This window comes from Suncus etruscus, chromosome 20, assembly GCF_024139225.1.
Source record: "Suncus etruscus isolate mSunEtr1 chromosome 20, mSunEtr1.pri.cur, whole genome shotgun sequence".
Taxonomy (NCBI): domain Eukaryota; kingdom Metazoa; phylum Chordata; class Mammalia; order Eulipotyphla; family Soricidae; genus Suncus; species Suncus etruscus.
Window position 1 is genome coordinate 34,555,743 of NC_064867.1, and position 141,851 is coordinate 34,697,593.

Consider the following 141,851-nt stretch of genomic DNA (forward strand, 5'->3'; position numbering starts at 1 on the left):
TTTGGGGGGGGGGGTAGAGGTCACACCTGGCAGTACTCAGGGGACCATTATGGGATGCCGGGATTCGAACCACCGTCCATCCTGGATCAGTTGTAAGCAAAACTAACACCCTACTACAGTGCAATCTCTCTGACCTACCCAGGAATGATTCTTCAGCACAGCTAGGAGTTACCCCAGAACCCTATGGATGTAGCCCAAAAAAAAACATAAAAGCCAATTCAATCTAAAGGAGAATAACCACTCAAAAACTACTCAACAATGACCCTAATTCAATTAATCCCCAGTATAGCACTTTGAGTACTGCAAGGTATGGTCTGGATGCTGCTGAGCACCACCAGGGACCAAGGTCAAGTCCAGCTTTCCATGGTCAGACAGCAGGGCCACATCTGGCACAGAACCTCTCAACAGTTGGCTGAGTAAGTATTGCCCATAGAGGTCGCTGGATGTCGGAGAACCACTAAAAGATAATCCCTCCCCAAAACAACTATTTACTTGGCATGGAAACTTCCATCAAACCCCAGATGAAAAGCTATCATCTGGGGTTGGAGCAATAGCTCAGTGGGTGGAGCATTTGCATTGCATGTAGCAGACTCCGGTTCAATCCCTGGCATTCCATATGGTTCCCCCAAGCCTGCCAGGAATAACTTCTGAACACTGCTGGGCATGCTCCCTCCCACACACACCCACCCAAAAAAGCCACCATCATGCCTGACCAAGTTCCCACTCATCAGTATCCCCAGAACACCAGTGCCCACTCCCACACAGCCCAAAACAACCCTCAGGGCCCAACAGCACCAACAATCTTCCCAGCAACAGCGCCAACATCTCAGCAACACACGTCTGAAATGCCTGGCAATTCCATCAAGAACCCAACAATGTTGGGCCGGGCGGTGGCGCTGGAGGTAAGGTGCCTGCCTTACCTGCGCTAGCCTAGGAGACGGACCGCGGTTCGATCCCCCGGCGTCCCATATGGTCCCCCAAGCCAGGAGCGACTTCTGAGCGCATAGCCAGGAGTAACCCCTGAGCGTCACCGGGTGTGGCCCAAAAACCAAAAAAAAAAAAAAAAAAAAAGAACCCAACAATGCAAGAAGCACCCATGCGACCAAAGTTACACAGGGGTCCAAACTTAAAAAGATGGTGTCCCACGGGCCTGGAGAGATAGCACAGCGGCGTTTGCCTTGCAAGCAGCCGATCCAGGACCAAAGGTGGTTGGTTCGAATCCCGGTGTCCCATATGGTCCCCTGTGCCTGCCAGAGCTATTTCTGAGCAGACAGCCAGGAGTAACCCCTGAGCACTGCCGGGTGTGGCCCAAAAATCAAGAAAAAAAAAAAAAAAAAAAAGATGGTGTCTCACCTCCCACAGGTACCTTCTCGCACTTGCCCCCTAATACTTTAACAAACAACATGCTCCAGACCAATGCCCCCAACAGACTTCAGCCAAACTAAGATCTGAGATGGGATCATCTCTGTACTAACCACTTCAGCCCCTGGACTCATTTTAAACAAACCTTTCTTTTTCTTTTCTCTTTCTTTTTTTGGTTTTTGAGTCACACCTGTGGTGTTCAGGGGTTAGTCCTTGCTCTGTGCTCAGAGGTTACTCCTAGCAGTGTGTAGGGGACCATATGGGATGCTAGGGATTTGAACCACAGTCCTTCTGCATGCACGGCAATGCCCTACTTCCATGCCCTCTATGTTTTTGTTTCGTTTTGTCTTGTTTTTGGGTCACACCCCACAGGGCTCAGGGCTTACTCCTGGCTCTATGCTCAGAAATCACTCCTGGCAGGCGTGGGGGACCATATGGGATGTCAGGATTTGAACCTCCATCCTTCTGTATGCAAGGCAAACACCCTACTTCCATGCTATCTCTCTAGCCCTGAAAAATCATTTCATAGACTGAGCGGCTACTTTGCATGTGAGCGGTCCTTACTGGTACCACATGGTCAGTCCCAGAGCATCACCGGGAAAAAATGCTGAGCAGAGCTGAAAGTAGCCATGGAGCCTGGCCAAGTCTGGCCCAAAGAAAAACAAAAAGAGGTTAAAATTAAATTCCAGCTCAGAATTAAATTCCAGCTCAGACAGAGGGGAGATGACGCTCTCTGGCTCCTTCCCTGACTTCTCTGTGCCACCTTGGAGAAACTCAACCCCAAGTCCTATCTCAAACCTCCCGAGTTTACTGGTTTTTTTGTTTTCTTTTTTTGTTTTTCAGGAACCCAAGGAAATCACTTCTTCTAATTCAAGACAATGATCCTAATATGTGAAAGGCTGCAACAAAAATAATTAGAAAAATATGTTAAAAGGTGGGGAAGAATGGCAGGAAGGGCAGAATGATTGCAAAAGTGCTTGAAAACCAGGCAGTGATCAGATCCAGGGCATCCTCCAACCACAGAGAGGGCTGGCACCAACAAGAAGCTTTGGGATTTCTTTTTGGAAGAATGAGGAAAACCTGAGGTTTAAGCCCATAAGAAAGTTTAAAGTCACATCCTTTAGTGATTTCTTTTTTTTTTTTTTTTTTTTTTTATATAATTTGGGCCACACCCGTTTGATGCTCAGGGGTTACTCCTCATTGGGCGCTCAGAAATCGCCCCTGGGTTGGGGGGACCATATGGGACGCCAGGGGATCGAACCGCGGTCCTTCCTTGGCTAGCGCTTGCAAGGCAGACACCTTACCTCTTAGGCAGGGGTCCTCAAACTTTTTAAACAGGGGGCCAGTTCACTGTCCTTCAGACTATTGGAGGGCCAGATTACAGTAAAAACAAAAATTATGAACAAATTTCTATGCACACTGCATATATCTTATTTAGAAATGAAGAAACAAAATGGGAATAAATACAATATGTGGCCCTCGGGCCATAGTTTGAAGACCCCTGCTCTAGCGCCACCTCTCCGGACCCCCCCCTTTTTTTTGGTTTTTGGTTTTTAGTTTTTGGGCCATTCCCAGAAGCACTCAGAGGTTACTCCTGACTCTACACTCAGAAATGGCTCCAGGCAGGCTCAGGGAACCATATGGGATGCTGGGAATCAAATCCAAGTCCATTCTGGGTCAGCAACATGCAAGGCAAACACCCTACTGCTGTGCTATATCTCTGGCCTCTCATTCAGTGATTTTTTTTTTTTTTTTTGCTCTTTTTGGGGCCACACTCAGTGATGTTCAGGGGCTGTACCTGGCTATGCATTTAGAAATTGCTCCTGGCTTGGAGGGACATATGGATGCCGAGGGATCAAACCACGGTCTGCCCTAGGTTAACACACGCAAGGCAAATGCCCTACCACTTGCACCACCGCTCTGGCCACCATTTAGTCATTTCGGAGCACAGAACAGTCACGCATTAATTCAGGGGACACTAGACCATGTGATCCACAATTCAGTGCACAACCTATTGGTACAGATGAGGCATTACTGGAAGCCAGGCTGTTCCTCTAAATGGCAGCTTTCATGCTTAAGCAATAGAACCAAATAGCTGCATCAGGCCTGACACCACAGTCTAATCTATTGATTTTCAAGCCCTTTACTGATAATCTGTTGAGTATGGAGCCCTGTTGAAAGCATGCTTGCTGATCCCTGAATTTCACTGTAATCACTAACCTTTGAAGAACCACCTTTTGGGGGGGGGTGGGTGTGTGCACATCAGCAGTACTCACAGGTTACTCCTGGCAGGCTTGGGGGAACCATATAAGTTACCAAGGCTAAGACCCAGGTCAGTCATGTGGAAAATAAAACATCCTCCCCCACTGTACTATCATTTCAGCCCCATGAAAAACCACATCTTTTTTTTTTTTTTTTTTTTTTTTTTTTGGTTTTTGGGCCACACCCATTTGACACTCAGGGGTTACTCCTGGCTATGTGCTCAGAAATCGCCCCTGGCTTGGGGGGACCATTTGGGACGCCGGGGGATTGAACCGCGGTCCGTTCCTTGGCTAGCGCTTATAAGGCAGACACCTTACCTCTAGCACCACCTTCCCGGCCCCAAAACCACATCTTTTTATAGAGGAAGAAGCAAAGCAACTCAGTGGTTTTCTTTTTTTTTTTTTTTTTTTTTTGGTTTTTGGGCCACACCCGTTTGACGCTCAGGGGTTACTCCTGGCTATGTGCTCAGAAATCGCCCCTGGCTTGGGTGGACCATATGGGACGCCGGGGGATCGAACCGAGGTCCTTCCTTGGCTAGCGCTTGCAAGGCAGACACCTTACCTCCAGCGCCACCTACCCGGCCCCAACTCAGTGGTTTTCTACTGATCGCAGCAGCTGGGGAAGCAGAAGCAGGCGAACTCACATGCTTCCTTCCTTACTATGCTATCTCCAAACAAGCACTCAACAGATGGATACAGAAATGCACCCTCACTACGGACCTTTCAGAAGCCAAGACTATGACCCAAGTCACCAAACCTATCCAACCTGCCAAAACCCCTCTGGAGATGACAGGAAGTGGGCCTGATGTACATAGGCATAACCCTTCAAAAGATGGTTTGACGCAATAAAACCTGAAGTAATAGCACAGAGGATAGCATGTTTGCCTTGCATGTGGCTGACCCGGGTTTAATCCCCAGCATCCCATATAGTCCCCCAAGCCTGCCTGGAATAATTTCTGAGTACAGAGCCATGAGTAACCCCTAAGAGCTGCTGGGTGTCATCAAAAAAAAAAAAAAAAAAAAAAAAGGTTTGATGCAGAAGAAACGGGAAGTGAGTGAAATACAAATTGGGTATCAGAAAGCAAAGAGGTCAACATCTACTGGAGAGTGAAATCATAGATGACTCATATCTGTGTCCGCAAGGAGAAAAATCTAGATACCAGCTCCACACACCAGACCTTTCAGAAGAAGAAGCTGGAGATGGAAACACACTGGTAGGAAGCAGGTCCGTGCAGGCCTGCTTGGAGCAGCAGGGCCAGGGAGTCTTGCCCCAAGGCAGGGGACACTGAGTGGCTTCTGGGGGACAAGCTGGGAAGACTGCCAAGTGGCAATCACCCTCAACAGGTAAGCTGCTCCAGCATTTTGATTCTCCAGTCATGGCACCCTCCATCTGCTCAAGTCAAGACATCTGAGCTGATCCAAATTCGATCCCCAGCATTCCAAACGATTCTCCATGCGCTGCCAAGAGAGATCCCTGAGTGCAGAGTCAAGAGTAACCTCAAGGGGCTGGAGAGATAGCATGGAGGTAGAGCGTTTGCCTTCCATGCAGAAGGACGGTGGTTCGAATCCCGGCATCCCATATGGTCCCCCGAGCCTGCCAGGAGTGATTTCTGAGCATAGAGCCAGAAGTAACCCCTGAGCACTGCCGGGTGTGACCCAAAACGCAAAAAAAAAAAAAAAAAAAAAAAAGAGTAACCTCGGGGCCGGAGAGATAGCATGGAGGTAAGGCGTTTGCCTTTCATGCAGGAGGTCATCGGTTCGAATCCCGGCGTCCCATATGGTCCCCCGTGCCTACCAGGAGCAATTTCTGAGCCTGGAGCCAGGAATAACCCCTGAGCACTGCCGGGTGTGACCCAAAAACCACAAAAAAAAAAAAAAAAAAAAACAAAAACAAAAAAAAAAAGAGTAACCTCAAGTCATCTGAAGAAGGCCCACTCACCAGAGACAAACTATTTTAGTAAAGACAAATAAGATAGGAACTCGGCAGCAGAGATTGAAACAAACTTAAAATTCTCCTTCTGAGAAAAGACGATACTTACTATACCTTCACCAAAGAGCACAGGAGGGATGAAGAAAAGTCAAAAGCCAGGCAGCTCCAAGAACTACTGCACAGTTTTCCAGCCCCTTGGGGTCCCTGATCACTGCCTGAAGCTACTCAGAGCAACAGGTCAGTGTGGACTAAAACCAAAACTCTGGGGTCAGAGTTAGAAAAGTGCATCTCAGCCACTTGCCTTGCCAACAGCCAAGCTGGGTTCAATCCTCCCAAGGAGGTCCCAAACAGGACCCAATCCCTGAGCTTTGGGGATTGGGGATGTGACCCAAAAACAAGCAAAAAAAAGCTCTGAAACGGTGAAAAAACAAAAGCACACACTTTACTCTTTGAGCAGAAAGAAAAGAAACAGGAAACAAAAGAATAAAGCACGAGAGGGACCCTCCAGGCACAAAATATGCCTAGCACCAATACCAATACTGTACACTGTCTAGATGTGGAATCAGGTGACCAGACACAAAAGACCGAGAGAAAAGTCAGGAACAGCAAACTGGATAAAATGATCAGCAGGAGATGCTCAAGGAGCTGAATGCAGGCTCCACAAGTGAGAACCAGGATCTATCCCCCAGCACCATCAGAAGAAGTGAGCTCCAAGCATAGAGCTGGGGGAGGAAGACAGAGAACATGTAATGCATAGGTCTAGAGCAATACACCTAAGAAAGATTTAGCATTGGGCCAGGAGAGCATAGCAGCTAAGGCACTTGCCTTGCACATGGCTGACCCCAGATACATCCCCAACAAGGAATGACTTCTGAGTACCAGAGCCTGGAGTAGTCCCTGCACACCATTAGTGTGATCTTAAACCTCCCTGACTCAAAAAGAAATTGAGGCCAGAGCAATCATACAGCAGAGAGGGCACGTGGCCAGGACCCCGTAAGGCCCCCAGAGCCCTACCAGAGTGGTCGTTAAGCATTGAGCCAAAAATAAAAACCCTGGGGCTGGAGAGATAGCACGGAGGTAGGGCATTTGCCTTGCATGCAGAAAGACGCTGATTCGGAGAGATAAGCACAGCGGCGTTTGCCTTGCAAGCAGCCTATCCAGGACCTAAGGTGGTTGGTTCGAATTCCAGTGTCCCATATGGTCCTCCGTGCCTGCCAGGAGCTGTTTCTGAGCAAACAGCCAGGAGTAACCCCTGAGCACCGCCGGGTGTGGCCCAAAAACCAAAAGAAAGACGTTGATTCGAATCCCGGCATAACATATGGTCTCCTGAGCCTGCCAGGAGTGATTTCTAAGCATAGAGCCAGGAGGAACCCCTGCGCGCTGCCAGGTATGACCCCCAAAACAAAAACAAATAAAAGGGGCCTGGGCGGTGGCACAAGCGGTAAGGCGTCTCTGCTTTGTCTGTGCTAGCCTAGAACAGACTGCGATTCAATCCCCCCCCACCCCCGCCAGCGTCCCATATGATCCCCCAAGCCAGGAGCGATCTCTGAGCGCATAGACAGGAGTAACCCCTGAACGTCACTGGCTGTGGCCCAAATACAAAAACAGCAATAATAAATAAATAAATAAAAACCATGAGCATCAACAAGTATGGCCCCCAAAGCACAAAGAAATAGAGCCCAAACTTGTACTAAGGCAAGTTGGCAGACAGCTCAGAGCAAAAGATGAAGATTAAGTACAGGATAGCAGCCAAGGTTCAACGGAGGCAGTAACACTGACCCCCATATTCTCCAGCCCTGAGCCACAGGCCCTCGTGTTGGCCCTGACAGGCCAGAGCAGACCCTGGACTCCAGAGCAGCCAGACCACAGCCGGGCAGACTCACCTTCTGGCTTTCCTGACAGTCAGCCTCCTCCTGAAAATGCAGTGGAGGACAGAGGCTATCGAGTACGGGAGATGGAGTCCTCTGGCTAGTCACACGCAGCTCCCTCTGAGGCTCCTCCTCCTCCTCGTCTTCTTCCTCTTCCTCCTCCTCCCTGTTCGGATCAATCACCACCCTGGTGTCGCTGCCCCAGGACGGCCGGATGGGATCCCCCTCCGTTCTCTCTGCACGGGTGGGCTCCTGGACCTTCTCTTCTCTCTCTCGTGGAATGGTCCTAACTGGCCCAGCTGCGCGGCTGCCACGCTCTCCAGGGCCGGTCCTGGCCCGAGGGGCAGCCTCGCCTTTCCGGCTGGGCAGGGATGTGCCCAGGATGCCCTGGATGGCCTTCAAGTATATCATGGTGGAGCCCCGGTCCCGCGGACGCTCCCGTGTCCTCTTGGGCACTTTGCCTGCTTCTTCGCTCATGGTGCTCTGACCCTCTGCTTCCGCTGCAAACTCAGAGCTCGTGACCTGACGACAACTGTCTCTGGACTCAACCTGGAAGGAAAAGCTGATAGTGAAGGGGTGCGACAAGACGCTGTCAAGCATGAACTGGTGGGGACTCTGTCAGACAGAGGGTCAGTGAGAGCAACAAAGACAGCCTGTCTGGGGGGGGGGTCCTGCTCATGCCCCAAGGAACGGTCTCTTGAAAGAGGTCAAATACTGGCCCTTCCTCCTGCCTGGGGAAGGCCTGGGAAAGCAATGGGCGCTGTTATAGGCTGAGGGCATCTTGCACAGAGGAACAGTTCAGTTAAGCTGAGAATAAGGCCTCCATGAGCGAGGTTTCTATTGTTTGGTGTCCTACCTCCAGCACAGGTCCTGCCCTTGCTGCTCTCTGGGCTACAAGCTACCAGGCTTGTTTGGGCAGGCGGCAAAGTGGAGGCTGAATTGGGAGCTTCGGGGCAAGGCCCGGCGTGGGCCTCAGGACTAGGCTGGGGTGGTCAATAGGTGAGGCGGTCAGGTGGTGGGGGTTGCAGGGCTGCCCTCTGGGCTGGGCAGAGGGTTGAACACAGTTAAGTGAGTTCAGCTTAGAGGAGGACAAGGCCTTGTAACCTGCCATCACATAGGAGCTGAGCTCTGCTCCATGGTGTGGGTGCCTTGCAAGAGAGCTGGAGCACTTCCAGCCCAGCCAGGCAAGTCAGGGACATGGGGGCCAAATGCCATGTGTGTGGGTTTGCCCTGGCCTCCCAAGCTCTGCAAATTGCCCCAGTGGCAGCCCAGCCCCAATCCACACCTGGCCACTCAGTCTCTAGTCCCCATCTCTTCTGAGAGACAGAAATTAAGCCTTGTTCCCTTTTGAGTCCCATAATCACACGCAGAGAGTGGGAAAGCAAGGGGTACTAGCCTTTTGGTAGGGGCCACGGGGTCTAGATCACCATACAAGCCCGTGCTGTACTGCAGTATTCTACACCTCTGGCAAATCAGTACAATTTTAATGGAAATAGTAATTCATAATTCAGATCTGGTCAAATCCTAGCCTGGGGTAAGAACACCCTAAAATCCTTCCCAGAGCCAGGTCAAAGCAGAAAGTCTAGCACAAGCTGACCCAGGTTCGATTCCCCAGAACCCCATGATTTTCCTGAGCCTTCTTTTTTGTTTGTTTTTGGGTCACACTCAGTGATGCTCTGGGGTTACTCCTGGCTCTGCACTCAGAAATCACTCCTGGCAGGCTCGGGGGACCATATGGGATGCCGGGAATAGAACCAGGGTCTGTCCTGTCTGTGTTGGCCACATGCAAGGCAAACACCCTGCCACTGTGCTACAGTTACAGCCTCTCTCCTGAGCCTTCTAAGAGTGATTCCTCAACACAGAGCTAGGACTAAGCCCTGAGCATGGCCAGAGCTCCCACCTCCAAAAGCACCCATCTTTCTTATCAGCAATGATGCTTTTCTCTAGAATTTACCCCTTGTTAGCTGATAACTTTGGGGAGAACAGAATAGTAGCTTTTACTCTGGACCTGATTTTCTCACTTTCTGAATTGCCTAATATGTTAGTCTTTCTTGAGAAGAGGGGTAATATAGCTGGCTGTGTCTGTGCTTACTCCTAACTCTACACATGAGGATTACTCCTAGTGGCCTGGGGATAAGGCTAGAACAGAAACCATTTGGGGTGCCAAAAGTTGAAAGGCTCTACTACTCAAAGTACTGTTGCTCCCTTCTTGACTGTTTTGTATAGTTTTGTTTTGGGGCCACACCAAGCAGCACTCAGGGGTTACTCCTGGCTCTGTGCTCAAAAATCACTCCTAGCAGCCTCAGGGGACCATATGGGATGCCGGCAGCATCGTGAAAGGCGAACTGCACTCCCCTCCCCTGCTATCTGGTTCTGTTCAGACATTTCAGACATAATCTCAAAGATGATCTGAAAAGGAAGATGAGTGGTCATTTTACTTTCCTTTCTACTTTGCCATATTTAAGAAAATTAATAAAAACTGGTTATGGAGGCCAGAGCGATAGCAGAGTGGTAGGGCATTTGCCTTGCACACGGCTGACCCAGGAGGGACCTGGGTTCAATCCCCGGCATCCCATATGGTTCCCCAAGCCAGGAGCGATTTCTGAGTGCAAAGCCAGGAGTAAGCCCTGAGCATCACCGGGTGTGGCCCCAAAACAAACAAACTAAAAAACCAAAAACAAGGAGCCAGAGCAGTGGCGCAGGGCATAAGGCATCTGCCTTGCATATGGTAGCCTAGGACAGACTACAGTTCAATGCCCCGGCATCCCATATGGTACCCCAAGCCATGGGCAATTTCTGAACACATAGCCAGGAGTAACCCCTGAGCGGAACCAGGTGTAGCCCAAAAAAACAAAACAAACAAAAAAAACTGGTTATGGGGGCCAGAGAGATGGCGCTAGAGGTAAAAGTCATCTGCCTTGCAAGCGCTAGCCTAGGACGAACCACAGTTCAATCCCCTGGCGTCTCATATGGTTCCCCCAAGCCAGGGGCGATTTCTGAACACATAGTCAGGAATAACCCCTGGGCGTCAAATGGGTGTGGGCCCCCCAAATAAACAAACAAAAAATAGTTATGAAATTGGGGACCAGAATTAAGTGGGCAGAAACTCATTTCTATGCCCAGAACCACCAGGAGGGGCCGGAGCTATAGCACAGAGGGGTAAAGCGTTTGCCTTGCATGTGGTCAACACAAGACGGACCCTGGTTTGAATCCCGGCATCCCATATAGTCCCTTGTGCCTGCCAGGAGCGACTTCTGAGCACAGAGCCAGGAGTAACTCCTGAGCAATGCTGGGTGTGACCCAAAAACAACAACAATAACAAATACCACCCCTCCAAAAAAACCAGAACCACCAGAAATACTGAGCCAAGAACACACTGCTGAGGGCATACAAAAACAAACAAAAAAGGGGCCGGAGGGATAGCATGGAGGCAGGGCATTTGCCTTGCATGCAGAAGGATGGTGGTTTGAATCCTGGCATCCCATATGGTCCCCCAAGCCTGCCAGGAGCAACACCTGAGCGCTGCTGGGTGTGACCCAAAAACCAAAAACCAAAAAAAAAACCAACAACAACAAAATCACAGTTCTCTGGGACAACCCATATAAACATCATAACTCTCAGTCCATCCCCCTAAATCCACCCTCTCACAAACACTCCACCTTCTTTTGTTTGTTTTGGGGACACACCCAGTGTTCAGGGCTTATTCCTGCCTCTGTTCTCAGGGATCACTTCTAGTGGACTCAGGAAACCATATGGGATGCCAGAAATCAAATCCAGGTCAGCAGCATGAAAGCCAAGTGCCTTATCCTCTATATTATCTATCCAGCCAAATATCCAGAGAATTTATGAGCCTCTGCGGTGGGTAGGCTCATTCACTTTCCCTCACTACCCCTTGGCCCAAAAGTGGCCATACCTGCCTGAGCTTGTAACCCCCAACAAGACCCCATCCAAGATGATGATGAGTATTCTGAATCCTTTTTTTTTTTTCCCTTTTAAAACCAGTATAAATGAGCTGGGGGTGGGGGTTGGCAAAGCAATAGCACAGTGGAGCCTTGCACGCAGTCAACCCAGGTTCAGGTTCAATCTCTGGCATCCCATATGATCCCCTGAGCCTGCCAAGAGTGATTTCTGAGCACAAAGCCAGGGTGTGACCGAAACAAAAAAACAAACGAACAAAATGAGCTAGGAGATGGGGCCAAATAGACTAGCAGGGAAGACAATTGACCTGCATGTGGCTGACCTGAGTTCAATCCCCAATATTCCAGATGGTCTCCCAAGTCCGCCAGAGTGATCACTCAGCACACAGCCAAGTGTAAGAACCTGAGCACTGGCAGGTGTGACCACAAAAATTTTTTGAATGAGCGAGGGGTGACATGTGCCCTCTCCGGGCTCTCTCCTGGCTTTCCCACGAAGTAATTTAGTCTAGACTCAGAGCTTGCATCCAGGACAGCCTCACTGAAAACCAAATTCCTGCAATAGTTCTGGAGTCCCCACTGGTTAAAAGCACAAGAGAACAAACTCTGGACACTTACACTGTAAAGTAAACTCACCAGGAGGTTGGAAATTAAACAGGAGGAACTGGGCAATATGTAATACAGAGGGGAGGAGCATTCACCTTGCACTCACAGACACAGAAATAGACACACACACACCTTGCACTCACAGACACACACAGACACACAAACACACACGACCCAGGTTTGATCCCCAGGACCCCTAATATCCCCCAAGCACTGGTAGGAGTAATTTCGAGTAAGCCCTAAGCATGAAAACTGCTGCTACTGCTGCTGCGATGGGCGTGGCCCCCAAACAATAAACACACCAAGGTTTAGAGGAGCAGCAGCAGCCCCAGGTAAAGACAATCATCTCAGCAGCATTTAACATCCTCCCCAGTGGGGGTCCAATTAAGGGGGTCCCCGGTGTGGGAAAGAGAGCTCAGAGGACTGGAGCTCAAGGCCCAGAGCAATAAAGGGTGTGGTCTCCAAAACTAAAAAAAAAAAAAAAAAAATTAATCAAAATCAAACTGGAAAGCATGCACAATTATCTACAGGTTTTTTTCCCCCAGAGTTCCAGGATCTGACTTCAGGGTGACCCACTCCAAGCAAGACCCAAGACCCCCGCAGCCCCCAAATCAAACTGGAAAGCATGCACAATTATTTCCAGGCTTCCTTTCCCCAGAGTTGCAGGAAGGTCTGACTTCAAGGTAGCCTGCTCCAAGCAAGACCCAAGACCCCCGCAGCCCCTCAACCTCCAGATCTATGCAACACCTTCAAACTGCATGCCTCCTTATGAGTAGCCATCTCCTCCTCCTCCTCCTCCTCCTGCAACGAGGAGTGTGCGGGGCGTGTGGTGCTCCGGATCGTCACACAGCCGTGGGGGGCAGCTCGGCCAGAAAGATGGGGTGATGAAAAGGAAGACGAATCTCGGGGTTTGTGTGCTGCTGAGCCCCGGGGCCACCTGGTGGGCACTGGGGCCACATCGTGGTCTTCCTGGGCGGCTCTGGGGCGCTTGGGGAGACTGTTGCCGGCCGTGGCAGGACTCAGAACTGGCCGGCTGGAGGAGGTGGAGGCCACATCGCCGGGCTGCGGGGGACAGCAGCTGCGCTTGCTGGGTCTTGCATCCGAGGCGCTGCTCCAGGGGTACCTGACCTTGCGCCGCTCCGAAGCCATGGGCACCTGCGATGCAAGATGTGCAGAGACAAGAGACGGGTGAGTGGCTGAGATCTCAAGAGATCCCCCTAGGGGCACCCCTCACACCCCAAAAGGTCCCACTGACCTTCCCCCCTTCCTGCTGCCCATCACACACTCCTCTGCTTTGCCGAACTGTCAAAGGCTCTCGGGTTTTGGCAGGAGCTTGCAAGGCCCGGAACCAAAAGCAAGCGGGTCGCGGGGCAGCGTCGGACCCAAAAGACAGCAACACCCTCCCGGCGCCCGAGACCGGAAGTGGCCCTCTCCGCCGCCTCAGGACCTCGAAAACCCGAGGACCCCCCCTCCGAACCGCCCCTAGGGCGGCCCCGCAGCTCCCCCAAACCCGGTCTCGCCTCCTAGTCTCCCCTCAACACAATCCCCGGGGTCCCCGGACCCAGCCTCGCCCCGCAGCTCCCCCTCTAGCCTCCGCACCGCCACCTGCCGGAAGCAGCCCGGAGGCAGAGCACAAGGGGAGAGACTTAAACGCGGAATCGTGGCTCCTATTGGTCCAATAGGTGGGAGGCGGGACTCCAAGCAAAATAGAGTGTCTTCATTTGTTCTAAAAATCAGGCTGGGAGGCGTGGCTATGTGATTGACGTCGCACTCCTATTGGTCAGCAGCAAGGAGGGTCGTGGCCACTCCCGCCCGGAGGAGACTAAGGAGCGGGGGCGGGACCTACGCTGGAATCAAGGCTTTCATTGGTTTAGAAAGCAGGAGGCGGGACTTCAAGCAATAGAGATCGCTCATTGGTTATAAAATATGACATAAAGGCGTGGCTATTTGATTGTCGGGCGATTCTATTGGTCATCAGCCAGGAGGGGGCGTGGTGACTCTCGCCCTGGTCCAGACAACCACCCCGCCCGGAGGAAACTAAGAAGAGGAACGGGGGCTGGACCTAGGCAGGAATCTAGGTTCCTATTGGTCCAACGGGCGAGAGCTCTCTCATTGGTTAGAAAATTTAGAAGTGGAGGCGTGGCTATCTGATTGACGGGGTGCTTCTATTGGTCAGCAGCAAGGAGGGGGCGTGGCCATTCCCGCGCTGGTCCAGACACCCGCCCGGAGGAGACTAAAGAGAGGATGCTGTCCTGTATCCCTAGCAGGCGCTCGCCAGTAGGAGGCGCCACAGGCCTCGATCCCCCGCAGCGCTGGTACTCAGTATTCCTGACTGCCCAGATTTCAGGGAAACTGACTCAGAGAAATCAGGAGATGCCCCCACAAAGTGGCAGAATCATCCCCGGCTGCTCTAGGGAACTTTTGCATGATTTAATTCCTTGCAATGAAATTAGCTCCTTCTTTGCAACTTCTACTGGATTGTTCTGTGTGTGTGTGTGGGGGGATGCTTTAGGGGGTGCTTTTCCCATATCCACAGTCCTAAGACTACTTCACATCTCCACCGTTATTAATCTAGTGGGCCTAGGTTTCCTTCACGCTTGGTTTTCGTTGGCAGGCCAAGGTGGTGCTCAGGGCTCACCCCTGGCTCTGCATTCAGGGATCACACCTGGTGGGGCTCAAGGGATCCTATGTGGTGCCAGGGATTAAACTCATGTAGGCCTAGCCTTCATGCACTGTCATCCCAGCCCCTCATTTGTCATTTTAAAATCAAGCAGCTAAGGCAATTTCTTTGCACTCCATCAACCTAGGTTGAGCTTCAGTATCTCCTATGGTCCCCTGAGCATAGGAGTAACCCCTGGACATCAACAGGTGCGACCCAAAACAAATAAACAGAATCGCTGGGGGGGGGGAGTTGGAGGCATAGAGATATATAGGGATAGGGAGCTTACCTTGCATGCAGCTGATTTGAGTTTGATCTCTAGCACCCACATATGGCACCATGTAATGGCACATTGTGCCCCTAGTCCACCAGAAGTGATCCCTTATATGTTCCTCCCGGCCCATTAGAGTACTTCTTTTTTGTTTTGGTTTTTCTTGGGGGGGGGTTGTTTTTGGGTCACACTCGGCAGCACTCAGGGTTTACTCCTGGCTCTGTGCTCAGAAATCATTCCTGGCAGGCTCGGGGGACCATATAGGAATCTGGGAATCAAGTGGGGTCCATCCTGGGTGGGCCACGTACAAGGCAAACACCATACCACTGTGCTATCTCTCCGGCCCCTGGAGTGATCCTTAAGAGCAGAGTCAGGATTAAGCCCTGTACACTGCCAACTGTGGCCCAAAACACGCCCCCCCCCAGTTGTTGTTTTAACTAAATCATTGAGGTGGGACTTTTTTTTTCCATGTTAGGAAACTATCTGAATTTGTTTTCTTTGCCTATTTTTTAATATAAACTATTATTTAATTACAAACACGATTGTAGTTGGAATTCAGTCATTAACAGACATCCTCCTTCACCAGTGCAACATTCCCATCACCAATGCCCCCATCTCCCTCCTCCCCATCCCCTGCCTGTATTTGAGACAGGCATTTTACTAGTTACTTTTTTTTTTAAGTTTAGTAAGCTCTTAAAAAAAAAAAAAGAGGGGCCGATGCAGTGGCGCTAGAGGTAAGGTGTCTGCATTGCCAGTGCTAGCCTAGGACGGACCGCCGTTCAATCCCCTGGCGTCCCATATGATCCCCCAAGCAGGAGCAACTTCTGAGTGCATAGCCAGGAGTAACCCCTGAGTGTCACAGGGTGTGTCCCAAAAACAAAAACAAAACAAAACAAAAAAGATGAGTTAAAAAATACAATAATAATGGTGTGAGAGGGGCCGGCGAGGTGGTGCTAGAGGTAAGGTGTCTGCCTTGCAAGCGCTAGCCAAGGAAAGGACCACGGTTCGATCCCCTGGCGTCCCATATGGTCTCCTCAAGCCAGGGGCAATTTCTGAGCTCATAGCCAAGAGTAACCCCTGAGCATCAAATGGGTGTGGTCCGAAAAACAAAACAAACAAACAAACAAACAAAAAATAATGGTGTGAGAGCGGCAATTGTTGTTTACATAGGCCTAGCAAAATATGGAGAAAGTGGGTGGGGGGAAGCCTAACCTAAATACAAAGAGAATTTACCCTAAAGTTTTCTGGCATAAGACCAACTCTGAGCTCCAGGCATAATAGGTTGTCTAACCCCTGAGTCATTCTCTGTGGTCCTGGTGAAATTTTTCGCACATTAGCTGTTGTTGGCGTCAGGTTCCTGTAGTTAAAGATTCTGGTTTCTGTGCATTTCTTTCATCAAAGTCAGGATGATGTGGCGTGTTCTCTAGTTTCACCTCACCATTAGATGTGGAGACCCCTACCCTGCAAGCAGGTTGTTGCTGTTGCTAGTTGTCTCCACCTTCCTTCACTGTGTACCTGTGCTTGCTTCCCTACTGGGTTTCTGAGAAGTCCCCCCTCAAAGACATTTCCTGATATGGGACTGCAGGGAGTCATTTTGCAGACTCCAGAAGGCCAAATCACAGACCAAAGTGGTGTCCGGGATTCAACACCCTCCTCCTGATTATTTCTAAAGACATAAAAGGGACATGGATATCTCCTTTGTATATTTTAGATGTATTCCCTTAAAAACTATTACTTTTGGGGGCCGGAGAGGTAGCATGGAGGTAAGGCATTTACCTTTCATGCAGAAGGTCATTGGTTCGAATCCCGGAGCCCCATATGGTCCCCCGTGCATGCCAGGAGCAATTTCTGAGCGCCGAGCCAGGAAAAACCCCTGAGCACTGCTGGGTGTGACCCAAAAACCACACACACACACACACACACACACCAAAAACAAAACAACTATTACTTTTTTAATATCCTCTTATATTGTGACAATTTTGCCCACTGTTGTTATTTATTTTTCTTTTTTCTTTGTGATCTGTTCAATAATGAATTCTGGTAAAGAGTCTCTCTGTTTAGAGTTCATGTCACAACCAAATTAAGGAGATTGTTGGACTTGTTCCCTCGGCCCCAGATGTACTAATAATACCTTGTGGCATTGTTCCTCTTTTGCATAGGTACATTAAAATGGGAAAATATTAACATATGCAAACAAGTTATCTAATAGAGATGGGAACACAAATTTTGTAATGCAGTTAGGCCTTATACCCTGAACATTGGCTTAATGACTTGGCTCAGGCCTCAAAAGAATGGGCATTGCTCATATACCCCTGAACCACGGATACCATTCATGGAAACAATCACAATCGTCTAACAGTGGTCCTCAAACTATGGCCCGAGGGCCACGTATTTGTATCTGTTTTGTTTCTTCATTGCAAAATAAGATATATGCAGTGTGCATAAAAATTCGTTCCTAAGTTTTGTTTTTACTATAGTCAGACCCTCCAATGGTCTGAGGGACAGTGAACTGGCCCCCTGTTTAAAAAGTTTGAGGACCCCTGGATAACATCACAAGGAAACAAACTTCTACCAGGGAAGACCCTACACCGCTGCCCTAGCACTGACTTACTTCAAAGAGTGTTCTCTTTGCCTATTTTTAAAATTTAATTTATTTAAAGAAAATGCATTACATAGTTAACATAACTGATAATAATACATTTTTAGGAAGACCAAAAGCAACACATTTTTTAAATAGAAAGTTGAAAGAGGGGCCGGAGAGATAGCATGGAGGTAAGGCGTTTGCCTTTCATGCAGGAGGTCATTGGTTCGAATCCCGGAGCCCCATATGGTCCCCTGTGCCTGCCAGGAGCAATTTCTGAGCCTGGAGCCAGAAATAACCCCTGAGCACTGCCGGATGTGACCCAAAAACCAAAAAAAAAAAAAAAAGAAAGTTGAAAGAAAAACTAAAGAGATGGAAGAGGAAAGGAGAGTATTTTGAAAACTATTGACTCATATTGAATTCAATGAAGCACCAGCAGAAAGTTTAATAAGTTCTTATTTTTTATAAAAAAAAATAAAAGGGGGGGGGCGGAAAGATAGCACAGCAGCGTTTGCCTTGCAAGCAGCCAATCCAGGACCTAACGTGGTTGGCTCGAATCCCGGTCTCCCATAAGGTCCCCCGTGCCTGCCAGGAGCTATTTCTGAGCAGACAGCCAGGAGTAACCTTTGAGCACCACCGGGTGTGACCAAAAAAAAAAAAAAAAAAAAAAAAAAAAGGATGAGTTAAAAAAAATACAGCAATAACGGTGTAAGAGAGGCAAGTGTTGTTTGCATAGGCCCAGCAAAATATGGGTAAATGGGGAAAAAAGCCTTGTCCTAAATACAGAGAGACCTTATCCCTGAAGTTCTCTGGCATAAGATCGACTCTGGGCTCCAGGCATACTAGGTAAACCAACTCCTGAGTCATTTTCTGTGGTGAAATTTTTTCACACATTAGCTGTTGTTGTTGTCCGGTTTCTGTAGTTATAGATTCTGGTTTCTGTGCCAGGAGGATTCTGGTTTCTCTGTTTCATCAAAGTCAGGATGTGGAGCGTCCTCCACTTTCACCTCACCATCAGACATGGAGCATTCTGCCCTGCAGGCAAGTTGCTGCTGTCGCTGAGTCATCTGGGTATCAAGGGAACACTCCTTGGAGTAAAGTCAATGCCAGGGTAGTGGTAGGGTCTCCCCTGGTTGGGGTTTGCCTCCTGGTGATGTTATAGAAAATTGTGGTTGTTTCTGTAGATGGTCAATGCTTCAGGGGTGTATGGGCAATGCCTGAGCCAAGTCATTATGCCAGTGTTCAGGGTATAAGGCCTAACTGCATTCCAAAATTTGTGTTCCTGTTTCTGTTAGATAATAACTTGTTTGCATATGTAGTATTTTCCCATTTTAATGCACCTATGCAAAAGAGGAACAATGCCATAATGTATTATTGGTGCATCTGGGAGCCGAGGGAACAAGCCCAACAATTCCCTTAACTTGGTTCTAACATGAATTCTAAAGCAAAAGATGCTTCTACCATAATTCCTTGGGGGTTTTTTTGTTTTTGTTTTAGTTTTTGTTTTTTGGGTCACACCCGGCGGTGCTCAGGGGCTACTCCTGGCTGTCTGCTCAGAAATAGCTCCTGGCAGGCATGGGGCACCATATGGGACACCGGGATTCGAACCAACCACCTTTGGTCCTGGATCGGCTGCTTGCAAGGCAAACGCCACTGTGCTATCTCTCCGGGTCCAATTCCTTGTTAAACAGATTTCTTTGTGTTAAATACAAAGAAAAAAAGAAAAATAAACTAACAAACAGAAAACAGTGGGCACATTTGTCACTGTATGAGAAGATATTCCATAAGAGTTATAGTGGTTAAGGGAATATATCTAGGATACATACATATATATATATATATATATATATGCATGTCTCTTTTATGTCATTAAAAATAGCTGGGAGGAGATTGCTGAATCCTGGACTCCACTTTGTTCTGTGATTTGGCCTGCTGGAGTCTGCAAAATGACTCCTAGCATTTCCATATCAGAAAATGCCTTTGAATGGGAACTAATCAGAAACCTAGTATAGTTACCACAGTGAAGGAAGGTGGAGGACAGGCAGCTGCTGAGAGTAGATAGGTAGGAACATAGTACTGGTTTCTTTGCAGCCTGAGAGTCTATTTTTTTCACTTTGGTAGCTGGTTGGCAGCTGGCTTGGGTGAGGATAATAATGGCTTAATGGGTAGCCAAGAATTTAGGGTAAAAATGATTAAATGTGGGGTAATAGGCCGTGGGAGTTAGGGAGTAAAGGTCTAAAAATGAACTTTTTGGGTGGTGAGCCAAGGCGGGAAGGAAATTATACAACATAGACATTCTGTTTTGTTTTTGTTTTTTTGGTTTTTTTGGGGGTTTTTTTTTTTTTTTTTTTGGTTTTTGGGCCACACCTGGTGACGCTCAGGGGTTACTTCTGATTATGCGATCAGAAGTCGCTCCTGGCTTGGTGGACTATATGGGACGCCGGGGGATCGAACTGCGGTCCGTCCAAGGCTAGCGCAGGCAAGGCAGGCACCTTACCTCTAGCGCCACCGCCCGGCCCCAACATAGACATTCTGAATATGACAGAGTAAACCCTATGATATCCAAAAAATTGTCTATACATTCCTTGCAGGGCCGGTTTCAGAATAGACAGGGGTAGGAAGGAAAGTTGCCTGCAACTTCCTGAAGGCAGCACCTCTTGTGCTACCATTCCCCATGGTGGCAAACACCCTGAGCATATGGCCCAGGGGTAGCCCTGGAACTCCGGGGGAAGGGGGTGGAAAGGTGCTGGGATGACCCAAGCACTCTTCCCAGGTCTGGTTAAAAAGGCCTTTGCCTCCGCCATGCTGGAGGCCTTCTTTTTTTTTTTTTTTTTTTTGGTTTTTGGGCCACACCCAGTGTTGCTCAGGGGTTACTTCTGGCTGTCTGCTCAGAAATAGCTCCTGGCAGGCACGGGGGACCATATGGGACACCGGGATTCGAACCAACCACCTTTTTGGTCCTGGATCGGCTGCTTGCAAGGCAAACGCCGCTGGCTGTGCTATTTCTCTGGGTCCGCTGGAGGCCTTCTTAACCAGGCCTGGGGGGGGGGGGTGCAGGACTTGGGTAACCCCAGTACCCCTCTGCCGCCTTGCTCCAGATCTCCAGGGCTTCCCCGGGCCACATGCCTGGGCAAGCTGGTGAGTTGGGTCCCTTGGCGGAGCTTGAAGATACCCTAGGCTTTCCCCCATTATCCATTCAGCTCCTTAGGGAGGGTGTGGGTGGGGCCCTGAACTTCTGGCCTCCCAGCTTCACTGGTAATCTCTTTTCAGTGTATATTTTCAAAATCGCGTGCGGGGGCTAGCACCCCTGTGCACACAAGATACATTAATAGTACTCACTATCATTGAATTATGTATGCAGAATGTTCATTTTGTACTCTGCCCTTTTGTACACACCTACAAAAAGATCATTTTTCTCTTTAACTTCCTTAACCCCTATCATCTTCTCCTCATTTACACTAACTTAAGTACTGTAGAGTCCTAAGTCACAGACCAAAGTGGTTCCCTGTAGTTAACACCCACCCAACTATTCCAAAAGGCATAAAAAGGACATGTATGTCTTTTCAACATTTTATGGGTGTTTTCCTTGACGGCTATAACTTTTGCTGAATATTTTCTTATACAGTGACGATTTCCCCCCCCCTTTTTTATCTTCTCTTTGTGAACTGCTCAATATGGAATTTGGTGTGAAAGAATCCCTCAGTTTAATGCTAATGTTTGAACCAAGTCATGGGTATTGTTGGACGTGTTTTTATGCCCCTATATACTCTGATAACGCCACGTGGCTCTATTTATTGTTTGCTTAGGCACACTAAAACGGAAAAATACTATACATACCAATAAGTTCTTATCTAATAGAGATGGGAACACTCAAATCTTGTAGTGCAATGGGATTTTACACCCTGAACATTGACATGGCAATGACCTGGCACAGGCCTCAGAAGAATGGGCATTCTCCATTCATCCCTGATCTAGGGAAGATATCTACAAAACATCCAAGGTTGTCTATAACATCACCTGGAGGCAATCCTCTACCAGGGAAGACCCTACAGCTGCTCTGACATCGATCTACTCAAAAGAGACTTCCCTTAACACTGAAAAGACTTAACAAGAACAATGACCTCCTTACTGGACATGGCTTGCTGTATTGCCCCTTAATTGTGAGGTGAAACTAGAAGATACTCCACACCAGCCTGACGTCAATGTAGGATGTGCAGATTCCAGGATCTTTAATACAGAAATCTGATGCCAACAATAGGACCGCGTGAAAAATAAAACTGTATTGGCACTACAGACAATGACTTGGATTGAATAAACTAGTTTGCCTGGAGCCTAGAGTTGGTCTTATGCCAGGAAACTTCAGAGGTAGGGTCTCCTTGTATTTAGACCAAGGCTATTCCTTTATATGACCCCCATATTTTGGTGGGCCTATCAAACAATATTTGCCACTCTAACACTGTTTTTACTGTGCCCTTTTGAATAACCCCCCCAAAAAAAACCTCTTAAACTTTTGATGTTAACTTAAACTAATATGTATGTGCATGAATATATAAAAATACTATGCCTTCAAAGTTAAGGAGTCACATAAATCTCATGGCTTTACGTTGCTTTGTGTACTGCTAAGAAATGTTATAATGTCCTACAATCTGGGGACTTGTGGACAAAGTAATTGTACATGGGTTCTGCCTTATTTTTCTTAATGTTTTTTTGACTGTACGTTCAATATTTAGGCATCAGCAAGGGGATTTCTTCTGAGAACTCTGTTTATGGGCGTTGTTCTTTCACTGTAACTTTACCTTGTCCTCTTTGCATCATTGTTTCTCAATGAAATTGGTGGTGGGAATCCTGCACTGGTGAAGGGGGGTGTTCTTTACATGACTGTAATCAAACAACTACAATTATATTTGTAATCACGATGTTTAAATAAAGATAATTAAAAAAAAAGAAAGAAAGGAAAAAAAAGGCCTTTGGCATGGCGGAGACCCACCAATCCCCATGATGACTCCCAGGAAGGAAAGACCCCTTATTACACGTTTCAATAGGCATAATGTCTTACAATATATGTTGCAATGTGTTGTTATATATGTATATAATGTGTTGCAATATATGTCTATGTTTGAGCCTTTTTATTTTTTTTTATTTTTTGGTTTTTGGGCCACCCCTGTGACACTCAGGGGTTACTCCTGGCTATGTGCTCAAAAATCACCCCTGACCACTGGCTAAGGAACCATATGGGATGTGGGGGGGTTGTCGAACCTCGGTCTGTCCTAGGTTAGCTGCTTGCAAAGCGAACACCCTACCACTTGCGCCACCACTCCAGCCCCTCCCCCTGAGTTTCTTTTCCTTTTCTTTTTCTGAAAGCAGCGCTCAGGGGTTACTCCTGGCTCTACGCTCAGAAATTACTCCTGGCAGGCTCGGGGGAACATATGGGACACCGGGATTCGAACCACCATCTTCTGCATGCAAGGCAAATGCTTTACCTCCATGCTATCTCTCCGGCCCTTCTGAGTTTCTTTTAATTCCAACTCTGCCACTTTCTTGGGGGACAGTCTTCTGGTTTCTCTGAACCAGTTTCTTGACCAATAAATGAAATGATGAGGTCAGTGTGGGTTGATGAATGTCCGGATCTGAAGTGGGGACAGCTACACCACTGTCCCCGCAACAGGTCTTTCTTAATCTCTCTGTAGGTCAGATAGATACCCAACTTTTTTATGGCTTAACCAGCCCTTCTTTTAAAAAAAATTAATCATTGTCCTTTTGGAATTCTATCTTTTAGTTTTGTTTTGTTTTGACTTTGGTGTCTGGGCCACACCTGGTGCAGCTAAGGGATTACTCCTAGCTCTGCACTCAGGAATCTCTCTTGGCAGTTCTCAAGGGACCATAAGGGATGCCAGGGATCAAACACCGGCAGGCCACATGCAAGGCAAGTATCCTACCCCCTGTACTCTTTTCTAACCCCTGGAAAGTTACGTTCTTGAAGTAAACAAAGCACCCCTTTATTGTATCCAAGGCTACCATCCCTTCTCAGTCCTATAGCCCCCAGGTAATATCACCCACTTTAAGAAAGAAGGAACAGAGGGGCCACACAACTTTTGTTTTTGTTTTTTTGTTTGGGGGCCACACCCAGTGACGCTCGGGGGTTACTCCTGGCTCTGTGCTCAAGGATCACTCCAGGTGGCTTGGGGAGAGGTGCTGACTGTGGTGCTAGGGGTCAAACCTGGATTGACTGCGTGCAAGGCAAGAACTCTACCAACTGTACAATTACTCTGGCCTTTAGTAAGCTGATTTTCCAGTGCAGACCCAAGTCCTTAACCTCCTCCAGAGGTCCCCTGTCCCAGATATAGGTCCTAGGCACCTTCTCCGAACAAAATACATACACATAAAACCAGTCACCAAAAAACTGTTAGGCTAGACTATTTTGTTTTATAAAACAGAGAAGTATCAGTGTAGGAAGGTTATCTAACAGAGGAAGCTTGAGGACAGCACTAGTGCCAAGCACAAATCCACTGGAGAATCTTCCAGAAACTCATCCAGTGCACGAATACGAGGCATACGGAGACCAGAGACGCTGCCCGTCTCTTTACTGGACAGGGCTTTCTGAGGTCCTTCTGCAGCCACTGCATGTCACTCTTGCTTCCCACAACCCCGAAAGAGCGAAGGGGCAGGCAGCCCTGTCCAGGACATGGGGGCTCCAGAAGTGCAGTTACTGACTTGGTCAGCAGTGGCAGCAGACATGAACCTAGGTCTCCTGCTTCTCCATCCAGAAATAAATAATCCACGTTGTCTGATGAAAGCTTATAGTAGTAATGTTGGTGGGTGACCAGGTAGGGGTGTAGAGGGGAGTCCATGGATACCCATAGTTCTTATGTCCACTAGAGAAAGTGGGGGGACCCTATAGTGTCCAGTGCCAGCTGGCAGAACAGTCAGATGAACTGAGACCTCTGGGGAAGCTTCAATTCTGTTCATATAATTTTTGTTTTTGTTTTTGGGGGCCACACCCCGATACTCAGGGGTTACTCCTGGCTATGCGTTCAGAAATTGCTCCTGGCTTGGGGGGGGGCATATGGAACACCGGGAAACGTGGTCCATCCTAGGTTAGAAGCGTGTGAGGCAAACACCCTACTGCTTGCGCCAACGTTCCGCCACCCCTTCACATAATTTATGGGAGGTCTGAGCAGTGTTGCTGCAGGTCCAAGCAGGAATGAAGGTGAGGAAAGGGGGTGACTTGGTGGTGTTACAGGCCCACAGACGAGGTGGTTCATCGTCCTAGGCTGCTGACTTGACCAAGCCCAGAAAGGAGTGCCCCAGGGGTCGCTGTGCCCCCATAACTGAGACCCCTGCTCTCAGTGAGTCAACAAAGCGAACTTAGGTTTCTTGTCCTCCTGGAAAGGGGGTGCAGTGCTCCTGGAAGAAAATATGGCTCTGCCTGGGCCCTTGATCCTGCAATGGCCACTGTTCTGGCCCCTAGAGGAGTGGGGTACTCTGCAGTGTCTGTCCTCAAGAACCAAACAGCTCTCCGCTGTCCAACTGCCCCTCCTTGTATAGCAGAAAGTCCTCCATCAGCTTCCGTTTGGCTGCATTGATCTCGATTTTCCATGAAGTTGCTGTGAGGAAAGTATTCAAAGAAGCAAAGTAGACGTTTGAACAAAAGGCATTTGAAAACAGTTCCTGTTATCATTTTTTTTAACTTTATTGATTGATTGGTTTGGGGGCTACACCCAGCAGTGCTCAGGGGTCACTCCTATTTTCTGCACTCAGAAATCGCCCCAGGGAGGCTGGAGGACCACATGAGATGTTGGGATCTCCCGGGTCCCTCCCTTTAGGCGCATGCAAGGCATACGCCCTACCGCTGTGCTGTTAGCTTAATCCTGAGAAAGGCAGGCTGAATTGGAGCTAAATCAAGCTGCATGGAAGGCAGCTAACTCCATCTGCTCAACCTTAGCCCTAGAGTGGGGAAGGAGCCAGCACTTGGGCCACCCATAGTCACCTAATGAATGCACTGTTTTTGGTTTTGGTTGTTTTTTTGTTTTGTTTTTTGCACCATTTGTTTTAAGAGGAAACCAAGTACCAGGGAACCTCACTGGCTCCCTAAAGAAGAGAGGGGCAGAACTGGAGCTGAAGAAATGGTGCTCCAGTGGAGAGGAGGAGGGCCAAGTGAAGCTGAGTGGCATTTAGGTCAGTGGGAAGAACTATGGACGGGACCTGGGACACTAGCAACAGACTACTACTGTTGCTCTCCTTTTTTTTTTTGGTTTTTGGGCCACACCCGGTGACGCTCAGTGGTTACTCCTGGCTATGCGCTCAGAAATCGCTCCTGGCTTGAGGGAACATATGGGATGCCATGGGATCGAACCACTGTCATCCTAGATTAGTACGTGCAAGGCAAATGCCCTACTGCTTGTGCCACTGCTCTGGTCCCTGTTGCTCTCTTTTGGTGGGGTAACAAGTGAGCAGCTGATTCATAAAAACCCAGGAGCAGGAGATGAGAGGCTGAGGAAGGGTGCAAGAGGTGACCCCACAGCTTACTTACCTTCAGAGGAGGAGTCTGCCTCTGCTACCCCAGAGGCCTGCAGCCTCCCTTCTGTGGGGGGTGCCCTGGCCGAGGGGACTGGCCAGGTGGAGGCAGCATCCACGCAGGACACTTCCACATCATCTGTTTCCTCTGGGGTGTTGGAGGTAGTGCTGGTACCCTGAGAGAGCCCAGACCATGGGGCAGATGCCTCCAGCCCTTGGAGCTGCTCTTCCACAGCCACTACAGCGTCACACGCCTGGGGAAGGAGAAGCCATCACGTTGGCTGCCACTGCTCCAGCCGTGTCATCTCTCCCCAGTTCCTTCCTCTGACCACAGACTGACCCAGATTTGGGCACATGGCCATGCGAGCTTACAAGAACCTTCCTGGGATTTTCCTCCAGAGCCAGCGGGGGACAGTCCCCTATCTTGTGTGAGGGACAGTACTAGGCTCCCCTCCATTACAGAAAACCCGTTGGTAGTCAGAGCTGGTGGTGAAATGGGCCCCAGCTTTGACCCCCACCACCACTGGGGCCTTGAGCATACTTGGGGGTGGCCCCTAATACATTTAAAACAGAAGGTGAATGAAAGTAGTAGGAGAAAATGGATAACATGGACGTGAGAAGTGGTTAAAAGAGCCAGGACCTCACTTACTCGTTCACTCATTCACTCTCTGACTCATTACTTACTCACTACTCATTTATTCACCCATTCCTTGACATTTTGTTTGTGGGTTTGTTTGTGAGCCAAACATGTCCATGCTCAGGTCTTATTCCTGGCTCTGCACTCAGGGATCTCCTGGTATAGCTCGGAAGACCATGTGGGATTCTGTTATCCAGGTCAACCTCATGGAAGGCAAGTACCCTACCTGCTATACTCTTGCTCCAGCCCCAGCCAGGTCTTTATGAGGCTCCCCATCACACAAAACACCAAGTACGAGAGATGGCAGGGCAAAGAGAAAGCATAGGCGGCAGGCGCCTGCCTTGCATGCAGCCAACTGGAGTCCAATCTCAGGCATCCCAGAGGGTCCCCCGATCTATACTGGGAAAAATTCTTGAGCATAACTGGTTGTTATCCAAAATACAATCCCCCAAAACTTTTTATTACTGAGAAATTCTAGTGGGGATGGGGGGTGGAGTCCTGGGGGCTGGCAACAGCACCAGAGAACCCTAAGATAGACTCCAGAAGCCCTGATGTTGGGCAAGCAGAAATCACTCTGCTAGAGAACAGGACAGCAGTAACAGACAATGCTCAGTATAGGACAAGATTTCCACCCCACACTGATACTTGTCACCATGGAAACTGCCTCTACCGTAGGGGGCCAGAGAGATAGCACAGTGGTTTGTCTTTCATGCTGGGGACCTAGGACGAACCTGGGTTCGATTTCTGGCATCCCATATGATCTCCTGAACCTGCCAGGAGCAATTTGAGTGCAGAGCCAAAAGTAAACCCTGAGTGTTACCAGATGTGGCCCCCCACCAAAAAAAGAACAACCCTCCCACCCCCCTCACCTTCCCAGATTGGCAAGGAGACCCAAACCCTAGCCAGAGAAGACAGTCATTCACAGCCAATTGGTCCCCACAGTCCTCTGCTTAGGCTGCTGACAGCCCTCCTACTTCCTTCCCTGTCCTTACAAAGTCACATCCAGGATAAACAGCCTCTGTCAGCACCCAGCCCACCCCTGGGCTGCAGGGGGCTTGGGGCTGAGGCCTGGGCTCACCTCTGTCAAGCTGGGCTTCTTCCTCCGCACGCAGAGGCAGGCAGCCAACGCCAGGGCCAGCGCACAGTCCTGGGGCAACCGACCAGCCTTGCCATCCAAGTGCTGCAGACATATATCCTGGGCCAGAGCCTTCTCTGCATCCAACTTCCGGGAGCACTGAGAAGCGCTGCTGCTGCTGGGAATGTCACTTAGGAGCAAGTCTTTCTGCGGGAGAAGAGTGGGGACAGTGGGTGAGCTGCATGTACAGGGGAGCCTCTCCTGAACAGAATCAGAGCAATGTAGACTGCACAAAGCCAGCCTGACAGCTGGGTAAGGGCCCTGGAACCAGGAAGTAGACCCCAGCTGGAGAAGCCTGAGCCCCCCCAGGTACCTCTCTGCCTCACTGCTCTGGCAAGAACATACATGGGCATGAAGGACAGACTGAGCACTGGAGGCTGCTACTTGCAGAAAGCAGAGTGAGCAGCAAGACCTGTCCACATAGTCTGTGTGGGTGGCATGAGCAGAGCACTGCATTCCACATGCCAGAAAAGCAACATTTCACCAGGAAAGATTGCTGGTTTGGGGTCTGAGCGGTGGTGTAAGTGGTAAGGAGTCTGCCTTGCGCGAATGAGCCTAGGATGGACCGAAGTTCGATCCCCTGGTATCCCATATGGTCCCCAAGCCAGGAGCGATTTCTGAGCACATAGCCAGGAGTAACCCTGGTTTATTTGTTCTTAGGTCATACCAGCAGTGTTCAGGGGTTGGAAAGAGACTGTATGGTGTACAGGATATCAATCCCAAGTCGGTAGGCACAAGGTACATGCCCTGCCTACTATATTATGGCTCCAGCTGTACATTGTGATGAACTCTGACCATGTGCCTAAGAGGATATTACCATGTGCACTATAAATTGTGCATAACATAAATTGAAATTGTATTTGAATCTGGGGTCTGGAGAGAGAGTACAGCAAGGAGGGTGTTTGCCTTGCATGCAGCCAATCCAGGTTTGATCCTCAGCATCCCATATGGTTCCCTGAGTCCCACTAGGAGTGATTCCTGAGCACTGCTGAGTATGGGCCAAAAAATAAATAATTTGAAAGGGGCTGGAGAGATAGCACAGCAGTAGGACGTTTGCCTTGCACACAGCCAATCCAGGATGGACGGTGGTTTGAATCCCAGCATCCCATATGGTCCCCCGAACCTGCCCGGAGCAATTTATGAGTGCAGAGACAGGAGAAACCCCAGAGCGCTGCCGGGTGTGACCAAAAACCAAAATAAATAAATAAACAAATCCATAAATAAATTGAAAAAAGAAATTATGACCACTGACTCCATATAGCCTGGTTCAGGCTGAAAACTGGGGCCTTCTCAGAAAAGGGGCAGGACAGATTCCCTTTCTGCTTAAAGCCACAGTAGATAAGCACCACACAGACACCCTCCAAAAAGAAAGGGCCCAGCTCCACAACTGAACCTTATCACACTACCAAACCACCAAATCCATTTCAGATCTATAGATCTTAGATCACGTGGCTTCTTGCGGCCACACAGTACTTCAAAACTTTAAAGTAGTCAGCCAGTAGCATCACAGTAAATGTAAGGGGAAAGTTCCATAGAAATCTATTAAGCTCTTGGGGCTGGAGAGAGAGCATGGAGGTAGGACATTTGCCTTGCACGCAGAAGGATGGTGATTCGAATCCCGGCATCTCATATGGTCCCCCCGAGCCTGCCAGGAGCGGTTTCTGAGCACAGAGCCAGAAGTAACCCCTGAGCACCACCGAGTGTGGCCCAAAAACCAAAAAAAAAAAAAAAAAAATGTGCTCACTTTGGCAGCACATATACTAAAATTGGAACGATGCAGAGAAGATTAGCATGGCCCCTGTGCAAGGATGACACGTAAATTCGTGAAGCGTTCCATATTTAAAAAAAATGCCTGAATAACTGTAGTATTAACAACTTGGTAAATCATGATGTTATAATAAAACATTTAATTCTAGTATTTGTATACTGTTTCATAACATAACCTAAAATATGCTTTGTTTGTGGGAACCTGACTTTGATCCCTGACATGTCAGGTAACCTGAGCACCAAGCCAGGAGGAGTTGCTCCTGAGCTTTGCTGAATGTGATCCAAAAACAAATGAACAAGAGAGACATCATGAATCTGAATGATTCCACTAGGCTTGGCTGGAGCTCAATGGTAAAGCTCATGCCTTGCAAGCATGAGGTCATAAGTTTGATACCCATCACCACATACACAAATACACTATATGATACAGAAAATATACTATATAAGTAATAACATATTTCTATATAAATATCGAGTCTATTTATAATCAATTATTTAATACATTTCCTGGAACGTGGCATGTTTATATCTATAAATATGTGAAATACTTACAGATTAAATATATTGCTGTAAGACTATATCAAATATATTTATTGACATATACAATAATCTACTGTTATATGAGTATGTGAAATGTTAAGGCTTGGGAAATGGTCCAGTTGTATCATTTTAGGGCTTGAGTGGATGCTTCAAAATGTGAGATCCCAGGGACCAGAGTGATAGCACAGTGGATAGGGCATTTGCCTTGCATGCGGATGACCCAGATTCGATCCCTGGCATCCCATATGGTCCCCGGAGCTTGCCAGGAGTAATTTCTGAGCATGGAGCCAGGAATAACCCATGCGCCACTGGGTGTGGACCAAACACCCCCGAAAAAAGTAGGATCCCTGCCTTTTACATAGCTGACTCAAATTTGAACCCCAATTCCCCATATAGTCAACAGAGCCATGCCAGGAGTAATTCCTGAGTGCAGAGTTAGGAATTCTCACTGGGCATGCTCATGGGGACTGCAGAAATGGCAGTCAAGTAGGCGACTTCAGACATCACAACCATGTCAGGGAAGGGGAAAACTGCAGTTGGAGACATGCAGTTGGAGACTCTTCAAGGGATGGGACATAGTGAATCATAGTGATGCAGCAAGGAGACAACTACCTGGAAGGGTCAGAGCAATAGTGAAACCCAGCTGACCCAGGTTCAATTCCCAGAACATCACGGGGGTCCCCCCACAACCACCAGAAGTGATCCTGGAGCTCAGAGCCCTGAGCACATCTGGGTGTGGCCCCAAAACAAAGAAGGACTCAAATGAACTACCAGTCAATACAAATCCTATTGAAGCAGCACCAGAAAGGGGGTGTAGGGTGAACACTCCAGCTGCCTACATGTAGCTCAGAGCCTGGCCTCCATGGAATGGGCACATAGTAATGTCTGGCTCCTCCCAGCAGAGTATGGGCTACTCACCAGAAACACGGGGCTCCGGGTGTCATCCATCGCCGGCATGCCAGTGAGGATCTCGGCCAGCACCTGGAGGGACAGCAGAGCGTCATCAGTGCAGCTCAGAAGCTTGCGCCTGAGCTTAGGCAGAAGACTGTGGCCCAGAGGGACACTGAAGCATGCTCCAGGCCCACCTCGGACACATGCTCAAAAGCCAGGCAGGACATGCTTACGATGCCACAGCTGAAGATGTCCACGCGTTTGGTGGGCAGTCCCACCCGGATGGAGTCCTCAGGCAGGTAGGCGGCCGAGGCCTGGAAAAGGCGGGTCTTCACCAGGGTGTAGCTGGACTTCTTGTGGACGGGACACAGCTGTGATGTCGGGTGTGCCAACTTAGGTGTCAGGGCTCCATCGAGCAGGACGTTGGAGCTGCGGAGTGCAGAGTGGATGAGCGTGGAGAATGTGCCCCAGACACATGCCAGCAGCAAGGCCTATGTGCTGGGAGAGTGTGGGGCTCAGGGCAGTCCTGCACCCCCACAGAGGCCTGTGTGGCCACCACACAATACTGTCCTGTCCAGCAGCAACTGACCATGCTAGTTCTGAAGGCCCAGTTCAGCCCTGCTATCCCCACTGCAGCCTGCTGGGCTGGCTGACCTGAATTCAAATTTCAATCACTGCTGGCTCCAAAACTAATAGGAGCAGCAGAAAAGCATGTGGGTTCGGTGCTCTTGCCCATGGAGGGGAATTCTCAGTATGCAGTCAGAGGGGGACAACCCCAAGCTAGAGAAGGAGAAGTAGTCAGTACTGAACCAACTCCAAGAAGGGTTTTAAAAAGGGGGTTGCGGGCCTGGAGAGATAGCACAGCGGCGTTTGCCTTGCAAGCAGCCGATCCAGGACCAAAGGTGGTTGGTTTGAATCCCGGTGTTCCATATGGTCCCCTGTGCCTGCCAGGAGCTATTTCTGAGCAGACAGCCCTGAGCACTGCCGGGTGTGGCCCAAAACAAAACAAAACAAAACAAAACAAAAAGGGGGTTGCAAGATTGTTCAGAGGCTAAGTTGCTGCTGGCTTTATATGTGGTCCACCCAGTTCCAACCTCAGCACCAACAGAAGTGATTCCTGGAACATACAGTCAGGAATACCACCTGAGAATTCTGGGGTGTGGCCCTAGAATGAAAATAATAAAATAAAACTAGACCACACGCACACACACACAAAACTAAACCACAGGGCCAGGGAGAAAGTTCAGAGTAGCACATATACATAGATATGCAAGGCTCAGGGTTCAATTCCTAGCAGAGCTGCATTCATAGTGGCCCAGAAAGAGAACAAGGAGCCCACTGACAGTGGCAGTCAGACATGGCCATGGCACGGCAGAGATGTCACAGATGACTAAATGCTGACGAGGACCGTGCAGACTAAGACCCCTGGAAACAGATCACCAGGTCATGGGCTGGCTCAGGCTTCCGTGTGGCCAGGGGGTTGAGAGTGCCCAGGCAGACACTCCCCCTGCCACTTCCTTCCTGGCTGTGGTGGCTTCATGTATGGAGTGGGGCAGGAGAACCCTGGGCCGCCATCGGGGAGGTTCTCAGGCTCCAAGGTCAGTTTGAGCAGATTTTTTGCCCCCTAGCATGCTGGCCCTCAGACAGGGATTGCTTGCTCTTTGGGGAAGAGCGGGGTGCTGAGATACTGGGGTACACACTCAACCTGCAGAGAGAGGGTGCTTAGAAGGCCATAAGTGAATTGTTCAAAGTCCCAGCTGTGCCAAGGTTGGGGTGGGGGGTGGGGGTCCAGACCCGTGTTTAGGAGGGAAGTGAAATACCGAGGCGTGTGGTTGCAGAAACCCCAGCTCAGAAAAGTGAACATGTAGCTAGGGAGACGGTCCTGGCTGACAGTTTAAATGTTGAGAATCTGAGTTTCAGGGGTGACCCTGAGAAAAGGGACAGTGGGGAGTCAGCAGGACACAAGGCAACTAGCAACACCATCCTCACTCACCTCCTGATATTGCTGTGGATGATCTCCAGGCTGTGGAGATAGGCTACGGCTCGGAACAGGCCTGTGCAGATACGGGTGCGCTGGGGCCAGGACAGGGGGTCTGAGCCGCCCTAAAAGAGAAAATGGTCCCTGCTGTGACCCTGAAAGCCCAGACAGTGGGGGTCCCCCAGAAACACACAAGTACATACATGCACGGGAACAGGGAGACACATGTTCAGGTGGTGCATATAAATATATATACATGCATATGGATACATACTTGCTTGCACACAACGCAGATAGTCTTTGCATCAGGGCACCTTGCCTGTTTGGATAGCAGGTGGGTCTGAGCAGCTCTAACTGGGGCTTCTGAGCAACCATGTCAGGCTCTGGGCTCTCAGTTTCAGGCTCTGCCCTCAGTGTAGGTGCCCGGATGTTTGGGATGCAGGGAGGCCAAAGGATTCCAGGGAGAATTCACAGGGTCTGGCCCACAGAAACTGTGAGCCTGTGAGCCTCCTGGTGGGGCCCAAAGAGAGGAACTGGGGAGCTGCAACCCCCAAGCTTATGCCTCATATACTGAGGCTCATGGGGATCATGGGGGTGGCCTAAAGTCCCCTGCAGTCCCTCTTTGGAAGCTATTATTGCTGATCAAAGACCAAACCTATAGAATAATTCAACACTTATTTTCCAAGCCCACTAGTTCCCATGGGCCTGACTTAGAGATCTCCTCACAAGAACTTAATCTGGAATCTCACAAACCCAGTTGTTTTTGTTTTTGTTTGTTTGTTTGTTTGTTTTTGTTTTAGGGTCACATCCAGCGATATCCAGGGGTTACTCCTGGCTCTGTATTCAGGAATTGCTCCTGGTGGTGCTCGGGGAACCATATGGGAATGAATCCAATTAGGCCACATGTAGGGAAAGCACCCTACCTACTGTACTATTGCTCCAGCTCCAGTTTGTTTTAAATAATTCAGTATTAAAAAAATTTTTTTTTCTTGGCCAAACCCAGCTGTGCTCAGGGGTTAGTCCTGGCTCTGCGCTCAGAAATCGCTGCTGGCTGGCTCGGGGGACCATATGGGGTACCGAGATTCAAACTACCATCTGTCCTGGATCAGCTGTGTGCAAGGCAAACGCCCTACAGCTGTACTATCTCTCTGGCTCCAGTATTAAAATTTCTTATTCGGATATTTGGTTTGAGGAACGAAACCAAGCAATGCTTAGGGCTTACTCATAGCTCTGTACTCAGGGACCACTGCTGGTGGGACTTGGGGGACAATATGGAGTACCAGGGATTAAATTTAGGTCGGCCAGGAAGTGCCATCCCCACTATACGTGGCTACAGGTATTTACTCAAATGTATCTAGGATGTGTCCGCCCTGGGGCAGCTCTTCTCTATGATGGTCCCCTTCCCTCTGGACTTCAATGAGAGGCCCTTTCTCTCTGGTTTCTGGTGCAACCCCCGTGGAGTCTCTGGTAGATGCTTCCTGGAAGCAGGGTCCTCTGTCTGTGACCCATCTTACCTGACACTGCAGCCTGTCCTGGAGAGAACCGTTTGCCATGAAGGGGTAGATGAAGCTATAGAAGTGCTTCCCTGGGCAGAAGCCCAGCAGCGGAAGGATATTGGGGTGGCAGCACCTACAAGGGGGGGCAGTCACAGAGGAGTCAAGCGGGAGCCCAGAGGCCCTGGGACACTCAGTCCTCACAGTGGCTCAGCTCTGCACGCACTGGGAAGTAATCACCACCCACTTCCCTGCAAAGAGGCTCCTGTTTTGGGAACGTGACTGACACCAGGGTGAATGGCAGGTCTGTTTACCGCCAGGACTGAGGAGCTCTGTCTCCCACTGGGGTCTGAGCCCCCAGCTCCTCCTGACTCTCCTCTCCTCATCCTCACAAACACACACCCCCCAGGTCACACAGGCAACATGGCGGCCAATTCCAGGACCCACTCTGCGCTCTGCCACACATATCCTGAGTAGAAGTCTGGCTGCTGTGCTGTGTGTGACCTCTAGTGTCCAAGCAATTTCTGGACACACAGCCATGTGTGTGTGAGTAACGCAACACAGGCTGTGACCCCAAGGCAGCACCTCCATGGGAAAGAGACACCAGCACCACTGCCTGAAAACATGTGAGAGCACCCCACAGCTGCAGGGAGCCCTACACCTCCACCTGGGGTATGAGCCCCTGCAAGCATGCATACAAGCTCTGCAGCTACACGCATGCAGATCTGGGCTAGCACCCCATCCGAGGATGCGTGACTCCAGGGAGCAGCAGCGAATGAGATGTGTGTATATGTCTCCCCATCATCACAAAAACCACAAAGGGAAGGAAGAAGAGGGAGAGGGACAACAAAATTCAGACTAAAAATAAAAACTCAACTTGAAAATAAGGGAAGTGTAAACAGTTTTGACCAGTTACTCTGGTCAGGTGCCAAGTCATGCCCCGGAGAGCTACGGCTTTTTCTTTTCTTTCGTTTGGTTTGGGGGATCATGTTTGGCTGTGTTGAGGACTTCTGCCTGGCTCTGTGTTCAAGGATCACTCCAAGTTTGGCTTAGGGAACCCTGTGTGGTGCCCTGGCTCAAACCCACATCAACTATGTGCAAGGCAAGCACCCTGCTTCCAGCTCAGAGCTATGATTTTAGGACACATTATCCATTTAATATTTTGGTGGGGTATTTTTGTTTTTGATTTTGTTTTTTACTTTTGGGCCACATCTGGCTGCGCTCAGGGGTTATTCCTGGCTCTGCACTCAGAAATCACTCCTGGCAGGCTCAGAGGACCATATGGGATGCTGGGAAGCAAACCTGGGCCTGTCCTGGGTCAGCTACGTGCAAGGTAAATGCCCTACCACTGTGCTATCTCTCCAGCTCCAATTTTTTGTTTGTTATTTCATTTTAGGGGTCACACCTGGCAGTGTACAGTGGTTACTCCTGCTCTGAACTTAGGAATTCCTCCTGGTGGTGCTTGGGAGACCATATGGGATACCAGGGATTGAACCCAGAATGGCTGCCTTCAAGGCAAGCACCGTACCCACTGTGCTAACTCTCTAGCCTTTGTATTCTCTGTTTAGACAATCTTCTGCCTCCCAAAAATGGGCTGAGACAGGGCCCTGGACAGATGGAGTTAGGCCTGATGTGTGTTGGTCCCTTTGCTCCTCTTTTCAGTGCATATGAGACACAGCAGCACACAGGAGCCCTCCAGATCCTGGGTCCCCTAGGCCCCATCCTGTCCCCATCATTTTTTTTTGGGGGGGGCCCACACCTGGTAATGCTCAAGGGTTACTCCTGGCTATGCGCTCAGAAGTTGCTCCTGGCTTGGGGGACCATATGGGTCACCAGGGGATTGAACCGAGGTTCGTCCAAGGCTAGCGAAGGCAAGGCAGGCACCTTACCTCTAGCGCCACCACCCAGCCCCCTGTCCCCATCATTTACTAGCAGTGCGAGTCAGACAAGATATGTGGTCTCTGGGCACCTTTGCAGTTTCCCATGAATGGGGTGTTCTTGGGGAGCTGATAATCAGTCTGGCCAGGGAAGGAAGTGCTGGATGACAGGTTTAGGGCTCTCCCAAGACAGCTTACCTGCGACGCACCTGCAGCTCTGCTTCGAAGAATCTTGCCACAGCACCAGGACCTGAGCAGGGCACCTGGGGTCAAAGACAGTGAGGTGGGGGGGGGAGTGTCCAGCTATAGGAGCCTCACCCTTCTCCCCCATCCTGGGAGCAGGAAGTACTCACCTCCCTCAATTTCTTGAAAATCAGTGCTTCCCCGTGCCTCTGGCCTCGGTAGACGTCAGCAAAGGTGCCATGGCACAACCTGTGGTGAGGGCTGAAGCTGTCTGTCGCCTGAACCACGTCCACCTCTTCCCAGAAGAGACCATCCACAGGCTGGTCCCAGAGCACTTCCTGTTGAGGTATGGAAGTGCTGCAAGGCTGAAAGTCCCAAGAAAGACATGGGAGGGACGTTAATGTGGACTCCCATCTCACTGTCCTTATCCCCAGGGGCACCCCAAATGGTCCCTGAGCACTTCCAGGAGTGATCCCTGAACACTTATCCAGAAATTAACCTTAAGTACTGTACTCAGATTACTCAAAGTAATCTCTAAGCACACCCAGGGATATCCACGAGCACTGATCCAGGAGTAATTCTGATCCTTGGTCCTGGAATAATCTCTGAACACTGAATCAATGAGCACTGAATCTGAAATAATCCCTGAGCACCACCAGGTATGGCCTCCCCCAAAAAATAAAATAAGAATTTGAGGGGCTGGAGTGATAGTACAGTGGGTAGGGTATTTGTCTTGCATATGGCCAACCTGGGTTTAATCCCTGGCATCCCAGATGACCACCCTCCCCCCAAGCCCACCAAGAGCAATTTCTGAGCACAGAGCCAGGAATAACTCCTGAGAGTTACTGGATGTGGCCAAAAACAACAATAACAACAAAAAATCTAGAGTTTGTATAAGGCCAGCTGGCACCTATTCTGTGACTCCTCAGCAGGGAGAACTTCTGTAATAAGAGCAAAAGGCCATGATGAGAATCAGGAAGGTGGAAGATCCCCCAAATCAAATCTGTCCCTGTGCCAATGCTCCAACTACATCAGCTTCTCAATTATTTTCTGTCATGGCCCCCCAGGAAGAAGAAAACATTTTTCGTGCCCCCACGTGACTGTAAATAGTATCTTAAAAAAAAAAACCTTTAACCTGCAAAACAAAAATATATAAAATAATTTAAGCTGATTTTTGAATCAGAGATGATTTCTGGATGAATGACTACAATGAGCACGTTTTGCAACGCAGAGCTTTTCGAAGCAGGGTTTGAAGCAGGACACAGCAACTCTCAGCTCCAGAGACATACAGAGACATCAACACGGGGCTTAGCTTGTTATGACAGTGTTTGCCGAGGTCAAGTGCGTCCCCCTTTACGGAGCCTCGAGCCCCCACCCCGGAGAGCGTGCCCCACTATTTGAAAAGCACTAAACTACACTGACCCAGACAGCGCTGACCCAAGCCAGGCTGTTTCCTCTCCACAGAAGCCAGACCACGAGAAGCTCTTCCCCAGAGCCAAGAAACTTGCTCCTTTCTGGAAAATCCCAGTTCTCTCTTTGACATGTTCCTTTCTCTCTCTCTTTTCATGCGAGGTCTTTATTTCACTATTTCCTCCATCTAGTCTTTGGTTTGGGGCCATACTCAGTGATGTGAGAGGGACCCTCTCCACTAAGTGCTGGAGATGGGGGTGTCAGTCCTGGTGGAGATTGGACCAGAGGGGCTGTAGTTGAATCCAGACCAACTGCCTTCCTCCTGAAATTCTTCTTTTCTTCAAGCGTGTATCTGGAGGTGCCGGAGGTCAGGATGAACATCCTTTTCCCGCAAAAAGCAATCCTTGGCCCTGCTTCAGGTCATGGGTCCCCCAAAAATAGGATGGCAGGGGCCAGTTCTCACTGATGGAGCACAAGTGGCTGGACAGACAGCTATATGCTCCTGGTAAGGCTGTGGGGCCCCAGATCCACACCAATCAGATGCATACAGAAGGCTTGAATTGCCCAAAGCCCCAGGGCTCTCCCCAACATTTTTTGAGAAATTTTGGGGTGAGTACACCCTGTGATGTTCAGAGATTACGAGTGGCTTTGCACTCAGGAATCACTCCTGGAAGTGCTCAGGGGACCATATGGGATGTCATGAATCAAACCTGGGTCAGCCATATGCAAGACAAATACCCTTCCCACCATAATGTAGTTGTCAACCCTGCCCCTCAGTAGATCATGGAGGTATGCACAAACCTGGATTTGTAGCTCCACCAAGCACAACAAAACAAAACTTAAAAAAGTAAAATTTGGGGGCTGGAGCCAAAGCTGAAGAGATTGTACAGAGGGCATTTGCCTTGCATGCTGCTGACTTGCTTTGATCTCTGACACCCCATAGGGTCCCCAAGTCCAACCAGGAATGACCTCTGATTACTGCCTGGGATATGACCAAATAATAAATAGAATACCCCCCATTTCCCACTGGCCCTGCCCCTACCTGGCTCATGACAGCCCTGTCAGGGGGGAGGGAGGTTTCTCTTTTGCCCCTGAACCAGGGAATCAGCACATAAGGGGTTACCTTTGAATCCGATGTGGGGGCCCTTAAAGACAGGGGGCATTCTGCAGAAGCAGGTAGGCTGGCTGCGGGAGGCAAGGGCCCTGAGAAGGAAGGCAGAAGCAAGGTCAGAAAGGGTCACCAAAGGAGGGGGGTGCAGACACACACACACACACACACACACACACACCCCTAGACTGCCCCAAATGAGCTCACACATCCTGACCTAACACCCTAAGCACCAGCATTTCCACTGCCCTTTACCTCTTCAAAGCCCACTTGGGCTGTGGAGGTGCCTCTAGAACCCCACCTACAAGAGAGAAACAGGGGTCTTCTTTGCCTCTTGCTGAGCCTGTCCACAGCAGGACCCAGGTAAAGCCTTAGTGAGGTCAGAGGTCGCATGGAGGCCTGGGGTTTCCGGGGAAAAGCTCTCTGCTCCACAGCAAAGGCAGGAAGGGCTTTGGGAAGAAGCTTTGGGATGAGGGGAACAAAGAGGCGACCCTGTACAAGTACCCTCAGCTAGCAGCTCTGGGTTAGGTAAGGGGGGGGGGCACTTGGCCCTGAGTTTCAGAAAGTCTTAAAACAGGAAGTGAGCTAGAATGGGGCCCTTGCCCCAGCTGCAGGCAGAAAAGACCTTGTACTGAAGGGCTGGAGCCTGGAGAAGAGGGGTTACTAGGGCAGAGCCAGCCTTTCCTCCTTCACAAAGACAGGTCCACATAGCAGCCTGCACCAAAAGCTATAGCCAGTCAAGCCGGGGCAGACTGAGAAGCAAAACGGGGCTTCCAGTTGGGGTCACCCAGGTTATAGAACTGCCAAATGTCCTCCTATCATGATTCTGGGTTACCACCATCCCACTTTGGAATACACGATTTCTTGTCTTCTCTCTCTCTCTCTCCTCTCTCTTTTTATGCTCTTTTGTTATTATTATTATTTTTTTAGAGTCACATTTCCCAGTGCTCAGGGCTTCCTCCTGCCTTGACACTTAAGGATCACTCCTGAGGGGATTCGGTGGACCATATGGAGTACCAGGGATCAAACCTGGTTTGGCTGTGTACAAGGCAAGCACCTTTCCTGCTGTACTATTGCTCCAGACTCTCTTCTCTCTTATTTCCTAAGTAAATAACTATGTTTGCTTAATTGCCTTCTCTGGATTTTGTGTTTGTTTTGGGATCATGTCCAGTGATGCTCAGAGGCTACCCCTGGTAGGGCTGGAGGGGGACCATGAGATGCTAGGGAATCAAACAGGGTCAGTCTCCAGTGGCTGATCTAAATAATTGGTGGGAGAGAGGAGATCCCCTCAAAACACACCTGACCTTGCCCCAGGCTGCTGGCCCAGCTTGTCCACTTCAGTTCTCTCTGGCTGGTCAGTAAAAGTCTGGTGGACCTGCACTTTCTCATCTGCTTAGCAGACAGACACAGGAATTGGCCTCATGCTACTCAGTCCCCTTGGCTGGCGGTTTCTCCGCTTTCAATCCTCAAATTCTGGCAGCCCCCACCACCACCACCACCACTACTAGCAGCTCCAGACCTGGGTTCTCCTAGGGAGACTACCCCACCCCCAGCTAACTGTTCCCTGAGACTCTGAGAAAAGGCATCAGCCAGTGAAACTTCGGGACTTTCCCAGGAGGAGACCGACATGAGGCCGTTTGATGAAACACGCGATATACTATTATTTTCAAGTCTAGGCTGCCTGAGACAGCAGCTTCCGGGGCTTAATCTGCAGACACTGCATTCATGGTCCAGCACCTATCTGAGTGCCCCAGAGCTGTGATCTTTGACAAGAGGGGGTGTAGCTACCTTCTCTAGATAAGGACCCCCCAGAGCCTTGGCTTTCTTCTGGTTTTCCCTGTGGCCATCTTCCTTCCCATACTGTTTTTTTCTAATCTTTCCTCTTATTAGTAGCTGCTAATCAAGGTTCAACATGCCCTTTTTCGTTTGTTTATCTCTTTTTCTGTTGCATTGTGGTTTTCTGGTTAAGTCTCTTTTGGGGGTAAGTGGAGTGCACACCAGCTGTGCTCAGAACTTACTCTAAACTCTGCTCAGGGATCACTTCCTGGGTAGAGCATGGGGGGACCATTTGGGATGCCAAGGATTGAACCTTGATCTACCATGTACCACGCAAATGTCTTACCTATAGTATTATCTCTATAGCCCTTAGCTATAAGGAATAACTTGAATTTTAAGCTTCTGGGTTTTGTTGTTGTTGTTGTTTTTGTTTTGTTTTTGGGTCACACCCAGCAGTGCTCAGGAGTTACTCCTGGCTGTACGCTCAGAAATAGGACCTGGCTGACTCGGGGAACCATATGGGATGCTGGGATTTGAACTACCATTCTTCTGCATGCAAGGCAAACACTCTACCTCCATGCTATCCCTCTGGTCCCATACTGTTATTATTTTTTGGGTTTGGCCACACCTGGAGGTACTCAGGGATTATTTCTGGCTCTGTGCTCAGGGGTTACTCCTGGCAGGCTCAGGGGACCATATGGGATGCCAGGAATCGAAGCCAGGTCATCTGGGGTTGGTTGTGTGCAAGGCAAACATACTACTGCTATGCTATCGCTCTGGCCCCTATTTCAAGCTTCTGGACTGCAATGAATTTCAAGACTTCACTCTCTGGGGCATCTGAATGTTATAGGTTGACATTTGATAAAGTCATACTTGGGGCCAGAGCAATAGCACAGCAGTAGGGCATTTGCCTTGCACACAGTCAACACAGGATAGAGCCCAGTTTGAATCCTAGCATCCCGTATGGTCCCCTGAGCCTGCCAGGAGCAATTTCTGAGCACAGAGCCTGGAGTAACCCTGGAGTGCCACTGGGTGTGACCCAAAAACAAAACAAAACAAAAAAACCAAAAACCTCATACTTGAAGCACAATCCCTGGATCCCTAATCCTTCCACACAATGGGACAACAGAGGATCTATCATAATGTCAGCACTTTAGAAGCAGCAGCTGCGCTTTAAAGAGGCTTTCCCTGCTAGAAAGGGGAGCTCTAAGGCCCCGACATGATCTCTCAGACACACACTTCATTGTGTACCCATCTGGCAGGCTGACGTGGCTTCAGTACCGTATAAGTGACCTAACGCCCAATAGGCTTTGGGGTCCTACGCTCGACCTTTCAGAGGCGACAGGAGAAGACAATGAGGCTAAAGGTGCAAAGGTAAGGGTGGGGCCCCACAAAGTGTCACCCTGATTTCTACTGGGGGTGATCCTTAAGTACAAAGTCAAGAGTATGCCTCATGTACTACCAGGTATGGCCCCAAAACCAAAACCTTACAACTAAAGGCTCCTTCTCTGGTTATCTGACTTTTTCATTGCTTTTGTTTTGGTGTTCTGGGGGCATACCCAGCATGCTTGCTCACACACACACACACACACACACACACACACACACCCTTCACCAGTCCCTCTCCCAACATGCTCAAAAGCCTTGTGGGGCTCCAAACGGGGGGGGGGGGGGGCTCCCATGCCTACAGCATACACACACACACACACACACACACACACACAACCTTCACCAGTCCCTCTCCCAACCTTTAGCAGTGCATCCGGAGAAAGGGTGCATCAGGGACAGGCCTGACCTTCGGGCCTCACCAAGACACTGGGATGCTCAGGGGAACAGGGGACAGAGACCACGCACAGGATATGGAGGCCTGCCCATGGGGCCAGCAGCTTTCTACTCATGTCCCACTCTCCTTCACTTACTTCGCACTGTCACTTCCTGTGTTCAGCTACTCTATGCTGTGCTTCTAAGTAACTGTTCATTGTCTCCCCAAATCCCCTATAAAAACATCTCCAGCGACAACTCGATGGGCTGAGCACAAACCTTTGCTCACCAAAGCTCCAAGTTTCCTCCCCAACCCCATATGGTCCCTTGTCTACTGCCAGGAGTAACCCCTGAGCGACACTGGGTGTGGCCCCAAAACCAATCAATCAATCAACCAATCAATAAAGTTTTATAAAATTAAAAAAAAATAGACAAAACAAACATCTGCTTTGATCACATACCTGGATCCTGGCTGACAGCTGTCCTCCTGGGCTGTCCTAGTCCTTGTCCATCCTCAGTGTCTGGGACAAAAGCGGCCACAGGTCTTCTTGGCATCCCAAAATGTGGGGGTTCAGAGTCGGGCAGGGAAGGGGGGACTTCAGGAGCAGCCGGTTTCCCTGGGCCGAGAAGATGAGAGCAGAGACATTATCACTCCGAGGCTAGGAATGAAAAGTGGACCAGAGACCTGGGTCCATCTTGGGCTCAACCTTCAACTGGGCAAACCCCCTCATCTAGGAAAGGGGGTGGTGGCCGGATACCTGCTCCCTGGACAGGCCCAGCTCAGGTATCTGTAGTCAGCCACAAGCTATGTGGCCTCAGATAAATCACTGTCCCTCTCTGGGCTGGTCTCCTCACCTCTCCAAAGGAGATGCTGACATCGAGGACTATGGGCCAAGCTCCCCAAACTGTGGGGGAGAGAAGAGGGGATCCTGCACCTCTTCTCCCAGAGCCCTAATTAGAATCCCACAGGGTCCCCACAGTTTCCCCTCCCAGCTGCAAATCCCTGGACCCCCAGCCAGTGCCAGCCCGGTCAGCAGATCCAGCTCTCAAAGACCTCCCATAGCTTCCAGGATGGAGGCCTGAGCAAGAGGCAGGGTACGCCCAAGATCCCACAGCACACAGCCCTTGGCCAGCCTTCCCCAGCCCCTTTACTTCCGGCTGGGAATGGGAGACCGCCCCCAGGTCTGGACCATCCCTCTCAGCACTGTCCCTTCTTGCTTTAAGCCTGTGACTGGCCGGTGTCCATTAAACTGCATATCCCCAGAAAGCCTCCCAGAAAGCCCTGCCTCTACCCTGGTGATCTGGGACCCAGAAGAAGGGGAGGACCAGCAGTACAGGGGCAAGCTATCCTCTGAATCTCACACAGAGTCCCAGTGAGGCCATCTCTGAGACTCGGTGGCATTTCTCCCAACTTCTAAGTTATCTCTGAACCAAGTCAAGTACTGTCCTGGGTGCCAGTTTTATTTGGAGGGAGTGTTGGGCTACATCTGGTGATGCTCAGTGCTCCTGGCTCTGCACTCAGGGGTTACTCCTGGTAGTGCTCAGGGACCATGCGGGGTGCCAGGGATCAAATGGGGGGTAGGGTTGTGTACAGTACAAGTACTGTGGCTCTGGCTCAAGGGTCCAACCTTCCTAAAGGCACACAGTGAGTGGAGAATGATTGTCATGTGTGTAGCACTGACCCTGGGTGTCCTCCAGCATATCAACCACTGTCATCTCTGATGACTCAACAGAATCGCCTGCAGTTTCTTTTAGACTCAGACAAGATGAACTGTGTGCCAAGGCAATGAGCTCAAAGATTTTGTTTATTTTATTTATTTATTTATTTATTTATTTTTTTATTTTTTGAGGGCCACACAGGGCTATGCTCAGGGCTTACTCCTGGCTCTACTCTCAAGAATCACTCCTGGCAGGTCTCAGACGACCAGATGAGGGGGTCAGGAGTCGAATCTGAGTTGGCTGTCTGTAAGGCAAATGTCCTCCCTACCGTGATATCACTCTAGCTCCTGGTCCTGGGATTTTTAACAGTGTTTGAAGACTTCTCTTGGCCAGCCCATGGCTGAGTCCAGGGGGCCCAGAGCACACGTGTCTGAGTTTTCACTTAACACAACTGTGAACCATGTCTTCTTATGTTTTGTTATATGTCCTTTCCTTTTAATGTTGAGGGTTTATTTCGGGAGGTGTACATGCAGGAGTGCTCAGGGATCATTCCCTGCAGTGATCGGGGAAACAAATGGCGTACAAAGGCTGGAACCCAGGAACTTGTTAGCTATGTGCAAGACAAATGCCTGATCTGCTAAATTATCTCTAGGGCCTTTTTGTATGGCAGTACTCAGGGCTTGCTCCTGGCTTTGCACTCAGGATCACTCTGACAGCTCAGAGGCCCATATATAATGCTGGGGATCAAACCTAAGTCAGCTACATACAGGGCACACCCTGCCTGCTGGATTGTCAGCCCAGCCTTTTATGTTCTTTTTGTTTTGAGGTCATACCTGCTGATGCTCCAGAGTTCCTCCTTGCTCTGCATTCTTTTTTTTTTGGGGGGGGGAGGGGGTTGGGTCATACCCAGTGGCACTCAGGGGTTACTCCTGGCTCTACACTCAGAAATTGCTCCTGGCAGACTGGGGGACCATATGGAATGCTGGGATTCAAACCACCGTCCTTTTGCATGCAAGGCAAATGCCTTACCTCCATGCTATCTCTTCGGCCCCTTGCTCTGCATTCTTAGGAATTATTCCTAGTGGTGCTCAGGGGACCATATGGGATGCCCTACATCATATTTGTATTTATTTCGGGGGTTGTTTGTTTGTTTTGGTGCTTAGGGTGAACCCTGACAAGTCTCTCTCAGACTACACCGTGTGTCTGCTTGTCCTCTGAGCCCATCATGCGATCAAGTCACACTGATGATGCCAACAGTCCTAGACTCCACAACACAAAGAACCCTTGGACCCCAACTCAGGGACACCTCAAGCAGCTGGTTGGTGGGTTCTGTTCGATACCCTGGACCGTTTCCAGGGCCACCCCAAGGAGGCCACCTTCAATGTTGCTGCCTTCCAGTGGAATGTGGCCCTGTAAGCAAACATCAGAATCCTGGCCAGAGTCGGAGTGTCTTCCCCTGCATTCCCTTCTGGAACCTTCCAGAACAGCAGCAGCAGCAGCAGTAGCAGTGAATCTACAGCACCAGTGGGTGGGCATGACAGTTCTCAGATCAGTGGGGACCATGAAAGACAAGGTCCCGTCTTCCTTTTCTCTCTGTTCCCCATCTTTAGAACACCCCCCCACCTTGGTCTGGAGCAGAAACGCTCAGCTCTAAGGTCACCCAGAGCCAAGCACCCATGGAATTCTGGCATCCTGACTCTCAGCTGCTCCCTCTGGAAGTGGCTTCTCAGTCCTGTACGGCCATTAGGATGAAATGAGACTGTGCTCAGAATTGTCACTATTACTTCCTATGCAGTCAGTCCAAGGACTTCCTGTGCCCTGGATTCCTGGCCTCATCCCGAGGGGAAACTCACATAACTGCCACCTCCAGATCTTCCTTAAACATAGTGACATCTATAAGAGCTGTCGGGCTCATTTTGCTTTACTGACAACCCTCAGGTTCAGATCTTCCTTCCAGGCCACTGCAGGGTACGGAGGTGGGGAAGTGCCACCGTGGCCTGAACAGGGGGCTCCCAGCTGCTGCTCAGGCCTTTCCTGGGTGAGCAAGGCTGGAAATCCCCATCCCAGTGCACCATGGATTCACTGACGTGAGAGTCAATATTAGCTTTCAGTTTTAAGTTGAAACATGTGGTTAAAAAAACTCCTTCTGGGACAAGTGCAAGTGATTCAGCAATAAAGTCAAGAATCAAGGGCCGGAACAACAGGACGAGAGGGAGGGCCTTGCTTTGCACATGGCTGGCCTGGTTTTGATCCCTGGTATCCAATATGGTCCCCTGAACACCACTAGGAGTAATTCCTGAATGCAGTCAGGAGTAAGCTCTGAGTGCTGCTTGGTGGTGGCTCCAAAACAAACAAAGAGGTCAAGAATCCTGGGGCCAGGTCGGAGCAAAAGCACAGTGTTAGGGACTGAGGGATCCACAAAGCCGGCAATATTCTTGGGATTGCAGCAACCTTGCAAATGTGTGTTTCCAGATTCAGACACACGGAAAAACCTGACACGACCCTAACCTTATTAAACCAGTGAAATGAGGGCCCGGTGAGGTAGCACAGCGGTGTTTGCCTTGCAAGCAGCCGATCCAGGACCAAAGGTGGTTGGTTCGAATCCCGGTGTCCCATATGGTCCCCCGTGCCTGCCAGGAACTATTTCTGAGCAGACAGCCAGGAGTAACCCCTGAGCACTGCCGGGTGTGGCCCAAAAACCAAAAAAAAAAAAAAAAAAAAAAAAAACAGTGAAATGAGTGCTGACTGATGACCCTGGGAAAAGCAGTATTCTACCTTTAGACATGGGTGCCTGGCAGTCCTATCAACAGTCTTCTGAGGCCCTTGAAGCAGAGAGAAACATGGAAAGGCAGGGTTGGATGTGCGGAGAAGGCAGGTGTGTGGACAAGGGGCAAAAATGGAGTGGGGACGTGTACAAAGTTACTGTGGCAGAAACAGAAACTAACCAAAAATGTGCTTCTCCAGCTGTTATTCCTAGAGACTGACGAGATGGAGGAGGGGAAAGTGACCATGGAGAGGCAGCAGCTGGCAAGGGTTAGACCACACGGGACTCACAGGCATGATTAGGGGAAGTCCCTTGCACCCCTGGGGACCATAGTAGCCTACTGCAGAGACAGTGGCCCCTCTCCCACCAGCTGTGTCTAACTCAGGCCCCACAACAACTAGTGAGTTACAAGACAAGCATCTGTTGCTTTGGGGGACTACCCCCGACCTGATTCAGTAATTTGCATGCAGATGTCATTGTCACTTCCTAAACAAAGCAATCAGGAGAGGGTCATGTCCCAGCCCTTGATCCCAGAACAGTGATCTTGGGGGCCTGACGACAATGGCCTTGGGAGCTGGCCTTGCTGACTCCAAGAACACAGAAGGTCTTGGAGAAATGAACCTTTGTCATTAAAATTCGTCTGCAGTGGGGCTGGAGACAGAGCATGGAGGTAGGGTGTTTGCCTTGCATGCAGAAGGATGGTGGTTCGAATCCCAGCACCCCATATGGTCCCCCGAGCCTGCCAGGAGTGATTTCTGAGCATAGAGCCTGGAGTAACCCTTGAGTGCTGCCGGATCTGACCCAAAACCAAAAAAAAAAAAAAAATCGTCTGCAGTTCAGAGTTTACCTGTGAAGGAAATGTAATCAAGTCTACCCTATTCAATGGATGGTCTCAATCAGTTCTAAAGGGGCACAGGATGTTCCAATAAAAGTTATTTGGCTTAGGGCCAAGCAATAGCACAGCAGGTAGGGTGTTTGCCTTGCATGTGGCTGACCTGGGTCGATCCCTGGCATCACATATGGTCCCCTGAGCACCACCAGGAATGAATGATGAATGACCCCTGAGCACAAAGTCAGGAGCAACCCTGAGTACCACAGGGTGTGACCCAAAACCAAAACCAAAAGAAATAAAAAGAAAGTTCTTCCCTCCCTAAGAAATTGAGTATGGTGTGGACACTCTGCATGCGCCTCTGTCCACCCTTACACTGACTCCAAGAACCAACAGCAGCCAGGCCTCACCTTTCCTCAGATGGTGAGAAGAAAGTTGGGTCATGGTAAGGAATGATCTCAATGTCTTTTCTTTTTTGTTTTGTTTTTTTTTGTTTGTTTGTTTTTGGGCCACACCCGGCGTTGCTCAGGGGTTACTCCTGGCTGTCTGCTCAGAAATAGCTCCTGGCAGGCATGGGGGACCATATGGGACACCGGGATTCGAACCAACCACCTTTGGTCCTGGATCGGCTGCTTGCAAGGCAAACGCCGCTGTGCTATCTCTCTGGGCCCAACCTCAATGCCTTGAGGTCTACAAAAATCACTCTTTCCAGGGGCCAGAATGATAGCACAGCGGTAGGGCATTTGCATTGCATGCGGCCAACCAGGGACAAACCAGGGTTTAATCCCCGGTATCCCATATGGTGCTCCCAGGTCTGCCAGGAGCTATTTCTGAGCGCAGAGCCAGGAGTAACCCCTGATCATCACCGGGTGTGACCCCCCCCCCAAAAAAAAAAACAAACAAAAAATGAGTCAATAAACACTGAGGGCAGAATTTACCAGCAATAGCGATGCTAATAGTAATATCTAGCAAGACTCAGCCACAGGCCAGTTTAGGGTGTATAGATGGTCTTAGGACCATAACCCAGCCCTGGTGTCTCTATTCTCAGCAGACAGGAAAGGTGAATGTCTGGGAAACTTCTAGAAGAGCCAGAACAAGAGCCAGGGAACCCTGGATAGCTCTGCTGTCTGCTGTCTCCTGGGGGGTGGGGGGGAGATTAGCTTCTCTTCCCTGGTAGTAAGTAGTACAGCAGTGAACAAAAATTCCCCCAAAGAGTCCCACTCCGGAGAGGAAGTAAACAAGTGTGAACTACCAAAAACAGACAGTGTCAAGATTGCACAACCAGGGGCTGGAGCAATAGCACCGCCATGAAGGTGTTCACCTTGCAGGCAGCTGACTCAGGTGAGATCCCTGGCATTCCATAAAATTCCCCAAGCGCCACAGTGGCGCCAGCATAGATGCCTGAGTGCAAAGCCAGGAGTCAGCCCTGAGCATCACTGGGTGTGGCCCCCCAAATCAGAATACAAAAGAAGATTGCGCAACTTGATGAGAGTGGAAGAAAAGCCAAACCTAAGGGATATTCCAAGGTTGGGTCCCTGTACCTTGCCCCTCCTGGCACACACACACCCCCATCCTAAGGGATATTCCAAGGTTGGGTCCCTGTACCTTGCCCCTCCTGGCACACACACACCCCCATCCATTCATGGCAGAACAGTGGGGTACCCCAGCAACACTAGAGTCTTCCCTTGAGCTAGAAAAAAAGTCACGTAGCCGGGCGGTGGCGCTAAAGGTAAGGTGCCTGCCTTGCCTGCGCTAGCCTTGGACGGACTGCGGTTCGATCTCCCGGTGTCCCATATGGTCCCCCAAGCCAGGAGCATCTTCTGAGCACATAGCCAGGAGTAACCCCTGAGCGTTACCGGGTGTGGCCCAAAAAAAAAAAAACCAAAAAAAAAAAAAAAAAAAAAAGAAAGAAAAAAAGTCACCCTGATTGCCCTTGTGGCCTGCAGTCTGGCCTGTCGGGACCCCTGTTCCTTAGAGGAGGTCTCAATTTTGCCTGGGGAGAACTTTGCCAAATTCACAAAGGGGAGACTGGGACTCAGTGCAGTCTCTCTAGGATAGTTCTCTCATTTGTGGGGAGCCCAGCCCCCAGAAAGGCTGGACTATACACATTAAACTTTCTCCCCAGTCCACCAATACATATCCACATCTTTCTGTTTGTGGGTAGGGGCACCCCCGGTGGTGCTCAGGCTCTGTGCTCAAGGGGAACCCTCCTGCTGAGATTCAGGGGACCATGTGATATGCCAAGAAGGACGCTGTGGTTATGTGCAAGGCAGATGCCCTACCCTCTCCTACCCACTGTCTTATCTTTTATTTTGGTTTTTGGTTCACACCCTGCAGCACTCAGGGGTTACTCCTGGCTCTACGCTCAGAAATCGCTCCTGGCAGGCTCAGGGGACCATATGGGATGCCAGGATTCGAACCACTGTCCTTCTGCATGCAAGGCAAATGCCTTAGCTCCATGCTATCTCTCCGGCCCCCCACTACCTTATCTTTCTAGATATTTATTTCACTGATATTTACTTACATTCACTGTCTTGTCCAGCTGTTTCTAGCTCAGGTTTCCAGCCTCTAGCATCAGAGATCCACCCACTGCCCCATCCCACCGGCTTTGGCCTTTGGCTGTCTACATTTGTCATCCTACTGATCCAGAGCCCAGCAGTGACCATGGTCCTCTCTCTCAGACTGCATCCAGTTAGGAAAGAAAACTCTGGACCGGACCTCTGTCTCTGTTCGTAAGCCCCCCAAAATCACAGTCCCCTGCTAAGTTTCAGAGAACATTTTCCTCCCCAAAACGATAGTTCTCAGACACCTTTACAACCAGCGATGGTCTTGTGCTAAATTCTAGTCAATTGGACTTGGTATTGGAAAGGGAAAGGTGAATAGGAAGGGGAAGTGGAAGGGAAAGAGAAAGAGGAATGAAAGGGGCCCTGGAGGGCCAGATACAATGTTAAGGTACTTGCACTTCACCAATCTGGGTCCGTCTCCCGTATTATCCTCTGAGCACTGTCTGGGAAGCCCAGGGAATCCTGCACACTGACATCTCAGAGCACCGAACCCCCAGATCAGTGGCTGAGTATCACTGAAAGTGGCCCCAGATGTCCACGCACTATTTGGAAGGCCCCAAAATAAAAACAAAATACTAGTGGGGAGAGTGTCCTCCCTGTGCCAGAACATTAAGTCAGCAGACAGGAAGCTAACCTTGCATGCATCTGACCTGTTTTTGATCCTGACATCACACGTGGCTTTCCGAGTACCACCAGGAGGAATTCCTGAGTGCAGAGCCAGGAGTAAGCTCTGAGCATTCCCGGGTGTGTCTTCCCCTCCAAAAAAAAAATTAAAGGAAGATGAGTGCCAGAGATATGACTCAGAGGTAGAGCACTTGCCTTACACATGTAAACCCTTGGGTTCCACCCCTGGCACAGCAACAAAAAAGAAGTACAACCCATGTGGGCTAAATCTCTAGCTATGATGAGCACATGCAGACCTGACTAGAAAACAAGAGGCCCAAAGCTTCTAGTTTCTAAAGGGAGTCGACCACAGGCTGTTGTCATAATGGTTCAGAATGATTTGGTGGGGCCCACAACTCCCCGAAGGCCCTTGACCCCACAACACACAGCCCAACACGAAGAGGGAAGAGAAAGCCAAGGGGCCCTGCCAAAGATCCGACTCCCCAGTTCCCAATACACAGAAGAGAGAAGAGAAAACCCCCACTTCTGCAGCACCCCTGACCCAGAGTCTCCCAGGGCCCAAATCAGAGAAGGTGGAGATTTTGTGAGCCTTCGTGCAGGAGAGCTGAAAATAAGCAGAACTGATTGCTTCCCAATCAGTGAAGGAGGAGGACCCAACACCTGAGTTTGCTAGGGCCAAAGAGATAGTACAGCAGGAAGGACAATTGCCTTGTACACAGCCAACTTGGGTTCGATCCTCGTCATTTCATATAGTTTCCCAAGCACTGCCAGGAGTTATCCCTGAGTGCAGAGCCAATAATAAGCCTTGAACACTGTTGGATATCACCCCAAAAGCTAATTAAATAGTGTTTGTGGCTATTGAAGTAGATGCCAGGAAGTGGGATTGCTGGGTCATATGAAAGCTCAAATTTTGGGGGAGTTTTGGGGGAGAAAGAAACTCCGAGAGATATAGGATGTACTGCCACCATCCTTCCCTTGCCAAGCCATCCCAGAAGATGCAGAAGATGTTTGTCATGACCCTCACCCAGTGAGATTCTTGGGGAGCCACTGAGCAACTCTCACTCCCCCTACTATCTCTGCTGCCCTGCCTGACCCAGGAACAAGAAGCAGGTAATTCCTGTGGCACAGAATTGGGAAATGAAATGAGGGTGTGCGTCATTTCTACTGTAGACTTTTTCTTGTTCTTTTTAAACAGGGACTACTCCTGGCAAAACTCAGTCACTGCAGCTTGTTGTCATCTCGCCTCATTGGGGGTCAGGGCTACACCTCTGTGGTACTGGGCAGGATCAAACGCATACTAGGCCTGTACTCTACCACTTGAGTTAACTCTCCAGTTTCTGCTGTCCAACTAAAATGTTTTATTTTGGGGACTGGAGGGACTGGTGAAGTGGAAGGCTCAGCTGATGCCCCTCTCCAGTCCCCCAAACACTGCTAGTAGCGATTTCCCAGCATGGCACTGGAAGGGACCCCTGAGAATGGAGTGCTATAGCCCCCCAACAAAATGTTTTATCTTAATAGCATATCGTTTGGTTTGTTTGTTTTTTGGTTCTTGAGTTATACCTGGAGGGGTTACTCCTGGCTCTGTGTTCAGAAATCACTCTTGGTAGGCTCAGGGGACCATATGGGATGCTGGGAATTGAACTCATGTTGGCAGCATGCAAGGCAAACCCCCTAACAGCTATGCTATCCCTCCAGTCCCTCGTATAGTTACATTGCTATGTTATTATATAAAATATGTTCTATTGTTATAGTTATTGGGTTTTCACAGTGGGGGCAGTTTACACACAAAGATATGTAGGGGTTACTCCTGGCTCAGGGATTACTCCTGAAGAACTCTGGGGTGCCAGAGATCAAAATGAATCAGCCACGTGTAAGGCAAGAGCCCTATCCACTGTACTATGGCTCGGGTCCCAACAAGCAGAATTTTTTTAGTTTCTTTTTTTTGGTTTTTGGGCCACATCTGGTGATGCTCAGGGGTTACCCTGGCTTGGGGGACCATATGGGATGCCGGAGATCGAACCCAGGTCCATTTTGGGTCAGCCACTTGCAAGGCAAACACCCTACAACTATGCTACTGCTCTGGCCCCTGAGAAGCAGAATTCCTTTTTTTTTGTTTTTTTTTTTTGTTTTTTAGGTCAGACCTGTCAGCGCTCAGGGGTTACTCCTGGCTCTATTCTCAGAAAACGCTCCTGGCAGGCTGGGGGGGGACCATATATGGGATGCCAAGATTCGAACCACAGACCTGACGCAAGGCAAATGCCTTACCTCCATGCTATCTCTCCGGCCCTGAGAAGCAGAATTCTTTTTTTTTATTTATTTATTTTTTATTTTTGGCCCACACCCGGTAATGCTCAGGGGTTACTCCTGGCTATGTGCTCAGAAGTTGCTCCTGGCTTGGGGGACCATATGGGACACCGGGGGATCGAACCGCGGTCCCTCCAAGGCTAGCGCAGGCAAGGCAGGCACCTTACCTTTAGCGCCACCGCCCGGCCCCCAGAATTCTTAAGTTAGTATAAAAGCGTACATAGTCTCTCCATCACCTGGTTCCCTGGGGGCCCCCTCACAGCCTGTGGTACCCCAGGAATATTAACTATCGCCCAGGAGCCTGGGGGTGCCTGGCACTGTCTATGGAGCGCCAGGGATGCCTTCCACTGCTCAGAGCACCTCAGGGATGCTGGCCATGGCCTGACGTGCTTCAGGGATGCCTTTCACCAACCAGAGAACCCCAGAAATGCTGGTCACTACCCACGGCACCCCAGAGGTGCCAGTCTTGGCGACATGCGTATGCACACACTCACAGCTGCTGATGATCTGGGCTGCACGGTAGAGCTGGAGGCGATGCAGCAGGTCCAGCAGCTCTTGCACCGTGGCCTGCCGCATGCCCCACCACCACAGCAGCTCACGCGTGATGCTCACGCCCTGTACCCGCTCCAGGGACTTGATCCTCCGCAGCTGCGTCAGGTCCGTGATCACATAGGAGGCTGCAAAGAGAGAGAAGGCTGAGAGTCCGAAGGTTCGATCCCTGGCATCCCATCTGGGAATAGGGGGAGGCTAGTTTGAGAACGAAGTCTGGGGGAAAACCTTCTTAGCAATCTCTTCCCCAAATACCACTCTGAAGGTTCAGTCATCTGCCGTCTGAACAAGTCCACTTTTAACTTATGACACCTCCCAGAAATGTAGTTGTTTTTGTTTGTTTGTTTGTTTGTTTGATTTTTGGGTCATACCCAGCAGCACTCAGGGGTTACTCCTGGCTCTGCACTCAGGTTCAGGGGACTATATGGGATAGCACTATTCTGAAGTACCTAGAATATACACCAGATATACAACCAATACCCTGTGATAAAATAACAGGGTGTAACAAGATAGAAACCTCAAACACTGTAATAATCATCATATACTGGGGAGTAGAGCCCAAAACAAAGGAAAGAGAAACAACACAAAGCCCGATGACCATATGGGATGCTAGGAATCGAACCCAGGTCTGTCATGGGTCAGATACATGCAAGGCAAACACCCTACTGTTGTGCTATCAATCCGGCCCCCTCTCGTTTCATAAGTTGATAATGGAGGGGTGGGGATTTTTCTTGGTCACATCCATCTTAGAGCTACAGGTTTTATTATTAGTGAACTTTATTTTGGCTACAGAATTTTGGGAAGTAAAATAGCTCTTATTTGTGAATTTTGAGGAAAGGAAAGGAGAGAAGAGGGCGAGCGAGAAAGATGAGGAAAGAGAATGTGTGTAACTTGCTCAGGAGAGAGAATGAGCAGCTGGAGTGATACAGCAGTGGCTGTATGATACTTGCACAGGATGAACCCAAGACTGGCACCCCATATGGTCCCCAGAGCCTGCTGGGACCTATTTCTGAGGCAGAGCCAGGAGTAACCCCTGAGCACTGTCAAGTGTGGCCCAAAAACCAAAAACTACAAACAAAGGAATTTAGGGGCCAGAGAGATAGAACAGCAGTAGGGCATCTGCCTTGCATGCACCGACCCTGGAGGGACCCGGTTTTACTCCCAGAATCCTATATGGTCCCCCCAGCCTGCCAGGGGCAATTTCTGAATGCAGAGCCAGGAGTGACCCCTGAGCGCCGCTGGGTGTGGCCCAGAAACCAATCAATCAATGAATCAATAAATAAAATTTAAAAAAAGGAATTAAAACACTTTAAAGTCATGTGTGAGGCCATAATGATAGTACAGCAGGTAGAGTGCAACAGAAACTATAGATGGATTGTGTGTACAGAAGGAATTATGGGAGAAACTTTTTTGTTTGTTTGTTTGGTTGGTTGGTTTTTGAGTCTCACCCGGCAATGCTCAGGGGTTACTCCTGGCTCTATGCTCAGAAATGGCTCCTGGCAGGATCAGGGGACCATATGAGATGCCGGGATTCGAACCACCGACTTTCTGCATGCAAGGCAAACACCTTACTTTCATGCTATCTCTCCGGCCCCAGAAGCTGCATTGTTATAGAAAACTTCCCTTGTACATGTAAGGACAAAAACTATATAATTAATGCATATCTATTTGGGGCCAGAGCAATAGTACAATGGGCAGGGCATTTGATTTGCATGCAACTGACTGAGGTGCAGTTATTGTCATCGGGGTCCGAGTGATAGCACAGCGGTAAGGCATTTGCCTTGCATGTAGCCAACACAAGGAGGACCCGGTTCAAATCCCAGCATTCCATATGGTTTCCTGAGCCTGCCAGAAGCAGCTTCTGAGCAGAGAGCCATGAGTAACTCCAATGCCCCGACGGGTGTGACCCAAAAAAAACAAAAACAAACAATCAATTACTGTCATCCTATATGGTTCTCCTAGAACTGCCAGGAGTAATTCCTGAGTCCAGAACCAGGAGTAACCCCTGAGCATTGCCAGGTGTGATGCAAAAACAAACAAAACAACAAAAAAAGCAAATATGTTTACTTTTGCATATCTACATGTATCATACACTGTACTTAAAGCAGTGCTTCTCGGGGCCGGGCGCTGCCAGAAGCAGCTTCTGAGCAGAGAGCCATGAGTAACTCCAATGCCCCGACGGGTGTGACCCAAAAAAACAAAAACAAACAATCAATTACTGTCATCCTATATGGTTCTCCTAGAACTGCCAGGAGTAATTCCTGAGTCCAGAACCAGGAGTAACCCCTGAGCATTGCCAGGTGTGATGCAAAAACAAACAAAACAACAAAAAAAGCAAATATGTTTACTTTTGCATATCTACATGTATCATACACTGTACTTAAAGCAGTGCTTCTCGGGGCCGGGCGGTGGCGCTGGAGGTAAGGTGCCTGCCTTGCCTGCGCTAGCCTAGGACGGACCGCGGTTCGATCCCCCGGCGTCCCATATGGTCCCCCAAGAAGCCAGGAGCAACTTCTGAGCGCATAGCCAGGAGTAACCCCTGAGCGTCACAGGGTGTGGCCCAAAAACCAAAAAAAAAAAAAAAAAAAAAAAGCAGTGCTTCTCAAATAGTGGGGTGCAACCCCCAGGGGGCCTCGAGGCTCCGTAAAGGGGGATGCACTTGACCTCGGCAAACACTGTCATAAGCTAAGCCTCGTGTTTATGTCTCTGGAGCTGAGAGTTGCTGTGTCCTGCTTCAAATCCCGCTTCGAAAAGCATTGCAAAACGTGCTCATTGTAGCCATTAATCCAGACATCACCTCTAATTAAAAAAATCAGCTCAAGGGCCCGGAGAGATAGCACAGTGGCGTTTGCCTTGCAAGCAGCCGATCCAGGACCAAAGGTGGTTGGTTCGAATCCCGGTGTCCCATATGGACCCCCGTGCCTGCCAGGAGCTATTTCTGAGCAGACAGCCAGGAGTGACCCCTGAGCATCGCTGGGTGTGGCCCAAAAACAAACAAACAAACAAACAAAAATCAGCTCAATTATTTTATATATTTTTGTTTTGCAGATTAAAGTTTTTTAATAAAGATACTATTTACAGTCGCTCGGGGGTGTGTGTGAAAAATGTTTCTTCTTCCTACGGGGGCATGACAGAAAATAATTGAGAAGCACTTACTTAAAGACATGCAGAAGCCAGGGCCAAGAATATGACCCTGGCGAGCATGAGAACCACAACACAAACAAATACCACCAAGAGAGAAGTGAAACAACCCCTCCCCCCCCAAGCATCACAGCAGCAACCCAGGCAGATGCGTGCGATCCTATCATCAGAACCACACTGAAGGGAAAGGGAACATGACCAGCAAGTGCTACAGGGGAGGGAGGGCAGGGTGCTTGCTACACAGTCAAAGGACCCAGCACAAGTTGACTCTATCCAGCACCTTATGATACTCCCACGAGCATCAGGGGAACCGAATGCAGGCTTTGCATTCAGGAACCTGATTCCATCTCTAGGTTAATATATCCAGGACAGCCAGGAGAAACACCCAGGCACTGCCAGGTATTACCACCCTCCCCCTCAAAAAATAAAAATGCCAAATGCTCTTCAAATTCATATAATCTGGGATTATATGTGAATTATATGTGAATTATATGTGTGAATATGTGCTTCAAAATTCATAGATTATGCTATGATCATGTGTGTAAGTGTGTGTATGTGTGTGGTATCAGAGATTGAACCCTGGGTTGGCTGCATGCAAGGCAAGTGCCCTACACGCTGTATTATCTCTCCAGCCCTCATATTTCCTGTTTCAGATTTTGACAACAAGAAAGGTAGATGTGGACTGGAGAGATAGTACAGCAGGTAAAACACCTACCTTGCAATTGCTGACCAGGGCTCAGTCTCCAGCACCACATATGTTTCCCCTCATCCTGCCAGGAGTAAGCCCTGAGCATTGCCAGGTGTGGCCCAAAAACAAAAATGAAAAAGAAGGGGCTGGAGCAGTGGCACAGCGGTAGGGCATTTGCCTTGCATGCAGCCAACCCAGGGTTCAATCTCTGATACCACACACATACACACACTGACCTAGAACGAACTTCAGTTCGATCCCCGGCATCCCATATGGTCCCTCAAGCCAGGAGCAATTTCTGAGCGCATAGCCAGGAGTAACCCCTGAGTGTCACCAGGTGTGGCCCAAAATAAAAAATGAAAAGAAAAGTAGATGATGGTGAGTGGTCTAAAGCCTCAAGAAATTTTCATCACTGAATATAATTCAAAGAGTAAAAAAACCAGCGAATTATATATATATATATATATATATATATATATATATATATATATATATATATATATATATAGCTAAGCGTTTAAAATACAGCTTTCAATAGCAATTATGCCTTATGATTCACTTAATATAAAAAGCTTTCTCAAAATCTCTTTCTGGGCTGAAGGAATAGTACCACGGGAAAGGTTCCTGTCTTTGCACATGGTAGATCCAGATTCAATCCCCAGTAGCCTAAAAGGTTCCTTAATCTCTGACAGGAGTGATCCCTGAGCCCTGAGTAGGAATAAGCTCTGATAAACTCAAAAACAAAAACAAGGGGCCGGAGAGATAGCATGGAGGTAGAGTGTTTGCCTTACATGTAGAAGGACAGTGGTTCGAATCCCAGCATCCCATATGTCCCCTGAGCCTGCCAGGAGCGATTTCTGAGCGTAGAGTCAGGAGTGATTCCTGAGCGCTGCCAGGTGTGACCCAAAAACCAAAAGCAACAACAACAACAAAAAAAAATCTCTGTGGTGAGTTGAATGTTAGGGCTTTGCCGAGTTCAGTTTGCCCAGAGCACTGCCCAAATGAACAAAATACTGAGAGCATAACTGATGAAGCAAGTACAGGCTTCTCTGCTTTGTTTCCTTCCAGAAAGTCGTCCAAGAAATTTGGATCCCCAAATAAGTATATTTTGTTCTACACTTAAAATTTTATTCTAGGCAGGCTAGAACAATAGTACAATGGGTATGGTTTTTGCCTTGCATGAAGCCAACCCAGGTTCAATTTCCAGTACCCCATATGGTCCCCTAAGTACCACCAGAAGTATTTCCTATGTGCAGAGCCAGGAGTAAGCCCTGAGTATCACAAAGTATGGCCCTAAAAAAAAATACAAAGAAAACAATTTATTTGAGGAACCAGAGAGATAGTACAGCAGGTAATATACTTGCCTTGCACATGGCTGACTCCCTGAGCACTGCCAGGAGTGATTCCTGAGGGAGTAAGCCCTGAGCACTTCTGCGTATGGTTCAAAAATGAAACCAAAAAAATAAGAAAGGTTATGCTTCAGGAAATTCTGAAGTGTGTGGAGTATGTTTCGGAATTTACCGGATAACTTTGTTGTTTTTGTTTGCAGCTAGGGCCCAAGGTGGGGTGTGTGTGTGTGTGTGTGTGTGTGTGTGTGTGTGTGTGTGTGTGTGTGTGTGTGTGTGATCCCAGTCATCAGGGAATGTGTGTGTGTGTGTGATCCCAGTTATCAGGGAATGTGTGTGTGTGTGTGATCCCAGTCATCAGGGAATGTGTGTGTGTGTGTGTGATCCCAGTCATCAGGGAATGACGCTGCACAATTGTGCACACTTGCCTTGCACAATCCCTGCCCCACACCGGAACAGCTGCTGTCAGGAATGGAAAGTTCTGAGGTGACTGTGGTCAGTGGAAAACCCAGGCCAAATTCCTGGTCAGTGGGAAGTGATGTCAGGGCTGGCTGGGACCTGGGAAGCTGGGACAGCCCTCCCCCTTCCTTCCTGCCTCTGGGTTCCAGAAAACCCTGGGGAGCAGATGGGGTGAGGAAACTCTTCCTGCAGTTCAGCCCTGGCCCTGAGAAACAGCTGCAGAAATGAGTGAGAGCCTCACTGGTCTTCGGCATTGGGTCACACCCAGGCATGTGGGGAGCAGAGGGTTGAGCGGGAGGGGTCATGGGCCAGGTCAGCCCTTGCCCACTGCCTGTGATTTCCATGCATTTAAAAGCAGAAGCAGGGGCCCGGAGAGATAGCACAACGGTGTTTGCCTTGCAAGCAGCCGATCCAGGACCAAAGGTGGTTGGTTCGAATCCTGATGTCAAATATAGTCCCCCGTGCCTGCCAGGAGCTATTTCTGGGCAGACAGCCAGGAGTAACCTCTGAGCACCGCCGGGTGTAGCCCAAAATAAATAAATAAATAAATAAATAAATAAATAAATAAATAAAAGCAGAAGCCAGGCAGACACTTCTGTTTCTATCTTTAAGGCTTTGTAGAGGTTTTTTTTTTTTGGTTGTTGTTGTTTGTTTGTTTGTTTTGGGTCACACCTCGTGGTACTCAGGGATTACTCCTGGCTCTGTGCTCAGAAATCGCTCCTGACAGGCTCGTGGGGACCATATATGGGATGCCAGGATTTGAACCACTGTCTGTCCTGGGTTGGCTGCGTGTAAGACAAACACCCTACCCTACCGCTGTACTATCTCTCTGGCCTCAGGGTTTTTTGTTGTTTTTTTTTTAGTGGGGGTTATGGGTTACACCCGCAGTGCTCAGGGGTTACTCCTGGCTTTTTATGCTCAGAAATAGCTCCTGGCAGACTCAGGGGACCATATGAGATGCCGGGATTTGAACCACTAACCTCCTGCAGGCAAGGCAAATGCCTTACCTCCATGCTATCTCTTCAGTCCCTCGAGGTTTTTTTTTTTTTTGTGGTTTTTGGGTCACACCTGGCAGTGCTCAGGGGTTATTCCTGGCTCCATGCTCAGAAATTGCTCCTGGCAGGCACGGGGGACCATATGGGATGCCGGGATTCGAACCAATGACCTTCTGCATGAAAGGCAGACGCCTTACCTCCATGCTATCTCTCCGCCCCGAGGTTTTTTATTTTTAAATAAAAAGTACACACACACACACACACACACACACACACACACACACACACACACACACACACACACATTTGGGGAGGGGTTCTTTTGGTTTTGTTTTTTTTGGGCCACACCCAGTGGTACGCAGGACTTAATCCAAGTTCTGCACTTAAGAATCACTCCATGGGCCGGGCGGTGGCGCTCGAGGTAAGGTGCCTGCCTTACCTGCGCTAGTCTAGGAGACGGACCGCGGTTCGATCCCCCGGCGTCCCATATGGTCCCCCAAGCCAGGAGCGACTTCTGAGCGCATAGCCAGGAGTAACCCCTGAGCGTCACCGGGTGTGGCCCAAAAACCAAAAAAAAAAAAAAAAGAATCACTCCATGGGGCCGGAGTGATGAAGCAGCAGTAGATCATTTGCCTTGCACATGGCTGACCCAGGATGCACCATGATTTGATTCCCCAGCATCCCATATGGTGGTCCCCCGAACCAGGAGCGAGTTCTGAGGGCAGACCCAGGAGTAACCCCTGAGCATCATCGGGTGTGGCCCCAAAGCAAAAACAAAAAATGGATCATCCATGGCCAACTCAGGGGTCCTTTGGGATGCCAAGAATCAAATTCAGGGGCTGGAGCAATAGCACAGCGGTTTGCCTTGCATACAGCCAACCCAGGACAGACCCCGATTCAAATTCCGCCATCCCATATGGTCCCCCCAAGCCTGCCAGGAGCAACTTTTGAGTGCAGAGTCAGGAGCATCACAGGGTGTGGTTAGTACAGAAAAGCACTAAACATCAGAGCAAGGGAGTGGGGGAAACCTCTGATTTCCAGGCTCCTGTCTGTGCCACCCTGCTGGGAACAGTGGCCACACCCAGTGCCTCAGTTTCCTCATGGCCATATAGGCTGCAGCCAGATTTAGTGGAGCCTGTGTCTTCCTGTGCTGAGAAAGGGAGGTGACTCAGTGACAGAGAACCTGTCAGGGAGGAGGGGCCCTTCCCTCCTGGCTGCACCCCCTTTAAATACAGGGAAGAAATCCTGGAAGGTGTTACCCAAGTCACAGCAGGGCTGTACACACAGCAGGGAGTAGTTTGGAATGCATGGTCCCCCAGGAACCCAGCCTGGACAGAAGCTTGAGCCCCTTCTTCACCCCAGGAGAAAGCACCGACATACTGAGCAGGCTGATATACAGGCACTTTTGGGGGGTCTTTTTGGGGGGTCACGCCAGCTGAGTTCAGGAATTACTCCTGGCTCTGCACTCAGGAATCACTCCTTGCAGGCTCAGGGGACCATATGGGATGCTGGGATTAAACCTCAGTCAGCCTCATGCAAGACAAACGCCCTACCCACAGTGCTATCGCTCTGGCCCCAAACAGGCACATTTTTAAACTTCACTTGTTTTGTTTTGTTTTGTTTTGGGGTCACACCCAGCGGTACTCAGGGGTTACTCCTAGTTCTATGCTCAGGAATCACCCCTGGCAGGCTCAGGGGACCACATGGGATGCTGGGATTCGAACCAGGGTTCTTCCTGTATTGGCTGCGTGCAAGGCAAACACCCTACCGCTATGCTATCACTCTGGCCCCTAACCTCACTTTTTGGAGTCACTCTAAGGGCTCACTTCCACAGCAGGATCCACACAGCCCTATGGAACCTTTCTAGAATGATCTCTTTCTGGAACGATCTCTCTGCATGAGCTAGGGGATGTCAGAGTTCTGTGCCCAGTTCAGGGATGATTCCTGGGGGCACACACTTTGCCACAGAGCCCACAGAGGCAAATGAGGGATAAGTTCAACTCAAAGCATGCTGTGGGATGGCAAGAAATAAACCATGGTCACTAGGGCCAGAGCAATGGCGCAGCAGGGAGAATACTTGCCTAGCATGCTGCTGACCCAGGTTCAATCCACAGCATCCCATAGGGTCCCCTGAGCACAGCCAGGTGTGATCCCTAAGTGCCGAGCCAGGAGTAACCCCTGATCACAATGGGTGTGGCCAAAAACGAAAACCAAACAAAATAAAAACATGGTTATAGGAGAGAAAACAGGGCAGGGAGCCTTTAAAATGGTGTCTGAGCCAATATCCAAAGGAGTGAGCCCCTGAGTTGACACCCCTGAGTGTGGGGCACCCCACCAGGCCAAAGTGGCTGGCAGCAGGGAACTGTAGGGCATATTCACAAGGAGAAGAGTGTCCTGGACTGGAGGGGAGCATCACCCTCCTTGCAAGTGACACCAGGGGCCTTAAAGCAGGAGTACCAGCTAGAAGAAGATAAGCAGGGAAGAAGGACACATGTGGAGGTGCAGGAGGCCCCCAGAACTAGGACAGTGGGTAGGGCACTTGCTTTGCATGCACCTGACCATGGTGCAACAGTTGGTTAGATTCCTGGCAACCCTTGAGCCCCACCAGGAGTGAGCCTAAGCACTTCTGGGTGTGGCAAAAACACATAAATAAATGAATACAAGGAAGGTGGAAAAGGGGCTCTGGTCTGGGGGTACAGGCCTCAGGAAAGACAAGAACCCTGAGTTTGCAGAGGCACAAACTACTAATGCCTCTAGATATTAGGATTTTTGATCTTGAAAGGTATGAGATGATGAGTGTATGGTGTGCCAGCCATCAGACCTGATCACTTCTTACAGATATAGGTGAGGGGCACCTTTGGGGACAATGTCTTGGAATGGTCTCAACCAGTGCAATGCAAAGGCCCTGGGACAGGACCAAGGGGGCCCTGGGAGTCAAAAGGGGAGAAAGCAGGAGCCAGGCAGCTGGTTGGGTTGCACAAAAGGGAGCCTCAGAGGAGTCTGAGCAAATGTAAAGTATATCACATCCAATTGTTCCTGAAAGAGGATTACCAGGTGGCCAAAAAGCTTAGAAAAGGCTGGATCATGGGGCCGGCGAGGTGGCGCTAGAGGTAAGGTGTCTGCCTTGCAAGCACTAGCCAAGGAAAGGACCACGGTGGTTCGATCCCCCGGTGTCCCATATGGTCCCCCCAAGCCAGGGGCAATTTCTGAGCGCGTAGCCAGGAGTAATCCCTGAGCATCTAACGAGTGAAAAACCAAAAAAAAAAAAAAAAGAAAAGAAAAGAAAAGGAAAAAAAAAAAAAAAGAAAAGGCTGGATCAGGGGCCGGAGACATAGAATGGAGGTAGGGTGTTTGCCTTGCATGCAGAAGGACAGTGGTTCGAATCCTGGCATCCCATATGGTACCCTGAGCCTGCCAGGAGCGATTTCTGAGTGTAGAACTAAGAGTAACCCCTGAGCGCTGCCGGGTGTGATCCAAAAACCAAAAAAAAGAAAAAAGAAAGAAAGAAAGAAAGAAAGAGAGAGAGAGAGAGAGAGAGAGAGAAGGAAGGAAGGAAGGAAGGAAGGAAGGAAGGAAGGAAGGAAGGAAGGAAGGAAGGAAGGAAGGAAGGAAGGAAGGAAGGAAGGAAGGAAGGAAGGAAGGAAGGAAGGAAGGAAGGAAGGAAGGAAGGAAGGAAGGAAGGAAGGAAGGAAGGAAGGAAGGAAGGAAGGAAGAAAGAAAGAAAGAAAGAAAGAAAGAAAGAAAGAAAGAAAGAAAGAAAGAAAGAAAGAAAGAAAGAAAGAAAGAAAGAAAGAAAGAAAGAAAGAAAGAAAGAGAAAGAAAAGGCTGGAGCAGGCCAGACAGAGTGATAGCAAAGTAGGTAAGGTAAGTTTATCTTGCATGTGGCCGACCCAGGTTCAACCTCCAGCATCCCATATGGTCCCCAGAGTACCACCAAGAGAAATTCCTGAGCACAGATCCAGGAGAGCACCACTGGGTTACCACCCCCCACCCCCAAGAAATGGCTGGAACAACAGGCATGTAGGGCAGTACATAGCTGCTGCACAGGGAAGAGCCTGCTGCCACAAAGACAATCCATAAACAGGGCTGGGGAGATCATACAAGGGTTAAGTACTGCTCTGTAGAAAATCCCAGCATCACAGGGTCTTCTGAGCTCCATCAGGTGTACCAAGAATTGTACCAGCGTGTGTGCTCCACGAAAAAATAAAAAATCCATAACCCCAAGAATCAAAACTACAATCCCAAGCACTGAGTGGGAGCCAGGGAAGGAGGAAGTGGGAAAGCATTGACAGTTCCCCAGACGTTTGGGCCCACTAGGGACTCAGTTGGCCCAGCACCAGTAACCCATCCAAGGGAAATGAAAACTGTCTCCTGAAGGTCAGACAGAACATGCACAGAGTGCGATTCACAATTGTCACAAGTGGAAAAACCCAAATAATTTTCAATGAGCGTGATACACACAGGAGCACATGATATACAGTGGCATGTGATTCCACTAACATATACATGGATATACGAATATATGTGTATATCAGGATATGTGTGTGTGTTTAAAAGTGAGATATGAGATTTCCCCCCCCCCCTTTTTTTTTCTCTTTCCTTCAAACAGAACCACATAACTTGAACCATCTTGCTCTGCCTCATAAATTGAGGGGGAAATAATGGAGGGTACCATGATCAAACAGTCGTATGAACATTGAGTAGAAATAAAAAAAAAAAAAAAGATCAAACATCAAATCCAAAGCCAACGATACCAAATCTACAACAAGCTAGACACTGAGGGGACCACTTATACTAGCAGCCCGGGGGGCAAAGACTAGGGGGATATGGAAGGCATGCTGGGAACAGGGGTGGAGGGAGGACGACATTGGTGGTGAGAATGCTCCTGATTTAATGTCGCTATGTACCTAAAATATTACTGTGAAAGATTTGTAATCTACTTTGGTCAAAATAAAAATTATTAAAAAAATAAAGTGAGATACGAGGGACCTGAGTGATAGCACAGCTGTAGGGTGTTTGCCTTGCACGCTGCTGAATTGGGACAGACCCAGGTTCGATCCCCAGCATCCCATATGATCCCCTGAGCCTACCAGTTGCAATTTTTTTTTTTTTTTTTTTTTTTTTTTTTTGGTTTTTGGGCCACACCCGGTAACACTCAGGGGTTACTCCTGGCTATGTGCTCAGAAGTTGCTCCTGGCTTGGGGGACCATATGGGACACCGGGGGATCGAACCGCGGTCCGTCCAAGGCTAGCGCAGGCAAGGCAGGCACCTTACCTTTAGCGCCACCGCCCGGCCCCAGTTGCAATTTTTGAGCACAGAGCCAGAAGTAACCCCTGAGCGCCGCCAGGTGTGGCCCAAAAACTAAAAAAAAAAAAAAGGTGAGATGCGATTCCACAAACCTACACACGGATGAACACAATGATTCAGTGATTCCTAAAAAGTAGCTAAGCCAAGCCTGACATTTATGCCAGCAAGAGAATACTGTCTGTACAAATTTAACACCAGAGACCACCTAAAGCAGGAACTATAGTAGGGCTGTGCCGTGAGAGGTGACAAGGAAAGGAATAGGGCTTCTTCCAGGATGAAGGTTCTAAAACTGGTGGTGGAAATGGATGGACATCTCTCTGCTTACACTAAAAGCCACTGAACCATACACTTCATTTTGCAGTGCCAGGGATCCGATCCAGGGCCTCACACATGCAAAATGAGTGCACTGCTTCAGAGCTATACATCACCTGGCCCCAAACTGGGTTCTGCAAAAGGGTCTCTTCAGACAGGACAGCAGGAAGGATGCTTGCTTTGTATATGAATGACCCTGGTTCAGTCCCCAATTACCCAGATAGTTTCCCAAGTCTGCTAGGAGTGATCCTTGAGTACAGAGCCTGGAGTAAGTGCTGAGCATAGCCAAAAGTGACTCCCTCAAAAGAAAACCTTTTTTTTATAAAATTGCACACGGCGATCCAGGACGGTCCTGGGTTGGATCCCTGGTGTCCCATATGGTCCCCTGAACTAGGAGCGATTTCTGAGTGCAGAGCCAGGAGTAACATCTGCCTGAGCGTCACTGGGTGTGGCCAAAAATTATATTTTATTTATTATCTATTTATCATTATTTATTATTAGAGTAGTATTATATTTTTTGGACCACACCCAGCAGTGCTCACACCCCTGGCTCTGCACTCAGGAATCACTCCTGGCAGGCTTGGAGGACCATATGAGATGCTGGGAATTGAACTCAGGCCAGCAACGTGCAAGGCAAATGTCCTCTGCTCTGTGCAATAACTCTGGTCCCCCCAAAAAGATTTTTTTTTTAATTTTCCCAGGTCGTATTCAAACCTGCTAAATAACAGATCAAGAAAAAACACCAGTACATTGTCAGAGGCATCCAAATAACAGTGACAACCTCCAGGGAAGGAACAGAGACTGGGAACCAATGTGGGGAGACAGTTCTGTGCAACTGTGCTACTGGAGTATCAGACAGACCTACTGCTGGAGTTTCTTTTCCCCTGTAAATATAGTAAACCAAGATGCTCAAAGAAAAAAAAAACCTAGGGGCCAGAGAGATAGTACAATGGTAGGGCATTTGTCTTGTACACAGCTAACCTGAGTCGGACCTGGTTTCAATCCCTGGCATCCCATAGGGTTCCCAGAGCTTGCCAGGGGCGATTTCTGAGTGCAGAGCCAAAAGTAACCCCTGAGCGCAGCTGGTTGTAGCCTAAAAACAAAACAAACACCGCCTACATTTTGGCAAGGAGAAAGAGAGCTATGAGAGATCTTGAGTGAAAGCGGAAGGTGACAAGGATGTTTAAAAAGATATGATGCTTGGGGCTGGGAAGGTGGCGCTAGAGGTAAGGTGTCTGCCTTGCAAGCGCTAGCATAGGGCGGACCTCGGTTCGATCCCCCCGGCGTCCCATATGATCTCTCCAAGCCAGGAGTGATTTCTGAGCACATAGCCAGGAGTAACGCCTGAGCGTCAAACGGGTGTGCCCCCCCAAAAAAAAGATATGATGCTTGAAAAATAATTACACATAATAATAATAATTACACATAAGAATATCCATGGGGCCCAAGAGATGACACAGAGGTAGAGCATTTGCCCTGAATGCAGCCGATTTGGAACAGATGGTGGTTGGAATCTTGGTATCCCATATGGTTCCCCCAAGCCTGCCAGGGGCAATTTCTGAGCTCAGAGCCAGGAGTAATCCCTGAGTGCTGGCAGGTGTGATCCAAATACAAAAATAAAAACAAAAAAAATCCAGGAAGAAAATGTCCTGGCAAGCTCACTGGCACTAACCCCAGGGCAATATCCAGGGTAGTTCTCTCCAGGCTGGAACTGGAGTCACCTAACTGGTCTCTGGCCACAGGCTGCCGTGCCTGCTCCTTTGAATCCCTCCAGTTTCGATGGATTATTCTTAGCAGTGTGTCACAGGGTATTTCCCTATATTCCTGGCCTCTGGCCACCAATGTTCCCCATTGTAAGAGTCAAAAGCACTTCCAGACATTAAAGAATGTTACTAAGAAGACAAAAATTCCTCCATTAGAGAACTTCGAGGTTCCCCGAATACCTGTTAGTGCAGTAAACTATAGAGATATGGGGTCAGAGAGATAGCACAGCAGTAGGGTGTTTGCCTTGCATGCAGCTGACCCGGGACAGACCTGGGTTCGATTCCTGGCATCCCATATGGTCCCCAAAGACTGCCAGGAGCAATTTCTCAGCACAGAGCCAGGAGTAACCTCTGAGCGCTGCTGTAGGGTGTGACCAAGAAACAACAATAACAAAAGAACTGAGGGCTGGAGAGATAGCATAGAGGTAAGGCATTTGCCTTGCATGCAGAAGGACGGTGGTTCGAATCCCGGCATCCCATATGGTCCCCCGAGCCTACCAGGAGTGATTTCTGAGTGTAGAGCCGGGAGTAACCCCTGAGTGCTGCTGGGTGTGACCCAAAAAACAAACAAACAAACAAACAAACAAAAACCTGTATAGATAACACACACACACTCTTTCTATATTACTAGTCTTTCAACTGCACATATGGGCCCGGAGAGATAGCACAGCGATGTTTGCCTTGCAAGCAGCCAATCCAGACCAAAGGTGGTTGGTAATCAAATCCCGGTGTCCCATATGGTCCCCCGTGCCTACCAGGAGCTATTTCTGAGCAGACAGCCAGGAGTCACCCCTGAGCACCGCTGGGTGTGGCCCAAAAACAAAAAAACAAAAAACAAAACAAAAAAAAATCAACTGCACATATATGTCATACACTTTTGTATAAGAGGCAAATTTCACCATCTAAAATTTGGGGAGGGCGTGAGGGATCACACCTGGCAGTGCTCAAAGCTAAATCCTGGCTCTACATCCTGGGAACATTCCTGGAGGATTCAAAAGACCATTCTGGGGTGCTGGAGATTAAGTCCAGGTCGTTAAGACACCCTACCCTCTGTGCTGTTGATTACTCCAGTCTCTCCCAATCTAAATTTTTAATAAAATTCTTTTTAATGTGGGCAATGGGCCACATTGAGTGGAAACATAAAACCAAAGATGCCCAGTGCTGGCACTTTCTTATTAGATGCCAGAGTCTGAGATTTAAAGACTTGGGTGCATACACACGAAATGACAATCACATTTTCCTTTGTGGTTGTTTTGGGGCCACCATCTATGGCAGCGTTTTTCAACCACTGTGCCGTGAGATATTGTCTGTTGGGGAAAATTCCAATTTCACTCGTCACCTGTGGCTTACAAACAGACCAATCATTAGATTATTTCATAATAAAGTAATCATCAAAGAACCTGTGTTATTTTATTCCTAATCCAGAGAATTACTTTATTTATATATATAGTTAGTATAGGTGCAGAGTTCAATCTTTTTTTAATATTTTCTAATGGTGGTGTGCCTCATGATTTTATTTTATTTTTTTCATGGAAAAAGTGTGCCTTTGCACAAAAAGGCTGAAAGACACTGATATATGGTGCTCAGAGCTCACTCTCACCTGGGCTTAGGGGTCACTGCTGCTGGTGGGTTCACTCATGGGGACCATGGGGGATGCTGAGGATCGGGCCACATGCCAGGCAAGCATCCCACAGGCTGTGCAATAGCCCAGACGACTCGTTTGGGATCTAGGAATCTCCTCCAACTTTTGGGGGTCACCATTGGGGATGCTGAGTATCGAGCCACATGCCAGGCAAGCACATTACAGGCTGTGCAATAGCCCAGACAACCCCTTTGGGATCTGGGAATCTCCCCCAATTTGGGGGGGACCTTAGGCGTTGAATGTCCCCTAAATTTTAGGGGAGCCATGGGAGGTCTGAGGATCCGGCCACATGCCAGGCAAGCACCTTGCAGCCTGTGCCATAGCCCAGATGACCCCTTTGAGATCTAGAAATCCCCCCCCAATTTGTGGGGGACCTGGAGCGCTGAATGTCCCCCAATTTTAGGGGGACTATGGGGGTGCTGGGGATCGGGCCACATGCCAGGCAAGCACCTTGCAGCCTGTGCCATAGCCCAGACGACCCCTATGGGATCTAGGAATCTCCTCCAACTTTTGGGGGGCATTATGGAGGGATACTGAGGATCGGGCCACATGCCAAGCAAGCACCTTGCAGGCTGTGCAAATAACCAAGACGACCCCTTCGGTATCTAGGAATCCCCCCCAATTTGGGGGGACCTGGGGCGCTGAATGTCCCCCAATTTTTAGGGGGACTCTAAGGGGTACTGAGGATCGGGCCACATGCCAGGCAAGCACATTACAAGCTGTGCAAATAGCCCAGACGACCCCTTTGGGATCTGGAAATCTCCCCCAATTTTTTGGGGGGACCTGGGGCGCTGATTGTCCCCCAATTTTTAGGGGAACCATGGGGGTGGTGCTGAGGATCGGGCCACATGCCAGGCAAGCACCCTGCAGGCTGTGCCATAGCCCAGACGACCCCTATGGGATCTAGGAATCTCCCCCAATTTTGAGGACCTGGAGTGCTGAATGTCCCCCAACTTTTAGGAGGACCATGGGGGATGCCGAGGATCGGGCCACATGCCAGGCAAGCACATTACAGGCTATGCAATAGCCCAGACGACCCCTTTGGGGTCTGGGAATGTACCCCAATTTTTGGGGGTGACCTGAGGTGCTGACATGGGGGGGAATATACTCAGTCCCCAAGTCTGGTACCCGCCCCAAGAGGTTCCAGCCTGCCCAGGCTGAACGGGTATGTACGGGGCTCGCTTCCACCTCGCCAAGCAAGCCTGGGCTCCGCGCCTGCCCCTCCAGCTGGGCCTGGGTTCGAATCCGCAGTGCACGGACTCCCTCCTTCCTTCCCTCTCTCGCCCCCCACTCACCGAACTGCATCCAGTCCCACTCGCTGAGCGTGTCCATGTTGCGGCACAGGTCGTCCAGGACCCACGACGGCAGCTGGTAGATGTAGCAGGACATGGTGCGGCCCGGGACTCGCTCACACGCTCACTGGCTCACTGACTCACTGACTGACTGACTGCCCGAGTAGTAGAGGGAGTCGCAGCAGCTCCTCCTCCGGCCGCCGCCGCCGCCTGCTTCCGCCCGGGAGTGGGCGGGCTCATCTTTAGACACGCCCCTTTGTCAGTAAGTGGGCGGAAGAAGTAGGTGAGGCCTCATATAAGACACGCCCCTTGGTGCGGAAGCGGGCAGGGCCAAACAGCAGACACGCCCCTTATTCGGGGAAGTGGGCGTGGCAAATCACTAAGTACGCCCCCTTGGTCCGAGAGTGGGTGGGTCATAATCAGGCCCCGCCCCATCCGCACGGAATGAGCAGCCCACTGGGCACGCCCCTTAGTCTCGGGAAGTGGGCGGAGACACTATCAGACCCCGCCCCACTCCGGGCAATGGTCGGGTCCACAACAAGACCCCGCCCCCTCCGTTCTGTAGTGGGCGTGGCCGGGAGCGCAGCACACGGCTGCCCCCCAGCGGCCGCCTCGGGAACCGTCCTGGGGAAATCGACCCAGTTTAGTGCTGGAGACCTCCAAAGCCTCCAGAAGCGTTTGTTTGTTTGTTTGTTTGTTTGTTTGTTTGTTTTCCCTTTACTTTCCAGAAACTGTTGCATTCACAACTGTTCCTCGATAGGAACAGTCTAGCAATAATTCATAGAAATAACTGAATTATCAGAGGCAGGAGAGAGAGCACAGCAATAGGGCGTTTGCCTCACATGGGATCGACCCGGGTTCGATCCCCAGCATCCCATATGATCCCCAAAGCCTGCCAGGAACGATTTCTGAGTGCAGAGCCAGGAGTAACCCATGAACAGCAGACAGTTGGTACAATCTTTCCCTGTACACAGCCAAGCCTGGTTCAATCCCTGGCACCCCGTATGGTCCCCCAAGCCCTGCTTTGAGTGTGATCCCTGAGTGCAAGCCAGGAGTCAACACAGGTGGGTGTAGTCCCAAAACAAAATGCATCAGTGAAAAGATCTTTTTCCCTGAGTTCCTGAGTTCAGTGGTGATGTGACGTGGCTGGCACATAGGGGTTGGGATCCCACCCAAGTCTGAGCAGGAAAGATTCATGTCCCAGGCATACTTGTCCTCCATTCCTTGCTGCAGTACCTCCCTCTTGCCTCTCCCTCTTTCAAAGCACAGGGCATAGGTACTTGTAGCAGTACTCCTCCTCGATGAAGTAGTTTTAACCCAGAAGCCTGGAGTTAAGCTTTGGCCATCTCAGGACAGACCGGCCCCAGTTGCTTCTCCTTCTGCTGGACAAGGTTCCTTCTCCAAGCCTCAGAGCTAGGCCTCCCAGGCCTCAGCTCCTCCAACAGAGAAGTGTCCTGGGCTTAGACAGGACACAGAGGAGACACATCTTGAGTCCTATTCTTTCACCTTGGGGTCAGTTTGGGGGCCACACCCAGCGGTGCTCACAGGTAATGCTGGAGGAGACTATAGTTAGTGCTGGGGATTCAAACTGGGATCAACCACATAAAAGATCTTGTCATTAGGGGCCAGAGCGGTGGTGCAAGCGGTAGGGCATTTGCCTTGAATGCATTAATCTAGGACAGACTGCGGTTCGATCCCCTAGAGCCCCATACGATCTCCCAAGCTAGGAGCGATTTCTGAGCGCATAGCCAGGAGTAACCCCTGAGCATCACCGGGTGTGGCACCCCCCCCAAATAAATGATTATTGTCATTATCTCCATGCCCCTTGATTCCCGTTTTTTAGAAAAAGTTCTGCAACTTATGGTCTTTGATATTTTTGTTTTTGTGTGTTGTTTTTTTGAGGGGTTACTTTTGGTTCAGTGTCTGGGGGTTCCCTCTGGCAGTGCTTGGAAGACCATGCACGGCAGGGTATATAGAACCTGGGATCACACATGCAAGGCATATCCCCTATTCTCTTGGCTTTTTTGTTTTTGTTTTTTTGGGCCACACCCGTTTGATGCTCAGGGGTTACTCCTGGCTAAGGGCTCAGAAATTGCCCCTGGCTTGGGGGGACCATATGGGACACCGGGGGATCGAACCGTGGTCCTTTCTTGGCTAGCGCTTGCAAGGCAGACACCTTACCTCTAGCGCAACCTCACCGGCCCCTCTCTTGGCTATTTTTTAACAACAGGATTTACAGGCTCCCTGAAGTATTACTTAACAAACATAATCCGGACCTTTCCGGCAATTTACTTTTGCTTTGCCGATGAAGAAATTGGAAGCTTAACTGTACATAGCCAAGCCAAATGAACCAAAGCACAGAATGCAAATGCGAATTCAAATGTGCAAAGCAAGTGCTTTGTGCTGTGTTCCTGAGTCATACCAGGAAACTTCGGGTAGGCCTCAAAATCAATCCTTTCCCATGACCATAATTGTTACAGCAGAACCCGAAGCTGCTCTGAAGACTGAATAAAATTAGTGTCAAATTATGCGATCCTGACTGATTCCTACTTAGTGGCAATCCCAGCTGCCACATTAGAATTATCTAGGGGGCTGTTGGCAATCTGATGAGACTGGAACCAGATTCAATTGCCTCCCAGGGACCAGATTCAATTGCTCTGGATTAGAGCCAGACAGAGGCTTTGAAAGGGCACAGTGGGTAGTTCTAAGTATGCAGGCAGAGCTGAGAGGCAGTGTGACATCAGGAAGTTATGGCATGAAGGGAGAATGGTGAAAGGAAAGCACAATAAAGAAAGCTTTAGGGCCAGATAGTACAGCAGGCAGGGCACTTCTCATGTGGCTGAGCTGGGTTTGATCCCTGGCATCCTATATGGTTCCCCAAACACCACCAGAAGTGATTCCTGAATGCAGAGTCAGGTGTAATCTTTGAGCATTACTGGGTGTGGCACAAAATGAAAATAAATTTTGTTTAAAGAGAAAGAAGGAAGGAAGGAAGGAAGGAGGGAGGGAGGGAGGGAGGGAGGAAGGAGAGAGAAAGAAAGAAAGAAAGAAAGAAAGAAAGAAAGAAAGAAAGAAAGAAAGAAAGAAAGAAAGAAAGAAAGAAAGAAAGAAAGAAAGAAAGAAAGAAGAAGGAAGGAAGGAAGGAAAAAAGGAAGGAAGGAAGGAAAGAAAGAAAGAAAGAAAGAAAGAAAGAGAAAGAGGAAAGGAAGAAAGAGGAAAGAGAGAGGAAAGAAAGAATGAAAGAATCAAAGGGCAGAGAGACAGCAGTGACTCATGTCTTGCAGCGATGACCTTGTTTGATCCCCAGCAAAGAGAGGGAGGGAGGAAGGGAGGGAGGGAGGAAGGAAGGAAGGAAGGAAGGAAGGAAGGAAGGAAGGAAGGAAGGAAGGAAGGAAGGAAGGAAGGAAGGAAGGAAGGAAGGAGGAAGGAAGGAAGGAAGGAGGAAGGAAGGAAGGGAAAGAAGGAAGGAGGAAGGAAGGAAGAAAAGAAGGAAGGAAGGAAGGAGGAAGGAAGGAAGGAAGGAAAGGAGGACAGAAGGAAGGAAAGGAAGGAAGGAAGGAAAGAAGGAAGGACTGAAGGAAGGAAAGAAGGAAGGAAGGGAAGGAGGGAGGGAGGGAGGAAGAAGGAGGAAAGCTCTTAGAGTTCTATAAATTTCACTTTTGTCTTTGATTTTTTTTTTTTAATTTAGGACACACCTGGCAGTGCTGTGTGGTACTTATGGGCACCAGTGATCTAAATTGGGTCAGCTACATATAAGGCAAGTGTCTTATACATTTTACCATCTCTATGGCCCTAATTTTAAAACAAAGATATTTAAACATTTCCTTCCCTCCCCCAGTGAATAACACTTGTCATAGCATTATTTATTACCTACCTTTTTTCCTATGGTTTATTCAGAAGCAGAGAACTTTAGATAGTACTTTCGTGGCTAGTGCTGGAGTCCCTTTCTGCATCTTCAGGAGGATCAGGGCAATCTTTTGGTTGTTGTTGTTGTTCTTTGTTTGCTTTTGTTTTGTTTCGGCCATACCCAGTGATGCTCAGGGGTTACTCCTGGCTATGTGCTCAGAAATCGCTCCTGACTCGGGACCATATGGGACACTGGGGGATCAAACCGTGGTCCATGCTATCTCCCCGGCCCCGTATTTCTAATATTTTCTTCTGAAAATTTTTCTGTAGTACTGAAAAAAATTTTGGTTTTGGGGCCACACCCAGTGGGGCTCAGGGGTTGCTCCTGGCTCTGCATTCAGAAATCGCTCCTGGCAGGCTCAGGGAACCATATGGGATGCCAGGGATCTAACCTGGGTGGATTCCGAATCAGTCACATGCAAGGCGAATGTACTATACCCGCTGTGCTCCCTCCAGCCCTGAAAACTTCTTTTCATTTCATTTTAGAGGCCACATCCATTTGTGATGCTAGGACTCGAACCCAGGCTGACCATGTACAACACAAGTGCTCATGCCTGTACTATCTACTCAGCCATCTCCCCCCACTTTTTTATTTTGCTATACTAGATAGTGCTTAGAAGTTACTCCTGGCTGTTTTCAGAAATTACTCCTGACAGGCTCCTGGCTGGCTTACATACATGTATGTATGTATGTCAGCCTTGTGCTATACTACCTATTGTGCTATCACGCTAGCCCCAGCTTTTTTTTTTTTTTTGGTTTTTTGGGTCAATCAGGGGTTACTCCTGGCTCTACGCTCAGAAATCGCTCCTGGCAGGCACAGGGAACGATATGAGATGCCGGGAATCAAACCACTGACCTTTTGCATGCAAGGCAAATGCACTACCTTTATGCTAACTCTCTGGCCCCCCCTTTTTTTTTTGTGGGGGAGTCATACCTGGCAGGACTCAGGGGTTACTCCTGGCTCTATGCTCCGAAATCGCTCCTGGCACGCTCAGAAATTGCTCCTGGTACGCTCAGAGGACCATATAGGATGCCGGGATTTGAACCACCAACCTTTTGCATGAAAGGCAAACATCTTACCTCCATGCTATCTCTCCGGCCCCATAATTTTTTTTAACAACTTTTTTTTTTCTCTTTCTGCACCTGGTGGCACTCAGAAATTATTCCTGGCAGGCATGGGGACAATATGGGAAGCCAGGGATCGAACCTAGGTCCATCCTGGGTCCATCCTGGGTCGGCTGCGTGCAAGGCAAACGCCTTTCCACTGTACTTTCTCTAGTGCCCCAAATGATACTGTTTTTACAAAAGAAAAATATAAAAGAATTTTTTGTTTATGGGACTTGTGCAAGGCAAATGCCTAGCCACTGTGCTTATCTCCCTAGCTCCATGACGATAAAGAGAAAAACTACAGACAAAGCTCATTGCTCCTTTACCGAGTCCTGAAACCTGCAAGCCTGCAACAAATATGGCATTTCCACAAAGTACGAAATCTTTTGTTGGCTTCTGAAAGAGGTTAGAGTTACATCTGACAAACGACCTGGTTCCTTTCCTTGGCACCATATATTGATGTTTTATTTTATCTTTTTAACTAAAAATAGAAAACATGGCACTAGGGACTGGAATGATAACACAGTGGTAGGGTGTTTGCCTTGCATGCAGCCAACCCAGAAGGGAACCTGATTCGATTCCCAGCCTCCCATATGGTCCCCCGAGCCTGCCAGGAATGATTTCTGAATGCAGAGCCAGGAGTAACCCGAGTGCCACCAGGTGTGGACCCCCCCCCCCCAAATAATAAAAATAAAAGAAAAAGGGCCTGGAGAGATAGCACAGTGGCTTTTGCCTTGCAAGCAGCTGATCCAGGACCAAAGGTGGTTGGTTCGAATCCCGGTGTCCCATATGGTCCCCCTTGCCTGCCAGGAGCTATTTCTGAGCAGACAGCCAGGAATATCCCCTGAGCACCGCCGGGTATGACCCAAAAACCAAAAATAAATAAATAAATACAAGAAAAAAGAAAACGTGACAGTCTTTTAGGAATGATACTTTTAATATATACTCTTAAAATTTCAAGTGGCATCAGTATTGCCTCCTGATGGATCACATAAAGTAACACTGGCCCAGAAACTGCATTTCAACAAGGGGAAGAGAGAACTTTACCAAGTCACAGGTTGGTTGAAAAGCACAGTGAAAGCTGCAATGGAACCTCTGGGGGCTGACAGCAGGATCCTCTGAGACCTGCTGCTCCCAGATTTGGCATTTCCACAAAAGCCCATAATAAAGGGGTGTCAGAGGATCCAACATCCCACAACACGCTTCAAAAACAAAAGGTGCCAAGATCAGGAAGTAAAGCGGCCTCGAAATAGCCCCTAGGTATCCAGGAAAGGAATGTGCTAAAGTCTATGGAAAGCTTATAACACCATGTAAAAATATTTCTTATAAACTTTAATGAGAAAGTAGAATACAAAACTATATACAGTATGATCTGGACTCTGTAAAAACAATCAAGAAACTGTCAAAGGAAGGTGAAGAGTTCAAAGGCAAATTAATGCTTGTGTTTCAGCAGTAGATCTGTAGAAATCTTGCTTTCACTTTTATATCTTTTCCAACATTTTTTGTACCGGGAAGATTTTTTTTTGTTTGTTTCTGGGCATAACTTTCTGAGCTCAGTACTTACTTCTGGTGGTATTTGGAAGACCAGGGATTGAGTCTGGGTTGGACACGCACAAGACAAATGCACTACCCACTGTACTCTTTTTCCAAAATCTCAAGAAAGATTTTGTTTAAACGATTAGTTATTACAAAAGGAGAGTTTTGTTTGTTTGTGGGCCACACTCGGTGATGCTCAGGGGTAATTCCTGGCTATGCACTCAGAAATTGCTCCTGACTCGGGGACCATATGGGACACTGAGGATCAAACCCAGGTCCATCCTGGATCAGCCATGTGCAATGCAAATGCCCTACTGCTGTGCTATCACTCCAGCTGAGAGAGTTTTTTTAATCCTAAAAAAAAAACAAAACCCAAATTAGTTACAAAAAGGAAACAAAAAAAAAAAAAACAAAGACAAACAAACAAACAAACAAAAACCCAGCATGGTAGAATTGAAGCTCATGGACTTAAACTTTTTATTTTTGGAAGGGATGAGCTTTATGCCATACACAGCAGTGCTTAGGCATATCTTGGCTCTGTGCTCAGGGGTCACTCCTGGCGTGATAAAACCAATGTGTGCAAGGCAAGTACCCCCCCCCCCCCCGCCCCCCGCCCCTGGCTCCTAGAGCTCATGGATTTAGGCCCAAGGCATCATCAAACAAAAATGTCCCAGATTTACAAAACGAAACTGCAGGGGGCAGAGTGATAGGACAGCAAGTAGGACTGTTGCTTTACAAGCAGCTGACCCGGGGTTCAATCCCCAGTATCTCTTATGGTCCCATGAGCCTGCCAGGATTGATTTCTGAGCACAGAGCCAGGAGTAACCCGAGTGCGGCCGGGTGCAGCCCCAAAATAAAACAAGACATAACAAAATGGCAAAATCTGTAACTGAGGAAGAGCCATCTCAGTTCTGGAGATGCTTCTGGAAAGACCATCCAGTTGCCAAAGTATAACAAAACAAAGAACGACAAAGGATTTAGAAAAGTTACAAAAAGTGCTTTTTATAAAAAGGATTCCCTTTAAAACAGCTGTTTTTGAGACACCCCTGCACCCCCCACAAAAAGGAGGCAAAAGCTCCAAAGGCTTCTACTGGTTTCCAAGCTGGCTCAGATGAATGCATGAGGAGTAAATGGGTCTGCTTGTGTCTCCAGGGGTGAGAGGAAGGGAGAGGGATGAGAGGAAGGGAGAGGGCAGACGCATTGTCTAGCCTGGCCACTGCTCAGGACACAGAGCTTGGCTGTCATTCTCATGGAATGCAGAATACTGACTTAGAAGAAAGCAAAACTGTAACTATATCCCCTTGATAAACATATAGGACAGGCCTCAATTCACATTATGTGTTTTTTTTTCCACCAAGTTAGTAACACATCCTAGGTCTCAAGCATGCATGGCATGTGCTATTTGGCGGACCCCCAGCCCTAAAATGTCCCAGGGCCTTTTTGGTTAGTTATCGCCCTTTGTAGTACAGGAGGAGTTTTCGCTCCAAGCTGGAGCCCTCGTGGCTCAGGACAGCCAAGTTCCTAGCACAGGCCTAGCCCAGTTTCAGTGACCATCGGGTGGCTCCTCTTCTTCCTCCCTCTGGCTATTGAGGTGCTCCTGAGTGAGTCGCTCCAGATCCTTCCTCACGTTCGGGTGGTCTTCCAGGTCTTCGTAGAGGGACCGCACAATGTCCAGGCTTCTGTAATGTTCGGGCTTGACCAGACTTCGGACGACCTGGAGGCAGCGCTCTTTGAGGGTGTACACTGTAGGGGCAGAAAGGGGACCCTCAGAGCACACTCCCCACAACCGGAGCTGAAGCATGTGCTTTGATAGTCCCCCAAGCACTGCAGATGTGATGCAAAAACCCACCAAACTTCCCACCATCCCTAAAAGTCCCAAAAGAACATCAGTTTGGTGTCCAACCTGACAAAATCACCCGAGTCCCAACCTATCCTAAACTATGATCCAACAGCCCAATATTCAATAGAGATTTTTTTTTGGGTTTTTGAGTCACACCTGGTGGTGCTCAAGGGTTGCTCCTGGCAGGCTCGAGGGACTATATGGGATGCCGGGATTCGAACCACCTTCTGTTCGAATCAGCTGCGTGCAAGGCAAACGCCTTACTGCTGTGCTATCTCTCCAGCCCCCTCAATACAAAGATTTTGGGGGCTTTGTTTTGGGAACACACCAAGGAATGCATGGGCGTGACTCCTGACAGTGCTCAGGGAACCATATGAGATGCTGGATGGAACCCAGGTTGGTCACATGCAAGCCAAGTGCCCTATCCATTTTGGGCCACACTCAGCAGTGCTCAGAAGTTACTCCTGGCTCAGTGCTCAGAGGAACATATGGGATGCTAGGGATTGAACCTGGGTCAGTAATGTTCAAGGCAAATACCCTACCTGCTGTACTACCGATCCAACCCCCTTGGTGATTTTTTTTTAACCCCCAGTTGACACTGTGAGCGCCACTGGAACAAATAACTAAAAACACAACACTAGGGCAGGGGGTGCGGCTGAGAGATAAAGCAAATGCTCTGCCTACCTGCAAGCACGGGTTCAGTCCCTGACATACCAGGAAACCAAAACTGATGCCATCACTAAAATGACAGCCCGTTGGGCCCAACTTGCTCTTCTAAGAGGCCAGGGGTGTAAATCAGTGAGAAGGCCAGGGAAACCAACTACATTTGTCATTTTACAACATGGTCCTTCCTTCTGCCCCGCTGACACGCACAAAGATCTCACAGGACACACAAATATGATCCAGAGACAGAAACTGTTCAAGCATTGGGCAGGGCTGTGAGGTCATCTGATCATGAGAAGCCGGCCTGTCCTCTACTTCTTGGAGTCCTGTAAGACAGCATCAGTACCTGGCAGTGTGATGTTGGCAAAGATGGGCTGACCATCTGCATTGAGAGAAGGCATGAAAAGCTCTGTCTGGTTCACCAGCAGCCCATCATACGTGCCCGCATCTCTGAAGAGCCAAAGGTGACCTGGAAGGCAAGCATAGCATTGAGTGGCCTCTCTGATTTCCCTCCTCCCCCCATCAGGAAACCATGGCCCGTCCTGTTGATATGCTACCCAAAGCCTTTGTGTGCCTGTCTGCATTGAGAGCCATTGCGAGAGGGCAAGAGCAATAGCATAGCAGTAGGGCATTTGCCTTGCACACACACGGCTGATCCAGGACGGACCTGGGTTCGATCCCTGGAGTCCCATATGGTCCCCTGAGCCAGGAGCAATTTCTGAGTGCATAGCCAGGAGTAATCCCTGAGCATCACCAGGTGTGGCCCGAAAACCAACAACAACAACAAAACATACAAACAAAAAAGACTCCTCAGTCCAGCAAATGAGCAGAGGGTAGGTTCTCACACCTCTCTGCTGTGGGAGAGTCCACAGCGACACTGAAAAGCCAGACTTTCTGCAAGAACAGGAAAAATTTCAATAATGGGGCCATCCCCCACAGGCAGGGAGTTGGACTGCCAACTCTGGGTTTGTCTGCTACATAGTCAGATCGTCCAAGGTCACATAGCCCTACTCCACCAATACCAATGACAGTGGTTCTCAGCCCCTGGACTCCTAAACTTCCCTTCACAAACAGGCTGCTCCGCAGGAAAGTCACATGGCAAAGTCATTTCTCAGCTTGAAAACAAAAAACCTAGAAAAATAAATCTCCCTAAGGTCCGAGAGATAATACAGGCAATAGATAACCTACTGGCCTTGGACCATGGCAGATCTCAGTTCAATCTCCTGTATATGGGTCTCCCTGGGGGCACCGCTTTGAGATCCTCAAGCAAAAAAAAACCAGGAATAACCCCTGGGCACCCTCTCCCTTGGCACCCCCTGGAACCCAACTTTCCTCCCCCTTCCCTAGGGGCCAGAAGAGCAAATATTAAGTACAGTGGGGAGGGCATTTGCCTTATTAGTGTTTGATCAGGGATGGAACCCCATAAGGTCCCTCCCCCAGAGCTAGTTAGGAGTCATTTGTTGAGTGCAGAGTCAAGAACAAGCCCTGAGCATGATGGGGTGTCGTCCACAAGTCAAACCAAAGATAAAGTCCCCCGCCCCAGCTAGCCAAGAGTAATTCTTGAGTGTGGAGTCAAGGATAAGCCCTGACCACTATGGCGTATAGTCCCCAAACAAAACCAAAGATAAGGTCCCCCCCAGAGCTAGCCAGGAGTTAATTCTTGAGTGCAGAGTCAAGCATAAGCCCTGAGCATGATGGGGTGTAGTCCCCAAACTAAACTAAACACCTCAAATTCCCTCCCCCTCAAAAAAGGGGGTAGGGGTAGGAACTTTCAGCAGCAACCCCCGTTCTTTCTTGGGGTTCCAGCATCTTTCCAGGCCCTGGAAGTCCTTTTGGGAGGCTTGGGGTGCAAGCTGGGAGGTAGAACCCTTCTTGGGGGTGCCCAGCCTGGACCCCCACTATCCTGGGCAGCATCCCCCTTGCATGCAACTGGTGCAGGGTGACCGGGACTTGCTTTGCAATGCATGCAACTGCCTAAAGGGGCCCGGGGGAGGATGCACGGGTGCTCCCCGGGCACTCGGCCCCAGGTCCCGGCCATGCAAACCCATTGCAAGGATGCAAGAGAGGGGCGGGTGGGGACGGGGCAGGGCTACCTCGGAAGCTGTGGATGCGGCGGCCCGTGCCGGGGGGCAGCGTGGGGTACGGCAGCGGTTCGCCCTCGAAGTTGAGCCACAAGGGGCGCACGACGCGCGGGCTGCGGTTGCAAAAGATGACCTGGGCCGGCTCCCGGGAGTTTATGGAGCACAGCGCCCGCCTTGGGGCCGGAGCCGCCATTTTCCTCGCCCTGCTGGGCACGCAGCGCGCGTGCGCGCTCCTGGGAGTGACGTCTTTACGTGCGCGCGCCCGAGCTGGTGGCGTCTGTGCGTGCGCGCCCCTGGGCCGGTGGTCGCTATTTTCAGCCCCCATGCTGGGTCTCGGACGGAGCGTGCGTGCATACGTGCGCGTCCTCCGGGCTAGTGGCGCGTGTGTGCGCATGCGCGCTCCCGGGCGCGGAGGAAAACGCACGTCGGCGCATGTGGGTGGGGCTTGGCTCTGCGCCTGCGTACTGCTCTTTCCTCCGGGGCTATGCGCTTTCCGTCCTGTCAATTGCACTCCCGGGACCGGAGTGGTGGCGCAAGCTGTTAGGCGTCTGGGTGCTTTGCCCCCGCGAGTTGCAAGTTCGATTCCCCCATATGGTCTCCCCAAGCCAGGAGCGACTTCTGAGCTCAGAGCTCGGGAGTAAACCCTTGAGTGTCAAGGGTGTGGCTCAAAATAAAAATTAATAATAATATAACAAACAAATCATATTTATCTAAAAATAATTTATTTTACTTAATGCATAATAATTTAAATGAATGTAGTTAATAAATGATAAATAATAAATACAAAATAAATTGCAGTCTAATTGTGAGATCAAGTTTGTCTTCATTTATGGAAGTGGTGGCTTTACTTTCATCATTCTAGTTTAGGCATCATTTTAGTTTGGGGCGGGTGTACCTTTAAAGTGTGGTACAGAGGGGCTTTGAGTGTAGCGTTCCAAGTTCGATCCTCGGTATTCCATAAGTCTCCCCACCCCCAAGTTCCACCAGGTGATCCCCCAGCATTCCCCAATGTGGCCCAGAGGATAAAAAAGAAAACATTATGTCAAGTTTCAACTCCTCTCTCCCAGGTACTACAAGAATACTTGGGGGCCACTCCTAGGGATGCTTAAGTATATTCCTGTCTTTGCTGAGGAGCCCCGAGCATACTAGGAGTGTCCACTGAGCACATAGCCAGCATAGCCAGGAGAAAGCATTCATGTCCAGAAACAAGTCGCAGGAGGGCACAGTTTGGGAGAAAGCAAAAGCAGACGCAAAAGGGGCACTTCCTCATCCTGGGGGTGGCCCACAGTCCAGAGAAGAGGACTCTTTGTCTCTCCCCAATGGAGAAGCCTATGTTCTTTTAAAGACATTCTTTCCTTCCTTGTAATCTCTAAATAAAGCTTATTGTTTTTTTTTTTTTTTTTCAGTAATAAAGCTTATTGTTCTTTCTGGAGTCCACGTGTGAACAGGCCTTCGAAGAGATGTATGTCCGTATATATGTACAGATGTATGTGAGGACAGCTGCCTATTCAGAATGCTCCAGGACTAGGGCAAAGGCCTTGAAACAGCAATACGGAAATAACTTGGGCACAGCTTGTGCACTGGACCAGACTCCCTCTGAGGTTACCACTATATTCTAAACTTTGCAGACCTTGGTATCTGGCTATTCCCTCCTACAGGCATCCCTATCTGCCTTTTGTCTTCTGGAGGACCTGTATCTTTGTTCCTGCTCTTCTACTGCCCTCACATTTATTTTGTTTCATTTTTTGGTTTATTTGGTTTGGGAGCCACACCAGGTAATGAATGCTCAGGAGTAACTCCTGGCTTTGTGCTCAGAAATCATTCTTGCTGGGCCCGGAGAGATAGCACAGCCACAGCGGTGTTTGCCTTGCAAGCAGCCGATCCAGGACCAAAGGTGGTTGGTTCGAATTCCGGTGTCCCATATGGTCCCCCGTGACTGCCAGGAGCTATTTCTGAGCAGACAGCCAGGAGTAACCCCTGAGCACTGCCAGGTGTGACCCCCCCCCCCAAAAAAAAAAAAAGAAATCATTCTTGCCAGGGATTGAACCCAAGTCAGCTACATGCAAAGCAAATGCCCTACCCACTGTGCTATGGCTTTGGCCCCTGTCCTCATAACTTCTGTAGATCTAGCTATGTGGGCCTGGTCACGTAGACCATGGACATAAAGCCTTGAAGCTGCACATTAAGTTTGTTATTTGACCATCAGTCAGTAGTCTAGGGTGCAGATCATCCGCCTGCAGTCCATCCCAATTTTTTAGGCCCCAAGCACCAAGCACCTTGCATTGCTCTGATGATACAGAATTTCAAACTGAATACTATTAGTCTCCTCCTGAAATTCTTTCCTAAGCAACAGACATGCAAAGCCTGGGTAAGATTTAGGACTGACTTTATACTGCAGAGCAATTTCTCATTCCAGCCAAGGATCCACTTCACTTTTCAGTGCAGCAGGGATCTTTTCACACTGAGGTTTCAGGAATGAAATCAGGACTCTGGCATGTAAAGCATATGTCCCAGCCCTTTGGGCAGTTTTTGTAGCTCCTGGAAAGACTTTAAAAAATAATAATTAAAAAATACAATAAAAACACCCTAAGAGCCTATGACCTTCTTACATTCTTGTCTTATTTATCAGGCCCTCTGCCACTAGAAATTAGCTGTTTTTATTTTTGGTAAAGGGGGAATGCCAGGGATTCAACCCAGGGTACATGCATTCAAGGTATGTGGGTGAGAGCTGAGCCATTTCCCCAAGTTTGGTTGTAAGCCAGCCCACTGTGTTTCCTGGGAATATCCCTTTTAGTTGCATTGTTAAGCACTGGTCTGGGTTTTTGTACTGAATTTGAGCCACATCCGGCTATGTCACTGATGACTCTTAGTGGGGGTTGGGTACCACATATGATGCTAGATATCAAACCCTTTTGGCTGAGTGCAAGTGTCCTACCTGACATACCACCTCTCCAAAATTAAATTTAAAACATCTATTCAAATGACTGCAGAAAACCAGATCAGCCACAACTTGAATTTCATTATACTTTAAAATTATTTATTATCCTCATTTTTGGCCACATTTGGCTGTGCTCAGAAGTCGCTAGTAGTAGAATTGAAAGACTGTATACGTAGTGCTGTAGAGAGGACTGAGTCTGACCTTGGGCAAAATGAGCACCTTAATCCAGTATTATGTATTTGGTCCTGGAAATAATTGAACTTTAGGGCGCTGGAGCCAGGAAAACAGAAAGGGTGCATACCTTGCATCTAGCTAATCCAGGTTTGAACTCCAGCACCACAAAAGGTCCATATGCATACTGCTGGGTATGGCCCCAAAACAGAAAACAAACAAACAAACAAACAAACAAAAAAAAAACCCTTGGATTTGGAGCTGGAGAGATAGCACAGTGGGAGGGTGTTTGCCTTGCATGCAGCGAACTAGGACAAACCCCGATTTGACTCCCAGCATCCCAAATGGTCCCCCGAGCCTGCCAGGAGTAATTTCTGAAAGCAGTCAGGAGTAACTCCAGCACAGCAAGGTATGGCCCCAAAACAAACAACTGAACCCCACCCTGCTTCCTGGTTAACTTGTGTGGCAGCAGACACTTCAAAAGACCACATGTGGGGCCGAGTGATAGCACAGCAGTAAGGCATTTGCCTTGCAAATGGCCAACACAGGTCAGACCCCAGTTTGAATCCCGGCATCCCATATGGTCCCCTGAACCTGCCAAGAGTGACTTCTGATCGCAGAGCCTGAAGTAACCCCTAAGCACTGCTGGGTATAACCCAAAACAAAACAACACAAAACAAAACAAAAAGACCACGTGTAACAGAGCTGATCCAATGTGTACTTTGTATAGGCAGGACTTTTTCTGCCTATACTGCATAACTGCAAATATCTGCAGAGCACTCTATGACCTGCAGGTGAAGCATCAGGTTCAGAGGAACGTCCTGGGCTCCGGCTGATAAACCATAGAATCTGTAATCAAGAACAGCTTATTGCAAACCACAGCAGTCTGGTAGAGTGGAAGAGTTTATTAGGGAAACATGGGCAGCAAAGACAGCCCCCGACAGGAAGAAAACTCTGGCAATGTCCCTTCCAGCCCAGGAGAGGCCTGGCTTTGACCCCTCTGCAAACGACAAGAGAATCACCACAACTTCGGGTGGGGCTGTTGGGAGGGCTCATCCCCCCCACACACACACAGGCCGGGGAGCCAAGGGCCATTCAGAGCATCACTGCAGAGACAAGGAAGTGCAAAGAGACAGGGAGGGGGCACAGGGGAGGCCGGGAGGGCCGAGACAGAGTCCCAGTCACTTGGCTCTGCCCATCTCCAATCCAGGGGCCGATGGTTCTACAAAACGGTACTGAAAGTGTAAAAATGCCTCCTGAAGTCTCCAGACGTCTCCCTGGCCTTCTCCCTACAAGCACACCACATTCCCAGATGACACAGCAGGGCCCAAAGGCCACACAAAAAGAAAACCAAGAATAAGCCCTGTTGCTCTTAAGGAGAGAGGGAGGAAGTAATGGCCACTGGGGCTGGTCCCACGGAGGTCTGGCCTCTCTAAAGCCACTCCCAGCAGCAACAGCCGACGTTCTATGTGAGGGTCTCGCCTTTTGTGACCTGTCAAAATAAGCGACATGGTGGTTAATTCCAAGGCATGGGAAGAGAGAAATATTTCATGTTAGACATTTGTTGTGCAGGTGTCGGGGAGTCATTGGCCTGGGAAGTCCAGAGAGCCAGGTCATGCCGGGCCGGGCCTGCACTTACCCGAGCCTCGATGTACTCTATCCTCCGCTCCAGGGCTGTCAGTTTCTCATTCAGTGTTGCGAGCCTTGAACGACAAGACATATCTGGGAAAAGAATGAGGTTCAAAGATAAAGTATCTTCCAACAAAGACATGGGGACTGCAACACCTAAGTCCAGCCCCCCACCCAAGATAAAGCAAAAGGAATGAAAGAGCACAAGAGTATGCATGGGGTAGATGGGCTGAGGAATGGTGATGGGGAACTGTCAGTGTCTCAGTGAATCTGCCCAACTTCTTTCCAGGGAAAAGAAAAGCAGCCCCCAAGACACCAGGCCTTGATTCTTGGGACCTTGACTACCCAATGGGTCCAAACAAACCCTCAATCTCTAACTACAGGCAAGAAAAGTAAAGCTAGAGAAGAAATACAAAGATTGGGAGGCATCCAAAAGCCTGGGGATACAAGGGTACTTTGGCAGAGGGACCAGCCCTCAGCAGCCGGCCAATAGGATGGGGATGTTTGCCAATAAACAAGCAAGATGGATGTTCTCGAGCTTCTGGTCAGCCAGGCAGGCAGTGCTGCTCCCTGTGACGTGGCCTGCCCCAAAAGCAGAGCTGAATTTCTCATTCATACAACAGTCCAGTCTAGCTGAGAGGTTGCAGTGATGTCTTGTCACGGCAACAGAGACCTAGGCACCAGGGTAAGGAGAGGGCCATTTACTATGCTAACAATCAGCAAGCACAAAGGCTGGACAAAGTGAAAATGTGGAGATGAGCCAACAGAAGGAGGCCCAGTGCGGCAAGAGGGAAGTCAGGGCCTTTGCCAGCACTGCCCAGCAGGGAATGGGTCAGAAAGCAAATTCAGGGGCCAGAGAGATAGCATAGTGGTAGGGCATTTGCCTTACACACAGCCGATCCAAGACGGATGTGGTTTGAATCCCGGCATCCCATATGGTTCCCCAAGCCTACCAGGAATGATTTTTTTTTTTTTTTTGGTTTTTGGGTCACACCCGGCAGCACTCAAGGATTACTCCTGGCTCTATGCTCGGAAATTGCTCCTGGCAGGCTCAGGGGACCATATGGGATGCCGGGATTAGAACCACCGACCTGCATGAAAGGCAAACATCTTACCTCCATGCTATATCTCCGGCCCCCGATTTCTGAGCAGAGAGCCAGGAGTAATCCCTGAGGGCCGCCAGGTGTGACCCAAAAACAAAATAAAGAAAGAAAGCAAATCCACAGAACACCAAGAAGCAGCACATGAAGCCTAGTCTTACTTTTCCCAATCTAGAGTTCATTTATTTTATTATTTATATTATTTGGGGGGTGGGGTTGGGCCACACATCAGCTCAGAGGTTACTCCTGGCTATGCGTTCAGAAATCGCTCCTGGCTTGGGGGACCATATGCCAGTGGAGAGGGACTACACTTGACAGAGCTCAAAGGTTATCCACCCAAGCACAGAGCCCATGAGGAGAGCTTGGGAAACATACAGTGTGGGGAGCTGGATCACACACATGAGTTTTGCTGCTGCATCACATCTCCCCGGGAGCCCAAAACGACCGCTCTCAAGCTGCCAGTTCAGGAATGATGCTGCCGTGCTCAGAAATTACTCACGGTGGGTTGGAGAGATAGCACAGTGGTGGGGCGTTTGCCTTGCATGCCGCTGACCTGGGAGGGACCTGGTTCGATTCCCAGCATCCCATATGGTCCCCAGCCTGCCAAGGGCAATTTCTGAGCGCAAAGCCAGGAGTGACCCCTGAGCACCTCTGAGTGTGACCCCAAAACCAATCATTCAATCAACAAATAAATAAAGTTTAAAAAAAAAAAAGGAGGGGCTGGAGAGATAGCATGAAGGTAAGACGTCTGCCTTTCATGCAGAAGGATGGTGGTTCGAATCCCAGCATCCCATACGGTCCCCCGAGCCTGCCAAGAGCGATTTCTGAGCATAGAGCCAGGAGGAACCCTTGAGTGCTGCCGGGTGTGACCCAAAAACAAAAACAAAAGAAAGGAGGGTCTAGAGCGATAGTGCATTTGCCATGCACGTGGCTGACCCAGGACGGACTTGGGTTCAATTCCTGGCATCCCATATGGCCCCCCCAAGTCAGGAATGATTTTTGAGCACATAGTCAGGAGTAACCCCTGAGCATCACCGGGTGTGGCCCAAAAACCAAAACCAAACCAAAACAAAACAAAACAAAAAAACAAATCACTCCTGGTGGTGCTCAAGAAAACATGCAAGATGCTGGGGTAAGGTGACATGCTATACTAACTCTCTGTCCCCTTTTTTCAAACTTAATTTTAGGGAATGGGAAAACAGCTCTACTGCAGAACATATACCGAGCAAGTGAGTACCTGCGAGTCATTTCCTGAAAATGCTGGCCCCTAAGTCACACTGGGTGTGATCCCATGACCCCTCACAGAACGCTAAAGTAAAATTAAATTAAAAAAAAAAAAACTGCGGGGGGGGGGGGGGGGGGAAACGAATCGATAGCACAGCAGTAGAGCATTTGCCTTGCAAGCAGTCAACACAGGTGACCCTGGTTTGATTCCTGGTATCCCATATGGTCTCCTAAGCTCGCCAGGGGCGATTTCTTAATGCAGAGCCAAGGGTAACCCCTGAGTGTTACTGTGTGTGGCCCAAAAAACGAAACAAAACCAAAGACTCCAAAACAAGGGCTGGAGTGGTAGCACAGTGGTACGACATTTGCCTTGCACGCAGCTGACCCAGGATGGACTCGAGTTCAATCCCCAGCATCCCATAGGTCCCCCGAGCCAGGAGCAATCTGAGCACAGAGACAGGAGTAACCCTGAGCGCCACTGATTGGCCCAAAACAAAACAAAAAACCACTAGAGAAGAAATAGACAATGCCTCCTATCCACCCCTTAGGCACACTGTCCCCTGCTAGAAGACATCTCCATGCTGCTGCTGATCTGGCTCAAAGGGTTCCATGGCAGGGCCCCAAAGAAGAGATAGTAACAGCAGGTTAGGGCACTTGCCTTGAATGCAGCTGATCAGGATTCAGTCTGACCAATATTCCTTATAGATACCCCAAGACCTTCCAGGAGTGATCCTGGTTTGGTTTTTTTTGTTTGTTTGTTTGTTTGGTTTTTTTGAGCCCCACCAGTTGACACCTGGCTCTGCACTCAGGAACTGCTCCTGATGAGCTGGAGAGACCATGTGGGATGCTGAGAATTGAACCCAGATTTTGCCATGTGCAAGGCAAATGCCCTCCGCACTGGACTATGGCCTGAATCCCCGAGCACAGAGCCAGGAGCACCATCTGGTGTGACCACAAAACAATAAGAAAACAGAGAACATGTTCACCAGTGGGACCAATCAAAGATTAGAATTAGAGCACACTGTCATGTGGTGTCCCCACACTAAGAAAGAGGCCAAAGCCCTTCATCAGCGCTCAAACCATTGCTGTCACCAATGCTGGAGATTGGCCAGTGCCTCCCCCAAGTGACTGCAGTATGACCCAAACCCCATAATCTTTCTTTCTCTTCAGTTATATTTACAGTTTACTCTCCCCCCCCTTTGGGGGGGGCACCGTTGGCAATTTTCAGGGGTTACTCCTGGCTCTGCACTCAGGAATCACGCCTGCTGGTGTTCAGGGGACCTTATGGGGTGCTGAGGATTGAACCCAGGTTGAACCACTTGCAAGCAAGGCAAGTGCTCTCACTGCATGGCTCCATTTGCAGAAAACTCCTACTCGACACCTCCCCCCCAACTCTGCATTTTTCCTGAGGGTGGCGGATCTGTCTGTCAATTCTGGATTATTCATTCCTTCCTCACAGCATCTAACACTCAGCAGGAATCAAAACAGGCATAGCTGGCTAGTTGACAATGGGGCTGAAAACAGACTTCCTCTCCCTCTGTCTCTCCCCACCCCGCCTCCCCTTCACCACCAACACTTCTCTGTTTATTTCAGCATCCTAATTGGGAGAAAGCTCTCAACTGTTTCTAGAAGCGCCCACAATTCCAGAGTAGACAGCAGACCCAGTGTTGGGGTGTCAGCACTGCCTCAATGCTGTACCTATAAACTCGTGTTACCAGTGGGAGTTTAGGGTGGGGAAAAGCTGCTCAAAAAGCCATTAACATTCTAGAAAAATAGCTCCTCTCATCTGGCAAGGGCTAGAGCAAATAGCATAGTGGGTAGGGTGTTGGCCTTGCACGCACCCAACCTGGACAGACCCGGGTTCCATTTCTAGCATCCCACATGGTCCCCCAAGCCTGCCAGGAGTGATTTCTGAGGGTAGAGCCAGGAGTAACCCCTGAGTGCCGCCCGGTGTGGCCCCAAAACTTAAATAAATTTCAAATCACTTGACAACACACTGGGGGGCCAGGATGAGAACAGACCAAGAGCCAGAGCCCCTCCAGGAAAACCCTGACACCTCTCCCTGAGCCCAGACTATTTACCTGTCTTAACTGGATCTCCAGAGAATGGTAGGAGTCAAGAATACTAGGAAGGGTGCTGGGGAGGCCACTCACAGCACTGGGGTTCATGGCAGAGGTCTGAGTCACCAAGGCCACTCCTGAGCATCCCTGAGGTGTGGCCCACAACTCAAATCTCCCCCTCCCCAAAAGGAGGTGAAAGATCACCGATATTTCAGTTCTCTAGGAAAAGCCAAACATGCGAGCTAATGTTGACAAGAGTTTGCACAGAGATTAAAATTGGGAGGGAATAGGCTGGAGAGATAGCATGTAGGTAGGGCGTTTGTCTTGCATGCAAAAGGACATGGTTTGAATCCCGGCATCCCATATGGTCCCTCGAGACTGCCAAGATTGATTTCTGAGTGTAGAGCCAGGAGTAACCCCTGAGCGCTGCCGGGTGTGACCCAAATATACCAAAAAATAAATAAACAAAATAAATAAAAAATATATATAATTGGGAGGAAAAGGGCCGGAGAGATAGCATAATAGTAGGATGTTTGCCTTGCATGCAACCACCCGGGACCTGGTTCCATTCCTGGCATCCCATATGGTTCCCCAGCCTGCCAGGGGAGCGATTTCTGAGTGCAGAGCCAGGAGTGACCCCTGAGATCTACTGTGTGTGACCCAGAAACCAATCAATCAAGTTTAAAAAAATAAAATAAAATTGGGAGGAAAAAATAAACACCCCACCGGTGCCAGAGAGATAGCATGGAGGTAAGGCGTTTGTCTGGCATACAGAAGGTCATTGGTTCGAATCCCAGCATCCCATATGGTCCCCCGAGCCTGCCAGGAGCCGTTTCTGAGCATAGAGCCAGGAGTAACCCTTGAGCGCTGCTGGGTATGACCCAAAAACCAAAACCAAAACAAAACAAAACATAAAAACACCCCCCCTACCACCAAGGGGTCCTCCTACTGTGTAAGGTCCAACAAACCCAACAGGCTGCTGACTTGCTGCTGCTGCTGAGCTGGAAGGATCCAGATGGCTCAAAGGATTCCATGCAAGGGCCCCAAATGCAAGCCCAGCACCTCACAGGTCCCCCAGGGTTCCCCCCCAAAAAAAAACACAAAACCAAGCCAGGGTGCAAGGGTTCTGCTTTCTGCCTCCTATCTCTTAGGGAAGGAGAACACACTGTCCCCTGCTAGAAGACATCTCTGTGCTGCTGCTGCTGCTGATCTGGCTCAAAGTGTTCCATGCCAGGGCCCCAAAAGCAAGCCCAGCACCGCACAGAAGGTTCCCCAAAGGCCACCAGGTAGTTGTGGCCCCCAAAAACACAAAACCAAGCCAGGGTGCAAGAGTTCTGCTCTCTGCCTCCTACCCACCTCTTAGGACACACTGTCCCCTGCTAGAAGACATCTCCGTGTTGCTGCTGCTGATCTGGCTCAAGGGGTTCTATGTCAGGGCCCCAAATGCAAGCCCAGCGCCACACAGAAGGTTCCCCAGGGGCCACCAGGAGGGTGTGCCCCAAGCAAATACAAAACCAAACCAGGGTACAAAGGATCTGCTCTCTGCCTCCTACCTACTCTTTAGGGGACACACTGTCCCCTGCTACAAGACATCTTTGTGCTGCTGATGATCTGGCACAAAGTATCTCATGCAAGCCCAGCACCTCACAGAAGGTTCCCTAGAACCCCCCAAAAACACAAAACCAAGCCAGGGTGCAAGGGCTCTGCTCTCTGCCTCCTACCCACTCTTTAAGCTATACTGTCCCCTGCCAGAAGACATCTTTGTGCTGTTACTAATCTGGCTCAAAGAGTCCCATGCCAGGACCCAAATGCAAGCCAAGAACCTCACAGAAGGTTCCCAAGGGATCCCCCCACAAAAAACAAAACAAAACAAAACAAAAAAAACCACAAAGCCAAGCCAGGATGCAAGGCCCCTGCTCTCTGCCTCCTATCCACCCCTTAGGAATACTGTCCCCTGCTAGAAGACATCTCCATGCTGTTGCTGATCTGGCTCAAAGAGTTCCATGGCAGGGCCCCAAATGCAAGCCCAGCACCTCACAGAAGGTTCCCTAGGGGACCCCCCCAAAAAACACAAAATGGTGCAAGGCCTCTGCTCTCTGCCTCCTACCCACACCTTAGGCACAACGTCTCTTACTAGAAGTCATCTTTGTGCTGCTGCTGATCTGGCTCAAGGGGTTCCATACCAGGGCCCCAAATGCAAGCCCAAACCTCACAGAAGGTTCCCCAGGGGCCCCCCAAAAAAACTAAACCAAGGACTCTGCCTTCTGTCTCCTTTCCACCCTTAGGACACACTGTCCTCTGCTAGAAGAAATCTCCATGCTGCTACTGATCTGGCTCAAAGAGTCCCATGCCAGGGCCCCAAATGCAAAGCACCTCACAGAAGGTTCCCCAGGGGTCCCCCCCCCAAAAAAAAAAAAAACACACAAAACCAAGCCAGGATGCAAGTGCTCTGCTTTTTGCCTATATCTTGGGGGGGGGGGAGACACACATTGTCCCCTGCTAGAAGACATCTCCACCTTTCACGCTAGGCCTATTCTTGCATTGGTGCCCTGGGACCATGCAAGGGCGACTGGGACCCCCCCCCCCAGGATGGGCAGGGACCATTGCAGCTGCCACCCCGGAACCCGCCACCCCGGGGGAGGGTTGCACCCGGGACCCCCAAGGATGCAGGACCAGGCCCGAAGGACCCAGATCAACCCGGATATACCCGGATGTACCCGGGGGAGACCTAAGAGCGAAGCCCCGCAGAGCCCCTGCGCCTCCCTGATTCCCCCCCGCACTGACCGAAGGAGTTGAGAAAGTCCGCGATTTTCTTAATGCTGCTGGTAATGACCTCGATGTACTCCCGATTCGCCCAGTCCTGGTGAATCTCCCGCTGCACCGGGTCCTCCTGGCCTGCCATGACAGCTACCGGGGAAAGGCGACGCCAGTGCGCAGGCGTCAACTATCTAGTCCCGCCTCCAGGTGGGCATTGACCAATCAGTGAGCTGGTCGTGCGCCTGCGCGTTGAGGTCTCTCTTCTCTCTTCCTCTCCCTCCCTCCCTCCCTCCCTCCCTCCCTCCCTCCCTCCCTCCCTCCCTCCCTCCCTCCCTCTTTCTCTTTCTCTCTCTTCCTCTCTCCCTCCCTCCCTCCCTCCCTCTCCCTCTCTCGTTCTTTGTGATGTGTGCCATTCTCTGGGGTGTGAGGTGGTATCTCATCGTTGTTTTGATTTGCATCTCCCTGATGATTAGTGATGTGGAGCACTTTTTCATGTGTCTTTTGGCCATTTGTATTTTTTTTTTTTTTTGCTTTATTTGATTTTTATTTTGGGCCATGCCTGGGGGTGCTTAGGATGACCTGTGGCAGTGCTTGGGAGGACCTTGGAATGAAGGGATAGAACTTGAGCATCTTGTGGGCAAAGCAGTAACCTCTTGAACTCCCTCTCCAGAGCAAAAGCATATCCAATTTGTGTGTATGTATGTGTGTGTATGTACGTATGTATTTGAGGGGCACATCCACCAGTGCTCAGAGTTCACTCTTAGCAGTGCTCAGAGAACCCATCAAGGTAGGCCATATGAAAGACAAAGACTTAAACCCCTGTACTACACTGTAGGTGTACCTGAGACCCTGGTTTTAGGTGTGGCTACCTGAGACCCACCCATTTCTGGGAGGGGTCTTGGGAACCGGATATTTGGTGTTATCTTACCTGAAAGACCCCGCCCATTCCTGGGAGGGGTCTTGGAAAAGTTAGAGAAGCCTTGGAAGGGGGGGATTCTGCCCTTTCTGTGCTGCTGGGCGCTCTGGCTTTTGGGTTTCTGCATTCTGGTCTTGGACCAGCATGGAGCCCAAAGGGAAGGCTGAAAGGAGTTTAGATGCAGGGCCAAGAATAACTAGTGCTTGAAAGGTTATGAGTAGGCCACACACATGTGGTGAATAGGGCATGAATAAAGTTAATGCTTCCTGATGCCTGCCTGTGAGTGAGTGATTTCGCCTTTCACCTGGGCCTGGGACCCTCCGACTGGATGGGGTTGCAGAGCCTCGTGGCCTGGGGTGGCAGAGAGAAATCCATTGCCATCCAGCCCCATCGTTAATTATTTGATACTACACTACACTCTGCCCCCCCCCCCAAAAAAAAAAAAAAAACATTTTAAAAGACAAAAAGAAGGGCTGGAGCAATCCCACAACAGGTAGCACATTTGCTTTCACACAGCCAACATGGGTTTCATCTCCAACATTCCCTATGGTCCCCAGGAGTGATTTCTTTTTTTGGCCACACCCAGTGGTGCTCAGGGTTTACTCCTGGCTCTGTGCTCTGAAATCACTCCTGTCAGGCTCGGGAGAACATATGGGATGCTGGAGATCAAACCTGGGTCCATCCCGGGTCAGCTGCAGGCAAGGCAAACGCCCTGCCTCTGTTATATCACTCCGCTCCATCAGGAGTGATTTCAGAGCTCAGAAGTAACCCCTGAGTGCTGCCGGGTGTGGCCCCACTCCCCGAAAAAAAAAAGGAGAGGAGAGAGGGAGAACGTAAGAGTGAGCATGCCTTGCACATGGCCTACCCAGGCTTGATCCCAGGCATCTGATAAGATTCCCTGAACCCGGGGCCGGGCGGTGGCGCTGGAGGTAAGGTGCCTGCCTTGCCTGCGCTAGCCTAGGATGGACCGAGGTTCGATCCCCCGGCGTCCCATATGGTCCCCCAAGCCAGGAGCGACTTCTGAGCGCATAGCCAGGAGTAACCCCTGAGCGTCACTGGGTGTGGCCCAAAAACCAAAAAAAAAAAAAACAAAGATTCCCTGAACCCACCAGGAGTAATTCTTGAGTGCAGAGTCATGAGTAACCCCTAGCACTGAAGAATATGGCAAAAAAAAAAAAAAAAAAAAAAAGAGAACACAGAGACAGAGACAGAGAGAGAAACTCTGGGAATTGTTTTTTGTTTTATTTTGTTTTGTGTATTTGGTCATGCTCAGTGGCATTTAGGGGTTACTCTTGGTTCTGAACTCAGAAATTACTCCTGGCAGGCTTGGGGAGGAACATATAGGATGCTGGGGATCAAAACTGGGTCAGCCATGTGCAAGGCAAAATCCCTACCTGCTGTGCTATCGGTCTAGACCCCGTTGCAGCAATTCCTGTGGCATAGACAAGAAGAATCAGAGGCCCAGGTCAGGTTTTGTGGCTCTTGCAGGGAGGGCAGGAAGTGTTGAACCATACCCAAAGTGCTCTGAGTTTATTCCAAGTTCTGTGCTCAGGGATTATGTCTGCATCTATTCTCTGGCCCCAGACTTGGTGGCATCCACTTTCTCCAGGGAAGCTGGAAGTTTCCGTGGGAGTGAACACACCTGGACCATGCCTGCCCTGTGGATTGACAGATTTGGCGATGACAGCTCAGATGTGGGAACAGGCTTCTCAGCCAGGGGAGGGAAACTGCCAGAAACAATCTGCCTCTCTGAGATGGAATTTTTTGGGGGGTGGTGTCAGAACCAGCAGTGATCAATGGTTAGTCTGTGCTCAGGAATTACTCCAGGCTGGCTTTGGGAACCATGTGATGGTGATGGAGATAGAATCCTAGTCAGCGTGTGTGTGTGTGTGTGTGTGTGTGTGTGTGTGTGTGTGTGTGTGTGTGTGTGTGTGTGTGTGCCATTCTTGCTGTACTATCATTCTGCCCCCACAAAATGGAATTCTTTATTGGGGGAGACCGCACCCAGCAGTGCTCAGGGGTTCTGCTATCTGCATTCAGAAATCGCTCCTGGCAGGCTCAGGGGACCATACAGGATGCCGGGAATTGAACCCTGGTCCATCCCAGGTTGGCTGCGTGCAAGGCAAATGCCCTACCACCACTGTGCTATCTCTACAGCCCCATACAAATTGGAATTTATTTTGGTTCTTGGGTTACACTGGCAGCACTCAGGGGTCTCTCCTGGCTCAATGCTCAGAAATTGCTCCTGGCACACTTGACGGGACCATATGGGGTGCTAGGATTTGAACCACCATCTTTTTGCATGCAAGGCAAATGCCCTACCTCCATGCTATCTCTCCGGCCCACAAATTGGAATTCTTGAGGGATGATGGGGAGACTGTCTAGAAATTCTCCAGAAGAGAGTAGAGAGAAACCAACAGGTCAGGTGCTGGAACCTAGGCTTGACAACGGCATCCCATAAGGTCCTCTGAGCCCCTCTGAGTCGTCCCTAAGTCCAAAGCCAGGAATAAGTCCTGAGCTTCACTGTGGTCCCAAACCAAAACAGAATTAAAAAATAATAATGGGGCCCGGAGAGATAGCACAGCGGCGTTTGCCTTGCAAGCAGCCAATCCAGGACCAAAGGCGGTTGGTTTGAATCCCGGTGTCCCATATGGTCCCCCGTGCCTGCCAGGAGCTATTTCTGAGCAGACAGCCAGGAGTAACCCCTGAGCACCGCCGGGTGTGGCCAAAAAAAAAAAAATAATAATGAAGGGAGCCGTCTTTCGTGGGAGACAGCTCAGTGAGCACAGAGCTGGGCACAACAGTCAATGTATAATCCCCACAGCTGAACAACACTGCAGCTGTGAGAGCTGAGGGTCGCCTGGGAGCTCAGAGTGGAGGAAAGGAAGTGTGAGATGCCACCTAAGAGCAGAGGACCTCACCCCTAGGAAAGGGGAGAGGGGAGTGGAACAGGTTTGTGCAAGGTGTTTGCTTCACTCTGAGCCTGTCAGCTTTCAGGTAAGTCCACCCTTCCCATGAGGGAGGTCAGGGGCCACCCAGGAAAGGAAAGAAAATTGGTGGCATCCTATGGGCTTTGGGAATGGAGCTGAAGGAAGCTGCCTTGCTGCTGTCCAGAGGGTCTCTGGACCAGGGCACACTGGGATGTAGAAATTAAGTCACTTTCTGGAGTTGGCACTAGGGCAGAGAGGCACCACAGCAGGCCCAACTTCCTTTGTTTGGGGTGAAACCAAATGGTAAATTGTGAACCAATACAAGACAACAGGGACTGTTCCAGGAATGGTTCGTGCCTGCACACAGATCACGAGGCCACAGAACTTTCTCAACGGCAGTTGAGTTGGCCAAGTGCAAGGCAAACGAAAAAAAACAAACAAAAACCCCCAAGTTTATAAAACAATAGGTTTTATAGATTTATTAGTTTTCCATTTATTATTTGTCTCTTTCCGTTGGTTATTTAGTTTTTGGGCCACACTCAGTGACACTGAGTGGTTACTCCTGACTGCACTCAGAAATCGCTCCTGGCTTGGGGAACCACATGGGATGCTGGGAATCGAACAGGGGTCTGTCAGGGGTTGGCGTGTGCAAGGCAAATGCCCTACCGCTGTGCTATTGCTCTAGCCCCAAAACTCATGGCTTCTTATCTGCTTCTCATCTAAATTCTTAGCAAATCATATCTGTTCTATTGTGTGTGTGTGTGTGTGTCTGTGTTACAAACTGGAGGTACAAGGCTTAGGAATCACTCCTGACAGGGCTCAGGGGACTATCTGAGGTGTGGGAGTGAAACTGGTCAGCCATGTTTAAGGCAAACACCCTGCTCACTCTATCTCTCTGGCCCCTCATTCTCTTTTTTTTTTGCTTTTTGTTTGGGGGGAGTCACACCCAGGAGCGCTCAGTGGTTACTTCTGGCTCTACGCTCAGAAATCGCCCCTGGCAGGCTCGGGGGACTATATGGGACACCGGGATTCAAACCAACCACCTTAGGTCTTGGATAGACTGCTTGCAAGGAAAACACCACTGTGCTATCTCTCTGGCTATTTTTTGTTTTTTGTTTGTTTTTGGGTCACACCTGGGAGCACTCAGGGATTACTCCTGGCTTTATCTCAGAAATCGCCCCTGGCAGGCAGGCACTGGGGACCATATGGGATGCTGAGATTCTAACCACCTTCCTTCTGCATGAAAGGCAAATGCCTAACCTCCATGCTATCTCTCTGGCCCCCTTTATTTCTATTTTTATTCTGGTTTTTGAACCACACCCTGCAATGCTTGGGGTACCATATAGAATGTCAGGGTTCAAATTGGAGATTGAATCTGATTCAACCCATGCAACCCGTTACACGACCTCATGGACCATACACACTGAGCTTTCTAATGGCATTTGGGATGTCCCAGAGAAAGCTTCCTTCTGAGCTGAGTCCAGTGGGGCTGAGGAAATCAGGCACGCTAACTGGCCTTTGATGGCAGCCCATTAGAGTCGCCTAACAGGTTCACTTCCACATTTTTTTTTGGTTTTTGGTTCACACCCTACTGCGCTCAGGGGATACTCCTGGCTCTACACTCAGAAATCGCTCCTGGCACGCTCAGGTGACCATATGTTATGCCGGGATTCGAACTTCCATCCTTCTGCATGCAAGGCAAACGCCTTACCTCCATGCGATCTCTCTGGCCCCCACTTCCACATTTCTGAAACGAAAATGAGAATCCCTTGGTTTCAGGGGAGACACCACATCTAGTTTAGTAAGAATGTGTGGGACACAGATGATATGGAATTTGCCTTGCATATGGCTGATCTGGTTTCAATTCCTGGCACCCTATATTGTCACCTGAGTATGGCCAAGAGTAACCCTGAGTATCACAGGATGTAGCCCCAAAACAAAACCACCACCACCAAAAAATAATAAAGAAAGAAATGTGCAGAATCCCTAGGTTTGTTCATGCACTGCAAATGCCTCCCCCCCCCCAGTATTTCATGGGAGACAGTAGCAGCTCTGGCACTGTTGAGTATGGGTCCCCTTCTCCACCAAAAGTCAAACAAAGGGGGCCTGAGACATCGCATGGAGGTAAGGCATTTGCCTTGCATGCAGAAGGCCGATGGTTCAAATCCTGGCATTCCATATGGTTCCCCGAGCCTGCCAGGAGGTATTTCTGAGCTCAGAGCCAGGAATAACCCCTGAGCACCGCCAGGTGTGGCCCAAAAACCAAAAAAAAATTTTTTTTTATTATGAGGGGCTGAAGAAATAATACAGCTAGTACAGCATTTGATTTATATGTGACTGGCCCAGATTCATCTCCAGCATCTCACATAAGCACAGCCAGAGTTTTCCTAAAAACAGAGTCAGGAGTAACCTCTGAGTATTGCCGGTTGTGGCCCCAGACAAAAGAAAAGAATTTCTTTTTTTTTTTTTTTTTTTTTTTTTGCCTTTTTTTGGACCACACCTGGTGATGCTCAGGGGTTACTCCTGGCTGTCTGCTCAGAAATAGCTCCTGGCAGGCACGGGGGACCATATGGGACACCGGGAGTTGAACCAACCACCTTAGGTCCTGGATTGGCTGCTTGCAAGGCAAACACCGCTGTGCTATCTCTCCGGGCCCAGAAAAAAATTTCTGTAGACACACACCTAAAGGACAAGCCAAAGAATAATTTGGTTAACACACGGTCCCCTGCGCACCGCCAGGGGTCACTCCTGAGTACAGAGCCACGAACAGCTAGAATACTGCTGGTTGACACCTAAGAAAGAAACAAATAAAATAGATAAACTGACATTGAAGTGTAGAATTCATTCAAAGATAATGCAAACACAAGCTAGCTTCAGGTTAGGGAAGAAAAATGGCAAAGTATATCTGGATAAAATATTTGTATTCAAACTATATAAAGAATTCCCACAAGCTAATAAATACTCTTCAATGATTTGGGGGATTAAAAACACCTGGCAATGCTTAGGGGTTACAGGGGACCATACTGGGTGCTAGAAATTAAACTGGAGAGGCCACTAGCAAGGCAACCCTATTCTATGTCCTTTAAGAATTGTTGTTGGAGGGACCAGAGAGATATCATGGAGGTTAGGCATTTGCCTTGCGTGCAGAAGGACGGTCGTTGGAATCCCGGCATCCCATACGGTCCCCTGAGCCTGCCAGGAGCGATTTCTGAGCATAGAGCCAGGAGTAACCCTGAGCACTGCTGGGTGTGACCCAAAAACCAAATAAAATTATTGTTGGGGGGGGCTGAAATGATAAAACAGCAGTAGTGTGCTTGTCTTGCAGGGGTTGAACCAGGACATATCTGGGTTCGATTCCCGACATACCATATGGTCCCGAGCCTTCCAGGAGCAGTTTTTTCTTTTTTGGGGTGAGGGGACACACCCAGTGATGCCCAGGTGTTGCTCCTGGCTATGCACTCAGAAATTATTCCTGGCAGGTTCGAGGGACTAAATGGTATGCCGGGGATCGAATCCCAGTCCTTTCTGGTAGATTGAATGCAAGGAAAATGCCCTACCACTGTACTATTGCTCTGGCCCCACAGGAGTGATTTCTAAGCCCAGTCAGGAGTAACCTGAGTGTTACTCTGCCTCCTGTTCCTATCATCTTTATTAAAGTACAAGTGTACTTTTTTTCACTTGTCAAAGAAATCTTTTCTTGATGGGGTGTGTTGTGTGTGGAAGCTTTTGGGCCTCACCCAGCAATGACACTGGAGTTACTCCTGGCTCTACCCTCCAGAATTACCCTTGGCCATAATCTGTGGCACCTAAGGGGATGTGCAGTTGCCTTGCAAGGCAAATGTCCTTACTGGCCATGCTAGTCAAGCCCCATCTCTGCTCTGGCCTTACTTGGTTTTCCCTGAGTAAACGCCAGCTGTGCTGGAAGTTGGTTCAGGTGTTGAGGTTCCTGCCCCTGAGTATACCAGGCTCCACTTGGTCCACACGCATGCTGGCCTGAAAGGTGTTACTGCAGATCAGGAGGCTGCAGGACATTTGTCCAATGAGGTTGATCTCGGAGGCCTTGAATTCTGGTAAGCAAAAACAATCACAGGCGCATCAAGGATGTTTTTGTAGTGGGTATTTTGTCTTTTTTTGTTCCCATCTTAATGATCCAGCAGGCTGGTGACAAAGCAGGGATACCAACTTATCCCCTTCCCCCCTTTTAAAATTAAGATCTAATTTACAGTGAAATTTGGCACTGCTCTTAAACTAAGTCAGACTTATAGGTTCTGACAAATGTATTTCTCTCGTTCCTTCCCAGTCGAACCCAGCAGGGGATATTTCTGAGTGCGGAGCTAACCCTAAGTTCCCCTGAGTGTAACCCTAAAAACAAACTAAAAGTATCTAATCCTTGGCACCACATGGTCTCCCTAGCACAAAGCCAGAATAGCCCCACGGCCTGGAGAATAGCACAGCAGCAGACTGTTTGCTTAGCTGGCATTTGACTCTGGCATATGGTCCCACTAGCCTGTCAGGAGTTATTCCTTAGAAGTAACCCCTGAGCACTGCCAGGTGTGGCCCCAAAACAGAACAAAATGAAAACAGAATAACCCCAGTAGTGCCACAAACACACACGCACCATATATACATACAAGGTGAAGCTGGAGAGATAGCATGAAGGTAAGGAGTTTTCCTTTCATGCAGAAGGACGGTGGTTCGAATCCCAGCATCCCATATGGTCCCCCAAGCCTGCCAGGAGCAATTTCTGAGCGTAGAGCCAGGAGAAACCCGAGTTCTGTTGGGTGGGACTCAAAACAAACAAACAAACAAATATATACATACAAGGCTTTCAAGGACACTGGGATGAAGATAGTCCTTGTTGTTCCCAGTGTCCTCCTTTCCCTTTGTGTCTCACACTGTGTCTCTAAGAACTTGACTTGGGACTGATCCCTGACCTCCATCAAAAAGCCATCAGTGAGGTTTGGAGATGGCTCAGTAGCATAAACTTGCTGGGGTCAGGCTGCTGCGGATTTGATGCCCAGAGCTACTCACATCAACTCAACCTGTGACTGCCACTCTGGGCCACCGAGATACAACTGTGGTAGGTAGTGGCACCTACTGAGCGTTTGCATACTCCGCAGCTTCTTAAGCACAGTGCTCTACCAGCATCACCCAGGCAACTCCCGTCTTCTGTTTTTTATTTTTTTTAGCCACACCCAGCGGTGCTCAGAGGTTACTCCTGGCTCTGTGCTCTGAAATCACTCCTGTCAGGTTCGGGAGAACCTGATATGGGATGCTGGAGATCAAACCTGGGTCCATCCTGGGTCAGCCACAGGCAAGGCAAACACCCTGCCTCTGATATATCACTCCAGTCCCATCAGGAGTGATGGGACTAAGCACTGAAGAATGTGGCCCCCAAAACCAAAAGGAGAACAGAGAGATAGAGAGAAAGAAACTCTGGCAATTCTTTTTTGTTTTATTTTGTTTTGGTCATACTCAGTGGCTCTTAGGAGTTACTCTTGGTTCTACACTCAGAAATCACTCCTGGCAGGCTTGGGGAGGAACATATAGGATGCTGGGGATCAAAACTGGGTCAGCCATGTATGTGCAAGGCAAAATCCCTACCTGCTGTGCTATCGGTGTAGCCCCTATTGCAGCAATTCCTGTGGCATAGACAAGAAGAATCAGAGGCCCAGGTCAGATTTTGTGGCTCTTGCGGGGAGGGCAGGAAGGGTTGAGCCATACCCAAAGTGCTCTGAGTTTATTCCAGGTTCTGTGCTCAGGGATTATGTCTGCATCTATTCTCTGGCCCCAGACTTGGTGACTTACCCACTTCCTCCAGGGAAGCTGGCTCTTTCCATGGCAGTGGACACACCTGGACCATGCCTCCCTCTGGTTTGACAGTCATGGCCCTGATAGCTCAGATGTGGGAACAGGCTTCTCAGCCGGCAGAGGGAAACTGCTAGAAATAAGCTGCCTTCCTGAGATGAGATGTTTTCTTTGGGGCCGCAGAGATAGCATGGAGGTAAGGCCTCCATTCTGCCTCTCATGCAGAATGTTGGTGGTTCAAATCCCGGCATCCCATTTGGTCCCCTGAACCTACCAGGAGCAATTTCTGAGCATAGAGCTAGGAGTATCCCTGAGCACTGCCGGGTGTGATACAAAAAGCAAAACAATTTTTTTCTCTTGGGGAGATCACACCCGGCAGAGTTCAAGGACTTACTCCTGGCTGGCTTGGGGACCATATATGATGGTGACAGTGATAGAATCCTGGTCAGCGCATGCACTGTTGTGTGTGTGCGCACACGTGCGCCTTTCTTGCTGTACTATCATTTTGCCCCCACAAAATGAAATTCTTTTTTTGGTGTTTGGACCACACGCAGCAGTGCTTGGTGGGTGTTACTATTGGTTCTGTGCTCTATACTCAGAAATCACTCCTGGTGGGGTTGGAGAGATGACGTGGAGGTAAGGCATTTGCCTTACTCCAGAATCAGGTACCACCCTAGGGTGGGAGCACAATACCGGGTCACACCCTAAGGTAGGGCCCAATGCTTGATTAGGGTCGGATCAGTAACATAAAAACACCCTCAAGCTACACTTGCCCCTTGTGCGAGCAGAAGGACGTCCTGCAGGTCTAGGCGGCGGGCCTGGCCGTCTTCCCTGAGCGCCTCGACTTCTGCCAGCACCACAAGGACGAGGTGAGTCGGGGCCCCCAAGCCTTGCCCTCTGTGTGTCCCCCCTGGCCGATGTGACATGCCCGCTCCAGGCTCTCCAAGTTCTCTAGGCCCACTGGCCCGGCGTGAGAATGGGCCCCAAGGCTTGGAGCGCTCCTGGCCCTGCTTTCTGTGTGTGTGGTTCCTGTGTCCACGATCGATATGCGTGCTTTTCCGGCCCACCACCCAAGGGTGCATGCGCCTCGGTCTGGCCCATGTCCCCAAGATCTGGACAGCCCGCCCATCCGCTCACCACGTGGTGCCTTGTTGTGCGCCTTTATTGAGAAAGAATGAAGACAAGCTCCCCTAGCCCTGGGAGCCAGCTCGGATGGCTTGAAAAGGCATTTTTCTCGTGCCCCCTTTTTCCATGCCACTGGTTGGAGCTTGCTGACAGTTAACTAGTCCTTAAAACACGAAACCCAGGCTGTTGAGGCAAACTTTTCCTTCTCCTAAATTGTACTTTGAAAAAAAATGAAGTGTGGTTTGGACTTTAATCTAAAGTAGAGAAAGTTAGATGATGATGATGATGATGATGATGATGATGATGATGATTTAAGCTAGGACATAAATGATTATTTCAGGATCTTCCCTGGGGAGAAAGTGCTCTTTGGCAGGTTTTTCCCCAGAAGCCTTTTGCTCACTGGTTTCACCCCGGGTGGTACTGGGGTTGGGGTGATACTGGGGTTGGGGTGAAGGACCAGAGGGAATGCCTGGGGACCCTGCTAGTTTCAAATGCAGGTCTGTTGTGTGCAGGACAAGCACTTTTCCTGATGTCCCATGATCTCTCCAGCCCAGCCCGGGAAGTGTGTTCAGAATAAAGTCATTGCTTGCAAAAAAAAGGCCTCGCTTGTGGGAAGGAGCCGGAGGACTCTTGGAGGAAGTTGGTTGCCGGTCTGTCCTCCCTATGGCTTCACTACTATGTGCTGCGAGACCTGCATCAATTGTTTTTCTTATTTTGGGGTCCTACCCGGCGACGCTCAGGGGTTCCTCCTGGCTAAGAGCTCAGAAATAGCTCCTGGTTTGGGGGACCATATGGGATGCAGGATTCGAGCCAACCACCTTAGGGTAGGCTGCTTGGAAGGAAGCGCCCTACCCAGAACAATTGTTTTTCTTTCTTTCTTTCTTTTTTTTTTTTTTGGTTTTTGGGCCACAGGAAGGGTAGACAGATGAAGGAGGAGGACGAAAAACAGATGGAGGCGGTGACTGCTGTGGTGGCAAGCCCCGGCCCCCTGAAGACTGAGAAGGAAAAGGCCATGGCCCATGCTCGAGGCACCTACCCCCGTGAGAAAGGAGGGTGAGTGTCATTGTTTGTGCCCAGTGAAACCCCAAAACAAACAAACGCAGAGCCTGCTCAAGGGCAGAAAGAGACAGAGCCCAGGTGGGAGGCCAAGGGTAAATTAGCCCCTGACTTGGGCCCAAGGGGATGTGTGTGGTGACAGGTGATTGTCCTGGATGATTTGGGGAGTGGCCGAGTGTCCCTGAGGGCCCCAGCCGCCCCTAACCCTGTCCCCCAATTCAGGCTACATAGGATCCTGTTAGATGTCATAATGGGCCTTTGGGGAAAGGTTCAAAGACAAGTTGTAAGCTGTAAGCTCTGGGGAGCAACTTGTCTTGTCAAGGCTGGCCTGCGGGGGTTTTACAAGGCCAGGCCAAGAGCACTCCCCTGAATCTGAAACAAAAGACTTGGGTCACAGGGTGGCTAGAGGTGCCTTAGAGCAAACAGAAAGTTTTGTATCAATTTGAATATACATTTGCACAATTCTGGGGAAATATATTTTGGAGTTTGGAAGTCCTCAGTTATCGTGGTGCATGTTGCCCAATTGTTATGTTCTATTGTGTCACTTACGTAGTCATTCTTACATGTATGCCTCTTCTATCGCTGTAAACCCTCCTCACCTGAACTGATCCCACCTGAATGATCAGAACTGCCCAAGATGAAAAGTTGGAGGGCAGGGAAAGCTTGGAGATGGAGATGGTGGCTTTGACCCGTGAAATGGTGCGCTTCTTCGTGGAGCGGGTGGCTGCGGTCCCCGAAAATGCGGAGGAGATGGTGGCTAGTGAAGCACTGGCCTTAGCTGCAGCAGCGGTGATGGCTTCAAGGGTCGTCAGAGAGAGGGCTGTCAGCAGATTCAGGTGTGCATTTGTATAGTTTTTTTTTTTTTTTTTGGTTTTTGGGCCACACCCGGTAACACTCAGGGATTACTTCTGGCTATGTGCTCAGAAGTTGCTCCTGGCTTGGGGGACCATATGGGACACCGGGGGATTGAACTGCGGTCCATCCAAGGCTAGCACAGGCAAGGCAGGCACCTTACCTTTAGCGCCACCGCCCGGCCCGTATTTATATAGTTTTATTGATGATTTTTATTACAGAGCTAGAACAATAGTTTTCTTACTGCTTTTCCTCAGGTACAAATTTGAATTTTCTAAGTGAAAAGGTAACATTAATTGAAGAAACTCTCTAAAATTGGTAGCAACTTTTTTTTTTTTTGGTTTTTGGGCCACACCCTGTGATGCTCAGGGGTTACTCCTGGCTATGCGCTCAGAAGTTGCTCCTGGCTTCTTGGGGGACCATATGGGACGCCAGGGGATCGAACCGCGGTCCGTCCTAGGCTAGCGCAGGTAAGGCAGGCACCTTACCTCCAGCGCCACCGCCCGGCCCCAACTTTTTTTCTTTATCACGAGCTAAACATGTAAAATTTATATCCTGAGCTCGCAGTGTCCATCGCAATACAAACAACGTCATTGCAATTTGGAAAACACTCAGTGAAGAAAAAAATCGACATAACACAAGGTCATAGACTGCTTAAAATGTTCTCCTTTGCTCTGGTGTGCCTAGCTAGTGGAAATTGTTTTGAGAACATACTAATAGAGAACAGGAGATGGAGCTCTTCACTAACAGGAGCTCAAGGTACCGCCCAGCTTTTAGGATTAAACTCACTTATTTTAGCCTACAAGATCCAGACTTCCAGAAATCAGGGCAGTCATGATGTCTCCTGATTATCAGTTCCATATATCAGGATGGATCCACTTTGGGGAAATCCAAGTCCTTCCTAGTCTTAAGCTAAGTTCTCTCTTCTTTTTCTCTCCCCCTTCCCTCTCGTTTAACCTCTCCCTCCTGCTTTTCATCCCTCTTCCTAGCTGTGTGTGAAAGAAGTGCACTCACTCATAAAAGGAACGGACTCAGAATTCTAGCTAGGTTATAAGTGAAATGAAGAGTGCACAGGCTTGAATTTCCACTTGCAGAAGTTTGTCTTATTTTCCCCCCAAACAAGTACACTCCAAAGAAAGATGCAAGGTGATTCTAGCATGGTAACCATGGACAGCTCTCATCCAGCTGCTAGGCTCATTAGTCAACTAAGCAAAGGCTGTCTTTTTTTTTTTTTTTAACTCTGTAAGGCAATATTCTTTTTTTTTTTTTTTGTTTTTGGGCCACACCCGTTTGACGCTCAGGGGTTACTCCTGGCTATGTGCTCAGAAATCGCCCCTGGCTTGGGGGGACCATATGGGACGCCGGGGGATCGACCACTGTCCTTCCTAGGCTAGCGCTTGCAAGGCAGACACCTTACCTCCAGTGCCACCTACCCGGCCCCTGAAGGCAATATTCTCTGCTGTTCTTCTGAGTTAGGAGAGGTTCCTGGTTTTCTTTGTATCTTAATTGAGACAGTTCAACTCCAGGGAAATGATTTAATGATATCTGAGCATGGAGCCAGGAGTAATCCCTGAGGGCTGTTGGGTGTGACCCAAAATCCAAAAACAAAAGAAAAAGAAAATATCTTGGGGCCAGAGTGATAGCATGCAGTAAGGCATTTGCCTTTCATGCAGGACTGTGGTTTGAATCCCACATTCCATATGGTCTCCTGAGCCTGCCAGGGGCAATTTCTGAGCCTGGAGCGAGGAGTAACCCCTGAGCACTGCGGGGTGTGATCCCCCCAAAAAAAGAAAAGAAAAGATCTCCAAGGTCAGAATATTGCTCTTTCCTGGAGGGCAAAAATCACCCTAGGTGAGAACTACATTTAAACCACTTGATTACTGTATTTAAGATTCTCTTGGGCCCGGAGAGATAGCACAGCGGCGTTTGCCTTGCAAATGGCCAATCCAGGACCAAAGGTGGTTGGTTCGAATCCCGGTGTCCCATATGGTCCCCCGTGCCTGCCAGGTGCTATTTCTGAGCAGACAGCCAGGAGTAACCCCTGAGCAATGCCGGGTGTGACCCAAAAACCAAAAAAAAAAAAAAAAAAAAAAAAAAGATTCTCTTGTCATGAATAGACTGATTGAGGCTTTGTTTTCCTTTCTCTTTTTTTTCATTTGTTATTTTCTCGAATACTTTGGATGGCACTCAGGGGTTACTCCTGACTCTGCACTCAGAATTCACTCCTGGCAGGCCCTGTGGTCCTGATGGGATGCAGGGAATCAAACCCAGTTCCATCCTGGGTGGCTGCCATCAAGACAAACGCCCTACTACTGCTGTATTATCTTTCTGGCCCTTGGCTTTGTTTTTCTAACTTGAAACTGAGAAAGCTGAAAATAGGGGTGAGAAGTAGCTGGCAGGCTGGATTGCAGTCCTGCCATGCACAGGGTCCTGGCTTGATCCCTGTCACCTCATAGTCTCCAAGTACGACCACAACACCTCTGCTTTAGCACCAGCTGAAAAGGCCCCTCTACTCCCCATTTAAAAAAAAGTATAAAAAAAGATAAATTCAAGAAATCAAATATGATTTTGCTAAGTATGTCATTTAGAAATATACAACCAGGGCCAGAGAGATAACATGGACATAAAGCATTTGCCTTCCATGCATTGAATCCCAGCATCACATATGGCCGCCCGAGCCCACCAGGAGTGATTTCTGAGCCTAGAGCCGGGAGTAACCCTTGAGTGCTGCAGGGTGTGACCCCAAAACCCCCACCAAGAAAAGAAAAGAAATATGCAACCAATAGAGGGGTAGGGGATGGAACCTGGGAACACTAGTGAAAGTTCACACTTAGTGATATGATCGATGCTGGAACACTGCATGTCTCAAGTTCAGCTCTGAATAACTACAAGTGCCTTAAAAATTTTTATTTTTATTATTTTGACCACTTCCCCAGGACCTGTCTGCAAAAGGGTACATTTCTTTGGGACCAGTGTGACTATTAAAATGAATAAATAGGGGCTGGAGAGATAGGATGGAGGTAGGGCATTTGTCTTGCATGCAAAAGGATGGTGGTTCGAACCTCGGCACCCATATGGTCCCCTGAGCTTGTGGGAGCCATTTCTGAGTGGAGAGTTAAGAGTAATCCCTGAGCAATGCAGGGTGTGGCCCAAAAAAACCCCAAAGAATAAAATAACTGGGGCTTGAGAGATAGCATGGAGGTAGGGCATTTGCCTTGCATGCAGAAGGACAGTGGTTCAAATCCCCGCATCCCATATGTTCCCTCAAGTCTTCCAGGAGTGATTTCTGAGCATAGAGCCAGGAGTTACTCATGAGCAATGTGTGACAAAAATAAAATTTTTTTTGGTTTTTCTGCCACACCCGGTGGTGCTCAGGGGTTACTTCTGGCTGTCTGCTCAGAAATAGCTCCTGACAGGTATGAGGGACCATATGGAACACCGGGATTCGAACCAACCACCTTTGGCCCTGGATTGGCTGCTTGCAAGTCATAAGCCGCTGTGCTATCTCTCCAGGCCCAACAAAAAATTTTTTAAATGAGTAAATAGGGGCCAGAGAGATAGCACAACAGTAAGGCTTTCGCCTTAGATGCAGAAGGATGGTGGTTCGAATCCCGGTATCCTATATGGTCCCCCGATCCTGCCAGGAGTGATTTCTGAGCATAGAGCCAGCTGTGACCCAAAATCAAAAAAAGATAAGGAGTAAGGAGTGTTCAGTGTGATAGCACAGTGGTAGGGCCTTGCCTTACACGTGGCCTATCCTGGACGAACCCAAGTTTGATTTCCTGCATTCCATGTGGTCCCCCGAGCCTGCCAGGAGTGATTTCTGAGTGCAGAGCCAGGATCTAAATAAACCAATAAACAAATGAGGTATAGCACAACAGTTCAGCATTTGCCTTGCACACAGCCAAGGTAGGACAAGCCCGGGTTCAATCCCTGGCATCCCACATGGTCCCCAAGCCTGTTAGGATTTTTTTTTTGAGTGCAGAGCTAGGAGTAACCCCTGAGGGCTAGGTATAACCCCAAAACAAACATACCCAGAGACTGCCCAAGGGGAGAGGGAGACCTAGCCCAGGCAGGAGGCCATGGGCTCATTAGCCCCTTACTTGGGCCTAAGGGGATGTGTGCGGTGACAGGCGATTGTCCTGGAGGATTTAGGGGGGTTTGGCCAAGTGTGCCCGAGGCCCCTACTACCCCCTAGCCCAATCCCTCAATTCAGGGTACTTAGGGCTGAATGAGGAGGGTGTTTGCCTTGCAAGCTGCCGAACCAGGGTTCGAGTTCAGACACCCTATATGGTCACTTATTGAGCCTGTGGTTCGGAGCCTAGATTAACCCCTGAGCGCCTGCTTGTGGGGCCCCCAAACCAATAAAAACAACAAACCAGTGCCCCAAAGTTAGGGCTACAGGTAGGATATAGCTATTTTTATTTTATCCTTTAGTGAGAGACTGCCTGTGCTTTCTAAACCCAAGTGGGGTTGCTGGGAACAACTGGGGTATGCCTGTTTTGGTTCTCAGATCTGCATCCTCACCCTTTGTTTTTTGCCTACCCCCAACCTGTTTGTTTTGGGATAGCACTCATGGCCCAAAGCTACTTGGCTTCTTTCTCCCTTTGTAAGAAAAAAAGCCAAACAAAAGCTTTTAAATTCATATATATATATATATATATATATATATATATATATATATATATATATATATATATATATATATATATATATATATATATTGTTTTTTGGGTCACACCTGGCTCTATGCTCAGAAGTTGCTCCTGGCTCCTGGCTGGCTCAGGGGACCATATGGAATGCCGGGATTCGAACCACTGAACTTCTGCATGAGAGGCAAATGCCTTACCTCCATGCTATCTCTCTGGTCGGTAAATTCATATTTTCTTGGTGAGCACCTCTATTGCTAGAAGGTAATTTCTAGCGAGAGGATTAGTTCATTTTTTTAGGTTTTTTTTTTTTTTTTTTTTTTTTTTTTTTTTTTTTTTTTTTTTGGTTTTTGGGCCACACCCGGTAACGCTCAGGGGTTACTCCTGGCTATGCGCTCAGAAGTCGCTCCTGGCTTGGGGGACCATATGGGACGCCGGGGGATCGAACTGCGGTCCGTCTCCTAGGCTAGCGCAGGTAAGGCAGGCACCTTACCTCCAGCGCCACCGCCCGGCCCCATCATTTTTTTAGGTTTTAATGGTAATTGGAATTGTGAAAATTTTCATTTTGGGGGGGGGTCCTACCCTGTGACATCAGGGGTTCCTCCTGGCTCTGTGCTCAGACATCTGTCCTGGGTTGGGGGACCATATGGGATGCGGAAACCGAGCCAACCACCTTAGTCAACAACCTGGGTTTACTGTTTGGAAAGCAAACGTCCTACTGGAGAACCATTGTTTTTCGTTTGTTTGTTTTGTTTTTGTTTTTGTTTTTGGGCCACAGCACCAGCATACGGATTAAGGAGGAGGATGAAAAACAGGCGGAGGCGGTGACTCCCGTGTCCGAGGTGGCCACGGGGGTGTCGTCAGCAGTCCCATGGCCCCAAAGTCCGCAGCTCTACCCCAGCCCCCGCCGGCTGAAGACGGAGAAGGATCAGGCCACGGCCTATGGCCAACGAACCTCCCCCCATGAGAAAGGACGGTGAGTGATCAATGTTTGCGCCCAGTGAAACCCCAAAACAAACAAACCCAGAGTCTGCCCCAGGGGAGAAAGGGACAGAGCCCAGGCGGGAGGCCATGCGTAAATTAGCCAATTTAGGACAAGCCCGGGTTCAATCCCTGGCATCCCACATGGTCCCGAAGCCTGTTAGGAGTGATTTTTGAGTGCAGAGCCAGGAGTAACCCCTGAGGGCCAGGTGTAACTCCAGAACAAACAAACCCAGAGACTGCCCAAGGGGACAGGGAGACCGAGCCCAGGCAGGAGGCCATGGGTTCATTAGCCCCTGACTTGGGCCCAAGGGGATGTGTGTGGTGACAGGCACTTCCCTGAGTGTGTAGCGAAAGAGTTGGGTCGCAGGGTGGCTAGAGGTGCCTTACAGCAAACAGAATGTTTTGTATCTAATTTTAATATACATTTGCAAAATTCTGGGAAATATACTTTGGAGTTCGGAAATCCTCAGTTATCCAGGTGCGTGTACCCAACTGTAACCCCTCCCCACCTGAACTGATCCCACCTGAATGAATGATCAGAACTGCCCACACCTGGGATGGGGGGGATTTAAAAGACGGAGTTGGAGGTCAGGGGAAGGCCTGGAGATGGAAGACAACCCTGCTGCACGTCCTCACCATGGTCGTCCTCGTGGTCGTCCTCGTGGGTGAGCCTGCTGAAGAGCTGGAAGGGAGATAGGGCTGTGTAGGCCATGTGGGGAGACCTGCATGCTGGGGACTGAGGTGGGCTGGCTGCATCCTGGAAAGGCCTCGACTGCTCTGTGCCCTCACCCTGCCACTTCGGGGTGGGCTCTCTGCCAGACCAGAGGGGCTTTGGGACGGGCTGGGCCCAGAGCGGCCTCCCTTTTGTTCTGCACACCAACATGGGGAAACATGGTTTCTGTTAAGGCAGCGGGGGCCGAGATTTCTTAGTCAGCCCCCTGGGTTGTCTGAGCAAAATAGTCTTTCTGATTTTGGGTTTTGGGCCTCTTCTCCCGCAGTGACAGGCGCCACCAGGAGCAGGTCTGCTCTAGATTGATGATGGCAGCGAGCTGTCAAATAGAGGCCTATTTCGACCAGTGGGCGGCTGTGGTCCCATACAATAGGGAGGAGATGGTAAAATCTAAAGCACTGGCCATCGCCGAAGCTGCGAGGATGACTTCACAATTCGCTGGCTTCAGGCATCAGCTTGGGCACAGGCGGGAGGCGACGGGAGTGCCCAGAGAAAGGTCCCCTTTGAGGCCCGAAGCCCAGGAAAGGGCCCAAGGCGGTAAGCGGTCATTTGCTTTTGGGCCACTCGGGCGCGCTCAGGGGTTCCTCCTGGTCCCTCACAGGTCGCCCCTGGCCTGCTGCAGGGGGGGGGGAAGATCCCTATGGGATGGCGGATTCGAACAACGTCCTTCTGCATGCAAGGCAAACGCCTTACCGCCATGCACAACAATTTCATAGGAGAGAAAGCCCCCCCGGGTCTGGGAAAGTTTCTTTGCTTACTAGACTAGCTTGTCTTCCTTCCAGGGAATCGCGGAAGGGGCCGAGGCCGAGGGCGTGGGAGAGGCCGGGACGCGGCGCCTTGGCCCAGGGGCCCGCTCAATTGGAGCCCGCCCCCCCCTTGAAACCCGAAGCCCCTCCTCCCTTGAACCCGCGTCAGCCCCCCGAAACTCCCCAGCAGAGAGGAGCCCGCCAGCCCCCAGTAACAACGGGGTAAGTAGCTGCGATTCCCCATTGGGCCACGCCTGGGAACCCTCAGGGGTTCCACCTGGTCTCTGCGCACAAATCGCCCCTGGCCTTCTGGGGGGGAACTTATGAGATGCCGGGATTCAAGCACCGTCCTTCTGGCAAGGCAAACGCCTGCCGCCCGCTCTCCCTGGTTTTCCGAGGACAAGTGTTTTTTTTTTTTTTTTTTTTTTGTTTTTGGGCCACACCTGGCAGTGCTCAGGAGTTACTCCTGGCTATCTGCTCAGAAATGACTCCTGGCAGGCACGGGGGACCCTATGGGACACCCGGGTTCGAACCAACCACCTTTGGTCCTGGATCGGCTGCTTGCAAGGCAAACGCCGCTGTGCTATCTCTCCGGGCCCCCGAGAACAATTTTCAGTAGGAGAAAAGCCCCTTGGGTCTGGCGAGTCGTGCCTAGCTTGTGCTGCATGCCCAGCTGGGTTTAACTCGAGGCAGTTAGGGTCTCAGAGACATCCATCCTTGCACTGGGATGCTCCCCCTAAGCACTGCCAGGGGTGATGAATAGGAAAGATCAGGGGCCCCAGAGAGAGCACAGTGGGAGCACATTTGCATCACAAGCAGCTTCCTGAGTTACAGCTAGGAGTTAAGCTGTAAACACAGCTGACTGTTTTCAAGACCAATAACTCATTGATCGTTTTTACCCCTTAGGATGATGAAAATAATGAAGCCAGTGCAGAAGAAAAAGAGCCAAGTAGTGATGACAGTGACGATGCCTGATTAGACCACACACACACACAGACACACACACAGACACACACACACACACACACACACACACACACACACCCACGAACACAACATGGAGGCCTCCTAGTACCTACCCTTGGGATGGTGAAGGTGATGAGGCAAATGCCAGAAGAGAAAACAAGTAGGGATGACAGCAACAACTCTTGATTTAATAGAGTCTCTCTCACTCAGACTCAATCACACACTCTCTTACTGTCACTCAGTCCTCCCAGTCCCTTTCAGTGCCAGTTCATAGCCTGTGTCCTTGTATTCGCAGCTACTAGCTGTCCTTCTGTTTTCAAAGGAAGCATCTTTTATTTTGGTGTTACTGAGGGAAGTTTTGAATTTTGAAGTTTTGCTAGTTTTGAAATTCCGCTTTCTTTCTTCTAAAATTTAGATTTGTGTTGTACTAGTTTCACAAATAAATCATTTGAAGCTCAGCTATTTCTTGTTGTTTTATTTTTCCCTTTAAATGGCCTCATTATTCTAGTTTTAAATGACATTGATTTGTGATTTATGCCAAGAAATTAAGAGACTGGTGCTCATACATAAGTTCTGCTATGAAAGGTCTCTTTAGGGCCGGAGAAATATCATGGAGGTAAGGCCTTTGCCTTGCATGCAGAAGGTTGGTGGTTCAAATCCCGGCATCTCATGGGGTCCCTGAGCCTGCCAGGAGCGATTTCTGAGCGTCGAGCCAGGAATGACCCCGCGCGTTCGGCCCCAGCCCTCTGGTCGACCCGACGGGATCGCCAGCAACCCTCGCCAGCCGGCTTCCAGCGCGAAAGCGCAGGCTCCCTAGAGATCTGCAGCTCCAAATCCCCGTCATCGAACCGCTCGCGGACGCGGTCTGACAGCGGGGCCCATGCCGACTGGCAGGCCGGCTTTGCGGTCCTGAGAGCAGGCGGCAGCGTCCCCACCGCGCGGCTCGCTCGCTGTCAGCCCGCCTGCGGAGCTCCGGCCAGGGCGCCAGAGAAAAGCGGCCGCGAGATGGCAACGGAGGATCATCCGGCAGCGCGTTGTGGAGAGAGAGGGAGAGAGAGAGAGAGAGAGAGAGAGCGCGAGCGAAAGAGACAGAGACAGAGAGACAGAGAGAGAAAAATAAAAAAGAAAAAAGAAAAAAAAAGAAAAGAAAAGAAAAAGGAAAAAAGAGGAAAAAACAGAGAGAGCGAGCGAGCGAAAGAGACAGAGACAGAGAGACAGAGAGAGAAAAATAAAAAAGAAAAAAGAAAAAAAAAGAAAAGAAAAGAAAAAGGAAAAAAGAGGAAAAAACAGAGAGAGCGAGCGAGCGAAAGAGACAGAGACAGAGAGACAGAGAGAGAAAAATAAAAAAGAAAAAAGAAAAAAAGAAAAGAAAAGAAAAAGGGGGGCCGGGCGGTGGCGCTGGAGGTAAGGTGCCTGCCTTACCTGCGCTAGCCTAGGACGGACCGCGGTTCGATCCCCCGGCGTCCCATATGGCCCCCCAAGCCAGGAGCGACTTCTGAGCGCATAGCCAGGAGTAACCCCTGAGCGTTACCGGGTGTGGCCCAAAAACCAAAAAAAAAAAAAAAAAAAAGGAAAAAAGAGGAAAAAAACAGAGAGAGAGCGAAAGAGACAGAGACAGAGAGAAAAATAAAAAAGAAAAAAGAAAATAAAAGAAAAAGGAAAAAAAGAGAAAAAAACAGAGAGCGCGAGCGGAAGAGAGACAGAGACAGAGAGACAGAGAGAAAAATAAAAAAGAAAAGAAAAGAAAAAGGAGGGCCGGGCGGTGGCGCAAGAGATAAGGTGCCTGCCTTGCCTGCGCTAGCCTTGGACGGACCACAGTTCGATCCCCCGGCATCCCATATGGTCCCCCAAGCCAGGAGCAACTTCTGAGTTCATAGCCAGGAGTAACCCCTGAGCGTTACCGGGTGTGACCCAAAAACCAAAAAAAAGAAAAAAAAAAAGAAAAAGGAAAAAAAGAGGAAAAAAACAGCGAGACAGAGAGAGCGAGCGAAAGAGAGACAGAGACAGAGAGACAGAGAGAAAAATAAAAAAGAAAAGAAAAGAAAAAGGAAAAAAGAGGAAAAAAACAGAGAGAGCAAGCGAAAGAGACAGACAGAGAGACAGAGAGAGAAAAATAAAAAAGAAAAAGAAGAAAAAGGAAAAAAAGGAGGAAAAAACAGAGAGAGAGCGAGCGAAAGAGACAGACAGAGACAGAGAGAGAAAAAAAAAGAAAAGAAAAGAGGGTCGGGAAGGTGGCGCTACAGGTTAGGTGTCTGCCTTGCAAGCGGATGGACTGCGGTTCGATCCCCCGGTGTCCCATATGGTCCCCCAAGCCAGGGGCAATTTCTGAGCACATAGCCAGGAGTAACCCCTGAGCATCAAACGGGTGTGGCCCAAAAACCAAAAAAAAAAAGAAAAATAAAAATAAAAAAGAAAAGAAAAGAAAAGAAAAAGGAAAAAAAGAGAGGAAAAAAACAGAGAGAGAGCGAAAGAGACAGACAGAGACAGAGAGAGAAAAATAAAAAAGAAAAAAGAAAAGAAAAAGGAAAAAAGAGGAAAAAACAGAGAGAGCACAAGCGAAAGAGACAGAGACAGAGAAAAAGAAAAAAGAAAAGAAAAAGGAAAAAAAGAGAGGAAAAAAACAGAGAGAGAGAGAGCGAAAGAGACAGACAGAGAGACAGAGAGAGAAAAACAAAAAATAAAAAATAAAAGAAGGGGCCGGGCGGTGGCGCTAAAGGTAAGGTGCGCCTGCCTTGCCTGCGGTAGCCTTGGACGAACCGCGGTTCGATCCCCCGGTGTCCCATATGGTCCCCCAAGCCAGGAGCAACTTCTGAGCGCATAGCCAGGAGTAACCCCTGAGCGTTACCGGGTGTGGCCCAAAAACCAAAAAAAAAAAAAAAAAAAAAAAAAAAGGAAAGAAAAAGGAAAAAAGAGGAAAAAAACAGAGAGAGAGAGCGAGCGAAAGAGACAGACAGAGACAGAGAGACAGAGAGAAAAATAAAAAATAAAAAATAAAATAAAAAAAGAAAAAGGAAAAAAAAAGGAAAAAAACAGAGAGACAGAGAGAGACAGAGAGAGAGAGAGGGTGGGGGGAGAGAGAGAGACTGGATCTCCTGCTTTGTGACAATGCATAGCCGAAGATATAGACCATATATAATATGCTACATATATGATCCTATTATAAGATCTATATCCTATTATCCTATATTAGGATAATGAGAACATTACCAGCATGGATTCCTGAGTTAGAGCCAGAAATATTAGAGTGAGTGACCCCCCCAACAAACAAATACAAACAAGGGAGAAAAGGACTTGGATGTTCAAGGAAGTAGTCAATATGTTAATTGGATAGTTTGTAATTATACCCTTACAAATACCATGTAAGCAAGGGAGGGAAGAAGTTTGGAACGTCACGCCTGTAGGCACTCAAACAGGCTTTCTTGTTAAATAATCTCTCGAACGGGAGCTCTTCCAGCTCAGGTGAGACCTTCCAAGAACCAAATGACTTCAATCACAGTTACTTCACCATCAGCTCAGAGCTCCGGCCAGCGCGCCATATAAAAGTGGCCGCTAGATGGCCACCGAGTACCATCCGGCAGCTGGCTGCCTGGCTGGCCGCGCGTTGTGAAGAGAGAGCGAGTGAGACAGAGACAGAGACAAACAGAGACAGACAGACAGACAGACAGACAGACAGACAGACAGACAGACAGACGACAGACAGACATAAACACTGGACCCTCCTGCTTTGTGACAGTGGTGAGCGACGGCCTTGGGTTCTATTTAACTATGCAGTTAGGTGGTTGAAGAATAATTTGTCTTTTAGTTTGACAAACGAGAGAGAAAGAAAGCAAGAAAAAAGAAAGACATTTCAGAGGCCTGTCCTCCCTGGCGGCTTGTGCTCTCATCATGCTGGTGACTGTCATTCATTCATTTAGAGTAAGGGCGGGTTTAGTCGCGTGGGTGGTTGGATGGTTTTGTGTCTTTTTCACTTAAAGACAATGAAGCACAGAGTTGACACATTTGTTTCCAGAGAACTGCTGCAGAAAGGTCATTTTTAAAACAGAGCGAGTCAAGTCAACAGGAATAGAAGAAAGTTTAAAAAGAAAAAGAAAGGAAGAAGGAAAAGTAGAGTAGCAGCCCACTGATGGAAACAATCGTATCTCCTACAAAATCAACAAGAGGAGAGATAGCAGGAGGGTCCTGAAGCTCTCCTCGCGAGCTGTCCACTATGTACATCGGTGTGGTGTGTTTTAATAGGGACCAAAAAAAAAGGTAGCCTTTCCCAAAAAATGAAAAACGGAGCTTCCAACACCCACACACAAACCAGCCAGCGGTCCAAGAGGTGAGAGAGAGCAAGCCTGAGGTGTGTGGAAAGGGAAACCAACCAACCTCTCGGGCCTAGACTAGGCAGACATTCAGCCTAGTTGTGCAACCGAGCAAATCACAGCACACCCCAAGCTAGGATACACCATTTCTGGCCACCTGGGCTGGCACCCAGGGAGGGCCTGGAGGCCGGGGGTATTTAGTTCTATTTCTTGAATGTCTTCATTTTTGACAAACAGGGAGAGATTGAAACGCATAAACCCTGGGAGGATGTTCTGTAATATCAGTTGATAGTGGTGTCATCATGGCTCAACAGGTAAGATTTCTGGAATGCAGAGTCTGGCTTTTGCAAAGGAAGCCCCCTTCCCATAGCCCTGAAGAAAACTTGTAAAATATCGGATCCTAAGTCCTATTAGTGAGATGGCCCTGGTGAGCCAGAAATCAAGTCTGCTCGCTTAAGTCCTTAAGCCTCCTGCTATTTATTTCCTTGGTCGCGAAGCAGCCTGTTCCCGAACAACCCCACCCCCCCAGCAACCTAGGCACTCAGGAGGACCAAGCTTTCTCCAACTCTACAGCTTTCTGCATTTCTTGGAAGCTACTTTCACATTTCTCTGAACTTACTTGAGGATTCTTGAGGAACCAGAATCCCCTCAAAAACCTAAATCCGGAGCCGGGCGGTGGCGCAAGAGGTAAGGTGCCTGCCTTGCCTGCGGTAGCCTTGGACGACCAAAGTTCGATCCCCCGGCATCCCATATGGTCCCCCAAGCCAGGAGCAACTTCTGAGCACATAGCCAGGAGTAACCCCTGAGCGTTACCGGGTGTGGCCCAAAAACCAAAAAAAAAAAAAAAAGAAATATACAACCAGGGCCAGAGAGATAACATGGACATAAAGCAGTTGCCTTGAATGCATTGAACCCCAGCATCCCATATGGCCCCCTGAGCCCACCAGGAGTGATTTCTGAGCCTAGAACTGGGAGTAACCCTTCAGTGCTGCAGGGTGTGACCCCAAACCCCCCACCAAAAAATGAAAAGAAATATGCAACCAATAGAGGGGGAGGGGATGGAACCTGGGAACACTAGTGAAAGTTCACACTGAGTGATATGATCGATGCTGGAACACTGCATGTCTCAAGTTCAGCTCTGAATAACTACAAGTGCCTTAAAATTTTTATTTTTATTATTTTGACCACTTCCCCAGGACATGTCTGCAAAAGGGTACATTTCTTTGGGACCAGTGTGACTATTAAAATGAGTAAATAGGGGCTGGAGAGATAGGATGGAGGTAGGGCATTTGTCTTGCATGCAAAAGGATGGTGGTTCGGCACCCATATGGTCCCCTGAGCCTGTGAGAGCCATTTCTGAGTGGAGAGCTAAGAGTAATCCCTGAGCAATGCAGGGTGTGACCCAAAAAAACCCCAAAAATCAGTGCTGGGGATCAAACGTGTTCGTCACGTTTTCATTTTGGGGAATTACACATTGCCTGGCTCGGTGCTTGGGAGACTATCTGGGGTGTCAGGAATCAATCCAGGCTAGGGACATGCAAGGGGAAGGTCCTTCCAGCTGTCCTCCCTCCAGCCTGCAAGGGGTGGGGCCATGGATGCAGTGTTAGCCAGAGAAACAGAGGTCCCCTACTGGGGGCCACTAGAACTTAGACAGCTGAGGCTTTGTCCTCTAGAGGTGGGTGGGTACTTCTAGAGCCGAAACTTGGGGTCAGTGAGCCACCTCTTATCCGGCGCCCCCTTATCCACAGTTAGTTGAAATTCAGGCCTGGCATTTTATGTACAACCTGGCCTGATTTTCCTTTCTCCCTCCTTTCTTCCTTGCTTCCGTGCTCCACCCTCCCTCTGTCCTCCCATCCTTTCTTCCTTTTCTCCCCCACACTGTGCTATCCACTCTGAGTCCTCGGACTATTTTCTTAGTCTTAGCCACGGTGCTTTATCAAACACCAACCAGGGAATCTCAGAAGCTGTTTGGAATCACTATTCTGTCCTGCCAGTTTTTCTTTTTCTCTTTTTGGTTTTTGGGACACACCTGCTGATGGTCCCCCGAGCCTGGAGCAATTCTGAGTTCAGGGCCAGGAGTAACCCCTAAAACTCCTGAAAGCTGGCTGCCAGAGTACTGGAAAAATGGTTGGCTGCCCTGTTGTTCTTCCTGCCTTTCCCTTTCCTATGGTCCTCTCTGACTGCCCCCCACCCCCCACTTTGCCTTATCCTCCACTCTCTCTCTCCTCTCTCCTTCTCTCTCCCCCTCTTCCCCCTCTCTCCCCCTCCCTCTTACTCTCTCCCCCTCCCTCTCCCTCTCCCCCTATCTCCCCTCTCCCCTTTCCCTCTCTCCCTCTCTTTCTCTCCCTCTCTCTCCCTCTCCCCCTCACGCTCCCTCTCCCCTTTCTCTCTCTCTCTCTCTCTCTCTCTCTCTCTCTCTCTCTCTCTCTCTCCTCCCTCCCTCCCTTTCTCCCCTGGCCAAGGGGTTGGCTGTAAGACTCGTGGCTTCTCTACTTTGTCTTTTCCCTATTAAACTTGACCTATGGAAAAACCTTTCTTTGTCTGAGTCATGCGTACCTGTCAGTGAGCTTTGGCACCAGAGCTCGGAACTGGACTGCTGCATGCAAACCAAGCGCAGAATGTATTGTTCAACCCCGAGTTTTGATCCCTAGTACTAATGGCCCCTTGGCACCTCCAAGAACAACACACTCCCACAACTGATGAGAAGCAGGAATAGCCCCAAAACAAAAGGGTGTGGGCCCCAAACAAAAAAAATTGAGAGGTGTGTGTGTGGGGGGGTGGTCCATACTTACTCCCGATGGCGTCTGGGACCATATGGCATGCCTGGGATCAAATCTAGGTCAGGCACATGCGAGGCAAGTGCCATACCTGTTTATTGCTCTGGCCCAATATAATTTTTTTGTTTCTGGGCTAAACCAGCACTGTTCAGAGTTTACTTCTTGCTTGCACTCCTGGTGGTACACAGAGGTCCGTACTGGAAACTGGGGATCAAACCTGTGTTGGCTGTGTGCAAGGCAAACATGCTATCCACTGTACTATAACTCTAGCCCCCAATAATAATTTTAAAAGCCCCCCATTTTTTGATTTTTGGGTCACACCCAGCAGCACTCGGGGGTCATTCCTGGCTCTACGCTCAGAAATCGCTCCTGGCAGGCTCGGGGACCACATGAGATGCCGGGATTTGAACCACCAACCTTCTGCATGCAAGGCAAAGGCCTTACCTCCATGCTATTTCTCCGGCCCTAAATAGACCTTTCATAGCAGAACTTATGTATGAGCACCAGTCTCTTAATTTCTTTGCATAAATCACAAATCAATGTCATTTAAAACTAGAATAATGAGGCAATTTAAAGGGAAAAATAAAACAACAAGAAATAGCTAGAGCTTCAAATGATTTATTTGTGAAACTAGTACAGCACAAATCTAAATTTTAGAAGAAAGAAAGCAGAATTTCAAAACTAGCAATTGGCTTGCAGGTCCAGAATGCTGACTGGTCATGGGTGCACTGAGGGAAAGCCAAAATGGAATCTGGGCCAGGGTCAGTTGCATCTCACTATGACCTAAGACATTCACTTAAATCGAAATGATACCCCACGATAAGGACAGTATAAGTCATTTCTCCTAAGAAAGGGAGAAGTACACAGCACTTCACATGATTTAATACAAACCCTCAGTAACACCAAAAGAAGATGCTTCCTTTGAAAACAGAAGGACAGCTAGTAGCTGCGAATACAAGGACACAGGCTATGAACTGGCACTGAAAGAGACTGGGAGGACTGAGTGACAGTAAGAGAGTGTGTGAGTGAGACTGAGTGAGAGAGAGAGTGTGTCTATTAAATCAAGAGTTGTCGCTGTCATCCCTACTTGGTTTCTCTTCTGGCATTTGCCTCATCACCTTCACCATCCCAAGGGTAGGTACTAGGAGGCCTCCATGTTGTGTTCGTGTGTGTGTGTGTGTGTGTGTGTGTGTGTGCATCGTCACATCAGGCATCGTCACTGTCATCACTACTTGGCTCTTTTTCTTCGGCATGGCTTCATCATCTTCATCATCCTAAGGGGTAAAAAGGATCAATGAGTTATTGGCTTTGAAAACACAGTCAGCTGTGTTTACAGCTTAACTCCTAGCCCAGTGCTCAGGATGCTGCTTGTGAGGCAAATGCCCTCCCGCTGTGCTCTCTCTCGGGCCCCTGATCTTTTCTATTCATCACCCCTGGCAGTGCTTAGGGGGCGCTTCCCAGTGCAGGGATGGATGGCTCTGGGATCCAAACGCCTCGAGTTAAACCCAGCTGGGCATGCAGAACAAGCTAGTCAGGACTCGCCAGACCCAAGGGGCTTTTCTCCTATTGAAATTTGTTCTCGCGGCCGGAGAGATAGCACAGCGGCGTTTGCCTTGCAAGCAGCTGATCCAGGACCAAAGGTGGTTGGTTCGAACCCCGGTGTCCCATAGGGTCCCCCGTGCCTGCCAGGAGCTATTAATTAGCAGACAGCCAGGAGTAACCCCTGAGCACTGCCGGGTGTGGCCCAAAATCTAAAAAAAAAAAAAAAAACAACAATTGTCCTCGGAAAACCAGGGAGAGCGGGCGGCAGGCGATTGCCTTGCCAGAAGGACGGTGTTTGAATCCCGGCATCTCATAGGTCCCCCCCCAGAAGGCCAGGGGCGATTTGTGCGCAGAGACAAGGTGGAACCCCTGAGCATCCCAGGTGGCATCCCCAGGCGTGGCCCAATAGGGAATGACCGCTACTTACCCCGTTGTTGCAGGGGGCTGACGGGTTCATGCTATTTTCTGCAGGGGAGTTTGGAGGAGCGATTTCCAAAGGCGCTTCGGGGTTCAAGGGCGGGGCGGGCTCCAATTGGGGAGCGGGCCCCTGCGCCAAGGCGCCCCGACCACGGCCTCTCCCTCGCCCTCGCCCTCGGCCTCGTCCTCGCCCTTGTCCCCTGCCACGATTCCCTGGAAGGAAGACAAGCTAGTCTAGTAAGCAAAGAAACTTTCCCAGACCCAGGGGGCTTTCTCTCCTATGAAATTGTGCGGTCCGGAGAGAAACCTGGCAGTAAGGCGTTTGCCTTGCATGCAGAAGGACGGTGTTTGAATCCGCCATCCCAGAGGGACCTTCCCTTCACCCCCCGCAGCAGGCCAGGGGTGACCTGTGAGGGACCAGGAGGAACCCCTGAGCGCGCCCGAGTGGCCCAAAAGCAAATGACCACTTACCGCCTTGGGCCCTTTGCTGCGCTTTGGGCCTTAAAGGCAAACGGGAGCGGTCTCTATCTCTAACCGCTCCCGCCGCAACTGTCATTTCGGCCTCGACGAATTGTACCACCTCCTCCGCGAATTGTCCCATCTCCGCCGCGAATTGTCCCATCTCCGCCATGAATTGTCCCAATCCCACCAGGCGCCGCCACGGGTTCTGCTGCTGGTAGCACCTGTCACTGCCCAAAACCCAAAATCAGAAAGACTATATTGCTCAGACAACCCAGGTTGCTGACTAAGGAATCCCGCGCTGAACCCCGCGTCCCAGTCAGCCCCCGCTGCCTTAACAGAAACCATGTTTCCCCATGTTGGTGTGCAGAACAGAGGGGAGGCCGCTCTGGGCCCAGCCCATCCCGAAGTCCCTATGGTCCGGCAAAGAGCCCACCCCGAAGGTGGCAGGGTGAGGGCAGAGATGCACAGAGCAGTCGATGCCTTTCCAGGACGCAGCCAGCCCACCTCAGTTCCCAGCATGCAGGTCTCCCCATATGGCCTACACAGCCCTATCTCCCTTCCAGCTCTACAGCAGGCTCACCACGGCAGCGTGGATGTCCACCGTTGTCCTCCACCTCCATCTCCAGGCTTTGCCTGCCTTCCAACTCTCCGTCTTTTAAACCCCCCCCATCCCAGGTGTGGGCAGTCCTGATCATTCTTTCAGGTGGGATCAGTTCAGGTGGGGAGGGGTTACAGTGATAGAAGAGGCAGTTGGGCACATGCACCTGGATAACTGAGGACTTCCAAACTCAGTATATTTCCCCAGAATTGCGCAAACGTATATTAAAATTAGATACAGAATTTTCTGTTTGCAGTAAGGCTCCTGTCGCCACCCTGCAACCCAACTCTTTCGCTTCACACTCAGGGGACTGTTCTTGGCATGGCTTTGTAAAACCCCCCGAAGGCCAGCCCGGACAACACAAGTTGCTTGCCGGAGCTTACAGCTTACAGCTTGTCTTTGACCCTTTCCCCAAAGGCCCATTTTGACATCTAACACAATCCTATGTAGCCTGAATTGGGGGACCGGATTAGGGGTGGCTGGGGCCCTTGGGGACACTCGGCCAACTCCCCAAATCCTCCAGGACAATCGCCTGTCACCACACACATCCCCTTGGGCCCAAGTCAGGGGCTAATGTACCCATGGCCTCCCGCCTGGGCTCTGTCCCTTTCTCCCCTGGGGCAGACTCTGGGTTTGTTTGTTTTGGGGTTTCACTGGGCGCAAACATTGATCACTCACCGTCCTTTCTCATGGTGGGAGGATCGTTGGCCATAGGACGTGGCCTGATCCTTCTCGGTCTTCAGCCGGCAGGGGTTGGGGTAGAGCTGCGGATTTGGGGGCCATGGGACTGCTGACGACACCCCCGTGGCCACCTCGGACACGGGAGTCACTGCCTCCGCCTGTTTTTCATCCTCCTCCTTAATCCGTATGCTGGTGCTGTGGCCCAAAAAGAAAAACATAAACAAAACAAATAAAAAGCAATTGTTCCCCAGTAGGACGTTTGCTTTCCAAACAGTAAACCCAGGTTGTTGACTAAGGTGGTTGGCTCGGTTTCCGCATCCCATATGGTCCCCCAACCCAGGACAGATGTCTGAGCACAGAGCCAGAAGGAACCCCTGATGTCACAAGGTAGGACCCCCCCCAAATGAAAATTTTCACAATTCCAATTACCATTAAAACCTAAAAAATGAACTAATCCTCTCGCTAGAAATTACCATCTAGCAATAGAGGTGCTCACCAAGAAAATATGAAGTTACCGGCCAGAGAGATAGCATGGAGGTAAGGCATTTGCCTCTCATGCAGAAGTTCAGTGGTTCGAATCCCGGCATCCCATATGGTCCCCTGAGCCTGCCAGGAGCCAGGAGCAACTTCTGAGCATAGAGCCATGTGTGACCCAAAAAACAATATATATATATATATCATATATATATCATATATATATATGAATTTAAAAGCTTTTGTTTGGCTTTTTTTCTTACAAAGGGAGAAAGAAGCCAAGTAGCTTTGGGCCATGAGTGCTACCCCAAAACAAACAGGTTGGGGGTAGGCAAAAAACAAGGGGTGAAGATGCAGATTTGAGAACCAAAACAGGCATACCCCAGTTGTTTCCAGCAACCCCACTTGGGTTTAGAAAGCACAGGCAGTCTCTCACTAAAGGATAAAATAAAAATAGGTATACCTCACCTGTAGCCCTAACTTTGGGTCACTGGTTTGCTGTTTTTATTGGTTTGGGGGCCCCACAAGCAGGCGCTCAGGGGTTAATCTAGGCTCCGCACCGCAGGCTCAGTAAGTGACCATATAGGGTTCTGAACTCGAACCCTGGTTCGGCAGCTTGCAAGGCAAACACCCTCCTCATTCAGCCCTGCTCATAGCGCTCTCTTAGGCTCAGGCCCTTCGATCCCCCCAAACTTGCAATAACTGGAAGGCATCAAGAGATCAAATAGCGGAGAGATAGCACAGCAGCGTTTGCCTTGCAAGCAGCAGATCCAGGACCAAAGGTGGTTGGTTCGAAATCTGCGTGCACCTGGGTTAGCTTTTTCACCAAGGGTAGCTGACCCCTTAGGGTGCGCATCCCGAAGGAAGGGGAGCTGGGGGAGGTTGGAAAAACACTTTGAATTGAATGCAGAAACCGGACACTGTTGGGGCTCCCAAGCCCGAATCAGAACCAGAACAAGCAGGGGCGACCCAAAAAAAGGAACCTCAAGAGCCACGCATGCAGACACAGGGCGAACCTTCAACCTCAACCTCCCACATCCCCAAATACCGTCCCTTGACTCCACGCAAATATCCCCTTCCCCCAAAAATAACCCAAATCCATACACAAGCGGTGATCAGCACAGACCCATGGAGCCTGTCTCCTGCTGGGGAGACTTGGCACGGATGAGTCGCTGCATAAAGGCGCACAATAGGGCACCGCGTGGCGAGCAGATGAGCTGGCTATACAGCTCTTGGGGCGCATGGGCCAGACAAGAAGTGCACTCACCTGTGTGTTCTGGGCAGTGGAAGCACGCACATCTATCACGGACACATGGAACCAAGCACACACACACAAAGCGGGGCCAAGAGCACTCCAAGCCTCGGGGCCCGTCCCCAAGCCCAGCCCAGCCTGTGGGTCTAGAGAGTTTGGAGAGCCTGGAGCATGCGCGCCACGTCGTCCAGGGGGAAAACACAGAGGGCAAGGCTTGGGGGACCCTCGACTCACCTCGTCATTGTGGTGCTGGCAGATCTAGGTGCTCAGGGAAGAAGGCCAGGTCCGCCGCCTATGCCTGCAGCACTGCCTTCTGCTCACACAAGGGGCAGTGCAGCTTGAGGGTGCTATTATGTTACTGATCCTAACCTAATCAATAAATGTGCCCTACCCTAGGGTGTGACCTGGCATTTGCTCCCGCACTAGGGTGGTACCTGATTCTGCTCCCTCCCTAGGGTGGTACCTTATTCAGGGGTAAGGAAAATGCCTTACCTCCATGCCATATCTCTAGCCCTGCCAGGAGTTATTTCTGAGTGCAGGGCACAGAACCAGTAGTAACATCCACCCCCCAGCACTGCTGGATGTGGTCCAAGAACTTGAAAAAGAATTCCGTTTTGTGGGGGCAGAATGATAGTACAGCAAGAAAGGCACACACACGTACACACATTCACACTCTCTCACACACACATACACACACACGCTGACCAGGGTTCTATCTCTGTCACCATCACATATGGTCCCCAAGCAAGCCAGGAGTAATTCTTGAGTACAGAGTAACCCTTGAACACTGCCTGGTGTGACTCCTCCAAGAGAAAATAGTTTTGTTTTGGTTTTAGGGTCACACCCGGCAGTGCTCAGGGGTGACTCCTGGCTCTATGTTCAGAAATTGCTCCTGGCAGGTTCAGGTTCCTTGAACCCCATTTGGGGTGATCGCTGAGCATTTCTGGGTAAGGCCCCAACATACCCCCACCCCCAAATGAAATGAAAGTACAGCTGGTAAGGCTTTTGTCTTGCATAAGTCCAACCTGATTTTGATCCATGACATTCCAAAATGTCCCCTGAGCCTCCAGTAGTGAGCCCCAAGCACAGAGCCAGGGGTCAGCTCTAATAACAACCAGATGTGTCCAAAAAAGGCAACAACAAAACAAAATGGGGCCCGGAGAGATAGCACAGTGGCGTTTGCCTGGCAAGCAGCCTAATGTGGTTGGTGTGAATCCCGGTGTCCCATAGGATCTCCCGTGCCTCCCAAGAGTTATTTCTGAGCAGACAGCCAGGAGTAACCCCTGAGCACCACCAGGTTTAGCCCAAAAACCAAAAAAACAAAAACAAAAACAAAAAAATGCACTATTTTCTCTTAAATTTGCCCTAGACCTTCTGCTAATAGCTCTCAACTGATATCCTCTGTCAGAGTCACAAGTTCCATGTTATTCATTGAGCATTCTCATGAGGCTCTTTCCTGACCTCTTCTGACCTGTTTAATCTCTTGTATTGTTGTGTATGTAAACATTTCATGGGATTATTATGTAATTGACCCTACTCTGATCGGTGATTTTGCCCTACCCTAGGGTGGGAGCAGAATGCCAGGTCACACACTAGGGTAGGGCACAATCACTGACCAGGGTAGTGTCAGTAACATAATAATCCCATCGAAATGTTTATATACACAACAAGCATAGGAATGACATTTTTAATTCCTTCCCTCATAGCTTCAAGAGAAGAACACAGCTTTATCCATCTATGTATCACACACTGGCCATGGCAGCTAATATATTTCAGATACTGATGTGAATGATTGCCGATCAAATGAGATGAGACTTATAAAACTTGTTAAAATTTGCCTAAAATACACTGTAAAATTTATATGAAATATAAATATATATATTTTTTTGTTTTTTTGTTTTTGGCTCACACCCGGCAGTGCTCAGGGGATACTCCTGGCTGTCTGCTCTAAAATAGATCCTGGCAGGCACGGGGGACCATATGGGACACCGGGATTCGAACCAACCACCTTTGGTCCTGGATCGGCTGCTTGCAAGGCAAATGCCGCTGTGCTATCTCTCCAGGCCCCATATAAATATATTTTGGGGTCTGTGTCTAAGGCTTATTTCTGACTCACTCTTCACTCAGGTATCACTCTTGGAAGGAGTCAAGGGACCTTTAGTGACTCTAAGAATTAAGTGTGTCAGCTCTGTGTCCTATTTGACTATTTGCTGTACTAGCTCCCAGCCCTAGAAATATATATTAAGGGGGCCTGTGCAATTGCACAGTGGTAGGGTGTTTGCTTTGCACACAGTCGACCTGAGATGAAGTAGGTTTGATCCCCAGCCCCCTCTCTTCTCCCTCTGCTACTTTCCTTGTCACAATACTTACCTCATCGTGTATTACGATTTCCCAAGCTTACTAGAAGGGATTTCTGAGTGCAGAGCCAGGAAAAACCTCCGAGTATTACTGGGTGTGGCTTTTCTATATACATAACCAGGAGACTGAAATGCAGATAAAATGAGCATAAAGAAATTTGAGTAAGAGTTGAAGCTAGTGATGGGTATGTATAGGACCAGGATACTCTGCTCTTTATGTAATTAAATTTTTTTTCATTAAAAGAGAAAAAATGAGGCCTGAGGGATAGGATGGCGGTAGGGCATTCGCCTTGCATGAAGAATCACAGTGGTTTGAGTCCTGGCATCCTATGTGCTCCCCAGAGTCTGCCAGGAGCAATATCTGAGTGTAGAGGCAGGAGTGACCCCTGAGCACCGCCTGGTATAACTCCAAAACAAAAAAATTAAATTTAAAAAAAGAAGAAGAAAGGAGGGCAGGAGAGATAGCGTGTAGGTAGGGCATTTGCCTTGCATGCGGAAGGACTGTTTTTCAAATCCTGGCATCTCATATGGTCCCCCGAGCCTGCCTGGAGCAATTTCTTTTTTATCTTTTTTTGTTTAGAAGTGATTTCTGAATGTAGAGTCAGGAGTAACTCCTGAGTTCTGCCGGGTCTGATTCAAAAATAAAAAAAAGCGAGAGAAGAAAATCTTGCTTATATTCTAGTAGTTGTTGAAGCAATTATGAAATGAACATTGATAAATAAAATTTTACTCTGGTGCGAGGATAGCAAATCTGGGAGAAATTTTCTTGTTTTCTATAGCCAGTATATTAATTTTACATATTTTGATATATATATTTCTCCAATTGTGTTCTGTTTATGCAGTGCAAAATAACTGAAATTAAGTGATAATATACACAATTTTCTTTTATATGTTATAAATATAAAACATTCATTGATATACAATTCTGAAATAGTCACATTCAGGTTCTCCTGTTTAAAAATTAAGACATGGCAAAAAAAAACTGTAAAAATGGTGCTGGAGAGATAGCATGGAGGTAAAGCGTTTTTGCCTTGCAAAAAAAATTCACTGGTTCCAATTCCAGCATCCAATATGGTCTCCTGAGCCTGCCAGCAGTGATTTCTCCATGTGGAACCATGAGTAACCCCTGAGCGCTGCAGGTGTGACCAAAAAAACACCTCAAAATATAAAATAAAAAATTAAGACATAAAACCAGGGGCTGGAGCGGTGGCTCAAGTTGTAGGTAACTTGCATTGCACGCACTAACCTAAGTGGGACCACGCCACAATCCCCTGATATCCTTGTGGTCTTCCAAGCCAGGACCGATTTATAGAATATAGCCAGGACTAACACCCAAACATTACAGAGTGTGGGCCAAAAAACAAACAAACAAACAAACAAACCAAAAAAATCAGGAACTATTCTTTGTTTTTTTTATATTGTTTTCAGTTTATAACCAGAAGACTCTTAACTAACTTTCTTCTTTCTCCTTCCTTCTTCCTTCCTTCCTTCCCTCCCCTCCCCTCCCCCCTTCCCCTCCCCTCCCCTCTTCCCCTCCCCTCCCTCTCTCTCCCCTCCCCTCCCCTTCCCTTCCCTCTTCCAAAAAAGAAAGCCAGGAGATAGTAGAATGCTTAAGGCATTTCACCTGTCTTGCATCCTGCTGATCTAGATTCACATCTCCAGGATTCCCTAAGCACCACCAGGGATGATTTCTGAATTCAGTCCCCAGTGATATGCTCAAAACAGCCAAAAAATAAAAAGAAAAGACAAGGAACTATTTATAGATGTTTAAGATTAGGAAGTTGAGGACCATCAGAATCAGGAAATAGGGCACATGAATCCAAAGAAAGTGTTTTTTTGTGGGGCTGGGGCGATATAATAGCATTTGCCTTGCAAGCAACTGACCTGGGTTTGATCCCAAGCAACCCATATGGAACCATATCCAATATCCCATCTCATATGGTCCCCTGAGCCTTCCAGGAGTAATTTGTAAGTGCAAAGCCAAGAGTAACTCCTGAGTACTATTGGGTATGTGTGTCCCCCCAAAAAAACCCAAGTATTTTTTTGTGAACACTTGGTTGATAGCTCAAAGCACCATGTGTTTTTCACATGGTTTTTCACATGTGTTTTTCAAGCAAAAGGCTCCAAGTTCAATCCCCAGCTCTGTAGCTGGGGGATCACTGAGCTGTAAATAGTCCAGATGGCTGCGTATGATACAAACCCAAGAAAATTTTCTATGTCTGTAGAAGAAAATTGATGAGCCTACATGCATTGTAATTATTTTCTTCCAAGAAGGATCTGTGACAAAGGTATCACATGGGCTTAATAATAGAAACAGTCTATGAAAGACACTTTAACATGTGAGGATGTGGCAGCTAATGAGAAAGTGACCTCTTTACGGTTCCAAACGTGACCTCATTTTGTCCTGGGGCAGTTCAAGTGTAGCTGGCAGAGCTAAAGAACGGGGAATCCTGGGAGCACGCCCACTAGGAGGCTGTTGGTGAACTTCAGACTTCTGCAAACACAGCTGGGGCCATCCTGGGAAAGGAAAGTGCAAAAAACAGTGCTCAGTTCCCACAGTACGTAGGACCTTTCCAACAGATGTGGTTCTGATTATGGCATTCATTTTTTTTTATTTTTGAGTCACACCCGGTGGTGCTCAGGGGTTACTCCTGGCTGTCTGTTCAGAAATAGCTCCTGGCAGGCACGGGGGACCATCTGGGACACCGGGATTCGAACCAACCACCTTTGGTCCTGGATCGGCTGCTTGTGAGGCAAACACCGCTGTGCTGTCTCTCCGGGCCCGCTTATGGCATTTATGACCAGGAACACTAAGTCACCAAATGCTCTTTGCTATAACATCTGGAGCAGGCTGGTTTTCCTGATGAGAACACTAAACTCCAGAAATGTGAGAACTTGCCGAAGGCTACCCAGGTCACAGAGGGCAGAGATTCAAACTCAGTTATGTTTGAGCCCAAACCTCAGACTTGGCTGCTAGAAGATGCATGGAAAGCCAGTTTGCTGTCTCTTAAAGGAGCAGGAAGGCAAGTGTAGGATGTTCCTCACTCACCATGTTCCTGAGCAGCCTTTCCTGACTGTGGGGTCCCTCAGGAGCCTCAGCATCTTCTGTGAATCAGACGCACTTCAGATCTATTGCCTCTTAAGTTGGAAAACGGATTGCCTTCCTCACCGGTGCACATATTGAAGCTTCTAAATGGTTTAGTGGTAGAGCACTTGCCTTGCATGAGTGAGGCCCTGGGTTTGATCCCTAGTACCATGTACCAGGTGTAAATGAGAGAAAAAATGAAGTATGATTTTGGGGTCATACCTAGCTATGCTCAGCACTTATTCCTGAGTCTGAGCTCAGGAATCCCTCCTGGTGGGGGCTCGGGGGCCACATATCATGCTATCGTCAAATCAGTGAGCTTTAATTCCTACTACTGGTATTTCTCTAGCCCTACGAAGCATTATCTTGCTTTCATTCTCTTTCCTTCCTTCCTATCTTTCTTTTTCCTTCCTTTATTATTTTCTTCCTTCTTCCTTTCTTTTTCCTTCCTTCCTTCCTTCCTTCCTTCCTTCCTTCCTTCCTTCCTTCCTTCCTTCCTTCCTTCCTTCCTTCCTTCCTTCCTTCCTTCCTTCCTTCCTTCCTTCCTTCCTTCCTTCCTTCCTTCCTTCCTTCCTTTCTTTCTTTCTTTCTTTCTTTCTTTCTTTCTTTCTTTTCCTTTTTTTTGGTTTTTGGGCCACACCTGGCGGTGCTCAGGGGTTACTCCTGGCTGTCTGCTCAGAAATAGCTCCTGGCAGGCTCGGGGGACCATATGGGACACCGGGATTCGAACCAACTACCTTTGGTCCTGGATCGGCTGTTTGCAAGGCAAACGCGGCTGTGCTATCTCTCCCCCCCACCCCCCGTTTGAGTCTTTAAAGAAAAATTTATGTTGGGCCAGAGAGGTGGCACATGCATGCAGGCATTTGACTGCACAAAGCCAACTCAGGTTTTTTTATTTTTATTTTTATTTTTTTTTTGGTTTTTGGGTCCCAGTCATCAGCGCTCAGGAGTTCCTATTGGCTCTACGCTCAGAAATTGCTCCTGGCACGCTTGGGGACCACATGGGATGCTGGGATTCAAAACACTGCCCTTCTGCATCTAATGCAAACACATTACTGCTGTGCTATCTCTCCGGCCCCCCAACTCAGGTTTGATCTCCAGCACCTCAGATGGACTTCAGTTGTCACCAGGAGTGAGTCCTGAGCACTGGGCTAGGAGTTAAACTGTAAACACAGCTGACTGTAGCCCCCATACCAATAATTTAATGATTGTTTTTACCCCTTAGGATGATGAAGATGAAGCGAGTGCCGAAGAAAAAGAGCCAAGTAGTGATGACAGAAACGATGACTGATTAGACACAGACCCACGAACACAACATGAAGGCCTTTTAGGACCTTAGAATGGTGACGGTGATGAGGCAAGTGCCAGAGAAGAGAAACCAAGTAGGGATGACAATGACTACTCCTGATTTGATAGACACACACTCTCTCTCTCACACACACTCACAGTTTCTCTTACTGTCACTCAGTCCTCCCAGTCCCTTTCAGTGCAAGTTCACAGCCTGTATCCTTGTGTTTGCCACTAGCTGTCCTTTGTATTTGACAGGAAGTATCTTATTTTGGCGTTATTAGGGTTTGTGTTAAATCATGTTAAGTGCTGCATACTTCTCCCTTTCTGATGAGAAATGACTTATTCTGTACTTATTGTGGGGTTTGTATCGTTTCGATTTAAGTGAATTTCTTAGGTCATAGTGAGACGCAGCTGACCCTGGCCCAGATTCCATTTTGGCTTTCTGTGAGTGCACCCCTGACCAGTCAGCATTCTGGACCGGCGAGCTAATTGCTAGCTTTGAAATTCTGCTTTCTTCTAAAATTTACATTTGTGCTGTACCAGTTTCACAAATAAATCATTTGAAGCTCTAGCTACTTCTTGTTTTATTTTTCCTTCCAAATTGCCTCATTATTCTAGGTTTAAATGGCATTGATTTGTGATTTATGCAAAGAAATTAAGAGACTGGTACTCATATATAAGTTCTGCTATAAAAGGACTATTTAGGGCCAGAGAAATAGCATGGAGGTAAGGCGTTTGCCTTGCATGCAGAAGGTCGGTGGTTCAAATCCCGGCATCCCATATGGTCCCCGAGCCTGCCAAGAGTGACCCCCCGAGCGCTGATGGGTGTGACCCAAAAACCAAAAAAAAGGTTGGGGCTTTTAAAATTATTTTTGGGAGCTAGAGTTATAGTACAGTGGATAGCGTGTTTGCCTTGCACACAGCCAACACAGGTTTGATCTCCAGTTTCCAGTATGGACTTCTTTGTACCACCAGGAGTAATTCATGAGTGCGCAGCCAGAAGGAAACCCTGAAAAGTGCTGGTTTAGCCCCCAAAATAATTATATTGGGCCAGAGCAATAAACAGGTGTGGTACTTGCCTCGCATTTGCCTGACCTGGATATGATCCCAGGCATGCCATATGGTCCCAGACGCCATCAGGAGTAAGTATGGACCAGCTTCCCCCACCACACTCACACCTCTCAATATTTTTTTCCTCATTTGGGTCCCACACCCTTTTATACTGGGATTATTTCTGCTCCTCATCAGGTGCGGGAAGGTGCTGTTCTTGGAGGTGCCAAGGGGCAATTAGTACTAGGGATCAAAACTCAGGGCTGGAGCAAAAGGACAATGCATACTGCACTTGCTTTGCATGCACCCAATCCAGTTCCGAGCTCTGGTGCCAAAGCCCACTGCCAGGTAGGTACGACTCTGACAAAGGAAGGTTTTTCTGGAGGTCGAGTTTAATAGGAAAAAGACAAGGTAGAGAAGCCACAAGCCTTACAGCCAACCCCTTGGCCGGGAGAGAGAGAGGAGGTGAAGACAAACTGGGAGGAGGGGGCAGTCACAGAGGACCAGAGGAAAAGGAAAGGCAGGAGGAACAACAGGGCAACAAAAATAGTGAGTCCAGCCAACCATCTTTCTAGTTCTCTGGCAGCCAGCTTTCAGGAGTTTCAGGAGTTACTCCTGACTCTGCACTCAGAATCGCTCCAGGCTCAGGGACCATCAGCAGGTGTGGGAGGAGGGAGGGAAGAGAAAGGGAGGAGGAGGGAAGCAAGTAAGAAAAGGAAGGAGGAAGAAAGGAAAATCAGGCCACAGTTGTACATAAAATTCCAGGCCTGAATTTCAACTAACTGGATAAAAGGTGGCTCACAGACCCAAAGGTCCTGCTCTAGAAGTTCCCACCTACCTCGAGAGGACAAAGCCTCAGTTGTCCAAGAACTAGAGGCCCCCTAGTAGGGAACCTCTGTTTCTCTGGCCAACACTGCATCCAAGGCCCCCTCCCCTTGCAGGCTGGAGAGGAAAGCTGGAAGGACCCTCACCTTGCATGCCCCTAGCCTGGATTGATATCTGACACCCTAGATAGTTTCCCAAGCACCGACAAGAGTGATCCCTGAGCACAGAGCTAGGCAATGTGTAATTCCCCAAAATGAAAACTTGTAGGCCCCTCTATTCTGCACCTGGGATCCTGCCATGGGGGAGGCAGTGCCAATGCAGTTGACATCCAGGGGAACTGATCAGGGGCTAGTTCAGGAGGCTTAATCCAGCCTGGGCCCAACTCTGCTGTCACAAGCCCCAAAGTAATCACTGTCCCCAGGGCTGTATCTTTTCTCCATGATTGCCTGGCAACTGCCTTTTTGACCAGGGGGTGGGGGGGCAATGGAGCTGAGTAGGGTGATCCCAGGCCGACTCCCACCTCCATTTCACTGGCTGCACTGGGCCTGCAGGAGCACTTTTCCTGTCCAGTGCGCTCCCTTCCCACTATGACTTTCACCCATATTATCTAATCTACATGTTAGACAAACCCACTTCAAAAGGCTGCCAGTATTACCTTGCATAAGACCTAGAGACTGGTGCCAGAGCAATGAATAGTATGGTGGGCAGGGCACTTGCCTCAAGATTAGTCTGCCAGGGTTCAATATCTGGTATCCCATAGGCTGCAGACAACGGGGTTTTCCCTGTGCAAGAAAAACCCGATGTACTATCCCCTCTGGCTCCCAAAATGAAGAGTTTTAAGGGCCATAAAGACTACACACTGAGCAAGATTCTTGCTTTTTACACTGCCATTCCAAGTACAGTCAACAGCACCCTAGATAGTCCCTTGAGTACATTTATTTGCCTTGCATGCAGCTGATCCAGAATGGACTGTGGTTTGAATCCCGGTTTCTCATATGTCCACCTTCAGTGATTTCAGAGTGCAGAGCCAGGAGGAACCCCTGAGCGCTGCCAGGTGTAACCCAACAATCATTTCTTTCTTTCTTTTTTTGTTTTTTGTTTTTGGGCCACAACCAGCTATGCTCAGGGGTTACTCCTGGCAGGCATGGGGGACCATATGGGACACCGGGATTCGAACCAACCACCTTTGGTCCTGGATCGGCTGCTTGCAAGGCAAACGCCACTGTGCTATCACTCCGGGCCCCCAACAATCATTTCTATTCTTTATCCACTCAATCAGCTTATTCCATAAAATAAAATCAAACACATTCTGCCTAAATGTTTGAATAAAAATATCGAGATCCTCTAGTACTCAGCACTTTTTGTCCAAAACAAGAAAACTCAACATTTTAACGGCAGTATCTTAAAATACATAATTTATAAAGTTTTATTGACTTGCCTAGTTAGGTGAATCATCAGACTTTTTTTAGAGTTACTCTTAAGAAAGAGACTAAAACCATGATAATATTCCTGTTACCATATTTACAGTGTGTGCTCAAAGGAATGTCACTTGCCTTTCATTTAAGAATGACTTGTCTTCAAGGAGACAAGTAAAATCCACCTGGAAATTTGTACTTCTTGCCTTATGTATAATCATCATTCAATAACGGCTCTATTTATTTATTTATTTTTGAAACAGCCAGAAGAAAGAAGACAAACCATAGGAGGACCTAATTTATATGTCTTACATAGAAAAACTGGAACAGGGAATCCCATCTTTTGAAAGGGGGAGATGTCTACTTCATTCTTAACTCCACAGTGAAAAAGGACAAGGACAGAGAAGGAAAGAAATTGAGAGGAAGAAGTGATAGATGGAACCATGGGAGTCAGAGTTCAAGGGGATCTGAGTACATCAGTGATTTAAAGGAGTCATGAATTTAAATATCGAAATGACACGATCAACACTAAAAAAAGAGATCCAAATTAACAACCCAAGTAATAAATGTGCCTATCAAGTGCAAGAAAAGGGGGAATGCAAAGTGCCTCAGGACGACCCCGAGTATTTTTTTCTAAAAATATATTGTAGGGAGAGAGGTAGGTCGTGGAAATTTTTTTTGGGAGACAAAAGGAGAGAGACACTGTGGCTCAGAAGGACCCTTTCTTTTAACCCAATTTTATAGGGACAGTATTTCAGGTGGTATTTCAGAGGCCAGGAGATCCGGAGACATCTAGTGATGTCTCCAAGGAGGCGGCCTCGGTTGGAGTCCAAGAGGAGGAGGAGGAGGCAGCCTCCATTGAAGACCATGAGGAGGAGGACCAGGAGGAGACCTCGGCTGGAATCCAGGAGGAGGAGGAGGAGAAGGCAGCCTCCATTGAAGACCACGAGGAGGAGGACCAGGAGGAGGCCTCGGCTGGAATCTGCGAGTTGGCCTCGGATGCAGGGTTAGACTCTGGTTGCTCTTTGCGCATCTCTAGATGGAAATTACAAGAACAATAGTAATATAATTCTGAGTGGAGGAATCATAAGCATTAGATGAAATTTTCAAACTTTCCATATGTTCACCTGCCATTTGGGAGCATGCAATTGATACACAAACTTACAAAAAACAAATTTTTATAAAATTTTCATCTGCCCTTTGGAAGCCAAAACTTAAAAACTTAAGTGTGTGTGGAGAAAACCCAGTTTTATTCTCCGTCATTGCTAGCACGGTAGAGAGTTAGTAAAAAGAAAATGACTCAGATGTGAGGGAAGAAAGTAGAGAAGAATCAGAATGGGGTATTTTCTGTGGCTTAGGAGGGTGATTTGTAGGAGAAATAAGGGCAACTTGAGGAAAATGAACATGAAAAGAATTTTTCTGGACATTATCCCATAGGCAGGAGTAGGCTGGGGACCATATGGGATGCCGATTCGAACTACAGTTCATTCTGGATGATCTGCTTGCAAGGCAAACGCCCTGCCTTCATGGCATGGAGGAATCTAAGGGGTGCCGGGATTTGAACCACCTTTGGTCCTGGCCAACTGCTTCTGAGGCAAATGCCCTCCCGCTGTGCTATCTCTTGGGCCCCTGATCTTTTTTATTTATCACACCTGCCAGTGCTTAGGAGGTGTTTCCCAGTGCAGGGATGGATGGCTCTGGGATCCAAACTGCCTCGAGTTAAACCCAGCTGGAGCTTGCAGCACAAGCTAGTCACGACTTGCCAGACCCAAGGGGCTTTTCTTCTATTAAAAATTGTTCTCGGGGCCCGGAGAGATAGCACAGCGGCGTTTGCCTTGCAAGCAGCCGATCCCGGACCAAAGGTGGTTGGTTCGAACCCCGGTGTCCCATAGGGTCCCCCGTGCCTGCCAGGAGCTATTTCTGAGCAGACAGCCAGGAGTGACCCCTGAGCACTGCCGGGTGTAGCCCAAAAACCAAAAAAAAAAAAGTTTTTCTCGGAAAACCACGGAGAGAGCGGGCGGCAGGCGTTTGCCTTGAATGCTGAAGGACTGTGTTTGAATCCCGGCATCCCATAGGGTCCTTCCCCCCTCATCCCCAGCAGGCCAGGGGCGATCTGTGAGGGACCAGGAGGAACCCCTGAGCGCTCTGCATGTGGCCCAAAAGCAAATGACCGCTTACCCCTTTGTGCCCTCTGCGGGGCCTGGGGCATCGGCATCAAAGGCGAACGGGCTCTTGGCGCTCCCGCCGCCTCCCTCCCGCGACGACGCCTCCGCCTGAAGCCGCTGACAGCCCTCTCTCTGGCGACTCTAGAAGCCATCACCGCCGCTGCAGCTAAGGCCAGTGCTTCACTAGCCACCATCTCCTCCGCATTTTCGGGGACCGCAGCCACCCGCTCCACGAAGAAGCGCTCCATTTCACGGGTCAAAGCCACCATGAACCGCCGGCAGTCCTGCTCCTGGTGGTGCCTGTCACTGCCCAAAACCCAAAATCAGAAAGACTATTGCTCAGCTGACCCAGGTGGCTGACTAAGGAATCCCGCGCTGAACCCCGCATCCCAGACGACCCCGCTGCCTTAACAGAAACCATGTTTCCCTGTGTTGGTGTGCGGACTGGAGGGGAGGCCGCTCTGGGTCCTGCCCGGTCCTGAAGCCCCTATGGTCCGGCAGAGAGCCCACCCCGAAGGTGGCAGGGTGAGGGCAGAGATGCACAGAGAAGTTGAGGCATTTTCAGGACGCAGCCAGCCCACCTCATAGTCCCCAGCATGCAGGTCTCCCCACATAGCCTACACACGCCCTATCTCCCTTCCACCTCTTCCTGCAGGCTTACCCACAGTGGCACTGTCGCCCACCAGTTTCCTCCATCTCCAAGCTTTCCCTGCCCTCCAACTTTCCATCTTGGGCAGTTCTGATCATTCATGTGGGATCAGTTCAGGTGAGGAGGGGTTACAGCGATAGAAGAGGCATATATGTAAGAATGACTATGTAAGACACACAATAGAAGGTAACAATCGGGCAACATGCACCAGGATAACTGAGGACTTCCAAACTCCAAAATATATTTCCCCAGAATTGTGCAAATGTATATTCAAATTAGTTACAAAACGTTCTGTTTGCTGTAAGGCATCTGTCGCCACCCTGTGACCCAACTCTTTTGCTTCAGACACAGGGGAGTGCTCTTGGCCTGGCCTTGTAAAACCCCCACAGCCCAGCCCGGACCAAACAAGGTGCTCCCCGGAGCTTACAGCTTACAGCTTGTCTTTGAACCTTTCCCCAAACGCCAATTTTGACATCCAACACGGTCCTAAGTAGCCTGAATTGGGGAACCGGGTTAGGGGCGGCTGGGGCCCTGGGAACACTCAGCCAACTCCCCCAAATCCTTCAGGACAATCGCCTGTCACCACACACATCCCCTTGGGCCCAAGTCAGGGGCTAATGTACCCATGGCCTCCCGCCTGGGCTCTGTCTCTTTCTCCCCTTGAGCAGGCTCTGGGTTTGTTTGTTTTGGGGTTTTACTGGGCACAAACAATGGACACTCACCCTCCTTTCTCATGGGTGTAGGTGCCTCGAGCATGGGCCATGGCCTTTTCGTTCTCAGTCTTCAGTGGGCCGGGGCTGGGGTAGAGCAGCGAACCCGTCGCCACCGCCGTGGTCACCGCCTCCACCTGCTTTTTGTCCTCCTCCTTCATCTGTCTACACTTGCTGTGGCCCAAAAACCAAAAAAAAGAAAAACAATTGTTCTGGGTAGTGTGTTTCCTTCCAAGCAGCCTACCCTAAGGTGGTTGGCTCGAATCCTGCATCCCATATGGTCCCCAAAACCAGGAGTGATTTCTGAGCTCTTAGCCTGGAACCCGAGCGTCACCGGGTAGGACTCAAAAAGAAGAAAAATAATTGATGCAGGTCTTGCAGCACATAGCAGTGAAGCCATAAGAGAGGACAGGCAGGGGCCCGGAGAAATAGCACAGTGGCGTTTGCCTTGCAAGCAGCCAATCCGGGACCAAAGGTGGTTGGTTCGAATCCCGATGTCCCATATGGTCCCCCGTGCCTGCCAGGAGCTATTTCTGAACAGACAGCCAGGAGTAACCCCTGCAATGGATACTGCGAGCTTAGGATATAAATTTTACATGTTTAGCTCATGATAAAGAAAAAAAGTTGCTACCAATTTTAGAAAGTTTCTTCAAAAAATGTTACCTTTTCACTTAGAAAATTCAAATTTGTACCTGATGAAAAGAAGTAAGAAAACTATTGTTCTAGCTCTGTAATATAAATTATCAATAAAACTATATAAATACACACCTGAAGCCGCCGACAGCCCTCTCTCTGGCGACTCTTGCAGCCATCACCGCCGCTGCAGCTAAGGCCAGTGCTTCAGTAGCCACCATCTCCTCTGCATTTTTGGGGACCGCAGCCATCCGCTCCACGAAGAAGCGCTCCATTTCACGGGTCAAAGCCACCATGAACCGCCGGCAGTCCTGCTCCAGGTGGCGACTGTCACTGCAGGAGCAGCGGCCCAAAACCCAAAATTAGAAAGACTATTGCTTAGCTGACCCAGGTGGCTGACTAAGGAATCCCGCGCTGAACCCCACATCCCAGACGGCCCCCGCTGCCTTAACAGAAACCATGTTTCCCCATGTTGGTGTTCAGAACAGAGGGGAGGCTGCTCTGGGCCCAGCCCGGTCCCGAAGCCCCTATGGTCCAGCAGAGAGCCCACCCGAAGGTGGCAGGGTGAGGGCAGAGATGCACAGAACAGTCGAGGCATTTCCAGGATGCAGCCAGCCCACCTCACAGTCC

General features: G+C 49.2%; 4 protein-coding genes and 1 non-coding gene across 7 annotated transcripts in view; 1 reads left to right on the forward strand and 4 right to left on the reverse strand.

Moving 5' to 3' along the window:
* TATDN2 (TatD DNase domain containing 2) overlaps positions 1 to 13,124 on the reverse strand; it is a 21,470-nt gene extending 8,346 nt beyond the window's left edge. For all 3 annotated transcript variants that reach the window (XR_007491866.1, XM_049766268.1, XM_049766267.1), the window contains exons 1-2: positions 12,689 to 13,124; positions 7,437 to 7,970 (exon numbers count right to left, since the gene is read on the reverse strand). Coding sequence is in view for 2 of the 3 variants with exons in the window: in XM_049766268.1 (XP_049622225.1) it covers positions 7,437 to 7,970; positions 12,689 to 13,090 (936 nt within the window). In the remaining variant the exon portion in view is untranslated. The remainder of the gene's footprint in view (positions 1 to 7,436; positions 7,971 to 12,688) is intronic.
* An 11,766-nt stretch (positions 13,125 to 24,890) lies between these two features.
* On the reverse strand, positions 24,891 to 70,906 carry IRAK2 (interleukin 1 receptor associated kinase 2). The gene is made up of 13 exons (XM_049766109.1): positions 70,765 to 70,906; positions 53,761 to 53,943; positions 42,984 to 43,139; positions 39,001 to 39,080; positions 36,638 to 36,832; positions 36,483 to 36,547; positions 34,429 to 34,543; positions 32,930 to 33,039; positions 31,170 to 31,365; positions 30,964 to 31,026; positions 27,682 to 27,885; positions 25,983 to 26,220; positions 24,891 to 25,056 (listed from the first exon to the last, which is right to left on the reverse strand). The coding sequence occupies exons 1-13, from the start codon at positions 70,856 to 70,858 to the stop codon at positions 24,950 to 24,952; spliced, it is 1,806 nt and encodes a 601-aa protein (XP_049622066.1). The 5' UTR covers positions 70,859 to 70,906; the 3' UTR covers positions 24,891 to 24,949.
* On the forward strand, positions 29,475 to 29,581 carry LOC125998323 (U6 spliceosomal RNA). The gene has a single exon (XR_007491913.1). It is a non-coding gene; the product is annotated as a U6 spliceosomal RNA (small nuclear RNA).
* A 7,732-nt stretch (positions 70,907 to 78,638) lies between the features above and the next one.
* On the reverse strand, positions 78,639 to 82,100 carry VHL (von Hippel-Lindau tumor suppressor). The gene is made up of 3 exons (XM_049766339.1): positions 81,907 to 82,100; positions 80,160 to 80,282; positions 78,639 to 79,053 (listed from the first exon to the last, which is right to left on the reverse strand). Exons 1-3 carry the CDS (start codon positions 82,085 to 82,087, stop codon positions 78,854 to 78,856), a joined length of 504 nt encoding a protein of 167 aa, XP_049622296.1. The 5' UTR covers positions 82,088 to 82,100; the 3' UTR covers positions 78,639 to 78,853.
* A 3,788-nt stretch (positions 82,101 to 85,888) lies between these two features.
* BRK1 (BRICK1 subunit of SCAR/WAVE actin nucleating complex) lies at positions 85,889 to 93,940 on the reverse strand. The gene is made up of 3 exons (XM_049766347.1): positions 93,801 to 93,940; positions 86,643 to 86,725; positions 85,889 to 86,495 (listed from the first exon to the last, which is right to left on the reverse strand). Exons 1-3 carry the CDS (start codon positions 93,916 to 93,918, stop codon positions 86,469 to 86,471), a joined length of 228 nt encoding a protein of 75 aa, XP_049622304.1. The 5' UTR covers positions 93,919 to 93,940; the 3' UTR covers positions 85,889 to 86,468.
* Between the last annotated feature and the right edge of the window lie 47,911 nt (positions 93,941 to 141,851).

What these genes read in the sequence shown, in the direction of transcription:
- BRK1 (XM_049766347.1), bottom strand. Translation starts at nt 93,918, where the DNA reads ATGGCAGGCCAGGAGGACCCGGTGCAGCGGGAGATTCACCAGGACTGG. An exon ending in GGACTTTCTCAACTCCTTCG is followed by an intron (nt 86,726 to 93,800) that starts GTCAGTGCGGGG and finishes TTCTTTTCCCAG; the next exon opens with ATATGTCTTGTCGTTCAAGG. An exon ending in TAGAGTACATCGAGGCTCGG is followed by an intron (nt 86,496 to 86,642) that starts GTAAGTGCAGGC and finishes TTATTTTGACAG; the next exon opens with GTCACAAAAGGCGAGACCCT.
- IRAK2 (XM_049766109.1), bottom strand. Translation starts at nt 70,858, where the DNA reads ATGTCCTGCTACATCTACCAGCTGCCGTCGTGGGTCCTGGACGACCTG. An exon ending in GTGGGACTGGATGCAGTTCG is followed by an intron (nt 53,944 to 70,764) that starts GTGAGTGGGGGG and finishes CTCTCTTTGCAG; the next exon opens with CCTCCTATGTGATCACGGAC. An exon ending in TTTTCAAGAAATTGAGGGAG is followed by an intron (nt 36,548 to 36,637) that starts GTGAGTACTTCC and finishes CTTTGACCCCAG; the next exon opens with GTGCCCTGCTCAGGTCCTGG.
- VHL (XM_049766339.1), bottom strand. Translation starts at nt 82,087, where the DNA reads ATGGCGGCTCCGGCCCCAAGGCGGGCGCTGTGCTCCATAAACTCCCGG. An exon ending in CCGCATCCACAGCTTCCGAG is followed by an intron (nt 80,283 to 81,906) that starts GTAGCCCTGCCC and finishes CTTGCCTTCCAG; the next exon opens with GTCACCTTTGGCTCTTCAGA. An exon ending in TGCCAACATCACACTGCCAG is followed by an intron (nt 79,054 to 80,159) that starts GTACTGATGCTG and finishes CTGCCCCTACAG; the next exon opens with TGTACACCCTCAAAGAGCGC.